This window comes from Pleurodeles waltl, unplaced genomic scaffold (assembly GCF_031143425.1).
Source record: "Pleurodeles waltl isolate 20211129_DDA unplaced genomic scaffold, aPleWal1.hap1.20221129 scaffold_91, whole genome shotgun sequence".
NCBI lineage: Eukaryota > Metazoa > Chordata > Amphibia > Caudata > Salamandridae > Pleurodeles > Pleurodeles waltl.
Window position 1 is genome coordinate 1,703,037 of NW_027150403.1, and position 121,782 is coordinate 1,824,818.

The 121,782-nt window shown below is 48.1% G+C and overlaps 18 non-coding genes across 18 annotated transcripts; all 18 read left to right on the top strand.

Moving 5' to 3' along the window:
* Window positions 1-22,826: 22,826 nt before the first annotated feature.
* Window positions 22,827-22,898, top strand: TRNAP-CGG (transfer RNA proline (anticodon CGG)). Its single transcript has one exon. It is a non-coding gene; the product is annotated as a tRNA-Pro (tRNA).
* Window positions 22,899-26,389: 3,491 nt separating this feature from the next.
* TRNAP-CGG (transfer RNA proline (anticodon CGG)) lies at window positions 26,390-26,461 on the top strand. The gene has a single exon. It is a non-coding gene; the product is annotated as a tRNA-Pro (tRNA).
* Window positions 26,462-33,549: 7,088 nt separating this feature from the next.
* On the top strand, window positions 33,550-33,621 carry TRNAP-CGG (transfer RNA proline (anticodon CGG)). Its single transcript has one exon. It is a non-coding gene; the product is annotated as a tRNA-Pro (tRNA).
* Window positions 33,622-37,052: 3,431 nt separating this feature from the next.
* TRNAP-CGG (transfer RNA proline (anticodon CGG)) lies at window positions 37,053-37,124 on the top strand. Its single transcript has one exon. It is a non-coding gene; the product is annotated as a tRNA-Pro (tRNA).
* Window positions 37,125-60,524: 23,400 nt separating this feature from the next.
* TRNAP-UGG (transfer RNA proline (anticodon UGG)) lies at window positions 60,525-60,596 on the top strand. The gene has a single exon. It is a non-coding gene; the product is annotated as a tRNA-Pro (tRNA).
* A 3,501-nt stretch (window positions 60,597-64,097) lies between these two features.
* TRNAP-UGG (transfer RNA proline (anticodon UGG)) lies at window positions 64,098-64,169 on the top strand. Its single transcript has one exon. It is a non-coding gene; the product is annotated as a tRNA-Pro (tRNA).
* A 3,511-nt stretch (window positions 64,170-67,680) lies between these two features.
* TRNAP-CGG (transfer RNA proline (anticodon CGG)) lies at window positions 67,681-67,752 on the top strand. The gene has a single exon. It is a non-coding gene; the product is annotated as a tRNA-Pro (tRNA).
* A 3,502-nt stretch (window positions 67,753-71,254) lies between these two features.
* On the top strand, window positions 71,255-71,326 carry TRNAP-CGG (transfer RNA proline (anticodon CGG)). Its single transcript has one exon. It is a non-coding gene; the product is annotated as a tRNA-Pro (tRNA).
* Window positions 71,327-74,829: 3,503 nt separating this feature from the next.
* Window positions 74,830-74,901, top strand: TRNAP-CGG (transfer RNA proline (anticodon CGG)). Its single transcript has one exon. It is a non-coding gene; the product is annotated as a tRNA-Pro (tRNA).
* Window positions 74,902-81,851: 6,950 nt separating this feature from the next.
* TRNAP-CGG (transfer RNA proline (anticodon CGG)) lies at window positions 81,852-81,923 on the top strand. Its single transcript has one exon. It is a non-coding gene; the product is annotated as a tRNA-Pro (tRNA).
* A 3,513-nt stretch (window positions 81,924-85,436) lies between these two features.
* TRNAP-CGG (transfer RNA proline (anticodon CGG)) lies at window positions 85,437-85,508 on the top strand. Its single transcript has one exon. It is a non-coding gene; the product is annotated as a tRNA-Pro (tRNA).
* Window positions 85,509-89,012: 3,504 nt separating this feature from the next.
* On the top strand, window positions 89,013-89,084 carry TRNAP-CGG (transfer RNA proline (anticodon CGG)). The gene has a single exon. It is a non-coding gene; the product is annotated as a tRNA-Pro (tRNA).
* A 7,081-nt stretch (window positions 89,085-96,165) lies between these two features.
* TRNAP-CGG (transfer RNA proline (anticodon CGG)) lies at window positions 96,166-96,237 on the top strand. The gene has a single exon. It is a non-coding gene; the product is annotated as a tRNA-Pro (tRNA).
* A 3,511-nt stretch (window positions 96,238-99,748) lies between these two features.
* Window positions 99,749-99,820, top strand: TRNAP-CGG (transfer RNA proline (anticodon CGG)). The gene has a single exon. It is a non-coding gene; the product is annotated as a tRNA-Pro (tRNA).
* Window positions 99,821-100,572: 752 nt separating this feature from the next.
* Window positions 100,573-100,684, top strand: TRNAL-GAG (transfer RNA leucine (anticodon GAG)). The gene is made up of 2 exons: window positions 100,573-100,610; window positions 100,639-100,684. It is a non-coding gene; the product is annotated as a tRNA-Leu (tRNA).
* Window positions 100,685-112,165: 11,481 nt separating this feature from the next.
* TRNAP-CGG (transfer RNA proline (anticodon CGG)) lies at window positions 112,166-112,237 on the top strand. Its single transcript has one exon. It is a non-coding gene; the product is annotated as a tRNA-Pro (tRNA).
* Window positions 112,238-115,748: 3,511 nt separating this feature from the next.
* Window positions 115,749-115,820, top strand: TRNAP-CGG (transfer RNA proline (anticodon CGG)). Its single transcript has one exon. It is a non-coding gene; the product is annotated as a tRNA-Pro (tRNA).
* Window positions 115,821-119,313: 3,493 nt separating this feature from the next.
* On the top strand, window positions 119,314-119,385 carry TRNAP-CGG (transfer RNA proline (anticodon CGG)). Its single transcript has one exon. It is a non-coding gene; the product is annotated as a tRNA-Pro (tRNA).
* Window positions 119,386-121,782: the final 2,397 nt, after the last annotated feature.

A 121,782-nucleotide genomic window follows, 5' to 3' on the forward strand; every position in this document is an offset into this window, starting at 1 on the left:
TTCTGGGAAAGCCCTCCTCTGATCAGGCTCTCCTGCTTCTTCACCTCTTTCGAGCCCTTTGTCACCGTTACTTTCTTCAGGCTCTTTGTTACCTTCAGCTGCTTCAGGCTCTTTGTTACCTTCAGCTGCTTCAGGCTCTTTGCTACCTTCAGCTGCTTCGTCGCTGTCTGAGGTTTCTCCTTGGTCTTCCCCAAGTGAATCGGTTGTTTCGTCCTCAGAGAATATTTCTCTCTCTTCTATTTCTGCCTGTTCGCTTCTAGTTCTGTTTTGCTCTGTCTCAGCGCTCGGCACTTTGTTATCAGGTACTGGCAGTTTCAGTGCTTCAACTTCCTCATCTGTGGGACACAACACCTTCTTTGTATGACTGGCGTGAATCCAGTTGGGAACTCCCGCACACTTCACAGCGGTAGTGGTCGTCAGGATCACTTGGAAAGGGCCTTTCCAACGGGGTTCCAGACACGACTTCCTCACATGCTTCTTTATCACGACCCAGTCACCTGCTTTCAGTGTGTGTCCTGGACCTTGGATCGGTGACAAGGTGGTTGCTTCCACCTGGTTAGAGAAAGAGCGAACCACGTCAGCCAGACCTTTGCAGTAGTCTAACACCATATCATCTGTAATATTCAAAAGCGCGTTTGCGGGAACTGCAGGAAGTCTCATGGCCCTGCCCATGAGAATTTCGTGCGGGGACAATCCAGTCTTTCTGTCAGGGGTGTTTCTCATTGACATTAACACCAAAGGCAATGCGTCAGGCCATTTCAAATTTGTCGATGCACATATTTTCGCCATTCTTGATTTCAGTGTACCATTCATCTGTTCCACCAGTCCTGAGGCTTCAGGGCGATAGCTACAATGCAGTTTTTGCTCAATGTTCAGCGCTGCGCAAAGTAACTTTATCACCTCGTTATTGAAGTGACTTTATCTATCTGATTCTAAAGAGATCGGGAATCCGAAACGTGGTATCAACTCCCTCAACAATAGTTTTGCAACTGTAAGGCTGTCATTTCTACGTGTGGGGTATGCTTCAATCCAGTGACTAAAAATGCACACAATCACCAACACATACTTCAGACCCCCATGCACAGGCATCTCAATAAAGTCCATCTGCATTCTGCTGAACGGGCCACCCGCCCTGCCAATGTGGCTCACGTTCACAACCGTTCCCTTGCCTGGGTTCATCTGCTGACAAATGACACAACGATGGCAAACTGCTTCTGCAACTTGACGGAATCTGGGGTTAAACCAATCAGTTTTGAACAATCTTATCATGGCATCTCTCCCTAGGTGAGCCTGCCCATGATAGAACCGCGCTAGCTGCGATAAGAGACTATTTGGTAAAACAAATTTTCCCTCATTTGAAACCCATAACTCATCTGGTCTCCTTGTACATTGTGACTTAATCCAGGAAGCTCTTTCATCCTCCCTGACGCTATTCTGTAATGCTTTTAGTTCATCCATTGTATCCACGACCTTCAAGGCAAATGCTTCAGCTGGTTCGAGTTCTGGTTCACTTATCAAATTCCATTAATCCCTGAGTAATATACAGTTCAAGGCACAAAATCTTGCGACTTGATCCGCATATGCATTTCCCAGAGAAACATAGTCCTGTCCTTTCGTGTGAGCACTACACTTTACCACTGCAACTTCGGCTGGCATTTGAATGGCGTGTAACAATTCCCTTATCCTCTCCCCGTTCTTCACTGGGGATCCTGAAGAAGTCAGGAAACCTCTCTGTGACCATAGTTGTCCAAAGTCATGCACAATCCCAAACCCGTATTGACTATCAGTGTAAATGGTGACTTTCATCAATGCAGACAGTTGACATGCTCTGGTAAGGGCTACAAGTTCTGCTACTTGTGCAGAATAGACTCCTTGAAGCCATCCCGCTTCCAAGACCCCTGTTACAGTACATACAGCATATCCTGCTTTCAAAATCCCCATCCTGTCTCTTAGACATGAACCATCAACAAAAAGAATTTGGTCATTTTCATCAAGCTTAGTATCCTTAATGTCCGGTCGAGGTTTTGTGCAAAATTCAGTCACCTGAAGGCAGTCATGCTCGACGTCTTCAGCGTTCTCAATTTCAGCATTTTCTCCAGGGAGCAAGGTTGCTGGATTCAACGTAGTGCACCTTTTCAGCTGCACATTCGGTGAACCCAGAATTATCGTTTCATACCTTGTGAGTCTTGCTCCGGTCATGTGTTGCGTTCGGGAGCGGGTCAAAAGTATCTCAACTGAGTGAGGGACCATGACTGTTACTGGGTGTCCCATCACTATTCCTTCACTCTGAGTGAGGCTGATACCAACTGCTGCTACGGCGCGCAAACACCCTGGAAGTGCTGCTGTGACCGGATCCAAAGTAGCTGAAAAATACGCTACTGGTCTGTTTACGCCACCATGGGCTTGAGTCAAGACAGACAAAGAACATGCATCACGTTCGTGGCAAAACAATGTGAAAGGCTTTGTGTAATCAGGCATACCTAAAGCTGTAGCCCTGCACATGCACTCTTTCAATTCAACAAAAGCATCCATCTCATCTCCTTTCAACTCAATTTGATCCAAAGCATCCTTCTGGGTCAGTTTCAGTAAAGGCTTTGCTAGAGTTGAGAAGTTGGGAATCCACTGGCGACAGTAGCCCACCATTCCCAAAAACTTCCTCACCTCCCTCCTTGTCTTTGGTGGACTCATTTGAAGTACGCTTGTTATTCTTTCCTTCATTATTCTCCGTGACCCTTTCTCTATTTGGTGACCCAAGTATTTCACTTTCTTCTGACAGAACTGCAATTTGGAAGGAGACACCTTATGTCCATTCCTTCCCAAATGATTCAACAGAGCAATGGTATCGGCTGTGCAGCCACTTTCTGTCTTTGATGCAACCAGTAAGTCATCAATGTACTGTACTAGGGTTGACTCGAACGGCAATTCTAACGCTTCCAAATCTTTCTTTAGAATCTGATTGAAGATTGACGGTGACTCAGAAAACCCTTGAGGAATTCGACACCAACTGTACACTCTGTCTAGGAATTTGAAACAAAAGAGAAATTGGATGTCCTCATGAAGAGGCACCGAGAAGAACGCTTGTGACAAATCGATGACTGAGAACCACTCAGCATCGCAATGGACTTGAAACATTATCACAGCTGGATTCGGTACGACAGTGCAGCACTTGACTATGATGTCATTTATTTTTCTCAAGTCCTGCACAAGTCGGACCTTTCCACTTGGCTTTATTAGTCCCATTATTGGTGAATTACATGGACTGCTTAACACTTCTTTCAGTACCCCCTGTTTTACAAATTCGTCAATAAGTTGAGCAACTTTCATGAGGGTGTCTTGTGCCATGTGGTATTGTGGGGTCTGGGGAAAGATTGCATTGGGATTTACAGTCACTTTCACTGGTTCCACTCCTTTCATCAATCCCACCTCTTTCCCTGTCATATCCCACACTTCCTTTCCGACTGTTTCCCGTAATTCAGCTGGAATATCTTCTTCAGTTATCATCGGGAAAAGACAAATCAGAGGATAGTCTTCATCGACAGTTTCCATCTCATCCCCCTCTACGCTGTCCTCTTCTTCACCATCACTGCTCGTCTGGATTGTTATTCCTTCGTTCGAACACATGATCGAACAACCCAATTTGCACAATAGGTCTCTTCCTAACAGTGCTATCGGGCTTGAGTCACATACCACAAACTGATGCACCCCTTGATAGTTACCGATGCTGACTGGTACCGGATCTGTTATTGGGTTCGTCAGGTGCCTATTTGCTACTCCCACCACTTGAACTGTCCTCCCTGAGAGTGGCAAATTTGGTACTTCACTGCTCTTAACAGTTGAACGTGTGGCTCCTGTGTCAACCAAGAATGAAACACGATGACCCATTACTCTTCCCTCTACGTACGGACCCTTTTGATCAACTTCCAAGGATGCTGCAAGCACACAATCTCCTTCTTCTTCTGAGCCTTCACTCTCCCATACATTGTTTATTCCACTCTCACTGTGTACTGGGAACTGTTGTACGGTGCCATTTGTACTCATTACCTGACCCGAGACCTGTGGAGGAACCATCACTTGCTGCTGACTCATTGGTGCCAAGGGTATTTGCATTTGCTGATTAGGTACCATGGGTAACTGCTGTTGCATTGGCTGCATTTGCGTCATCTGCACACGGGGCATCTGCATCTGCTGCGGCTGCATAGGTTGTAATCCCTGCAATTGATTTATGGTCTGAAAATTTGGGTTTGGACCTCTCATTTTCGGTCCCCTCATTGTCTGAAATGCATTGACATCATTGTTTTGCTGACCAATACCTGCACCTGCACCTGCACCTTCCTGCACCACCATCGGGCACTCGCGTTTCCAATGACCTACGATTCCGCACGTGTGACACAGCATCACCTTCTTCATTGCCTGCACACCCGTCACAACAGTGTTCAAATCCGGACCATTATTCGCAAAACCTCCTCTTCCTCTGCCTCTGGCCTGTGGCTGAAACGCCGTGTTTCCCTGTAACTGCGGCTGCGGTTGCGGTATCTGCTGTTGGAACCCTTGCAACCCTTGCAGACCTTGCAAACCTGTCTGAGCTGCCTTAAGCTGCATCATCATCACCTTCTCTTTCAACCTTTTCTGTTTCACTTCAAATTCGTCGCTACAGTATTTCGCATAATTCAAGACTTCGTCAATCGGTTTAGACTGCCAGCAAATCAAATGCGACTTTATCATCTGGCTTATCTCTGGTCTCAGCCCTTCCACAAATCTGAACACAAAATGAAGCATGTCCTTTGCCTCTATTGTCTCTGTGCCACTGTAGTTCTTAAACGCCTTCAACAACCTCTCATAGTAACTATGAATCGATTCTTTAGCCTCTTGGGCAGTTCGATCAATCTTCTGCCAATCCACATTTTTTGCGGCAACCTTCGTCTTCAAATGCTCAATCACCTTATAGTACAAGCTCATCACCATAGGTGATGGTGCACCCGTCTCCCTGTCTCTCTCTGGTTCACTTGTCGGCCAACCTACAGCTCTTTTGCAATCCTCCCACAAATCTGCCGGAACCACAATCTCAAAGAGAGTGTTCAGGTCTTCCCAGAGACATTTTGCAAGCTTCACAAACCTATCAGTCTGTTGATACCATTCGATCGGTTTCTCTCTCAGTTTGGGAAAATCGTCCGTAAAAGACTGAATATCGCTTCTGTGCCATGGTACATATATTAATTTTCCCCCTGCTGTCTCCCTCATTGGTAACATGGTTACTGTCTCGCTGCTTTGTGGTCTTTTCTCATTATGCTCTGTAGCACTGTCCCTCCTCTTTTCCTTTCTCTTTACCCACCTGCTTAACCACTTGTCTAAGCACCTCCACACTTGTGCACTCTGCAGCAATTCTCTAAGGTGCGCCTTCATGCCTGCTGACCTCATATGTTCAAAATCTGTGGCCCCAAAATCCAGCCTGTAGCTCCTGCTCAAATGTTTTGTCTTGTCTATGTCAACCCCATTTTTGTCGGCTATTTCCTGCAAGCTTTTATGTACCTTGTCCACTTCCTTCGTAATCTTTGGACATAGATACCTCAATTCTTCTTCCGAGTAGGACTCTAACCTATTCACACCCATAGTCCCTTCCACCAATTCTTGTGCTTCCATGTTTAACCTCATCCTATTCAGATAATCTTCTCCTTTCCCACTGGCTGAGCCCTGTGTGGGAATTCAAACTGTTGAACCACTGTGTCAGCTGTTGCGCATTTACCCCCATCAGTGTAGCGTTCACATCGACTGCCATTGATGGTTGCGGCAACTTTTCAGTGTTCGATGTTAGAGGTATTATCAGTGGGGGGCTCGACCTCACCAGTGTTGACTGAGCACACATGGGACTAAACTCCATCAAGGACCCAGATCCATTTGGCTGAGCCGCTATCGGAGTTATCCCTGGAGTGTTTTCTATGCAACTCCTTTCGGTCCCATTCTGCAGCATTGATCCCTGACCGCTCATACCTAAGTTAGGCTGACTATACAAAGGTACCGGTGGACCTACAGTGATGGGTAGTGATATCGCATCTGGGTTTTGTCCATTTCCCATGTTCTGAGGCATGTTCATTCCCACATCATTGCCGGCATGCCCATCTGACTCCCCGTCATTTGAGCATGTGCGTTTCCCCCCTGCATCTGCTTTTGGGGCATCAAAAACTGAGTTGATTCAACTTGTGCCAATGTCGGGTTGTGACCATTCTGTACTCCCCTTACGGTTGGATCTAGAATCATTCCTCCACTGTTGTCACTGCTGTAGTACCCTGGCATCTACGGCTGATAATTTTCTGCTGGTTTCAACATGGGCACATCTGGATATATTCTCCTAACCTGCGGTATCTGCGGGGTGAACAATAAACTCGGGTCCTTAGATCCCGATGACGCTCCTGAACTCTGGGTTTCACTGTTCCGTACCGGTGCCGGAGGGGCAGAACTGGTACTTGGATCTTGTCCATTCTCCGCATAAGGTGGTGGACGGTCGTTCAGCAATTGCATTATTAACTCCTCATCCTCTAACTCCTCTTCTCTTCTCAACTTTTCCTCGTCCTCTCTATCCTTGGAACACTTCCTGTCTGTCTTACAGGTAGCTTTCTTACCTGCCTCCCCTTCTTCCTTAGTAATTGCGGGAAACAATTTTATCCCCTGCAATACATCTGACCTCCACACCTTCTGTGCATTATCCCACCTAGCATCCGCTAGTGTCTTTTCTACCTTTCTCATCCTGGTCTCAAACTTCTTCTGCTGTTGCTGTCTGGCCATTAGTTCCCAAATCGCTAGAGCCTCAAACTGGACTGGCCTTGGAGGCACCTTCATGTCGTACATCGTGAATCTCAAATTCTCTAGGATCCTTATATTGAATGTCCCATGTATCGGGAACGCTACGCTCCCATGTTTCTCTGTCAGTTTGTGCCACTGCTTTAACCAAAGGCACGGAGCTACCCCTTTTTCCTCCATTACAATGTAAGCTGGTGTACCTTCGGGTGGCGTCTCTTCTCCTACGCTCGCTTTAATGTAAGACTCCCCCTTCATCGCACTCCTTAATGCTTTAAAGAATTTCATTTTCTCTCGTTTTTTTTTTTCACAAAGTTTGTAATCAATAGGTTACTTTAATTCCCGGAATACTCTTCGCTTGCCTTTCCCCTTCCAATCGAGTCCCACGGACTGCGTCCAATCCGTGCGCGACCCTTCTCTGCAACCAACCTATCCCAGCGCGGCTCCTAGTGACGTTACACTCACACACACTGCGGCTGACAAAGCCTCGCGGCTAGTCTTCCTTCACTCACCTCCTCTCGTAACAACTTCTTGCATGTATCGTGAGCTACCAAAAACTAAAACAGATCTGTCGGTTTACTACAGGAAGGGTAACACAATCGCTTCAGGACCTTAGGGATTTTTCACTAGCCTCGGCAGTTATTCCATCTTTCTCGGTCCCCACGTTCGCAAGCAAATCTTACCCGCAGACCTACTCTCAACTTGTCAATGATCTGTTCTAGTGCACTTAGAATCTTGTCAAAGCCCGAAGTCGAAGTTTCTTTCACTCCCTTACACACGTACCGACTCGTTGACCACGCCCGATCAACCTACTAAACCGCCCAGACCACAACATGGATCAACATACTCCGGAGTCTCTTGACCTCGCAGGGCCCGTCTCAACAACAACAACCACGTGGACCTTTTTATGCACAAAGCGCCACATGCACATGAAGTTCGACGACTTCCCTACTCTCACACTCGGAGTCGCACCTCCGCTATTTCTATGAAGTTCGACGACTTCTCTACTTCTAAAAAGAAAAATCCTCGCAACCTTTTCACACACCCTGCGGCAATAAGCTGTGCAAGCGCAAAACCCTAACTTCACTCATACCATCACTAGTACCGCCAACGCCGAATCCACACCTCCATTCTCTCCATTCGCAAGCTCCGAGATCCCGGGAAAGTCGCGGTGGACCTAGCCCATCATCATTCTGTCAATCTATTTTATCCAAGAAAAATCTTATTCAACTTCTCGAGTGGGGTCCCAAAAGACGAAACCGTCCTCTGCTACCATCTACTGATAGAGCGGTCCGTACTAATAATTTTACCTGGGTTCGGACGCTCTTTAGGCCGATGAATCTTTTGACTAAGTGGGACTCTCTGTACTCTATATCAATCAATTTCCTTAAATCAATAATTAATAACGAACATAAGCAATACCTTGATCAACATAACACTTGACAATTAATCCAGAATACATTTCGGCAAACCCTGACCTTTCAGTCAGGAATAACCACACCAGTTTATTCAAAGTTAGTGAATTTTATTTCCCTATATTAACAAAGCTAGCACAATATAGATGTGTCTCAACACCAAATGATAAACATAAATGAACATTAATAGCTGTCCATAGCGGCGAAACAAGTGCAATCTATTTAGCATTTGAATAACAAGGCATTCGATAATAGCAATGCAAATCACTAATACGATAATCTGTAATGAGCTAATTGCATACATTTAGTCAGCATAACAAGGTCTCAAATTGCATCGTGCAACAAAAGGAATCCTCATCTAACCTCAAATTAGCATCGGCATGTGGGACTTCATGCGAAAACAATTTAGCAACATTAATTTAGAAAAACTCCTAACTAGGACTCTTATCAAAATCAGCAGTTGGTTACCTAAAGGAAACACAATGCAATTTTACAATTTACTTTCATATTTACCAATTACGATCAGCAATCAAGGAAGTCTTCGTCTCACAGGTACCGTTTCTCGATCAGCATGGGACGGGGCAAAAAAGGGGCAGGGGTGGACGGGGCAGTTGCCTCACGGCGGCAAAATAAAACTACTACTTCATGCAAGGGATCAAAGTTAAAGTCTCTAGGGCAAGAATCATTAAAGTCTCTTTCTCTCGATTAGAGAAAGCATCAAAGTCTCTTTCAAAATGGCGTCGCAGCAAAGTGGGCCATAATAGCTACGAAGTCTGCAAAATGGCGGGACGTCCAATAATGGCCGTAATGATCTAATTTCTTCTCGTGCACCTGGTTTTTATAGACAACAGTTCAAATCCAGTAGGGTCTTCCATTGGAGGGTTCATAGGTTAGCTTCAAATTGTCCAATCAAAAACGGCAGTTCTCAAGCTTTTACTTAAGCATACATTATCCTTGGAGATGGGTACGCAAGTTGCAACATTTTATACCAATTAACTCACTTTCAGAGCTTCCATTGTCCGCACCTGCAGATTGACCTTGGAGTAAAGAGAAAATATGCCAGGCTGGCACGAAACCTTAAGATAAGCATGTGAACGATCTCAGTGGAAAAGTACAGCTTCAAGCAAAAGTACACGTTTAATAGCACATTGGAAAAATAACAGCATCTAAACCGTGAGACCAGGCCACTAGGCCAAAGCCTCCACTAAAGTAATGCTAAGCTAAAACATTTCAAACAAGCAAATCATAGCACACGTTTATGATTATGTCGGATTAGTGCAATTCTAATACACCACGTTATATAAAGCACGCTTATAAATGTTGGCAAACTACTCTAAGGGCACATTTTGTCCCCGTACAATCTTTATTAGTTCGGTTAAAGTCACACATGATTATTTCACACTACGTTTACGTGTTAATAAATGTAAAACCTTCATTTTCTGCTTCATCACTGGCACAGGGCATTTTGACTACCTCTTGCCTTGCTATAGACAAACAAAAAATCCTTGACAGAAAACATCAATTGCTATGGCACGCTTAGAGAGAGAGCCTCCAAATGGCCCTGCTTTCCTGAAAGACGCTTCAGAAGATGTTTCAAATTCCTCTGCAGCAGCAGTCTAGTTGGTGTAGGGGTATGATTCTCGCTTCGGGTGTGAGAGGACCTTGGTGCAAATCCCAGACAAACCCTTACCTTTATAGGTTCAGTCTGTGTTTTAAACAGGAGTATTTCTGCTTTTCACTCTTGTAAGATGTCATGTTGCAATGCAGTACATGCTTTATACCTGCGTTGAGACGGTTCAGCATCATGAAGGTATGCGAGATTTCTTTGCAACTGCTTTTCTGTGCTGGAGCAGCAGTGCTCATAGGAACATTAAATGCACAGTGCTTCTCCATGGTAATTTTGGGTCCAGTTCTGAAATCACCTCTTGGAATGAAAGTGATGCCAGTTCCTTTCTTCCAAGGCAAGAGATCGTGTTCCGGAAGGCTCAGCTTAAAGCGTCATGAACATTGGCCCTCAGTCCTTGCATCCCAGTCCAATGCAGAGCCACATAAAGCAAGCAGGTGTGTCTGTTTCCATAGTGTGGTGGTTCCAGTACAATGCATAGCCACATGAAGCAAACCGGCAAGTGTGTCTGTTTGTGTAGTGTAGTTTTTATCATGCGCACCTCACATGCAAAAGGTCCCTGGTTCGAAGCCAAGCAAAAACAGCAAGTTGCTGGGCTTTTTCCCAGTATTTGCATTTCCTGACTCAGCTGACAGGCGAGCTGAGATAAAAGAGACTGTGTCTATCCCTCACCATCGTGAGGTACTACGCTCCTGGGGCATCTGTCACAGCTCACCAAGAGGAGTTGCGCCAGCTTACGTCAGTCAGTTGCTCACTGTTTGACCTTTGCATTGAAGCCTGAGCCTACCGAATTCAAGCCAGCCAAGGAAGGAAGGTATGAGAGCGAAAATAGCTTTCCTGCCCTCACCAAGAACACACACCTTGAGCAAATAAGGTGCCAGACTTACAAGGCCCAATCGCCAACGGAGCATCACTTTTAGTGACGCCCCAGTGGCACTATGCACTGCGCGGTATTTACAAGATGGCGTTCAGCCACTTTTTGTGGCTTAACACCACCTTGTAAATACGGCACCTTAGCATTCAGCGCTTTCCCTGGAAGGGGCCTGCAATGGGTGTTGCTGTGAGTGTGCCACAGCAACACCATAGCATTTTGATGCTGCTCCAGATTTAGGAGTTGTCGTAAATCTGCGTCAGCGCCAAAATCCAATGCCATCCCAGGGGTATCGTTAAAGTAGCGCACTGAGGAGAAATGTTTTCATTTCTCCTCGTTTTTTCTCTTTCTATGTGTGCTGCATTCTGCAGCACACATAGAAGTAAGAGCAAATCACCATTGAAGATTTTTCTTTTGGCCAGGAAGGTGTCCCTTCCTGCACAAAAACAATTTCCCCCTCAACGCAGTCATCCTTGTACCATGGTGCAAGAACGGCTGCGTTGGCGCTCAGCAGCTAATTTAGAGCTGGCGCAGGGGGAAGCACAGGGGTGCGCTGTATTCTACTAAATACGGCGCTTCCCTGCATTTTGAAAATGACGGAGCGTGGGGTTTGCAAATTTGGCACAGCGTCGCGCTCAGTCATTTTCTTGTAAATCTGGGACAAAATGTCTAAAGGATAGAGGCTTTTTATGTCATGTTCGATGACGGCCATGCAAATGACTCTAGTCATACTGCAGAAGAGAGCACCATGTGGCGTTTATTGCTTTGGGATGTAGTCTCCCACTCTCTGCCACCAACCCTCGGAGCAGGGTGGGAGCTGTAGCGCTTCTGTGCCCACGCTCGTTGGTCTAGGGGTATGATTCTCGCTTCGGGTGCGAGAAGTCCCGGGTTCAAATCCCGGACAAGCCCATTTTAGCGGAAAACAATCAAATCCTGCTCAAAATACACAACCCCTCAACATTTCCAATTCCACTCAAAGCATTGTTGCGCAAAACATATTTTTTCCTCAGGCGAAAAATGGATTACAATGCCTTGGCTTCCTTCCTGCTTGCTCTCAGTGCGCCCTGTGTGATGATTTCACAGGCTTGCGTTCCTGGCATTTAGGCATCAGATATTTGTCTGTCTCTGCCCGCAGCTGTGACTTTTCAGGACGTCTGAGTGTATGCATGCTGGCTGACACTGCTGCAATTTTCACACTTACCCCTCGCATTCTGAGCAACTGCTGATCAAGTATAGAGGAAATCGGGCAAACATATGAGGGGAACTGTGCTCCTTCAGTCAAGCCAGCAAGCTTGTTTCTGTAGTGTAGTGGTTATCACTTTTGCCTCACACGCAAAAGGTCCCCGGTTCGACACTGGGCAGCAGTAGCTTTTGTGTTTGCTCACTAAAACCTCAGTCTCTCTCAATGCACACTTAGACAGAAATGACCTTTAAAAACTTGTGACCTGTGTAAAATGTGCTTTACTATTGCAGGACGATAAAAAGTTATCTGCATCCCTCGGTGGTCGTGCATGTGCCTTGTTTCTTGTTCTGTTTTTTTTTTTTTTTCTTGGCCATGTTATATTGTGGGGCCTTTAAAGCTGTGACTTTGATAGGAACATTGCAAGCGGCAGCATCAACAAGTGCAGACTGAAGAGTTAGACCTGCACAATGTTTTGGCTGTCAGGATGGCCGAGTGGTCTAAGGTGCCAGACTCAAGAGAGCTTGATCTTCAGTGAAGCTGAACCTTCTGGTCTCTTCATGGAGGCGTGGGTTCAAATCCCACTCCTAACAGGTGTGTTTTCTTACCTTAAATCTTGCTCTGTTTGCACAGCCAGCTCCTCACACCACTATCTTTGGAAGCTGCTGTGGCATGTGAGGAGAAATCCACCAACCCATCGGCTGGGCCCTCAATCAAAATTCTGTGTATTACTGGAAGGGGCATCTCAGGCACACCTTCTGTTAGAGCTGCACTTTATGACAGTAACTACCATGCTGGTTTCTACTTAAGCAGTTGATTCTATCGTTTGAAGTGAGTCTCTCCTGCCACCTTTTGGGCAAAGAAGACACTGCCCCTGCAACAACACAGGCAGACAAGCTCAAACTGGGTTTCTTGGTTAGGTGGGCAGAGCATATTGGCAATGGTGCCTCCTCGTGACTTGCAATTTACATGAAGAAGACAGAGAGGCAGCTGGGAGTAGGCAGTACCCATGAACCCCTGAACACTGTCTTGCGACTTGCACACAATTCTGAAATGAGGCGGGGGAAAGGAGGTGATTTCCCCATCAAGGGCCATTCCGGGAAATCAGCCACCCCGCGTCTCCCAGGTGAGTGTTTCAGGCCTATGAGCCACTACTATAAATCTCGCCTGATCGAGCCTGATCGAGCGCTGAGTGAGCAAGTGTGCTTGAATCCAAGAGGCATGCTCCTCTGGCTCAAGAGCTAGCAGGCCCTTCAGTGCTTCTGGTCTGGAAGTCTAAGGTGCAAGGGTCCAGGACTTGCAGAGGGTAACAACTACCAGAAAGGGTCTGCTTTTCACATCAGTGCCCTAGTTCAGCTCACTGGCACAGGGCATCTTGACTACCTCTTTCCTTGCTAGAGACAAACAAAAAATCCTTGACAGAAAACATCAATTGCTATGGCACGCTTAGAGAGAGAGCCTCTGTGGGAAAACAGGGCTGATTGCAGAGGCCCCCTAACTTTTTGCCCCCATTTTCCACTTTATGCTGGTGTTTTCCTGACTTTGATGGTGCCCTGGGTACTGCTAACCAGTCCCAGGGCCTGTGCTCTGAGTAAAATGGATATGCAAATTAGGCTAATTATAATTGGCTAAGTTAACCTACCTATAAGTCCCTAGTATATGGTAGGGCATGTAGGTTTAGGGACCACAGCATAGGTGGTGCACACCTAGGTGCATTGCTGAGGTGCCCAGTGTCATTTTAAAAGCAAGCCTGCCTTGCTGGCTGCTTTTAAATTAAAGTTATATGCAAATTCGACTTTGGAATTAAAGGTACTTCCAAAGTCTTAAACTACCTTATTTTTACATATAAGTCACCCCTAAGGTGTGCCCTATGTGCCCCTAGGGCTGGGTGCCATGTAACTATAAGCAGGGACTTTATAAAAATAGATTTATAAGCCCTGGTGAGGTAAAAACAGCCAAATTCGTTTTTCCCTCATTGAAGTAAATGGCCTTCATAGGCTAGAATGGGCAGACTTTATTTTAAATTTTAAAGTCTCCTTAAATGTTACATACCAAGAATTTGGTATCAAATTGATTGTTGTAATAAATCCCACAACTTCCAGTTGTTGGATTTAATATAACTTGTCCAGGTAAAAAGTTTAGACTTTACCTAAAAAGTTGCCAATTTCAGCTCTGCATTGTTTTTGCTGCTGTGCTCTGATTGGCCAGCCTGCAGCAGCTTCTGCCAGGCTGCCTTGATGAGGTGTGAAGTGGCCAGGCTTCACACAAAGGAATGTGCTTGGGGGAGAGAATCTCCCCTCAGCAGATGGTGAGGCAGGAAGGGGGAGGGCTGCCAAACTGGTCTTCAAAGGCAGAGAAGGACATTTGCAGCACTCAGCAACATCCCCACATCCTGCAACCCCAGACAACTAGGTGCCCCCTTGATTAGATTAGGAGAGGGCAGGAGAGGGGTGTGGTTATGATTTTTAGCCACACCAGTGGGTGGGCTCAGCCAGATGTAACCTCCAAAAATCAGATTCATCCATGTTGGATTTTTAGAGACTGTTGCCTTCTGGGATGGATTTTTGCCACACTTCCCAGGAAGTGGTCATCACAGGGGGACGACCCTGTCCCTGATTGGAGAACCAGGGCCCCCCTTCTTTTCACCCAGGAGCAAGGATAAAACTGTCAGACCTGCACCCACGCCTCAGATCCCCTCCAGAATTCAACAAGAAAGGAACTAAAGAAGAAGAAGGACTGCCCTGCTGGACCCCTGGCCTGCACCTGGACCCTGCACTCAGAAGGACTGCACCAGCTGCACACTTGGGCTTCACCACAAGAAGGACTTTGCCTGGCTTCAACTGGTTCAAGGAGGGACTCCCTGTTTGCTACAGGTGAAAAATTGCTAAACCAGAGTCCCCTGCACCAGCTCCTGAAGAAAGCGACCAGCTGACCACTGTCCAGTGGCCAAAAAGGAGTTTGCGCCAGGTGCATTCTGGGAGTTGAAGTCCGCACCCCCCAAGGACCATCACAGAACTTCTGGACCCTTGGGGTGAGCTGTGGACCCCAAAAGAACCTTAAAAGAACATCTGGGTGAAGCCCCAGAAGTTTGGAAAAGATTTGAGAATTTTTGGAAAAAAGCTCCAGAGAGGGACCGACCCGCCGCGGAAATTCTAGCCGGCTTGCCTCAACCGCGACCCGGCCTGACTTCGTGGTTCGTCCCGGTAAAGAAAAACATCCAAAAAAGAGACTAAGTCCGAACGTAAAAAGTTGACCGGGACCTCCCAGCCATCGTATCCGAGAAGGGCTCCATGGACGTCGGATCAAGATCCAGGTTTACCCCGGTCGAAGGATTATCATCTCGAAAAAACGACTAAGTCCGAAGGTAAAAGTCTCCACCGAGGAAACCCACATCGCGTATCCGGACAAGGGCTCCAGGAGGTCGGATTCAACTGGCAGGTTCGTCCCGGTGAAGAAAAACTTCAAAATAAAGACTAAGTCAGAAGGTAACTTTTTAACCGAGGCTTTCCGCGACATGTAGCCGAGCAGGGCTCCATCGCGGTCGGCCTGAAAGTTTGACTTTGCCCCGGTCGAGGTGCAACCAGATGACCCGATTGGCGCTTTTTGTTTCTAAGTGCTAGAAAAGTAATAATTCTTTAAAAATTCATATCTCCGGTTCCCCTGAACCGATTTTAATTGTTTTTGTGTCATTTTAAAGATAAAAATATAAACTATTTTTATAAATTGGTTTTGGACTTTTAAACTGTTTCCTGTGTTTTATTTAATTACTGTTTTGTGATATTTGAATGCTTTACACTTTGTCTCCTAAGTTAAGCCTTGACGCTCGTTGCCAAGCTACCAAGGGTTGAGCTGGGATTAATTTACTGAGACCTAACTGTACCTTTGTGGAGGTTAGTGGCTTGTTGCTAGGTGTAGGTACCTACCTGCCCTACCAATAACCCATTTTCCAACATAATTGGAAGCAGCGACGGGATCCTGTACTTGTGTTCAATATCACGTTACAGTTTTAGGTAAAACAAATTTAAAATCCTTTAAATTGTCCTAGTGCAAAAATTGTTTTTAATTTTTAATTTGGATTAATTTCAATTATTGAATTTTTTTAATTTTTCTAAATTCTTGTTTCCAATTTTTGCAAAAAGTTTTTGTTGACACAAAACTAGGGAACCATGGAGCTTGATCTGGCTAGCCTGCCCACACTGACAGTAGTCCAGCTTAGGGGGTTGTGTATTGAAAGAGGGTTGCCTGCAACCACTGATCTCAGGAAGCAAATCCTGATCACATCCCTGACAGCATGGGCTGAGGCCCAAGAGGTAGAGTCAGAAGAAGCTCCAGAGGAGGGAGAAAGAAGGGAGGATGCAAGCTCTAACCACTCAGGGGAGGGAAGGCATCTGAGCCCAAGTGAGGATGAGGAAGAACGGTCCTCAGTAAACACAGTCACTAGGGGCAGATCCAAAGCTAGTGGTGGGAAGGGGGTCCTTTCAGGAGGAGAGAACCCATCCATCAGAGAAAGAGAGCTGGAGGCCCAGCTAGCATACATAGCTTTGGAAGCAGAGAAGCTGGCCCTAGAAAAGAAAAAGTGGGCATACAAAGAGAAAAGAGATGGAAGCAGCGATAAAGAAGCCGAGGTGTCCATGGGTGGGGGAGTTTTCCCCAGGTTACCCAAGGTGGTAGTTCCTGCTTATGTAGAGGGGGATGACATAGATAAGTGGCTGGGGGCCTTTGAGAGGGCACTCCAAATGAGAAGGGTTAGGCCTCAATACTGGGGTTCCATTTGGTGGGAGTTGGTCCCCAACTCAGGGAGGGATAGGCTTCTGACCTTAAGGGGGGAGGAGGCAGATTCATACCCTAGTATGAAGAGGTGCTTAGCCAAGAAGTTTGGTCTGACCCCAGAGCAATATAGAATGAAGTTCAGGGACACCCAGAAGGTCAGTACCCAGTCTTGGGTTGACTTTGTGGACATTTCACTAAAGGCACTAGAGGGCTGGATTATTTTTAACAAAGTAGATACTTATGAGGGGTTATACAATCTGATCATGAGAGAGCACATCTTGACCAATTGTATCCAAGAAAGGTTACGCCAGCATCTAGTGGACTCTAAGCAGACCAACCCTAGAGAGCTAGGGGAGGCAGCTGTTGAGTGGTTGAGAACCAGGGTGGTTGTCAAGTCCCAGGGGGGAGACTCCAAGAAGGGGGGGACAGGTCCCCAAAAACCTAAGGAGGGAGGTGGTAAGCCCACCACAGAGACTCCCTCTGTACCCCAGAACCCTAAGAAGGAAGAGAGTAAATCCCACTCCCACTCTGACAAGCAGAGACAGGGAGACCCAGGGTTAAAAAAACTCTTGGACAGTAGGGCTTGCTTTGACTGTCAGCAGACAGGTCACTTCAGAGGAGATGCAGCCTGTCCAAAGAAGGTGGTTAGCACTGGGCTGTCCAGTGTAGCCATAGAGGAGGATTCCTCAGATGATGAAGTCCTCCTAGCATTGAGCTGGGAGACAGGACCAGATGGTAAGCTGGTGATCCCTGAGGGTGGGAGTAGGCACTTCCACCACATTCAAGTGAATGGGATCCCTACCACTGGCCTGAGAGACACCGGTGCCAGTCACACTATAGTGAGTGACTGGTTAGTGACCCCAGACATGTATGTCCAAGGAAAGACAAAGAAAGTCAGGATAGCCACAGGGGAGGTCACCTCCAAACCTGTAGCCATAGTGCCCCTAGAAAGGGAGGGTATCCTTGACTGGATTAGGGTGGTAGTCAGTGCTGACCTTCCCCTAGATTGTATCCTGGGCAATGACCTCCCAGAGGTGAGTCTGGTCACAGATGGGGTGGTCGCCCAGGGCGCCCCCCCAACCCAAAGTCCTGGGGAGTCAGTCCCTACAGTTAGGAGGCAGGGGTCCCCAAGAAAAGGAAAGAAGAAAAGGAAGGGTAGGCCACTCTTAAAGAGAGGTCCAGGGAGCCAAGGGCCTTCTGCCCCAGTAGGGGGGGAGCCCAGAGTTGGCACTGGTGAGGCCTCACCTGACCCCAAGGAAGTCCTGAGTAGTCAGGCAGCTGTCCAGATGCAAGGTGTTACCCCTGCACTGACAGAAGGGAGAGTGGAAGGAGGGTGTCTGCCACAGGAGGTGGTAGCCCCCCACTCTAGACAGCAAGAGGGGTGCCAGGACCCCAAAGATGCCCCTAAAGCAGCTCAGCCACCTGTCAGTGGAGAGCTTAGGGTGTGGTTCTGGGTACTGACAGCTGTCAGTAGCCTCTGCTGGGTGCTAGCCTTCCTGGCAGCACTGTACTTGGCCTGGGAGGCAGACCCCAGGGCCAATAGCAAAGTAGGCCCCCTGACCCTATTGGTCATGGTGGGGTTGCTCAAGTGTTGGGTGACCTCTTTGGGTAAGCTAGGTGTTGCCCTAGCAAAGTTAGGAGTAGGGGAGGTGGGCACCTCACTACCCAAGTTGGCAGAGAGAGAGGAGGAAGACCACCCTAGAGGGAAGTTTCAGTTTGAAATGGGTCCTTTCATTGTTGGGGTGGGTTCACTACCCAGAGGGAGTGACCATGACAGGAGGATATAAGGCAGAGTAGGCCCTGCAAAGGGACAGCCAGTTTTCTTCACTGTCTTCCTCGCCTAACAAGCCAGGAAGACTCTCCCAGGGTTGGGCTGAGTCTCCTGGGCGTGTGGGCTGGGTGGGGGTTGTGTGGGAAAACAGGGCTGATTGCAGAGGCCCCCTAACTTTTTGCCCCCATTTTCCACTTTATGCTGGTGTTTTCCTGACTTTGATGGTGCCCTGGGTACTGCTAACCAGTCCCAGGGCCTGTGCTCTGAGTAAAATGGATATGCAAATTAGGCTAATTATAATTGGCTAAGTTAACCTACCTATAAGTCCCTAGTATATGGTAGGGCATGTAGGTTTAGGGACCACAGCATAGGTGGTGCACACCTAGGTGCATTGCTGAGGTGCCCAGTGTCATTTTAAAAGCAAGCCTGCCTTGCTGGCTGCTTTTAAATTAAAGTTATATGCAAATTCGACTTTGGAATTAAAGGTACTTCCAAAGTCTTAAACTACCTTATTTTTACATATAAGTCACCCCTAGGGTGTGCCCTATGTGCCCCTAGGGCTGGGTGCCATGTAACTATAAGCAGGGACTTTATAAAATTAGATTTATAAGCCCTGGTGAGGTAAAAACAGCCAAATTCGTTTTTCCCTCATTGAAGTAAATGGCCTTCATAGGCTAGAATGGGCAGACTTTATTTTAAATTTTAAAGTCTCCTTAAATGTTACATACCAAGAATTTGGTATCAAATTGATTGTTGTAATAAATCCCACAACTTCCAGTTGTTGGATTTAATATAACTTGTCCAGGTAAAAAGTTTAGACTTTACCTAAAAAGTTGCCAATTTCAGCTCTGCATTGTTTTTGCTGCTGTGCTCTGATTGGCCAGCCTGCAGCAGCTTCTGCCAGGCTGCCTTGATGAGGTGTGAAGTGGCCAGGCTTCACACAAAGGAATGTGCTTGGGGGAGAGAATCTCCCCTCAGCAGATGGTGAGGCTGGAAGGGGGAGGGCTGCCAAACTGGTCTTCAAAGGCAGAGAAGGACATTTGCAGCACCCAGCAACACCCCCACATCCTGCAACCCCAGACAACTAGGTGCCCCCTTGATTAGATTAGGAGAGGGCAGGAGAGGGGTGTGGTTATGATTTTTAGCCACACCAGTGGGTGGGCTCAGCCAGATGTAACCTCCAAAAATCAGATTCATCCATGTTGGATTTTTAGAGACTGTTGCCTTCTGGGATGGATTTTTGCCACACTTCCCAGGAAGTGGTCATCACAGGGGGACGACCCTGTCCCTGATTGGAGAACCAGGGCCCCCCTGCTTTTCACCCAGGAGCAAGGATAAAACTGTCAGACCTGCACCCACGCCTCAGATCCCCTCCAGAATTCAACAAGAAAGGAACTAAAGAAGAAGAAGGACTGCCCTGCTGGACCCCTGGCCTGCACCTGGACCCTGCACTCAGAAGGACTGCACCAGCTGCACACTTGGGCTTCACCACAAGAAGGACTTTGCCAGGCTTCAACTGGTTCAAGGAGGGACTCCTTGTTTGCTACAGGTGAAAAATTGCTAAACCAGAGTCCCCTGCACCAACTCCTGAAGAAAGCGACCAGCTGACCACTGTCCAGTGGCCAAAAAGGAGTTTGCGCCAGGTGCATTCTGGGAGTTGAAGTCCGCTCCCCCCAAGGACCATCACAGAACTTCTGGACCCTTGGGGTGAGCTGTGGACCCCAAAAGAACCTTAAAAGAACATCTGGGTGAAGCCCCAGAAGTTTGGAAAAGATTTGAGAATTTTTGGCAAAAAGCTCCAGAGAGGGACCGACCCGCCGCGGAAATTCTAGCCGGCTTGCCTCAACCGCGACCCGGCCTGACTTCGTGGTTCGTCCCGGTAAAGAAAAACATCCAAAAAAGAGACTAAGTCCGAACGTAAAAAGTTGACCGGGACCTCCCAGCCATCGTATCCGAGAAGGGCTCCATGGACGTCGGATCAAGATCCAGGTTTACCCCGGTCGAAAGATTTTCATCTCGAAAAAACGACTAAGTCCGAAGGTAAAAGTCTCCACCGAGGAAACCCACATCGCGTATCCGGACAAGGGCTCCAGGAGGTCGGATTCAACTGGCAGGTTCGTCCCGGTGAAGAAAAACTTCAAAATAAAGACTAAGTCAGAAGGTAACTTTTTAACCGAGGCCTCCCGCGACCTGTAGCCGAGCAGGGCTCCATCGCTGTCGGCCTGAAAGTTTGACTTTGCCCCGGTCGAGGTGCAACCAGATGACCCGATTGGCGCTTTTTGTTTCTAAGCGCTAGAAAAGTAATAATTCTTTAAAAATTCATATCTCCGGTTCCCCTGAACCGATTTTAATCGTTTTTGTGTCATTTTAAAGATAAAAATATAAACTATTTTTATAAATTGGTTTTGGATTTTTAAACTGTTTCCTGTGTTTTATTTAATTACTGTTTTGTGATATTTGAATGCTTTACACTTTGTCTCCTAAGTTAAGCCTTGACGCTCGTTGCCAAGCTACCAAGGGTTGAGCTGGGATTAATTTACTGAGACCTAACTGTACCTTTGTGGAGGTTAGTGGCTTGTTGCTAGGTGTAGGTACCTACCTGCCCTACCAATAACCCATTTTCCAACAAATGGCCCTGCTTTTCTGAAAGACGCTTCAGAAGATGTTTCAAATGCCTCTGCAGCAGCAGTCTAGTTGGTATAGGGGTATGATTCTCGCTTCGGGTGTGAGAGGACCTTGGTTCAAATCCCAGACAAACCCTTACCTTTATAGGTTCAGTCTGTGTTTTAAACAGGAGTATTTCTGCTTTTCACTCTTGTAAGATGTCATGTTGCAATGCAATACATGCTTTATACCTGCGTTGAGACGGTTCAGCATCATGAAGGTATGCAAGATTTCTTTGCAACTGCTTTTCTGTGCTGGAGCAGCAGTGCTCATAGGAACATTAAATGCACAGTGCTTCTCCATGGTAATTTCGGGTCCAGTTCTGAAATCACCTCTTGGAATGAAAGTGATGCCAGTTCCTTTCTTCCAAGGCAAGAGATCGTGTTCCGGAAGGCTCAGCTTTGAGCGTCATGAACATTGGCCCTCAGTCCTTGCATCCCAGTCCAATGCAGAGCCACATAAAGCAAGCAGGTGTGTCTGTTTCCATAGTGTGGTGGTTCCAGTACAATGCATAGCCACATGAAGCAAACCGGCAAGTGTGTCTGTTTGTGTAGTGTAGTGGTTATCATGCGCACCTCACATGCAAAAGGTCCCTGGTTCGAAGCCAAGCAAAAACAGCAAGTCGCTGGGCTTTTTCCCAGTATTTGCATTTCCTGACTAAGCTGACAGGCAAGCTGAGATAAAAGAGACTGTGTCTATCCCTCACCATCGTGAGGTACTACGCTCCTGGGGCATCTGTCACAGCTCACCAAGAGGAGTTGCGCCAGCTTACGTCAGTCAGTTGCTCACTGTTTGACCTTTGCATTGAAGCCTGAGCCTACCGCATTCAAGCCAGCCAAGGAAGGAAGGTATGAGAGCGTAAATAGCTTTCCTGCCCTCACCAAGAACACACACCTTGAGCAAATAAGGTGCCAGACTTACAAGGCCCAATCGCCAACGGAGCATCACATTTAGTGATGCCCCGGTGGCACTATGCACTGCGCGGTATTTACAAGATGGCGTTCAGACACTTTTTGTGGCTTAACACCACCTTGTAAATACGGCACCGTAGCATTCAGCGCTTTCCCTGGAAGGGGCGTGCAATGGGTGTTGCTGTGAGTGTGCCACAGCAACACCATAGCATTTTGATGCTGCTCCAGATTTAGGAGTTGTCGTAAATCTGCGTCCGCGCCAAAATCCAACGCCATCCCAGGGGTATCGTTAGAGTGGCGCTCTGAGGAGAAATGTTTTCATTTCTCCTCGTTTTTTCTCTTTCTATGTGTGCTGCATTCTGCAGCACACATAGAAGTAAGAGCAAATCACCAATGAAGATTTTTCTTTTGGCCAGGAAGGTGTCCCTTCTTGCACAAAAACAATTTCCCCCTCAACTCAGTCATCCTTGTACCATGGTGCAAGAACGGCTGCGTTGGCGCTCAGCAGCTAATTTAGAGCTGGCGCAGGGGGAAGCACAGGGGTGCACTGTATTCTACTAAATACGGTGCTTCCCTGCATTTTGAAAATGACGGAGCGTGGGGCTTGCAAATTTGGCACAGCGTCGCGCTCAGTCATTTTCTTGTAAATCTGGGACAAAATGTCTAAAGGATAGAGGCTTTTTATGTCATGTTCGATGACGACCATGCAAATGACTCTAGTCTTACTGCAGAAGAGAGCACCATGTGGCGTTTCTTGCTTTGGGATGTAGTCTCCCACTCTCTGCCACCAACCCTCGGAGCAGGGTGGGAGCCGCAGTGCTTCTGTGCCCAGGCTCGTTGGTCTAGGGGTATGATTCTCGCTTCGGGTGTGAGAGGTCCCGGGTTCAAATCCTGGACGAGCCCATTTTAGCGGAAAACAATCAAATCCTGCTCAAAATACACAACCCCTCAACATTTCTCATTCCACTCGAAGCATTGTTGCGCAAAACATATTTTTTGCCTCAGGCGAAAAATGGATTTCAATGCCTTGGCTTCCTTCCTGCTTGCTCTCAGTGCGCCCTGTGTGATGATTTCACAGGCTTGCGTTCCTGGCATTTAGGCATCAGATATTTGTCTGTCTCTGCCCGCAGCTGTGACTTTTCAGGACGTCTGAGTGTATGCATGCTGGCTGACACCGCTGCAATTTTCACACTTACCCCTCGCATTCTGAGCAACTGCTGATCAAGTATAGAGGAAATCGGGCAAACATATGAGGGGAACTGTGCTCCTTCAGGCAAGCCAACAAGCTTGTTTCTGTAGTGTAGTGGTTATCACATTTGCCTCACACGCAAAAGGTCCCCGGTTCGACACTGGGCAGCAGTAGCTTTTGTGTTTGCTCACTAAAACCTCAGTCTCTCTCAATGCACACTTAGACAGAAATGACCTTTAAAAACTTGTGACCTGTGTAAAATGTGCTTTACTATTGCAGGACGATAAAAAGTTATCTGCATCCCTCGGTGGTCGTGCATGTGCCTTGTTTCTTGTTCTGTTTTTTTTTTTTTCTTGGCCATGTTATATTGTGGGGCCTTTAAAGCTGTGACTTTGATAGGAACATTGCAAGCGGCAGCATCAACAAGTGCAGACTGAAGAGTCAGACCTGCACAATGTTTTGGCTGTCAGGATGACCGAGTGGTCTAAGGTGCCAGACTCAAGAGAGCTTGATCTTCAGTGAAGCTGAGCCTTCTGGTCTCTTCATGGAGGCGTGGGTTCAAATCCCACTCCTAACAGGTGTGTTTTCTTACCTTAAATCTTGCTCTGCTTGCACAGCCAGCTCCTCACACCACTATCTTTGGAAGCTGCTGTGGCATGTGAGGAGAAATCCACCAACCCATCGGCTGGGCCCTCAATCAAAATTCTGTGTATTACTGGAAGGGGCATCTCAGGCACACCTTCTGTTAGAGCTGCACTTTATGACAGTAACTACCATGCTGGTTTCTACTTAAGCAGTTGATTCTATCGTTTGAAGTGAGTCTCTCCTGCCACCTTTTGGGCAAAGAAGACACTGCCCCTGCAACAACACAGGCAGACAAGCTCAAACTGGGTTTCTTGGTTAGGTGGGCGGAGCATATTGGCAATGGTGCCTCCTCGTGACTTGCAATTTACATGAAGAAGACAGAGAGGCAGCTGGGAGTAGGCAGTACCCATGAACACCTGAACACTGTCTTGCGACTTGCACACAATTCTGAAATGAGGCGGGGGAAAGGAGGTGATTTCCCCATCAAGGGCCATTCCGGGAAATCAGCCACCCCGCGTCTCCCAGGTGAGTGTTTCAGGCCTATGAGCCACTACTATAAATCTCGCCTGATCGACCAAGTGTGCTTGAACCCAAGAGGCATGCTTCTCTGGCTCAAGAGCTAGCAGGCCCTTCAGTGCTTCTGGTCTGGAAGTCTAAGGTGCAAGGGTCCAGGACTTGCAGAGGGTTACAACTACCAGAAAGGGTCTGCTTTTCACATCAGTGCCCTAGTTCAGATCACTGGCACAGGGCATCTTGACTACCTCTTTCCTTGCTAGAGACAAACAAAAAATCCTTGACAGAAAATATCAATTGCTATGGCACGCTTAGAGAGAGAGCCTCCGAATGGCCCTGCTTTTCTGAAAGACGCTTCAGAAGATGTTTCAAATGCCTCTGCAGCAGCAGTCTAGTTGGTATAGGGGTATGGTTCTCGCTTCGGGTGTGAGAGGACCTTGGTTCAAATCCCAGACAAACCCTTACCTTTATAGGTTCAGTCTGTGTTTTAAACAGGAGTATTTCTGCTTTTCACTCTTGTAAGATGTCATGTTGCAATGCAATACATGCTTTATACCTGCGTTGAGACGGTTCAGCATCATGAAGGTATGCGAGATTTCTTTGCAACTGCTTTTCTGTGCTGGAGCAGCAGTGCTCATAGGAACATTAAATGCACAGTGCTTCTCCATGGTAATTTCGGGTCCAGTTCTGAAATCACCTCTTGGAATGAAAGTGATGCCAGTTCCTTTCTTCCAAGGCAAGAGATCGTGTTCCGGAAGGCTCAGCTTTGAGCGTCATGAACATTGGCCCTCAGTCCTTGCATCCCAGTCCAATGCAGAGCCACATAAAGCAAGCAGGTGTGTCTGTTTCCATAGTGTGGTGGTTCCAGTACAATGCATAGCCACATGAAGCAAACCGGCAAGTGTGTCTGTTTGTGTAGTGTAGTGGTTATCATGCGCACCTCACATGCAAAAGGTCCCTGGTTCGAAGCCAAGCAAAAACAGCAAGTCGCTGGGCTTTTTCCCAGTATTTGCATTTCCTGACTCAGCTGACAGGCAAGCTGAGATAAAAGAGACTGTGTCTATCCCTCACCATTGTGAGGTACTACGCTCCTGGGGCATCTGTCACAGGTCACCAAGAGGAGTTGCGCCAGCTTACGTCAGTCAGTTGCTCACTGTTTGACCTTTGCATTGAAGCCTGAGCCTACCGCATTCAAACCAGCCAAGGAAGGAAGGTATGAGAGCGAAAATAGCTTTCCTGCCCTCACCAAGAACACACACCTTGAGCAAATAAGGTGCCAGACTTACAAGGCCCAATCGCCAACGGAGCATCACTTTTAGTGATGCCCCGGTGGCACTATGCACTGCGCGGTATTTACAAGATGGCGTTCAGCCACTTTTTGTGGCTTAACACCACCTTGTAAATACGGCACCATAGCATTCAGCGCTTTCCCTGGAAGGGGCGTGCAATGGGTGTTGCTGTGAGTGTGCCACAGCAACACCATAGCATTTTGATGCTGCTCCAGATTTAGGAGTTGTTGTAAATCTGCGTCAGCGCCAAAATCCAACGCCATCCCAGGGGTATCGTTAGAGTGGCGCACTGAGGAGAAATGTTTTCATTTCTCCTCGTTTTTTCTCTTTCTATGTGTGCTGCATTCTGCAGCACACATAGAAGTAAGAGCAAATCACCATTGAAGATTTTTCTTTTGGCCAGGAAGGTGTCCCTTCTTGCACAAAAAAAATTTCCACCTCAACGCAGTCATCCTTGTACCATGGTGCAAGAACGGCTGCGTTGGCGCTCAGCAGCTAATTTAGAGCTGGCGCAGGGGGAAGCACAGGGGTGCGCTGTATTCTACTAAATACGGCGCTTCCCTGCATTTTGAAAATGACGGAGCGTGGGGCTTGCAAATTTGGCACAGCGTCGCGCTCAGTCATTTTCTTGTAAATCTGGGACAAAATGTCTAAAGGATAGAGGCTTTTTATGTCATGTTCGATGACGACCATGCAAATGACTCTAGTCATACTGCAGAAGAGAGCACCATGTGGCGTTTCTTGCTTTGGGATGTAGTCTCCCACTCTCTGCCACCAACCCTCGGAGCAGGGTGGGAGCCGTAGTGCTTCTGTGCCCAGGCTCGTTGGTCTAGGGGTGTGATTCTCACTTCGGGTGCGAGAGGTCCCGGGTTCAAATCCCGGACGAGCCCATTTTAGCGGAAAACAATCAAATCCTGCTCAAAATACACAACCCCTCAACATTTCTCATTCCACTCGAAGCATTGTTGCGCAAAACATATTTTTTGCCTCAGGCGAAAAATGGATTACAATGCCTTGGCTTCCTTCCTGCTTGCTCTCAGTGCGCCCTGTGTGATGATTTCACAGGCTTGCGTTCCTGGCATTTATGCATCAGATATTTGTCTGTCTCTGCCCGCAGCTGTGACTTTTCAGGACGTCTGAGTGTATGCAGGCTGGCTGACACCGCTGCAATTTTCACACTTACCCCTCGCATTCTGAGCAACTGCTGATCAAGTATAGAGGAAATCGGGCAAACATATGAGGGGAACTGTGCTCCTTCAGTCAAGCCAGCAAGCTTGTTTCTGTAGTGTAGTGGTTATCACATTTGCCTCACGCGCAAAAGGTCCCCGGTTCGACACTGGGCAGCAGTAGCTTTTGTGTTTGCTCACTAAAACCTCAGTCTCTCTCAATGCACACTTAGACAGAAATGACCTTTAAAAACTTGTGACCTGTGTAAAATGTGCTTTACTATTGCAGGACGATAAAAAGTTATCTGCATCCCTCGGTGGTCGTGCATGTGCCTTGTTTCTTGTTCTGTTTTTTTTTTTTTTCTTGGCCATGTTATATTGTGGGGCCTTTAAAGCTGTGACTTTGATAGGAACATTGCAAGCGGCAGCATCAACAAGTGCAGACTGAAGAGTCAGACCTGCACAATGTTTTGGCTGTCAGGATGGCCGAGTGGTCTAAGGTGCCAGACTCAAGAGAGCTTGATCTTCAGTGAAGCTGAGCCTTCTGGTATCTTCATGGAGGCGTGGGTTCAAATCCCACTCCTAACAGGTGTGTTTTCTTACCTTAAATCTTGCTCTGCTTGCACAGCCAGCTCCTCACACCACTATCTTTGGAAGCTGCTGTGGCATGTGAGGAGAAATCCACCAACCCATCGGCTGGGCCCTCAATCAAAATTCTGTGTATTACTGGAAGGGGCATCTCAGGCACACCTTCTGTTAGAGCTGCACTTTATGACAGTAACTACCATGCTGGTTTCTACTTAAGCAGTTGATTCTGTCGTTTGAAGTGAGTCTCTCCTGCCACCTTTTGAGCAAAGAAGACACTGCACCTGCAACAACACAGGCAGACAAGCTCAAACTGGGTTTCTTGGTTAGGTGGGCGGAGCATATTGGCAATGGTGCCTCCTCGTGACTTGCAATTTACATGAAGATGACAGAGAGGCAGCTGGGAGTAGGCAGTACCCATGAACCCCTGAACACTGTCTTGCGACTTGCACACAATTCTGAAATGAGGCGGGGGAAAGGAGGTGATTTCCCCATCAAGGGCCATTCCGGGAAATCAGCCACCCCGCGTCTCCCAGGTGAGTGTTTCAGGCCTATGAGCCACTACTATAAATCTCGCCTGAACGAGCCTGATCGAGCGCTGAGTGAGCAAGTGTGCTTGAATCCAAGAGGCATGCTTCTCTGGCTCAAGAGCTAGCAGGCCCTTCAGTGCTTCTGGTCTGGAAGTCTAAGGTGCAAGGGTCCAGGACTTGCAGAGGGTTACAACTACCAGAAAGGGTCTGCTTTTCACATCAGTGCCCTAGTTCAGCTCACTGGCACAGGGCATCTTGACTACCTCTTTCCTTGCTAGAGACAAACAAAAAATCCTTGACAGAAAACATCAATTGCTATGGCACGCTTAGAGAGAGAGCCTCCGAATGGCCCTGCTTTTCTGAAAGACGCTTCAGAAGATGTTTCAAATGCCTCTGCAGCAGCAGTCTAGTTGGTATAGAGGTATGATTCTCGCTTCGGGTGTGAGAGGACCTTGGTTCAAATCCCAGACAAACCCTTACCTTTATAGGTTCAGTCTGTGTTTTAAACAGGAGTATTTCTGCTTTTCACTCTTGTAAGATGTCATGTTGCAATGCAATACATGCTTTATACCTGCGTTGAGACGGTTCAGCATCATGAAGGTATGCGAGATTTCTTTGCAACTGCTTTTCTGTGCTGGAGCAGCAGTGCTCATAGGAACATTAAATGCACAGTGCTTCTCCATGGTAATTTCGGGTCCAGTTCTGAAATCACCTCTTGGAATGAAAGTGATGCCAGTTCCTTTCTTCCAAGGCAAGAGATTGTGTTCCGGAAGGCTCAGCTTTGAGCGTCATGAACATTGGCCCTCAGTCCTTGCATCCCAGTCCAATGCAGAGCCACATAAAGCAAGCAGGTATGTCTGTTTCCATAGTGTGGTGGTTCCAGTACAATGCATAGCCACATGAAGCAAACCGGCAAGTGTGTCTGTTTGTGTAGTGTAGTGGTTATCATGCGCACCTCACATGCAAAAGGTCCCTGGTTCGAAGCCAAGCAAAAACAGCAAGTCGCTGGGCTTTTTCCCAGTATTTGCATTTCCTGACTCAGCTGACAGGCAAGCTGAGATAAAAGAGACTGTGTCTATCCCTCACCATCGTGAGGTACTACGCTCCTGGGGCATCTGTCACAGCTCACCAAGAGGAGTTGCGCCAGCTTACGTCAGTCAGTTGCTCACTGATTGACCTTTGCATTGAAACCTGAGCCTACCGCATTCAAGCCAGCCAAGGAAGGAAGGTATGAGAGCGAAAATAGCTTTCCTGCCCTCACCAAGAACACACACCTTGAGCAAATAAGGTGCCAGACTTACAAGGCCCAATCGCCAACGGAGCATCACTTTTAGTGACGCCCCGGTGGCACTATGCACTGCGCGGTATTTACAAGATGGCGTTCAGCCACTTTTTGTGGCTCAACACCACCTTGTAAATACGGCACCTTAGCATTCAGCGCTTTCCCTGGAAGGGGCGTGCAATGGGTGTTGCTGTGAGTGTGCCACAGCAACACCATAGCATTTTGATGCTGCTCCAGATTTAGGAGTTGTCGTAAATCTGCGTCAGCGCCAAAATCCAACGCCATCCCAGGGGTATCGTTAGAGTGGCGCACTGAGGAGAAATGTTTTCATTTCTCCTCGTTTTTTCTCTTTCTATGTGTGCTGCATTCTGCAGCACACATAGAAGTAAGAGCAAATCACCATTGAAGATTTTTCTTTTGGCCAGGAAGGTGTCCCTTCCTGCACAAAAACAATTTCCCCCTCAACGCAGTCATCCTTGTACCATGGTGCAAGAACGGCTCCGTTGGCGCTCAGCAGCTAATTTAGAGCTGGCGCAGGGGGAAGCACAGGGGTGCGCTGTATTCTACTAAATACGGCGCTTCCCTGCATTTTGAAAATGACGGAGCGTGGGGCTTGCAAATTTGGCACAGCGTTGCGCTCAGTCATTTTCTTGTAAATCTGGGACAAAATGTCTAAAGGATAGAGGCTTTTTATGTCATGTTCGATGACGACCATGCAAATGACTCTAGTCATACTGCAGAAGAGAGCACCATGTGGCGTTTCTTGCTTTGGGATGTAGTCTCCCACTCTCTGCCACCAACCCTCGCAGCAGGGTGGGAGCCGTAGCGCTTCTGTGCCCAGGCTCGTTGGTCTAGGGATATGATTCTCGCTTCGGGTGCGAGAGGTCCCGGGTTCAAATCCTAGACGAGCCCATTTTAGCGGAAAACAATCAAATCCTGCTCAAAATACACAACCCCTCAACATTTCTCATTCCACTCGAAGCATTGTTGCGCAAAACATATTTTTTGCCTCAGGCGAAAAATGGATTACAATGCCTTGGCTTCCTTCCTGCTTGCTCTCAGTGCGCCCTGTGTGATGATTTCACAGGCTTGCGTTCCTGGCATTTAGGCATCAGATATTTGTCTGTCTCTGCCCGCAGCTGTGACTTTTCAGGACGTCTGAGTGTATGCATGCTGGCTGACACCGCTGCAATTTTCACACTTACCCCTCGCATTCTGAGCAACTGCTGATCAAGTAGAGAGGAAATCGGGCAAACATATGAGGGGAACTGTGCTCCTTCAGTCAAGCCAGCAAGCTTGTTTCTGTAGAGTAGTGGTTATCACATTTGCCTCACACGCAAAAGGTCCCCGGTTCGACACTGGGCAGCAGTAGCTTTTGTGTTTGCTCACTAAAACCTCAGTCTCTCTCAATGCACACTTAGACAGAAATGACCTTTAAAAACTTGTGACCTGTGTAAAATGTGCTTTACTATTGCAGGACGATAAAAAGTTATCTGCATCCCTCGGTGGTCGTGCATGTGCCTTGTTTCTTGTTCTGTTTTTTTTTTTTTTCTTGGCCATGTTATATTGTGGGGCCTTTAAAGCTGTGACTTTGATAGGAACATTGCAAGCGGCAGCATCAACAAGTGCAGACTGAAGAGTCAGACCTGCACAATGTTTTGGCTGTCAGGATGGCCCAGTGGTCTAAGGTGCCAGACTCAAGAGAGCTTGATCTTCAGTGAAGCTGAGCCTTCTGGTTTCTTCATGGAGGCGTGGGTTCAAATCCCACTCCTAACACGTGTGTTTTCTTACCTTAAATCTTGCTCTGCTTGCACAGCCAGCTCCTCACACCACTATCTTTGGAAGCTGCTGTGGCATGTGAGGAGAAATCCACCAACCCATCGGCTGGGCCCTCAATCAAAATTCTGGTAATTACTGGAAGGGGCATCTCAGGCACACCTTCTGTTAGAGCTGCACTTTATGACAGTAACTACCATGCTGGTTTATACTTAAGCAGTTGATTCTATCGTTTGAAGTGAGTCTCTCCTGCCACCTTTTGGGCAAAGAAGACACTGCCCCTGCAACAACACAGGCAGACAAGCTCAAACTGGGTTTCTTGGTTAGGTGGGCGGAGCATATTGGCAATGGTGCCTCCTCGTGACTTGCAATTTACATGAAGAAGACAGAGAGGCAGCTGGGAGTAGGCAGTACCCATGAACCCCTGAACACTGTCTTGCGACTTGCACACAATTCTGAAATGAGGCGTGGGAAAGGAGGTGATTTCCCCATCAAGGGCCATTCCGGGAAATCAGCCACCCCGCGTCTCCCAGGTGCGTGTTTCAGGCCTATGAGCCACTACTATAAATTGAGCCTGATCGAGCGCTGAGTGAGCAAGTGTGCTTGAATCCAAGAGGCATGCTTCTCTGGCTCAATAGCTAGCAGGCCCTTCAGTGCTTCTGGTCTGGAAGTCTAAGGTGCAAGGATCCAGGACTTGCAGAGGGTTACAACTACCAGAAAGGGTCTGCTTTTCACATCAGTTCCCTAGTTCAGCACACTGGCACAGGGCATCTTGACTACCTCTTTCCTTGCTAGAGACAAACAAAAAATCCTTGACAGAAAACATCAATTGCTATGGCACGCTTAGAGAGAGAGCCTCTGAATGGCCCTGCTTTTCTGAAAGACGCTTCAGAAGATGTTTCAAATGCCTCTGCAGCAGCAGTCTAGTTGGTATAGGGGTATGATTCTCGCTTCGGGTGTGAGAGGACCTTGGTTCAAATCCCAGACAAACCCTTACCTTTATAGGTTCAGTCTGTGTTTTAAACAGGAGTATTTCTGCTTTTCACTCTTGTAAGATGTCATGTTGCAATGCAATACATGCTTTATACCTGCGTTGAGACGGTTCAGCATCATGAAGGTATGCGAGATTTCTTTGCAACTGCTTTTCTGTGCTGGAGCAGCAGTGCTCATAGGAACATTAAATGCACAGTGCTTCTCCATGGTAATTTCGGGTCCAGTTCTGAAATCACCTCTTGGAATGAAAGTGATGCCAGTTCCTTTCTTCCAAGGCAAGAGATCGTGTTCCGGAAGGCTCAGCTTTGAGCGTCATGAACATTGGCCCTCAGTCCTTGCATCCCAGTCCAATGCAGAGCCACATAAAGCAAGCAGGTGTGTCTGTTTCCATAGTGTGGTGGTTCCAGTACAATGCATAGCCACATGAAGCAAACCGGCAAGTGTGTCTGTTTGTGTAGTGTAGTGGTTATCATGTGCACCTCACATGCAAAAGGTCCCTGGTTCGAAGCCAAGCAAAAACAGCAAGTCGCTGGGCTTTTTCCCAGTATTTGCATTTCCTGACTCAGCTGACAGGCAAGCTGAGATAAAAGAGACTGTGTCTATCCCTCACCATCGTGAGGTACTACGCTCCTGGGGCATCTGTCACAGCTCACCAAGAGGAGTTGCGCCAGCTTACGTCAGTCAGTTGCTCACTGTTTGACCTTTGCATTGAAGCCTGAGCCTACCGCATTCAAGCCAGCCAAGGAAGGAAGGTATGAGAGCGAAAATAGCTTTCCTGCCCTCACCAAGAACACACACCTTGAGCAAATAAGGTGCCAGACTTACAAGGCCCAATCGCCAACGGAGCATCACTTTTAGTGACGCCCCGGTGGCACTATGCACTGCGCGGTATTTACAAGATGGCGTTCAGCCACTTTTTGTGGCTTAACACCACCTTGTAAATACGGCACCTTAGCATTCAGCGCTTTCCCTGGAAGGGGCGTGCAATGGGTGTTGCTGTGAGTGTGCCACAGCAACACCATAGCATTTTGATGCTGCTCCAGATTTAGGAGTTGTCGTAAATCTGCGTCAGCGCCAAAATCCAACGCCATCCCAGGGGTATCGTTAGAGTGGCGCACTGAGGAGAAATGTTTTCATTTCTCCTTGTTTTTTCTCTTTCTATGTGTGCTGCATTCTGCAGCACACAAAGAAGTAAGAGCAAATCACCATTGAAGATTTTTCTTTGGGCCAGGAAGGTATCCCTTCCTGCACAAAAACAATTTCCCCCTCAACGCAGTCATCCTTGTACCATGGTGCAAGAACGGCTGCGTTGGCGCTCAGCAGCTAATTTAGAGCTGGCGCAGGGGGAAGCACAGGGGTGCGCTGTATTCTACTAAATACGGCGCTTCCCTGCATTTTGAAAATGACGGAGCGTGGGGCTTGCAAATTTGGCACAGCGTCGCGCTCAGTCATTTTCTTGTAAATCTGGGACAAAATGTTTAAAGGATAGAGGCTTTTTATGTCATGTTCGATGACGACCATGCAAATGACTCTAGTCATACTGCAGAAGAGAGCACCATGTGGCGTTTCTTGCTTTGGGATGTAGTCTCCCACTCTCTGCCACCAACCCTCGGAGCAGGGTGGGAGCCGTAGCGCTTCTGTGCCCAGGCTCGTTGGTCTAGGGGTATGATTCTCGCTTCGGGTGCGAGAGGTCCCGGGTTCAAATCCCAGACGAGCCCATTTTAGCCGAAAACAATCAAATCCTGCTCAAAATACACAACCCCTCAACATTTCTCATTCCACTCGAAGCATTGTTGCGCAAAACATATTTTTTGCCTCAGGCGAAAAATGGATTACAATGCCTTGGCATCCTTCCTGCTTGCTCTCAGTGCGCCCTGTGTGATGATTTCACAGGCTTGCGTACCTGGCATTTAGGCATCAGATATTTGTCTATCTCTGCCCGCAGCTCTGACTTTTCAGGACGTCTGAGTGTATGCATGCTGGCTGACACCGCTGCAATTTTCACACTTACCCCTCGCATTCTGAGCAACTGCTGATCAAGTATAGAGGAAATCGGGCAAACATATGAGGGGAACTGTGCTCCTTCAGTCAAGCCAGCAAGCTTGTTTCTGTAGTGTAGTGGTTATCACATTTGCCTCACACGCAAAAGGTCCCCGATTCGACACTGGGCAGCAGTAGCTTTTGTGTTTGCTCACTAAAACCTAAGTCTCTCTCAATGCACACTTAGACAGAAATGACCTTTAAAAACTTGTGACCTGTGTAAAATGTGCTTTACTATTGCAGTACGATAAAAAGTTATCTGCATCCCTCGGTGGTCGTGCATGTGCCTTGTTTCTTGTTCTGTTTTTTTTTTTTTTCTTGGCCAAGTTATATTGTGGGGCCTTTAAAGCTGTGACTTTGATAGGAACATTGCAAGCGGCAGCATCAACAAGTGCAGACTGAAGAGTCAGACCTGCACAATGTTTTGGCTGTCAGGATGGCCGAGTGGTCTAAGGTGCCACACTCAAGAGAGCTTGATCTTCAGTGAAGCTGAGCCTTCTGGTCTCTTCATGGAGGCGTGGGTTCAAATCCCACTCCTAACAGGTGTGTTTTCTTACCTTAAAGCTTGCTCTGCTTGCACAGCCAGCTCCTCACACCACTATCTTTGGAAGCTGCTGTGGCATGTGAGGAGAAATCCACCAACCCATCGGCTGGGCCCTCAATCAAAATTCTGTGTATTACTGGAAGGGGCATCTCAGGCACACCTTCTGTTAGAGCTGCACTTTATGACAGTAACTACCATGCTGGTTTCTACTTAAGCAGTTGATTCTATCGTTTGAAGTGAGTCTCTCCTGCCACCTTTTGGGCAAAGAAGACACTGCCCCTGCAACAACACAGGCAGACAAGCTCAAACTGGGTTTCTTGGTTAGGTGGGCGGAGCATATTGGCAATGGTGCCTCCTCGTGACTTGCAATTTACATGAAGAAGACAGAGAGGCAGCTGGGAGTAGGCAGTACCCATGAACCCCTGAACACTGTCTTGCGACTTGCACACAATTCTGAAATGAGGCGGGGGAAAGGAGGTGATTTCCCCATCAAGGGCCATTCCGGGAAATCAGCCACCCCGCGTCTCCCAGGTGAGTGTTTCAGGCCTATGAGCCACTACTATAAATCGAGCCTGATCGAGCGCTGAGTGAGCAAGTGTGCTTGAATCCAAGAGGCATGCTTCTCTGGCTCAAGAGCTAGCAGGCCCTTCAGTGCTTCTGGTCTGGAAGTCTAAGGTGCAAGGGTCCAGGACTTGCAGAGGGTTACAACTACCAGAAAGGGTCTGCTTTTCACATCAGTGCCCTAGTTCAGCTCACTGGCACAGGGCATCCTGACTACCTCTTTCCTTGCTAGAGACAAACAAAAAATCCTTGACAGAAAACATCAATTGCTATGGCACGCTTAGAGAGAGAGCCTCCGAATGGCCCTGCTTTTCTGAAAGACGCTTCAGAAGATGTTTCAAATGCCTCTGCAGCAGCAGTCTAGTTGGTATAGGGGTATGATTCTCGCTTCGGGTGTGAGAGGACCTTGGTTCAAATCCCAGACAAACCCTTACCTTTATAGGTTCAGTCTGTGTTTTAAGCAGGAGTATTTCTGCTTTTCACTCTTGTAAGATGTCATGTTGCAATGCAATACATGCTTTATACCTGCGTTGAGACGGTTCAGCATCATGAAGGTATGCGAGATTTCTTTGCAACTGCTTTTCTGTGCTGGAGCAGCAGTGCTCATAGGAACATTAAATGCACAGTGCTTCTCCATGGTAATTTCGGGTCCAGTTCTGAAATCACCTCTTGGAATGAAAGTGATGCCAGTTCCTTTCTTCCAAGGCAAGAGATCGTGTTCCGGAAGGCTCAGCTTTGAGCGTCATGAACATTGGCCCTCAGTCCTTGCATCCCAGTCCAATGCAGAGCCACATAAAGCAAGCAGGTGTGTCTGTTTCCATAGTGTGGTGGTTCCAGTAGAATGCATAGCCACATGAAGCAAACCGGCAAGTGTTTCTGTTTGTGTAGTGTAGTGGTTATCATGCGCACCTCACATGCAAAAGGTCCCTGGTTCGAAGCCAAGCAAAAACAGCAAGTCGCTGGGCTTTTTCCCAGAGGTACTACGCTCCTGGGGCATCTGTCACAGCTCACCAAGAGGAGTTGCGCCAGCTTACGTCAGTCAGTTGCTCACTGTTTGACCTTTGCATTGAAGCCTGAGCCTACCGCATTCAAGCCAGCCAAGGAAGGAAGGTATGAGAGCGAAAATAGCTTTCCTGCCCTCACCAAGAACACACACTTTGAGCAAATAAGGTCCCAGACTTACAAGGCCCAATCGCCAACGGAGCATCACTTTTAGTGATGCCCCGGTGGCACTATGCACTGCGCGGTATTTACAAGATGGCGTTCAGCCACTTTTTGTGGCTTAACACCACCTTGTAAATACGGCACCGTAGCATTCAGCGCTTTCCCTGGAAGGGGCGTGCAATGGGTGTTGCTGTGAGTGTGCCACAGCAACACCATAGCATTTTGATGCTGCTCCAGATTTAGGAGTTGTCGTAAATCTGCGTCAGCGCCAAAATCCAACGCCATCCCAGGGGTATCGTTAGAGTGGCGCACTGAGGAGAAATGTTTTCATTTCTCCTCGTTTTTTCTCTTTCTATGTGAGCTGCATTCTGCAGCACACATAGAAGTAAGAGCAAATCACCATTGAAGATTTTTCTTTTGGCCAGGAAGGTGTCCCTTCCTGCACAAAAACAATTTCCCCCTCAACGCAGTCATCCTTGTACCATGGTGCAAGAACGGCTGCGTTGGCGCTCAGCAGCTAATTTAGAGCTGGCGCAGGGGGAAGCACAGGGGTGCGCTGTATTCTACTAAATACGGCGCTTCCCTGCATTTTGAAAATGACGGAGCGTGGGGCTTGCAAATTTGGCACAGCGTCGCGCTCAGTCATTTTCTTGTAAATCTGGGACAAAATGTCTAAAGGATAGAGGCTTTTTATGTCATGTTCGATGACGACCATGCAAATGACTCTAGTCATACTGCAGAAGAGAGCACCATGTGGCGTTTCTTGCTTTGGGATGTAGTCTCCCACTCTCTGACACCAACCCTCGGAGCAGGGTGGGAGCCGTAGCGCTTCTGTGCCCAGGCTCGTTGGTCTAGGGGTATGATTCTCGCTTCGGGTGCGAGAGGTCCCGGGTTCAAATCCCAGACGAGCCCATTTTAGCGGAAAACAATCAAATCCTGCTCAAAATACACAACCCCTCAACATTTCTCATTCCACTCGAAGCATTGTTGCGCAAAACATATTTTTTGTCTCAGGCGAAAAATGGATTACAATGCCTTGGCTTCCTTCCTGCTTGCTCTGAGTGCGCCCTGTGTGATGATTTCACAGGCTTGCGTTCCTGGCATTTAGGCATCAGATATTTGTCTGTCTCTGCCCGCAGCTGTGACTTTTCAGGACGTCTGAGTGTATGCATGCTGGCTAACACCGCTGCAATTTTCACACTTACCCCTCGCATTCTGAGCAACTGCTGATCAAGTATAGAGGAAATCGGGCAAACATATGAGGGGAACTGTGCTCCTTCAGTCAAGCCAGCAAGCTTGTTTCTGTAGTGTAGTGGTTATCACATTTGCCTCACACGCAAAAGGTCCCCGGTTCGACACTGGACAGCAGTAGCTTTTGTGTTTGCTCACTAAAACCTCAGTCTCTCTCAATGCACACTTAGACAGAAATGACCTTTAAAAACTTGTGACCTGTGTAAAATGTGATTTACTATTGCAGGACGATAAAAAGTTATCTGCATCCCTCGGTGGTCGTGCATGTGCCTTGTTTCTTGTTCTGTTTTTTTTTTTTTTCTTGGCCATGTTATATTGTGGGGCCTTTAAAGCTGTGACTTTGATAGGAACATTGCAAGCGGCAGCATCAACAAGTGCAGACTGAAGAGTCAGACCGGCACAATGTTTTGGCTGTCAGGATGGCCGAGTGGTCTAAGGTGCCAGACTCAAGAGAGCTTTATCTTCAGTGAAGCTGAGCCTTCTGGTCTCTTCATGGAGGCGTGGGTTCAAATCCCACTCCTAACAGGTGTGTTTTCTTACCTTAAAGCTTGCTCTGCTTGCAGAGCCAGCTCCTCACACCACTATCTTTGGAAGCTGCTGTGGCATGTGAGGAGAAATCCACCAACCCATCGGCTGGGCCCTCAATCAAAATTCTGTGTATTACTGGAAGGGGCATCTCAGGCACACCTTCTGTTAGAGCTGCACTTTATGACAGTAACTACCAAGCTGGTTTCTACTTAAGCAGTTGATTCTATCGTTTGAAGTGAGTCTCTCCTGCCACCTTTTGGGCAAAGAAGACACTGCCCCTGCAACAACACAGGCAGACAAGCTCAAACTGGGTTTCTTGGTTAGGTGGGCGGAGCATATTGGCAATGGTGCCTCCTCGTGACTTGCAATTTACATGAAGAAGACAGAGAGGCAGCTGGGAGTAGGCAGTACCCATGAACCCCTGAACACTGTCTTGCGACTTGCACACAATTCTGAAATGAGGCGGGGGAAAGGAGGTGATTTCCCCATCAAGGGCCATTCCGGGAAATCAGCCACCCCGCTTCTCCCAGGTGAGTGTTTCAGGCCTATGAGCCACTACTATAAATCGAGCCTGATCGAGCGCTGAGTGAGCAAGTGTGCTTCAATCCAAGAGGCATGCTTCTCTGGATCAAGAGCTAGCAGGCCCTTCAGTGCTTCTGGTCTGGAAGTCTAAGGTGCAAGGGTCCAGGACTTGCAGAGGGTTACAACTACCAGAAAGGGTCTGCTTTTCACATCAGTGCCCTAGTTCAGCTCACTGGCACAGGGCATCTTGACTACCTCTTTCCTTGCTAGAGACAAACAAAAAATCCTTGACAGAAAACATCAATTGCTATGGCACGCTTAGAGAGAGAGCCTCCGAATGGCCCTGCTTTTCTGAAAGACGCTTCAGAAGATGTTTCAAATGCCTCTGCAGCAGCAGTCTAGTTGGTATAGGGGTATGATTCTCGCTTCGGTGTGAGAGGACCTTGATTCAAATCCCAGACAAACCCTTACCTTTATAGGTTCAGTCTGTGTTTTAAACAGGAGTATTTCTGCTTTTCACTCTTGTAAGATGTCATGTTGCAATGCAATACATGCTTTATACCTGCGTTGAGACGGTTCAGCATCATGAAGGTATGCAAGATTTCTTTGCAACTGCTTTTCTGTGCTGGAGCAGCAGTGCTCATAGGAACATTAAATGCACAGTGCTTCTCCATGGTAATTTCGGGTCCAGTTCTGAAATCACCTCTTGGAATGAAAGTGATGCCAGTTCCTTTCTTCCAAGGCAAGAGATTGTGTTCCGGAAGGCTCAGCTTTGAGCGTCATGAACATTGGCCCTCAGTCCTTGCATCCCAGTCCAATGCAGAGCCACATAAAGCAAGCAGGTGTGTCAGTTTCCATAGTGTGGTGGTTCCAGTACAATGCATAGCCCCATGAAGCAAACCGGCAAGTGTGTCTGTTTGTGTAGTGTAGTGGTTATCATGCGCACCTCACATGCAAAAGGTCCCTGGTTCGAAGCCAAGCAAAAACAGCAAGTTGCTGGGCTTTTTCCCAGTATTTGCATTTCCTGACTCAGCTGACAGGCAAGTTGAGATAAAAGAGACTGTGTCTATCCCTCACCATCGTGAGGTACTACGCTCCTGGGGCATCTGTCACAGCTCACCAAGAGGAGTTGCGCCAGCTTACGGCAGTCAGTTGCTCACTGTTTGACCTTTGCATTGAAGCCTGAGCCTACCGCATTCAAGCCAGCCAAGGAAGGAAGGTATGAGAGGGAAAATAGCTTTCCTGCCCTCACCAAGAACACACACCTTGAGCAAATAAGGTGCCAGACTTACAAGGCCCAATCGCCAACGGAGCATCACTTTTAGTGACGCCCCGGTGGCACTATGCACTGCGCGGTATTTACAAGATGGCGTTCAGCCACTTTTTGTGGCTTAACACCACCTTGTAAATACGGCACCTTAGCATTCAGCGCTTTCCCTGGAAGGGGCGTGCAATGGGTGTTGCTGTGAGTGTGCCACAGCAACACCATAGCATTTTGATGCTGCTCCAGATTTAGGAGTTGTCGTAAATCTGCGTCAGCGCCAAAATCCAACGCCATCCCAGGGGTATCGTTAGAGTGGCGCACTGAGGAGAAATGTTTTAATTTCTCCTCGTTTTTTCTCTTTCTATGTGTGCTGCATTCTGCAGCACACATAGAAGTAAGAGCAAATCACCATTGAAGATTTTTCTTTTGGCCAGGAAGGTGTCCCTTCCTGCACAAAAACAATTTCCCCCTCAACGCAGTCATCCTTGTACCATGGTGCAAGAACGGCTGCATTGGCGCTCAGCAGCTAATTTAGAGCTGGCGCAGGGGGAAGCACAGGGGTGCGCTGTATTCTACTAAATACGGCGCTTCCCTGCATTTTGAAAATGACGGAGCGTGGGGCTTGCAAATTTGGCACAGCGTCGCGCTCAGTCATTTTCTTGTAAATCTGGGACAAAATGTCTAAAGGATAGAGGCTTTTTATGTCATGTTCGATGACGACCATGCAAATGACTCTAGTCATACTGCAGAAGAGAGCACCATGTGGCGTTTCTTGCTTTGGGATGTAGTCTCCCACTCTCTGCCACCAACCCTCCGAGCAGGGTGGGAGCCGTAGCGCTTCTGTGCCCAGGCTCGTTGGTCTAGGGGTATGATTCTCGCTTCAGGTGCGAGAGGTCCCGGGTTCAAATCCCGGACGAGCCCATTTTAGCGGAAAACAATCAAATCCTGCTCAAAATACACAACCCCTCAACATTTCTCATTCCACTCGAAGCATTGTTGCGCAAAACATATTTTTTGCCTCAGGCGAAAAATGGATTACAATGCCTTGGCTTCCTTCCTGCTTGCTCTCAGTGCGCCCTGTGTGATGATTTCACAGGCTTGCGTTCCTGGCATTTAGGCATCAGATATTTGTCTGTCTCTGCCCGCAGCTGTGACTTTTCAGGACGTCTGAGTGTATGCATGCTGGCTGACACCGCTGCAATTTTCACACTTACCCCTCGCATTCTGAGCAACTGCTGATCAAGTATAGAGGAAATCGGGCAAACATATGAGGGGAACTGTGCTCCTTCAGTCAAGCCAGCAAGCTTGTTTCTGTAGTGTAGTGGTTATCACATTTGCCTCACACGCAAAAGGTCCCCGGTTCGACACTGGGCAGCAGAAGCTTTTGTGTTTGCTCACTAAAACCTCAGTCTCTCTCAATGCACACTTAGACAGAAATGACCTTTAAAAACTTGTGACCTGTGTAAAATGTGCTTTACTATTGCAGGACGATAAAAAGTTATCTGCATCCCTCGGTGGTCGTGCATGTGCCTTGTTTCTTGTTCTGTTTTTTTTTTTTTTCTTGGCCATGTTATATTGTGGGGCCTTTAAAGCTGTGACTTTGATAGGAACATTGCAAGCGGCAGCATCAACAAGTGCAGACTGAAGAGTCAGACCTGCACAATGTTTTGGCTGTCAGGATGGCCGAGTGGTCTAAGGTGCCACACTCAAGAGAGCTTCATCTTCAGTGAAGCTGAGCCTTCTGGTCTCTTCATGGAGGCGTGGGTTCAAATCCCACTCCTAACAGGTGTGTTTTCTTACCTTAAAGCTTGCTCTGCTTGCACAGCCAGCTCCTCACACCACTATCTTTGGAAGCTGCTGTGGCATGTGAGGAGAAATCCACCAACCCATCGGCTGGGCCCTCAATCAAAATTCTGTGTATTACTGGAAGGGGCATCTCAGGCACACCTTCTGTTAGAGCTGCACTTTATGACAGTAACTACCATGCTGATTTCTACTTAAGCAGTTGATTCTATCGTTTGAAGTGAGTCTCTCCTGCCACCTTTTGGGCAAAGAAGACACTGCCCCTGCAACAACACAGGCAGACAAGCTCAAACTAGGTTTCTTGGTTAGGTGGGCGGAGCATATTGGCAATGGTGCCTCCTCGTGACTTGCAATTTACATGAAGAAGACAGAGAGGCAGCTGGGAGTAGGCAGTACCCATGAACCCCTGAACACTGTCTTGCGACTTGCACACAATTCTGAAATGAGGCGGGGGAAAGGAGGTGATTTCCCCATCAAGGGCCATTCCGGGAAATCAGCCACCCCGCGTCTCCCAGGTGAGTGTTTCAGGCCTATGAGCCACTACTATAAATCGAGCCTGATCGAGCGCTGAGTGAGTAAGTGTGCTTGAATCCAAGAGGCATGCTTCTCTGGCTCAAGAGCTAGCAGGCCCTTCAGTGCTTCTGGTCTGGAAGTCTAAGGTGCAAGCGTCCAGGACTTGCAGAGGGTTACAACTACCAGAAAGGGTCTGCTTTTCACATCAGTGCCCTAGTTCAGCTCACTGGCACAGGGCATCTTGACTACCTCTTTCCTTGCTAGAGACAAACAAAAAATCCTTGACAGAAAACATCAATTGCTATGGCACGCTTAGAGAGAGAGCCTCCGAATGGCCCTGCTTTTCTGAAAGACGCTTCAGAAGATGTTTCAAATGCCTCTGCAGCAGCAGTCTAGTTGGTATAGGGGTATGATTCTCGCTTCGGGTGTGAGAGGACCTTGGTTCAAATCCCAGACAAACCCTTACCTTTATAGGTTCAGTCTGTGTTTTAAACAGGAGTATTTGTGCTTTTCACTCTTGTAAGATGTCATGTTGCAATGCAATACATGCTTTATACCTGCGTTGAGACGGTTCAGCATCATGAAGGTATGCGAGATTTCTTTGCAACTGCTTTTCTGTGCTGGAGCAGCAGTGCTCATAGGAACATTAAATGCACAGTGCTTCTCCATGGTAATTTCGGGTCCAGTTCTGAAATCACCTCTTGGAATGAAAGTGATGCCAGTTCCTTTCTTCCAAGGCAAGAGATCGTGTTCCGGAAGGCTCAGCTTTGAGCGTCATGAACATTGGCCCTCAGTCCTTGCATCCCAGTCCAATGCAGAGCCACATAAAGCAAGCAGGTGTCTCTGTTTCCATAGTGTGGTGGTTCCAGTACAATGCATAGCCACATGAAGCAAACCGGCAAGTGTGTCTGTTTGTGTAGTGTAGTGGTTATCATGCGCACCTCACATGCAAAAGGTCCCTGGTTCGAAGCCAAGCAAATACAGCAAGTCGCTGGGCTTTTTCCCAGTATTTGCATTTCCTGACTCAGCTGACAGGCAAGCTGAGATAAAAGAGACTGTGTCTATCCCTCACCATCGTGAGGTACTACGCTCCTGGGGCATCTGTCACAGCTCACCAAGAGGAGTTGCGCCAGCTTACGTCAGTCAGTTGCTCACTGTTTGACCTTTGCATTGAAGCCTGAGCCTACTGCATTCAAGCCAGCCAAGGAAGGAAGGTATGAGAGCGAAAATAGCTTTCCTGCCCTCACCAAGAACACGCACCTTGAGCAAATAAGGTGCCAGACTTACAAGGCCCAATCGCCAACGGAGCATCACTTTTAGTGACGCCCCGGTGGCACTATGCACTGCGCGGTATTTACAAGATGGCGTTCAGCCACTTTTTGTGGCTTAACACCACCTTGTAAATACGGCACCTTAGCATTCAGCGCTTTCCCTGGAAGGGGCGTGCAATGGGTGTTGCTGTGAGTGTGCCACAGCAACACCATAGCATTTTGATGCTGCTCCAGAATTAGGAGTTGTCGTAAATCTGCGTCAGCTCCAAAATCCAACGCCATCCCAGGGGTATCGTTAGAGTGGCGCACTGAGGAGAAATGTTTTCATTTCTCCTCGTTTTTTCTCTTTCTATGTGTGCTGCATTCTGCAGCATACATAGAAGTAAGAGCAAATCACCATTGAAGATTTTTCTTTTGGCCAGGAAGGTGTCCCTTCCTGCACAAAAACAATTTCCCCCTCAACGCAGTCATCCTTGTACCATGGTGCAAGAACGGCTGCGTTGGCGCTCAGCAGCTAATTTAGATCTGGCGCAGGGGGAAGCACAGGGGTGCGCTGTATTCTACTAAATACGGCGCTTCCCTGCATTTTGAAAATGACGGAGCGTGGGGCTTGCAAATTTGGCACAGCGTCGCGCTCAGTCATTTTCTTGTAAATCTGGGACAAAATGTCTAAAGGATAGAGGCTTTTTATGTCATGTTCGATGACGACCATGCAAATGACTATAGTCATACTGCAGAAGAGAGCACCATGTGGCGTTTCTTGCTTTGGGATGTAGTCTCCCACTCTCTGCCACCAACCCTCGGAGCAGGGTGGGAGCCGTAGCGCTTCTGTCCCCAGGCTCATTGGTCTAGGGGTATGATTCTCGCTTCGGGTGCGAGAGGTCCCGGGTTCAAATCCCAGACGAGCCCATTTTAGCGGAAAACAATCAAATCCTCAACATTTCTCATTCCACTCGAAGCATTGTTGCGCAAAACATATTTTTTGCCTCAGGCGAAAAATGGATTACAATGCCTTGGCTTCCTTCCTGCTTGCTCTCAATTCAATTCAATTCAAAGAAGCTTTATTGCGGCTACAAGAGCCAAAAAAGCGCGAGCAGTAATAAATACAAATAAATGCACATGATAAAATAAATTTGCAGGTAAATATGGTGATAAAAGGGAATGAAATATAAATAAAAATTAAAATGGAATAAAAATGAGATAGAATAAAATGGAATGAAATTAGAAAAAATGAAATGAAGTGAAATGCACTCTGCAGGATGTTGGGACAGTCTTATTTGGAGTCTTTGTCCAGGAGAGTTTTCCCTCTAATAAGCCAACTAGCTCCGAGGAATTTGGCGATAGCGATCACTAGCGTTGGCCTGGTGTCTGATCTAAGGATTCGCAGAGCTAGCGCAGAGCAGCGTGCTCCCAGTAGTCTGCATGCTGGGGCCAGCCATTTCCTACGGGGGGCAGTATACGCGGGGCATGCAAAAAGGAGGTGAGGGAGATTCTCCACGGGGGCTTTGCAAGCAGGGCATGCGGTGGATTCGTTGTGTGACCAGCTGCTGGTGAAAAGTCTTAATGGGAGTGTTCCAATGCGGAGCTGGAAGTACAGTTTCCTTTCCCTTGGGGCCGTGATTAGGTCCCAAAAAGTTTCGTACTTGCATGACTCTTTTAGGTTGGCAAAGTCACAAGATAATGTAGTGTGGAGTGCAGCCCGAGTGTCTTCGTTGTTGGCCCTTTGCCAGTAAAGTTTCTTTAGTTCGCTTTTCGAGGGAAAGACTGACGTGGCTGGTGAGTTCCAGAGATCATCGAGCCCGATAGAGTGGAGTAAATCCTTGATGGATCGTAGCCAGGGGATTCTGTGCAGGTGGTCGGCTTTTAGGATGACCTGTAGAGCTTCGGTGAAGATGACAAGTTCCGGAGTGGTCCAGAGACGCCGCCAGTACAGCAGAGGTCGCAGGCGGGCTTTGTGACCAATGCGTTTGATGCCGAGGTCCTTGAAAAGAGGGAACAGTGGGGTGCTTAGCGGAAGGGACACAAGGTTTCTTAAGAAGTTGTTTTCAGCGGTGGTTAGGTCTTGGGTTTTGGTATAACCCCAAAGTTCAGCCCCGTAGAGCGCTGAGGAAACTGCCTGGGCTTCGTATAATTGTAATGCTGGGCGAATTGGTTTTGTGTGTGAGAGGTGGAAGTTTTTTAGTAGAGCCCCAGTTGTTTGTCTTAATTTAAGGGCTTGTTTTCCTATGTGTGGCTTCCAGGACATGTTGTCAGTGAGTGTTATGCCCAGGTAGCTGAAAATGCCCACCTTCTCGAGTGAGGAGCCCTCTAGAGTAAATTTCCCTTTGAAAGATCTGTGGGGATTAAGGGTCATTAGTTTGGTTTTCGTTGCGTTGATTTCGAGTCCCTGGGATGAACAGAAATGCTCGAAGCACGCAAGGAGTTTCCTTAGACCACTAGGGGTCTTAGATATCAAGAGAGTGTCATCGGCAAAGAGTAAGACTGGGATTTTTTGTGTGCCAAGTGAAGGTGCGTCAGCCTGCAGTCTGAGGAGGGAGGGGACAATTTCGTTGATGTACAGGGAAAAGAGGGTCGGGGCAAGTACGCAACCTTGCCGCACACCCCTAGAGACGTGGATTCTATCGGTAAGTTGGCCCTTGTTGCCCCACCTGACTTGTGCGTAGTTGTCCTCGTGGAGTCGTATCAAAATGGCAAGGATGTGTTCCGGGATTCCCATCCGAGAGAGAGTGACCCACAGTTTGTTGCGAGGTACTAGGTCAAAAGCAGATTTGAGATCCACGAAAGCTACATAAAGGCTGCCTTTACCGATGAACACTGTTTTCCAATATAATAATAGGAATCTGAGGGCTTGATCAGTGGTGGAAATCTTCTTTCGGAAACCGGCTTGGAGGGGGCTAAGGATATCGTGGTCAATTATCCATTCTTCTATCTTCCCTAGGAGGCAGTGGCAGAAGACTTTTTGGACACAGTCAATTAGACTAATGGGTCTATAGTTACAGGGAAGAGATCTGTCGCCCTTTTTAAAGATTGGAATAACAATGACCGCTTTCCAAGAGTCGGGAATTGGCGCCCCAGATGCTATTGCGTTAGCTAGAATGGTGAGATATCTTGACCAGGATGCTAGGTCTGTTGAGAATAGGTCTGCTGGGACGCAGTCTGAACCAGGGGCCCTGCCGCGTTTTAGAGTGCTTAGAGAGTAAGTTATATCACTTTGGTAGAACAACAGGGGTGCTGCGGTGGTTGGTGCTAACGAGTGAAATAGGAGGGGGCCCGTACAAACAAAGGTGGGGCTATCATGATCAGGGGAGTACAGACTACTAAAGTGGGCTATCCAGTCTCTTGGGGCAATATTGGTTGTGATGTCCAAACCACTGGTTTCTGGGCCTCGCGCTGCCAGGGACCAGAACAGACTATAATTTCTCTCGCGCACAGCGTCGCTGAGTGATGTCCACCATTTGCTATCTTGATCACGCTTGGCTATGCATATTGCAGATTTATAGGACTTCCTAGCTACGCGGATGGCGACGGGGTCCTTGGATTTAATGGCTTGAACTAGGCGCTTGTTTAGGGACCGGCACGTTTTGTTGAACCAGCGGTGCCTGGCTTTGGGTCGTTTGTCGTCGTGGGCTGGGGGTGCTGAGAAGTGGGTTGCGATATCCCTAAAGCAGGAGGTGTGGATTGAGCTAATTTCCTGGTGGGGTGTTGCAGAACCTGCCTCTAGGTCCCTTAGTGTGGATTTTAGGGTGTTGTTGGCAGCATTGATGAGTGCGGGCCGGGCCACAATATTGACCCATTTTAGGTGTCTTTTGTTGTTGGCCAGGTTAATACCCTCGGGTGCTACTGTGGCGGGGTTAGACGTGGCTGGGAGGTTACCTAGGGCTAATGTTTGGACAGAAAGAGGGTTGTGATCACTTTCGGTCCTTTCGATGATTGTCATATCGATGACTAGAGGCCATAATCTTATATCGAATAGGCAATAATCGATTCTGCTGGTGTGGTTCGTTTTGTTGTATGTGTGACTACCGTTGGTGTCTGAATTAGTTCTGCCATTTAGCGCCCTGAGTCCAAACTCCATGGTCAATGATTTTACCTGAATCGCAACCGACGTCCACCTTTTGATGGGTGCAATGGACAGGGCGGGGATAGACCAGACTTGATCTTCCTCGCGGGTGGACCTGAGATCGTCCCAGTCAAGGGGTTCGAATGTGACGTTGAAGTCCCCAGCCACAATGGTTTTATGATGGCGGGGATAATTTTGTAAGAGGGCTACGAGGGCACAGAGGGTTTTGGAGACTTGACCCCCCCTGACCCCTCGAGCGTAGATATTAAAGATGTTCACCACAGAGTCAGGCCCAAAGGATAGACGAAGGCCTAACAGGTCGGGAGAGGCGGTAGGTAGCTGTGATATATGGCAGCTAAGTGATGTTTTGATCCAGATGGTCAGACCCCCTGAGGGCCTGCCTCTCGTGCTGGCCACAGCGGGGATGTGGAAATTTGAGTAGCCTGTTCGGAAGAGTGGGTCGAGTGACCATGTTTCCTGTAGGAGACATATGTCATGTTCGTCAATAAATGAGGAGAAGGATGGAAGGGGAAGAATAGATTTCAGACCTGCCACGTTCCATGAGACAAGTCGTACCCCAGATTGTGACTGAGTTGTCCTACCTAAATGCCCGGGGTTTTTGAGGTTGGCTGTCAGGGGTTGGTTTGGCAGATGTGGCTGGGGGAGCAGGGATGGGTTGATGCCAATGTTTGCCCGTGAGGTTTGTGGTGGTTGGTGATGTTCCTCTGTTGGAACAGGCCTGGTCCTGATCAAGGAGATGCTTGCGGGCCTAGACAGCAGCTCTAGGTTTGGTGGGCAATGTGCCTGCAAGATGGGTGGAGCATCGTTGTCATGATTGCTCGGTGAGCCGGAAATGGTCGCGGTATCATGGGTAGGGGGGTGAATACATGGACAGACAGTGGTGGGGTAAAAGGAGGATCTGGGGGTGATGGATGTTGGAAGGTTGCAAGGTTTGCCTGCATAGATTTTAGGTGGGGCTGTGAGTCAATCATGTTTACCAAGAGGGGATAGGTTTTCTGCCGGGTGGTAACTCGGGCGTTCCTCGTGGAGCGTGGGTGACCTGGGCTGTTTAAACTGGATGCGTGAGTGTGCAGGTGGGCTTGTTCTTGCGTCTAGGGCCACCAGATTGTTCGCCATGGTCCTGTTCTTGAGTGTCAGTTTTAGGATATCAAAGTGAGTTCCCGGGTCTGGCCGTCGTACTACGGTAATTAGGTCCTCACGTATTATGGATCGGCAGCCTCTAACATGGCGAATCCAGTGGATTGCCTTGTTTTTGATAGAGTCTACCCCTTCCTTGCGCGCCAATGTGGTTAACTTGGGAACGTTAACCATTAGAACTATATTACCTAAATGGGACTGGTCAGTGGCAGGTTGCGTAGAGTATTTTGAGGCGGTGTTGCTCATGGGTTTGAGGGTATTATGATAGATGTCTAGTGAATTTCCTATGCCTAAATTGTGGAAGAGGGGAGACTGGTGGGAGTTCATGGTCTTTTCTTTGGTAGGGTGAGGGCCAGCGTGGCTAGAAGCAGAGGAGTTGGGCGAGTTTGTTGTGATGCCTGATAGGATTGGATTTAGGGCAAGGTTACTGGTGGTCGTGTTATTTGCGTGGGTTAGCTGTTTTACTATTGCAAGTAATGAGTTAACCATATGCTTGAGTTCTGTGACTTCCTTCCTTAGAGCTTGTATGTATTCGATATGCTGTGGGGTTACATGAGGAGAGTGCGTGTTGGTTGCTGCTGGCCCATCTGCCAGGGTGTCTGGGTTGATGTCGTCGCGTGATTCAGGGAGGTTGGTTAGGGGATTGAAGCGGTTACTGAGCTGGATGGAATCGTTGATGGCAAGTGGTAGGTCTTCTGCTAGGGAGGGGGCCGCATGGGTGATAACGTTCCTACTTTCACCCGCCCCTGTAGTGTCAGTAACTTGTTGCCCACGTTTCATGAAAATCTCAGCGATTTTCATGGAACCTTCCTTCCTGCTAGTTGAAGTGGGCCCCTCCCCAGTTGCAATAGAAATGTTTCCCTGGGGGCTAGTTAGTATTCCGTTGCATTCGCCCAGGAGAGAGTCGATTCTATCCATAACGCAATTGCTAGCAGCATGCTTATGCCTTTTTCGCTTGGCTTTTAGTACTGCCCCGGCCCCTGCCTCTATTGCTTTCCTTTTGCCCATCTGGTGTTAGTGTAGGTGCAGGGTTAAATGATAAGGTGTCAGATTAAATGGAGCAGCTGACTGGGGAGACAGAGTAGGAACTAGCAAAAGGGACTGAGTACAATATGGCCTTCTTGGGAGATAGATGTTAGGGGGGTGGCCCAGCCCAGCCTCTGTCAGCCGCTGACGGGCGCAGGACGGGCCCACCCTTGGCCCGGGCTTCGCCCGCGCGCGTCCCGCGCGGCGGGAGCGCGAACAAGTTTTAAAGGGCTCCTGCCCCGCCTCCAGAGATCACACAGCGCTTCCTGCGACGGCGGGAGCGCGAACAAGTTTTAAAGGGCTCCTGCCCCGCCTCCAGAGATCACACAGCGCTTCCCGCGACGGCGGGAGCTCGAACAAGTTTTAAAGGGCTCCTGCCCCGCCTCCAGAGATCACACTGCTTGCTCTCAGTGCGCCCTGTGTGATGATTTCACAGGCTTGCGTTCCTGGCATTTAGGCATCAGATATTTGTCTTTCTCTGCCCGCAGCTGTGACTTTTCAGGACGTCTGAGTGTATGCATGCTGGCTGACACCGCTGCAATTTTCACACTTACCCCTCGCATTCTGAGCAACTGCTGATCAAGTATAGAGGAAATCGGGCAAACATATGAGGGGAACTGTGCTCCTTCAGTCAAGCCAGCAAGCTTGTTTCTGTAGTGTGGTGGTTATCACATTTGCCTCACACGCAAAAGGTCCCCGGTTCGACATTGGGCAGCAGTAGCTTTTGTGTTTGCTCACTAAAACCTCAGTCTCTCTCAATGCACACTTAGACAGAAATGACCTTTAAAAACTTGTGACCTGTGTAAAATGTGCTTTACTATTGCAGGACGATAAAAAGTTAACTGCATCCCTCGGTGGTCGTGCATGTGCCTTGTTTCTTGTTCTGTTTTTTTTTTTTTTCTTGGCCATGTTATATTGTGGGGCCTTTAAAGCTGTGACTTTGATAGGAACATTGCAAGCGGCAGCATCAACAATTGCAGACTGAAAAGTCAGACCTGCACAATGTTTTGGCTGTCAGGATGGCCGAGTGGTCTAAGGTGCCAGACTCAAGAGAGCTTGATCTTCAGTGAAGCTGAGCCTTCTGGTCTCTTCATGGAGGCGTGGGTTCAAATCCCACTCCTAACAGGTGTGTTTTCTTACCTTAAATCTTGCTCTGCTTGCACAGCCAGCTCCTCACACCACTATCTTTGGAAGCTGCTGTGGCATGTGAGGAGAAATCCACCAACCCATCGGCTGGGCCCTCAATCAAAATTCTGTGTATTACTGGAAGGGGCATCTCAGGCACACCTTCTGTTAGAGCTGCACTTTATGACAGTAACTACCATGCTGGTTTCTACTTAAGCAGTTGATTCTATCGTTTGAAGTGAGTCTCTCTTGCCACCTTTTGGGCAAAGAAGACACTGCCCCTGCAACAACACAGGCAGACAAGCTCAAACTGGGTTTCTTGGTCAGGTGTGCGGAGCATATTGGCAATGGTGCCTCCTCGTGACTTGCAATTTACATGAAGAAGACAGAGAGGCAGCTGGGAGTAGGCAGTACCCATGAACCCCTGAACACTGTCTTGCGACTTGCACACAATTCTGAAATGAGGCGGGGGAAAGGAGGTGATTTCCCCATCAAGGGCCATTCCGGGAAATCAGCCACCCCGCGTCTCCCAGGTGAGTGTTTCAGGCCTATGAGCCACTACTATAAATCTCGCCTGATCGAGCGCTGAGTGAGCAAGTGTGCTTGAATCCAATAGGCATGCTTCTCTGGCTCAAGAGCTAGCAGGCCCTTCAGTGCTTCTGGTCTGGAAGTCTAAGGTGCAAGGGTCCAGGACTTGCAGAGGGTTACAACTACCAGAAAGGGTCTGCTTTTCACATCAGTGCCCTAGTTCAGCTCACTGGCACACATAATCTTGACTACCTCTTTCCTTGCTAGAGACAAACAAAAAATCCTTGACAGAAAACATCAATTGCTATGGCACGCTTAGAGAGAGAGCCTCCAAATGGCCCTGCTTTTCTGAAAGACGCTTCAGAAGATGTTTCAAATGCCTCTGCAGCAGCAGTCTAGTTGGTATAGGGGTATGATTCTCGCTTCGGGTGTGAGAGGACCTTGGTTCAAATCCCAGACAAACCCTTACCTTTATAGGTTCAGTCTGTGTTTTAAACAGGAGTATTTCTGCTTTTCACTCTTGTAAGATGTCATGTTGCAATGCAATACATGCTTTATACCTGCGTTGAGACGGTTCAGCATCATGAAGGTATGCAAGATTTCTTTGCAACTGCTTTTCTGTGCTGGAGCAGCAGTGCTCATAGGAACATTAAATGCACAGTGCTTCTCCATGGTAATTTCGGGTCCAGCTCTGAAATCACCTCTTGGAATGAAAGTGATGCCAGTTCCTTTCTTCCAAGGCAAGAGATCGTGTTCCGGAAGGCTCAGCTTTGAGCGTCATGAACATTGGCCCTCAGTCCTTGCATCCCAGTCCAATGCAGAGCCACGTAAAGCAAGCAGGTGTGTCTGTTTCCATAGTGTGGTGGTTCCAGTACAATGCATAGCCACATGAAGCATGCCGGTAAGTGTGTCTGTTTGTGTAGTGTAGTGGTTATCATGCGCACCTCACATGCAAAAGGTCCCTGGTTTGAAGGCAAGCAAATACAGCAAGTCGCTGGGCTTTTTCCCAGTATTTGCATTTCCTGACTCAGCTGACAGGCAAGCTGAGATAAAAGAGACTGTGTCTATCCCTCACCATCGTGAGGTACTACGCTCCTGGGGCATCTGTTACAGCTCACCAAGAGGAGTTGCCCCAGCTTACGTCAGTCAGTTGCTCACTGTTTGACCTTTGCATTGAAGCTTGAGCCTACCGCATTCAAGCCAGCCAAGGAAGGAAGGTATGAGAGCGAAAATAGCTTTCCTGCCCTCACCAAGAACACACACCTTGAGCAAATAAGGTGCCAGACTTACAAGGCCCAATCGCCAACGGAGCATCACTTTTAGTGACGCCCCGGTGGCACTATGCACTGCGCGGTATTTACAAGATGGCGTTCAGCCACTTTTTGTGGCTTAACACCACCTTGTAAATACGGCACCTTAGCATTCAGCACTTTCCCTGGAAGGGGCGTGCAATGGGTGTTGCTGTGAGTGTGCCACAGCAACACCATAGCATTTTGATGCTGCTCCAGATTTAGGAGTTGTCGTAAATCTGCGTCAGCGCCAAAATCCAACGCCATCCCAGGGGTATCGTTAGAGTGGCGCACTGAGGAGAAATGTTTTCATTTCTCCTCGTTTTTTCTCTTTCTATGTGTGCTGCATTCTGCAGCACACATAGAAGTAAGAGCAAATCACCATTGAAGATTTTTCTTTGGGCCAGGAAGGTATCCCTTCCTGCACAAAAACAATTTCCCCCTCAACGCAGTCATCCTTGTACCATGGTGCAAGAACGGCTGCGTTGGCGCTCAGCAGCTAATTTAGAGCTGGCGCAGGGGGAAGCACAGGGGTGCGCTGTATTCTACTAAATACGGCGCTTCCCTGCATTTTGAAAATGACGGAGCGTGGGGCTTGCAAATTTGGCACAGCGTCGCGCTCAGTCATTTTCTTGTAAATCTGGGACAAAATGTCTAAAGGATAGAGGCTTTTTATGTCATGTTCGATGACGACCATGCAAATGACTCTAGTCATACTGCAGAAGAGAGCACCATGTGGCGTTTCTTGCTTTGGGATGTAGTCTCCCACTCTCTGCCACCAACCCTCGGAGCAGGGTGGGAGCCGTAGCGCTTCTGTGCCCAGGCTCGTTGGTCTAGGGGTGTGATTCTCGCTTCGGGTGCGAGAGGTCCCGGGTTCAAATCCCAGACGAGCCCATTTTAGCGGAAAACAATCAAATCCTGCTCAAAATACACAACCCCTCAACATTTCTCATTCCACTCGAAGCATTGTTGCGCAAAACATATTTTTTGCCTCAGGCGAAAAATGGATTACAATGCCTTGGCTTCCTTCCTGCTTGCTCTCAGTGCGCCCTGTGTGATGATTTCACAGGCTTGCGTTCCTGGCATTTAGGCATCAGATATTTGTCTGTCTCTGCCCGCAGCTGTGACTTTTCAAGACGTCTGAGTGTATGCATGCTGGCTGACTCCGCTGCAATTTTCACACTTACCCCTCGCATTCTGAGCAACTGCTGATCAAGTATAGAGGAAATCGGGCAAACATATGAGGGGAACTGTGCTCCTTCAGTCAAGCCAGCAAGCTTGTTTCTGTAGTGTAGTGGTAATCACACTGCCTCACGCGCAAAAGGTCCCCGGTTCGACACTGGGCAGCAGTAGCTTTCGTGTTTGCTCACTAAAACCTCAGTCTCTCTCAATGCACACTTAGACAGAAATGACCTTTAAAAACTTGTGACCTGTGTAAAATGTGCTTTACTATTGCAGGACGATAAAAAGTTATCTGCATCCCTCGGTGGTCGTGCATGTGCCTTGTTTCTTGTTCTGTTTTTTTTTTCTTTTCTTGGCCATGTTATATTGTGGGGCCTTTAAAGCTGTGACTTTGATAGGAACATTGCAAGCGGCAGCATCAACAAGTGCAGACTGAAGAGTCAGACCTGCACAATGTTTTGGCTGTCAGGATGGCCGAGTGGTCTAAGGTGCCAGACTCAAGAGAGCTTGATCTTCAGTGAAGCTGAGCCTTCTGGTCTCTTCATGGAGGCGTGGGTTCAAATCCCACTCCTAACAGGTGTGTTTTATTACCTTAAATCTTGCTCTGCTTGCACAGCCAGCTCCTCACACCACTATCTTTGGAAGCTGCTGTGGCATGTGAGGAGAAATCCACCAACCCATCGGCTGGGCCCTCAATCAAAATTCTGTGTATTACTGGAAGGGGCATCTCAGGCACACCTTCTGTTAGAGCTGCACTTTATGACAGTAACTACCATGCTGGTTTCTACTTAAGCAGTTGATTCTATCGTTTGAAGTGAGTCTCTCCTGCCACCTTTTGGGCAAAGAAGACACTGCCCCTGCAACAACACAGGCAGACAAGCTCAAACTGGGTTTCTTGGTTAGGTGGGCGCAGCATATTGGCAATGGTGCCTCCTCGTGACTTGCAATTTACATGAAGAAGACAGAGAGGCAGCTGGGAGTAGGCAGTACCCATGAACCCCTGAACACTGTCTTGCGACTTGCACACAATTCTGAAATGAGGCGGGGGAAAGGAGGTGATTTCCCCATCAAGGGCCATTCCGGGAAATCAGCCACCCCGCGTCTCCCAGGTGAGTGTTTCAGGCCTATGAGCCACTACTATAAATCTCGCCTGATCGAGTGCTGAGTGAGCAAGTGTGCTTGAATCCAATAGGCATGCTTCTTTGGCTCAAGAGCTAGCAGGCCCTTCAGTGCTTCTGGTCTGGAAGTCTAAGGTGCAAGGGTCCAGGACTTGCAGAGGGTTACAACTACCAGAAAGGGTCTGCTTTTCACATCAGTGCCCTAGTTCAGCTCACTGGCACACATAATCTTGACTACCTCTTTCCTTGCTAGAGACAAACAAAAAATCCTTGACAGAAAACATCAATTGCTATGGCACGCTTAGAGAGAGAGCCTCCAAATGGCCCTGCTTTTCTGAAAGACGCTTCAGAAGATGTTTCAAATGCCTCTGCAGCAGCAGTCTAGTTGGTATAGGGGTATGATTCTCGCTTCGGGTGTGAGAGGACCTTGGTTAAAATCCCAGACAAACCCTTACCTTTATAGGTTCAGTCTGTGTATTAAACAGGAGTTTTTCTGCTTTTCACTCTTGTAAGATGTCATGTTGCAATGCAATACATGCTTTATACCTGCGTTGAGACGGTTCAGCATCATGAAGGTATGCGAGATTTCTTTGCAACTGCTTTTCTGTGCTGGAGCAGCAGTGCTCATAGGAACATTAAATGCACAGTGCTTCTCCATGGTAATTTCGGGTCCAGTTCTGAAATCACCTCTTGGAATGAAAGTGATGCCAGTTCCTTTCTTCCAAGGCAAGAGATCGTGTTCCGGAAGGCTCAGCTTTGAGCGTCATGAACATTGGCCCTCAGTCCTTGCATCCCAGTCCAATGCAGAGCCACATAAAGCAAGCAGGTGTGTCTGTTTCCATAGTGTGGTGGTTCCAGTACAATGCATAGCCACATGAAGCAAACCGGCAAGTGTGTCTGTTTGTGTAGTGTAGTGGTTATCATGCGCACCTCACATGCAAAAGGTCCCTGGTTCGAAGCCAAGCAAAAACAGCAAGCCGCTGGGCTTTTTCCCAGTATTTGCATTTCCTGACTCAGCTGACAGGCAAGCTGAAATAAAAGAGACTGTGTCTATCCCTCACCATCGTGAGGTACTACGCTCCTGGGGCATCTGTCACAGCTCACCAAGAAGAGTTGCGCCAGCTTACGTCGGTCAGTTGCTCACTGTTTGACCTTTGCATTGAAGCCTGAGCCTACCGCATTCAAGCCAGCCAAGGAAGGAAGGTATGAGAGCGAAATAGCTTTCCTGCCCTCACCAAGAACACACACCTTGAGCAAATAAGGTGCCAGACTTACAAGGCCCAATCGCCAACGGAGCATCACTTTTAGTGACGCCCCGGTGGCACTATGCACTGCGCGGTATTTACAAGATGGCGTTCAGCCACTTTTTGTGGCTTAACACCACCTTGTAAATACGGCACCTTAGCATTCAGCGCTTTCCCCTGGAAGGGCGTGCAATGGGTGTTGCTGTGAGTGTGCCACAGCAACACCATAGCATTTTGATGCTGCTCCAGATTTAGGAGTTGTCGTAAATCTGCGTCAGCACCAAAATCCAACGCCATCCCAGGGGTATCGTTAGAGTGGCGCACTGAGGAGAAATGTTTTCATTTCTCCTCGTTTTTTCTCTTTCTATGTGTGCTGCATTCTGCAGCACACATAGAAGTAAGAGCAAATCACCATTGAAGATTTTTCTTTTGGCCAGGAAGGTGTCCCTTCCTGCACAAAAACAATTTCCCCCTCAACGCAGTCATCCTTGTACCATGGTGCAAGAACGGCTGCGTTGGCACTCAGTAGCTAATTTAGAGCTGGCGCAGGGGGAAGCACAGGGGTGCGCTGTATTCTACTAAATACGGCGCTTCCCTGCATTTTGAAAATGACGGAGCGTGTGGCTTGCAAATTGGCACAGCGTCGCGCTCAGTCATTTTCTTGTAAATCTGGGACAAAATGTCTAAAGGATAGAGGCTTTTTATGTCATGTTCGATGACGACCATGCAAATGACTCTAGTCATACTGCAGAGGAGAGCACCGTGTGGCGTTTCTTGCTTTGGGATGTAGTCTCCCACTCTCTGCCACCAACCCTCGGAGCAGGGTGGGAGCCGTAGCACTTCTGTTCCCAGGCGCTTGGTCTAGGGTATGATTCTCGCTCGGGGCGAGAGGTCCCGGGTTCAAATCCCGGACGAGCCCATTTTAGCGGAAAACAATCAAATCCTGCTCAAAATACACAACCCCTCAACATTTCTAATTCCACTCGAAGCATTGTTGCGCAAAAACATATTTTTTGCCTCAGGCGAAAAATGGATTACAATGCCTTGGCTTCCTTCCTGCTTGCTCTCAGTGCGCCTTGTGTGATGATTTCACAGGCTTGCGTTCCTGACATTTAGGCATCAGATATTTGTCTGTCTCTGCCCGCAGCTGTGACTTTTCAGGACGTCTGAGTGTATGCATGCTGGCTGACACCGCTGCAATTTTCACACTTACCCCTCGCATTCTGAGCAACTGCTGATCAAGTATAGAGGAAATCGGGCAAACATATGAGGGGGGACTGTGCTCCTTCAGTCAAGCCAGCAAGCTTGTTTCTGTAGTGTAGTGGTTATCACATTTGCCTCACACGCAAAAGGTCCCCGGTTCGACACTGGGCAGCAGTAGCTTTTGTGTTTGCTCACTAAAACCTCAGTCTCTCTCAATGCACACTTAGACAGAAATGACCTTTAAAAACTTGTTACCTGTGTAAAATGTGCTTTACTATTGCAGGCGATTAAAAAGTTATCTGCATCCCTCGGTGGTTGTGCATGTGCCTTGTTTCTTGTTCTGTTTTTTTTTTTTTCTTGGCCATGTTATATTGTGGGGCCTTTAAAGCTGTGACTTTGATAGGAACATTGCAAGCGGCAGCAATCAAGTGCAGACTGAAGAGGTCAGACCTGCATAATGTTTTGGCTGTCAGGATGGCCGAGTGGTCTAAGGTGCCAGACTCAAGAGAGCTTGATCTTCAGGGAAGCTGAGCCTTCTGGTCTCTTCATGGAGGCGTGGGTTCAAATCCCACTCCTAACAGGTGTGTTTTCTTCCCTTAAATCTTGCTCTGCTGCAGAGCCAGCTCCTCACAACACTATCTTTGGAAGCTGCTGTGGCATGTGAGGAGAAATCCACCAACCCATCGGCTGGGCCCTCAATCAAAATTCTGTGTATTACTGGAAGGGGCATCTCAGGCACACCTTCTGTTAGAGCTGCACTTTATGACAGTAACTACCATGCTGGTTTCTACTTAAGCAGTTGATTCTATCGTTTGAAGTGAGTCTCTCCTGCCACCTTTTGGGCAAAGAAGACACTGCCCCTGCAACAACACAGGCAGACAAGCTCAAACTGGGTTTCTTGGTTAGGTGGGCGGAGCATATTGGCAATGGTGCCTCCTCGTGACTTGCAATTTACATGAAGAAGACAGAGAGGCAGCTGGGATTAGGCAGTACCCATGAACCCCTGAACACTGTCTTGCGACTTGCACACAATTCTGAAATGAGGCGGGGGAAAGGAGGTGATTTCCCCATCAAGGGCCATTCCGGGAAATCAGCCACCCCGCGTCTCCCAGGTGAGTGTTTCAGGCCTATGAGCCACTACTATAAATCTTGCCTGATCAAGCCTGATCGAGCGCTGAGCGAGCAAGTGTGCTTGAATCCAAGAGGCATGCTTCTCTGGCTCAAGAGCTAGCAGGCCCTTCAGTGCTTCTGGTCTGGAAGTCTAAGGTGTAAGGGTCCAGGACTTGCAGAGGGTCACAACTACCAGAAAGGGTCTGCTTTTCACATCAGTGCCCTAGTTCAGCTCACTGGCACACGGAATCTTGACTACCTCTTTCCTTGCTAGATACAAACAAAAAATCCTTGACAGAAAACATCAATTGCTATGGCACGCTTAGAGAGAGAGCCTCCAAATGGCCCTGCTTTTCTGAAAGACGCTTCAGAAGATGTTTCAAATGCCTCTGCAGCAGCAGTCTAGTTGGTATAGGGGTATGATTCTCGCTTCGGGTGTGAGAGGACCTTGGTTCAAATCCCAGACAAACCCTTACCTTTATAGGTTCAGTCTGTGTTTTAAACAGGAGTATTTCTGCTTTTCACTCTTGTAAGATGTCATGTTGCAATGCAATACATGCTTTATACCTGCGTTGAGACGGTTCAGCATCATGAAGGTATGCGAGATTTCTTTGCAACTGCTTTTCTGTGCTGGAGCAGCAGTGCTCATAGGAACATTAAATGCACAGTGCTTCTCCATGGTAATTTCGGGTCCAGTTCTGAAATCACCTCTTGGAATGAAAGTGATGCCAGTTCCTTTCTTCCAAGGCAAGAGATCGTGTTCCGGAAGGCTCAGCTTTGAGCGTCATGAACATTGGCCCTCAGTCCTTGCATCCCAGTCCAATGCAGAGCCACATAAAGCAAGCAGGTGTGTCTGTTTCCATAGTGTGGTGGTTCCAGTACAATGCATAGCCACATGAAGCAAGCCGGCAAGTGTGTCTGTTTGTGTATTGTAGTGGCTATCATGCGCACCTCACATGCAAAAGGTCCCTGGTTCGAAGCCAAGCAAATACAGCAAGTCGCTGGGCTTTTTCCCAGTATTTGCATTTCCTGACTCAGCTGACAGGCAAGCTGAGATAAAAGAGACTGTGTCTATCCCTCACCATCGTGAGGTACTACGCTCCTGGGGCATCTGTCACAGCTCACCAAGAGGGGTTGCGCCCGCTTACGTCAGTCAGTTGCTCACTGTTTGACCTTTGCATTGAAGCCTGAGCCTACCGCATTCAAGCCAGCCAAGGAAGGAAGGTATGAGAGCGAAAATAGCTTTCCTGCCCTCACCAAGAACACACACCTTGAGCAAAAAAGGTGCCAGACTTACAAGACCCAATCGCCAACGGAGCATCACTTTTAGTGACGCCCCGGTGGCACTATGCACTGCGCGGTATTTACAAGATGGCGTTCAGCCACTTTTTGTGGCTTAACACCACCTTGTAAATACGGCACCTTAGCATTCAGCGCTTTCCCTGGAAGGGGCGTGCAATGGGTGTTGTTGGGAGTGTGCCACAGCAACACCATAGCATTTTGATGCTGCTCCAGATTTAGGAGTTGGCGTAAATCTGCGTCAGCGCCAAAATCCAACGCCATCCCAGGGGTGTCGTTAGAGTGGCGCACTGAGGAGAAATGTCTTCATTTCTCCTTGTTTTTGCTCTTTCTATGTGTGATGCATTCTGCAGCACACATAGAAGTAAGAACAAATCACCATTGAAGATTTTTTTTTGGGCAGGAGGGTGTCCCTTCCTGCACAAAAACAATTTCCCCCTCAACGCAGTCATCCTTGTACCATGGTGCAAGAACGGCTGCGTTGGCGCTCAGCAGCTAATTTAGAGCTGGCGCAGGGGGAAGCACAGGGGTGCACTGTATTCTACTAAATACTGCGCTTCCCTGCATTTTGAAAATGACGGAGCGTGGGGCTTGCAAATTTGGCACAGCGTCGCGCTCAGTCATTTTCTTGTAAATCTGGGACAAAATGTCTAAAGGATAGAGGCTTTTTATGTCATGTTCGATGACGACCATGCAAATGACTCTAGTCATACTGCAGAAGAGAGCACCATGTGGCGTTTCTTGCTTTGGGATGTAGTCTCCCACTCTCTGCCACCAACCCTCGGAGCAGGGTGGGAGCCGTAGCGCTTCTGTGCCCAGGCTCGTTGGTCTTGGGGTATGATTCTCGCTTTGGGTGCGAGAGGTCCCGGGTTCAAATCCCGGACGAGCCCATTTTAGTGGAAAACAATCAAATCCTGCTCAAAATACACAACCCCTCAACATTTCTCATTCCACTCGAAGCATTGTTGCGCAAAACATATTTTTTGTCTCAGGCGAAAAATGGATTACAATGCCTTGGCTTCCTTCCTGCTTGCTCTCAGTGCGCCCTGTGTGATGATTTCACAGGCTTGCGTTCCTGGCATTTAGGCATCAGATATTTGTCTGTCTCTGCCCGCAGCTGTGACTTTTCAGGACGTCTGAGTGTATGCATGCTGGCTGACACCGCTGCAATTTTCACACTTACCCCTCGCATTCTGAGCAACTGCTGATCAAGTATAGAGGAAATCAGGCAAACATATGAGGGGAACTGTGCTCCTTCAGTCAAGCCAGCAAGCTTGTTTCTGTAGTGTAGTGGTTATCACATTTGCCTCACACGCAAAAGGTCCCTGGTTTGACACTGGGCAGCAGTAGCTTTTGTGTTTGCTCACTAAAACCTCAGTCTCTCTCAATGCACACTTAGACAGAAATGACCTTTAAAAACTTGTGACCTGTGTAAAATGTGCTTTACTATTGCAGGACGATAAAAAGTTATCTGCATCCCTCGGTGGTCGTGCATGTGCCTTGTTTCTTGTTCTGTTTTTTTTTTTTTCTTGGCCATGTTATATTGTGGGGCCTTTAAAGCTGTGACTTTGATAGGAACATTGCAAGCGGCAGCATCAACAAGTGCAGACTGAAGAGTCAGACCTTCATAATGTTTTGGCTGTCAGGATGGCCGAGTGGTCGAAGGTGCCAGACTCAAGAGAGCTTGATCTTCAGTGAAGCTGAGCCTTCTGGTCTCTTCATGGAGGCGTGGGTTCAAATCCCACTCCTAACAGGTGTGTTTTCTTCCCTTAAATCTTGCTCTGCTTGCACAGCCAGCTCCTCACACCACTATCTTTGGAAGCTGCTGTGGCATGTGAGGAGAAATCCACCAACCCATCGGCTGGGCCCTCAATCAAAATTCTGTGTATTACTGGAAGGGGCATCTCAGGCACACCTTCTGTTAGAGCTGCACTTTATGACAGTAACTACCATGCTGGTTTCTACTTAAGCAGTTGATTCTATCATTTGAAGTGAGTCTCTCCTGCCACCTTTTGGGCAAAGAAGACACTGCCCCTGCAACAACACAGGCAGACAAGCTCAAACTGGGTTTCTTGGTTAGGTGGGCGGAGCATATTGGCAATGGTGCCTCCTCGTGACTTGCAATTTACATGAAGAAGACAGAGAGGCAGCTGGGATTAGGCAGTACCCATGAACCCCTGAACACTGTCTTGCGACTTGCACACAATTCTGAAATGAGGCGGGGGAAAGGAGGTGATTTCCCCATCAAGGGCCATTCCGGGAAATCAGCCACCCGCGTCTCCCAGGTGAGTGTTTCAGGCCTATGAGCCACTACTATAAATCTCGCCTGATCGAGCCTGATCGAGCGCTGAGCGAGCAAGTGTGCTTGAATCCAAGAGGCATGCTTCTCTGGCTCAAGAGCTAGCAGGCCCTTCAGTGCTTCTGTTCTGGAAGTCTAAGGTTCAAGGGTCCAGGACTTGCAGAGGGTTACAACTACCAGAAAGGGTCTGTTTTTCCCATCAGTGCCCTAGTTCAGCTCACTGACACACGGAATCTTGACTACCTCTTTCCTTGCTAGAGACAAACAAAAAATCCTTGACAGAAAACATCAATTGCTATGGCACGCTTAGAGAGAGAGCCTCCAAATGGCCCTGCTTTTCTGAAAGACGCTTCAGAAGATGTTTCAAATGCCTCTGCAGCAGCAGTCTAGTTGGTATAGGGGTATGATTCTCGCTTCGGGTGTGAGAGGACCTTGGTTCAAATCCCAGACAAACCCTTACCTTTATAGGTTCAGTCTGTGTTTTAAACAGGAGTATTTCTGCTTTTCACTCTTGGAAGATGTCAAGTTGCAATGCAATACATGCTTTATACCTGCGGTGAGACGGTTCAGCATCATGAAGGTATGCGAGATTTCTTTGCAACTGCTTTTCTGTGCTGGAGCAGCAGTGCTCATAGGAACATTAAATGCACAGTGCTTCTCCATGGTAATTTCGGGTCCAGTTCTGAAATCACCTCTTGGAATGAAAGTGATGCCAGTTCCTTTCTTCCAAGGCAAGAGATCGTGTTCCGGAAGGCTCAGCTTTGAGCGTCATGAACATTGGCCCTCAGTCCTTGCATCCCAGTCCAATGCAGAGCCACATAAAGCAAGCAGGTGTGTCTGTTTCCATAGTGTGGTGGTTCCAGTACAATGCATAGCCACATGAAGCAAGCCAGCAAGTGTGTCTGTTTGTGTAGTGTAGTGGTTATCATGCGCACCTCACATGCAAAAGGTCCCTGGTTCGAAGCCAAGCAAATACAGCAAGTCGCTGGGCTTTTTCCCAGTATTTGCATTTCCTGACTCAGCTGACAGGCAAGCTGAGATAAAAGAGACTGTATCTATCCCTCACCATCGTGAGGTACTACGCTCCTGGGGCATCTGTCACAGCTCACCAAGAGGAGTTGCGTCAGTCAGTTGCTCACTGTTTGACCTTTGCATTGAAGCCTGAGCCTACCGCATTCAAGCCAGCCAAGGAAGGAAGGTATGAGAGCGAAAATAGCTTTCCTGCCCTCACCAAGAACACACACCTTGAGCAAATAAGGTGCCAGACTTACAAGGCCCAATCGCCAACGGAGCATCACTTTTAGTGACGCCCCGGTGGCACTATGCACTGCGCGGTATTTACAAGATGGCGTTCAGCCACTTTTTGTGGCTTAACACCACCTTGTAAATACGGCACCTTAGCATTCAGCGCTTTCCCTGGAAGGGGCGTGCAATGGGTGTTGCTGTGAGTGTGCCACAGCAACACCATAGCATTTTGATGCTGCTCCAGATTTAGGAGTTGTCGTAAATCTGCGTCAGCGCCAAAATCCAACGCCATCCCAGGGGTATCGTTAGAGTGGCGCACTGAGGAGAAATGTTTTCATTTCTCCTCGTTTTTTCTCTTTCTATGTGTGCTGCATTCTGCAGCACACATAGAAGTAAGAGCAAATCACCATTGAAGATTTTTCTTTTGGCCAGGAAGGTGTCCCTTCCTGCACAAAAACAATTTCCCCCTCAACGCAGTCATCCTTGTACCATGGTGCAAGAACGGCTGCGTTGGCACACAGCAGCTAATTTAGAGCTGGCGCAGGGGGAAGCACAGGGGTGCGCTGTATTCTTCTAAATACGGCGCTTCCCTGCATTTTGAAAATGACGGAGCATGGGGCTTGCAAATTTGGCACAGCGTCGCGCTCAGTCATTTTCTTGTAAATCTGGGACAAAATGTCTAAAGGATAGAGGCTTTTTATGTCATGTTCGATGACGACCATGCAAATGACTCTAGTCATACTGCAGAAGAGAGCACCATGTGGCGTTTCTTGCTTTGGGATGTAGTCTCCCACTCTCTGCCACCAACCCTCGGAGCAGGGTGGGAGCCGTAGCGCTTCTGTGCCCAGGCTCGTTGGTCTAGGGGTATGATTCTCGCTTTGGGTGCAAGAGGTCCCGGGTTCAAATCCCGGACGAGCCCATTTTAGCGGAAAACAATCAAATCCTGCTCAAAATACACAACCCCTCAACATTTCTCATTCCACTCGAAGCATTGTTGCGCAAAACATATTTTTTGCCTCAGGCGAAAAATGGATTACAATGCCTTGGCTTCCTTCCTGCTTGCTCTCAGTGCGCCTGTGTGATGATTTCACAGGCTTGCGTTCCTGGCATTTAGGCATCAGATATTTGTCTGTCTCTGCCCGCAGCTGTGACTTTTCAGGACGTCTGAGTGTATGCATGCTGGCTGACACGGCTGCAATTTTCACACTTACCCCTCGCATTCTGAGCAACTGCTGATCAAGTATAGAGGAAATCAGGCAAACATATGAGGGGAACTGTGCTCCTTCAGTCAAGCCAGCAAGCTTGTTTCTGTAGTGTAGTGGTTATCACATTTGCCTCACACGCAAAAGGTCCCTGGTTCGACACTGGACAGCAGTAGCTTTTGTGTTTGCTCACTAAAACCTCAGTCTCTCTCAATGCACACTTAGACAGAAATGACCTTTAAAAACTTGTGACCTGTGTAAAACGTGCTTTACTATTGCAGGACGCTAAAAAGTTATCTGCATCCCTCGGTGGTCGTGCATGTGCATTGTTTCTTGTTCTGTTCTGTTTTTTTTTTTCTTGGCCATGTTATATTGTGGGGCCTTTAAAGCTGTGACTTTGATAGGAACATTGCAAGCGGCAGCATCAACAAGTGCAGACTGAAGAGTCAGACCTGCATAATGTTTTGGCTGTCATTATGGCCGAGTGGTCGAAGGTGCCAGACTCAAGAGAGCTTGATCTTCAGTGAAGCTGAGCCTTCTGGTCTCTTCATGGAGGCGTGGGTTCAAATCCCACTCCTAACAGGTGTGTTTTCTTCCCTTAAATCTTGCTCTGCTTGCACAGCCAGCTCCTCACACCACTATCTTTGGAAGCTGCTGTGGCATGTGAGGAGAAATCCACCAACCCATCGGCTGGGCCCTCAAACAAAATTCTGTGTATTACTGGAAGGGGCATCTCAGGCACACCTTCTGTTAGAGCTGCACTTTATGACAGTAACTACCATGCTGGTTTCTACTTAAGCAGTTGATTCTATCGTTTGAAGTGAGTCTCTCCTTCCACCTTTTGGGCAAAGAAGACGCTGCCCCTGCAACAACACAGGCAGACAAGCTCAAAATGGGTTTCTTGGTTAGGTGGGCGGAGCATATTGGCAATGGTGCCTCCTCGTGACTTGCAATTTACATGAAGAAGACAGAGAGGCAGCTGGGATTAGGGAGTACCCATGAACCCCTGAACACTGTCTTGCGACTTGCACACAATTCTGAAATGAGGCGGGGGAAAGGAGGTGATTTCCCCATCAAGGGCCATTCCGGGAAATCAGCCACCCGCGTCTCCCAGGTGAGTGTTTCAGGCCTATGAGCCACTACTATAAATCTCGCCTGATCGAGCCTGATCGAGCGCTGAGCGAGCAAGTGTGCTTGAATCCAAGAGGCATGTTTCTCTGGCTCAAGAGCTAGCAAGCCCTTCAATGCTTCTGGTCTGGAAGTCTAAGATGCAAGGTCCAGGACTTGCAGAGGGTTACAACTACCAGAAAGGGTCTGCTTTTCACATCAGTGCCCTAGTTCAGCTCACTGGCACAGGGCATCTTGACTGCCTCTTTCCTTGCTAGAGACAAACAAAAAATCCTTGACAGAAAACATCAATTGCTATGGCACGCTTAGAGAGAGAGCCTCCAAATGGCCCTGCTTTTCTGAAAGACGCTTCAGAAGATGTTTCAAATGCCTCTGCAGCAGCAGTCTAGTTGGTATAGGGGTATGATTCTCGCTTCGGGTGTGAGAGGACCTTGGTTCAAATCCCAGACAAACCCTTACCTTTATAGGTTCAGTCTGTGTTTTAAACAGGAGTATTTTGCTTTTCCCTCTTGTAAGATGTCATGTTGCAATGCAATACATGCTTTATACCTGCGTTGAGACGGTTCAGCATCATGAAGGTATGCAAGATTTCTTTGCAACTGCTTTTCTGTGCTGGAGCAGCAGTGCTCATAGGAACATTAAATGCACAGTGCTTCTCCATGGTAATTTCGGGTCCAGTTCTGAAATCACCTCTTGGAATGAAAGTGATGCCAGTTCCTTTCTTCCAAGGCAAGAGATCGTGTTCCGGAAGGCTCAGCTTTGAGCGTCATGAACATTGGCCCTCAGTCCTTGCATCCCAGTCCAATGCAGAGCCACATAAAGCAAGCAGGTGTGTCTGTTTCCATAGTGTGGTGGTTCCAGCAAAATGCATAGCCACATGAAGCAAGCCGCCAAGTCTGTCTGTTTGTGTAGTGTAGTGGTTATCATGCGCACCTCACATGCAAAAGGTCCCTGGTTCGAAGCCAAGCAAATACAGCAAGTCGCTGGGCTTTTTCCCAGTATTTGCATTTCCTGACTCAGCTGACAGGCAAGCTGAGATAAAAGAGACTGTGTCTATCCCTCACCATTGTGAGGTACTACGCTCCTGGGGCATCTGTCACAGCTCACCAAGAGGAGTTGCGCCAGCTTACGTCAGTCAGTTGCTCACTGTTTGACCTTTGCATTGAAGCCTGAGCCTACCGCATTCAAGCCAGCCAAGGAAGGAAGGTATGAGAGCGAAAATAGCTTTCCTGCCCTCACCAAGAACAAACACCTTGAGCAAATAAGGTGCCAGACTTACAAGGCCCAATCGCCAATGGAGCATCACTTTTAGTGACGCCCCGGTGGCACTATGCACTGCGCGGTATTTACAAGATGGCGTTCAGCCACTTTTTGTGGCTTAACACCACCTTGTAAATACAGCACCTTAGCATTCAGCGCTTTCCCTGGAAGGGGCGTGCAATGGGTGTTGCTGTGAGTGTGCCACAGCAACACCATAGCATTTTGATGCTGCTCCAGATTTAGGAGTTGTCGTAAATCTGCGTCAGCGCCAAAATCCAACGCCATCCCAGGGGTATTGTTAGAGTGGCGCACTGAGGAGAAATGTTTTCATTTCTCCTCGTTTTTTCTCTTTCTATGTGTGCTGCATTCTGCAGCACACATAGAAGTAAGAACAAATCACCACTGAAGATTTTTCTTTTGGCCAGGAAGGTGTCCCTTCCTGCACAAAAACAATTTCCCCCTCAACGCAGTCATCCTTGTACCATGGTGCAAGAACAGCTGCGTTGGCGCTCAGCAGCTAATTTAGAGCTGGCGCAGGGGGAAGCACAGGGGTGCGCTGTATTCTACTAAATACGGCGCTTCCCTGCATTTTGAAAATGACGGAGCTTGGGGCTTGCAAATTTGGCACAGCGTCGCGCTCAGTCATTTTCTTGTAAATCTGGGACAAAATGTCTAAAGGATAGAGGCTTTTTATGTCATGTTCGATGACGACCATGCAAATGACTCTAGTCATACTGCAGAAGAGAGCACCATGTGGCGTTTCTTGCTTTGGGATGTAGTCTCCCACTCTCTGCCACCAACCCTCGGAGCAGGGTGGGAGCCGTAGCGCTTCTGTGCCCAGGCTCGTTGGTCTAGGGGTATGATTCTCGCTTCGGGTGCGAGAGGTCCCGGGTTCAAATCCCGGACGAGCCCATTTTAGCGGAAAACAATCAAATCCTGCTCAAAATACACAACCCCTCAACATTTCTCATTCCACTCGAAGCATTGTTGCGCAAAACATATTTTTCGCCTCAGGCGAAAAATGGATTACAATGCCTTGGCTTCCTTCCTGCTTGCTCTCAGTGCGCCCTGTGTGATGATTTCACAGGCTTGCGTTCCTGGCATTTAGGCATCAGATATTTGTCTGTCTCTGCCCGCAGCTGTGACTTTTCAGGACGTCTGAGTGTATGCATGCTGGCTGACACCGCTGCAATTTTCACACTTACCCCTCGCATTCTGAGCAACTGCTGATCAAGTATAGAGGAAATCGGGCAAACATATGAGGGGAACTGTGCTCCTTCAGTCAAGCCAGCAAGCTTGTTTCTGTAGTGTAGTGGTTATCACATTTGCCTCACACGCAATAGGTTCCCGGTTTGACACTGGGCAGCAGTAGCTTTTGTGTTTGCTCACTAAAACCTCAGTCTCTCTCAATGCACACTTAGACAGAAATGACCTTTAAAAACTTGTGACCTGTGTAAAATGTGCTTTACTATTGCAGGACGATAAAAAGTTATCTGCATCCCTCGGTGGTCGTGCATGTGCCTTGTTTCTTGTTCTGTTTTTTTTTTTTTTCTTGGCCATGTTATATTGTGGGGCCTTTAAAGCTGTGACTTTGATAGGAACATTGCAAGCGGCAGCATCAACAAGTGCAGACTGAAGAGTCAGACCTGCACAATGTTTTGTCTGTCAGGATGGCCGAGTGGTCTAAGGTGCCAGACTCAAGAGAGCTTGATCTTCAGTGAAGCTGAGCCTTCTGGTCTCTTCATGGAGCCGTGGGTTCAAATCCCACTCCTAACAGGTGTGTTTTCTTCCCTTAAATCTTGCTCTGCTTGCACAGCCAGCTCCTCACACCACTATCTTTGGAAGCTGCTGTGGCATGTGAGGAGAAATCCACCAACCCATCGGCTGGGCCCTCAATCAAAATTCTGTGTATTACTGGAAGGGGCATCTCAGGCACACCTTCTGTTAGAGCTGCACTTTATGACAGTAACTACCATGCTGGTTTCTACTTAAGCAGTTGATTCTATCGTTTGAAGTGAGTCTCTCCTGCCACCTTTTGGGCAAAGAAGACACTGCCCCTGCAACAACACAGGCAGACAAGCTCAAACTGGGTTTCTTGGTTAGGTGGGCGGAGCATATTGGCAATGGTGCCTCCTCGTCACTTGCAATTTACATGAAGAAGACAGAGAGGCAGCTGGGATTAGGCAGTACCCATGAACCCCTGAACACTGTCTTGCGACTTGCACACAATTCTGAAATGAGGCGGGGAAAGGAGGTGATTTCCCCATCAAGGGCCATTCCGGGAAATCAGCCACCCCGCGTCTCCCAGGTGAGTGTTTCAGGCCTATGAGCCACTACTATAAATCTCACCTGATCGAGCCCTGAGCAAGCAAGTGTGCTTGAATCCAAGAGGCATGCTTCTCTGGCTCAAGAGCTAGCAGGCCCTTCAGTGCTTCTGGTCTGGAAGTCTAAGATGCAAGGGTCCAGGACTTGCAGAGGGTTACAACTACCAGAAAGGGTCTGCTTTTCACATCAGTGCCCTAGTTCAGCTCACTGGCACAGGGCATCTTGACTGCCTCTTTCCTTGCTAGAGACAAACAAAAAATCCTTGACAGAAAACATCAATTGCTATGGCACGCTTAGAGAGAGAGCCTCCAAATGGCCCTGATTTTCTGAAAGACGCTTCAGAAGATGTTTCAAATGCTTCTGCAGCAGCAGTCTAGTTGGTATAGGGGTATGATTCTCGTTTCGGGTGTGAGAGGACCTTGGTTCAAATCCCTGACAAACCCTTACCTTTATAGGTTCAGTCTGTGTTTTAAACAGGAGTATTTCTGCTTTTCACTCTTGTAAGATGTCATGTTGCAATGCAATACATGCTTTATACCTGCGTTGAGACGGTTCAGCATCATGAAGGTATGCGAGATTTCTTTGCAACTGCTTTTCTGTGCTGGAGCAGCAGTGCTCATAGGAACATTAAATGCACAGTGCTTCTCCATGGTAATTTCGGGTCCAGTTCTGAAATCACCTCTTGGAATGAAAGTGATGCCAGTTCCTTTCTTCCAAGGCAAGAGATCGTGTTCCGGAAGGCTCAGCTTTGAGCGTCATGAACATTGGCCCTCAGTCCTTGCATCCCAGTCCAATGCAGAGCCACATAAAGCAAGCAGGTGTGTCTGTTTCCATAGTGTGGTGGTTCCAGTACAATGCATAGCCACATGAAGCAAGCCGGCAAGTGTGTCTGTTTGTGTAGTGTAGTGGTTATCATGCGCACCTCACATGCAAAAGGTCCCTGGTTCGAAGCCAAGCAAATACAGCAAGTCGCTGGGCTTTTTCCCAGTATTTGCATTTCCTGACTCAGCTGACAGGCAAGCTGAGATAAAAGAGACTGTGTCTATCCCTCACCATCGTGAGGTACTACGCTCCTGGGGCATCTGTCACAGCTCACCAAGAGGAGTTGCGCCAGCTTACGTCAGTCAGTTGCTCACTGTTTGACCTTTGCATTGAAGCCTGAGCCTACCGCATTCAAGCCAGCCAAGGAAGGAAGGTATGAGAGCGAAAATAGCTTTCCTGCCCTCACCAAGAACACACACCTTGAGCAAATAAGGTGCCAGACTTACAAGGCCCAATCGCCAACGGAGCATCACTTTTAGTGACGCCCCGGTGGCACTATGCACTGCGCGGTATTTACAAGATGGCGTTCAGCCACTTTTTGTGGCTTAACACCACCTTGTAAATACGGCACCTTAGCATTCAGCGCTTTCCCTGGAAGGGGCGTGCAATGGGTGTTGCTGTAAGTGTGCCACAGCAACACCATAGCATTTTGATTCTGCTCCAGATTTAGGAGTTGTCGTAAATCTGTGTCAGCGCCAAAATCCAACGCCATCCCAGGGGTATCGTTAGAGTGGCGCACTGAGGAGAAATGTTTTCATTTCTTCTCGTTTTTTCTCTTTCTATGTGTGCTGCATTCTGCAGCACACATAGAAGTAAGAGCAAATCACCATTGAAGATTTTTCTTTTGGCCAGGAAGGTGTCCCTTCCTGCACAAAAACAATTTCCCCCTCAACGCAGTCATCCTTGTACCATGGTGCAAGAACGGCTGCGTTGGCGCTCAGCTGCTAATTTAGAGGTGGCGCAGGGGGAAGCACAGGGGTGCGCTGTATTCTACTAAATACGGCGCTTCCCTGCATTTTGAAAATGACGGAGCGTGGGGCTTGCAAATTTGGCACAGCGTCGCGCTCAGTCATTTTCTTGTAAATCTGGGACAAAATGTATAAAGGATAGAGGCTTTTTATGTCATGTTCGATGACGACCATGCAAATGACTCTAGTCATACTGCAGAAGAGAGCACCATGTGGTGTTTCTTGCTTTGGGATGTAGTCTCCCACTCTCTGCCACCAACGCTCGGAGCAGGGTGGGAGCCGTAGTACTTCTGTGCCCAGGCTCGTTGGTCTAGGGGTATGATTCTCGCTTCGGGAGCGAGATGTCCCGGGTTCAAATCCTGGACGAGCCCATTTTAGCGGAAAACAATCAAATCCTGCTCAAAATACACAACCCCTCAACATTTCTCATTCCACTCGAAGCATTGTTGCGCAAAACATATTTTTTGCCTCAGGCGAAAAATGAATTACAATGCCTTGGCTTCCTTCCTGCTTGCTCTCAGTGCGCCATGTGTGATGATTTCACAGGCTTGCGTTCCTGGCATCAGATATTTGTCTGTCTCTGCCCGCAGCTGTGACTTTTCAGGACGTCTGAGTGTATGCATGCTGGCTGACACCGCTGCAATTTTCACACTTACCCCTCGCATTCTGAGCAACTGCTGATCAAGTACAGAGGAAATCGGGCAAACATATGAGGGGAACTGTGCTCCTTCAGTCAAGCTAGCAAGCTTGTTTCTGTAGTGTAGTGGTTATCACATTTGCCTCACACGCAAAAGGTCCCCAGTTCGACACTGGGCAGCAGTATCTTTGTGTTTGCTCACTAAAACCTCAGTCTCTCTCAATGCACACTTAGACAGAAATGACCTTTAAAAACTTGTGACCTGTGTAAAATGTGCTTTACTATTGCAGGACGATAAAAAGTTATCTGCATCCCTCGGTGGTCGTGCATGTGCCTTGTTTCTTGTTCACTTTTTTTTTTTTTTCTTGGCCATGTTATATTGTGGGGCCTTTAAAGCTGTGACTTTGATAGGAACATTGCAAGCGGCAGCATCAACAAGTGCAGACTGAAGAGTCAGACCTGCACAATGTTTTGTCTGTCAGGATGGCCGAGTGGTCTAAGGTGCCAGACTCAAGAGAGCTTGATCTTCAGTGAAGCTGAGCCTTCTGGTCTCTTCATGGAGCCGTGGGTTCAAATCCCACTCCTAACAGGTGTGTTTTCTTCCCTTAAATCTTGCTCTGCTTGCACAGCCAGCTCCTCACACCACTATCTTTGGAAGCTGCTGTTGCATGTGAGGAGAAATCCACCAACCCATCGGCTGGGCCCTCAATCAAAATTCTGTGTATTACTGGAAGGGGCATCTCAGGCACACCTTCTGTTAGAGCTGCACTTTATGACAGTAACTACCATGCTGGTTTGTACTTAAGCAGTTGATTCTATCGTTTGAAGTGAGTCTCTCCTGCCACCTTTTGGGCAAAGAAGACACTGCCCTTGCAACAACATAGGCAGACAAGCTCAAACTGGGTTTCTTGGTTAGGTGGGCGGAGCATATTGGCAATGGTGCCTCCTCGTGACTTGCAATTTACATGAAGAAGACAGAGAGGCAGCTGGGAGTAGGCAGTACCCATGAACCCCTGAACACTGTCTTGCGACTTGCACACAATTCTGAAATGAGGCGGGGAAAGGAGGTGAATTCCCCATCAAGGGCCATTCCGGGAAATCAGCCACCCCGCGTCTCCCAGGTGAGTGTTTCAGGCCTATGAGCCACTACTATAAATCTCGCCTGATCGAGCCTGATCGAGCCCTGAGCAAGCAAGTGTGCTTGAATCCAAGAGGCATGCTTCTCTGGCTCAAGAGCTAGCAGGCCCTTCAGTGCTTCTGGTCTGGAAGTCTAAGATGCAAGGGTCCAGGACTTGCAGAGGGTTACAACTACCAGAAAGGGTCTGCTTTTCACATCAGTGCCCTAGTTCAGCTCACTGGCACAGGGCATCTTGACTGCCTCTTTCCTTGCTAGAGACAAACAAAAAATCCTTGACAGAAAACATCAATTGCTATGGCACGCTTAGAGAGAGAGCCTCCAAATGGCCCTGCTTTTCTGAAAGACGCTTCAGAAGATGTTTCAAATGCCTCTGCAGCAGCAGTCTAGTTGGTATAGGGGTATGATTCTCGCTTCGGGTGTGAGAGGACCTTGGTTCAAATCCCAGACAAACCCTTACCTTTATAGGTTCAGTCTGTGTTTTAAACAGGAGTATTTCTGCTTTTCACTCTTGTAATATGTCATGTTGCAATGCAATAAATGCTTTATACCTGCGTTGAGACGGTTCAGCATCATGAAGGTATGCGAGATTTCTTTGCAACTGCTTTTCTGTGCTGGAGCAGCAGTGCTCATAGGAACGTTAAATGCACAGTGCTTCTCCATGGTAATTTCGGGTCCAGTTCTGAAATCACCTCTTGGAATGAAAGTGATGCCAGTTCCTTTCTTCCAAGGTAAGAGATCGTGTTCCGGAAGGCTCAGCTTTGAGCGTCATGAACATTGGCCCTCAGTCCTTGCATCCCAGTCCAATGCAGAGCCACATAAAGCAAGCAGGTTTGTCTGTTTCCATAGTGTGGTGGTTCCAGTACAATGCATAGCCACATGAAGCAAGCCGGCAAGTGTGTCTGTTTGTGTAGTGTAGTGGTTATCATGCGCACCTCACATGCAAAAGGTCCCTGGTTCGAAGCCAAGCAAATACAGCAAGTCGCTGGGCTTTTTCCCAGTATTTGCATTTCCTGACTCAGCTGACAGGCAAGCTGAGATAAAAGAGACTGTGTCTATCCCTCACCATCGTGAGGTACTACGCTCCTGGTGCATCTGTCACAGCTCACCAAGAGGAGTTGCGCCAGCTTACGTCAGTCAGTTGCTCACTGTTTGACCTTTGCATTGAAGCCTGAGCCTACCGCATTCAAGCCAGCCAAGGAAGGAAGGTATGAGAGCTAATATAGCTTTCCTGCCCTCACCAAGAACACACACCTTGAGCAAATAAGGTGCCAGACTTACAAGGCCCAATCGCCAACGGAGCATCACTTTTAGTGACGCCCCGGTGGCACTATGCACTGCGCGGTATTTACAAGATGGCGTTCAGCCACTTTTTGTGGCTTAACACCACCTTGTAAATACGGCACCTTAGCATTCAGCGCTTTCCCTGGAAGGGGCGTGCAATGGGTGTTGCTGTGAGTGTGCCACAGCAACACCATAGCATTTTGATGCTGCTCCAGATTTAGGAGTTGTCGTAAATCTGTGTCAGCGCCAAAATCCAACGCCATCCCAGGGGTATCGTTAGAGTGGCGCACTGAGGAGAAATGTTTTCATTTCTTCTCGTTTTTTCTCTTTCTATGTGTGCTGCATTCTGCAGCACACATAGAAGTAAGAGCAAATCACCATTGAAGATTTTTCTTTTGGCCAGGAAGGTGTCCCTTCCTGCACAAAAACAATTTCCCCCTCAACGCAGTCATCCTTGTACCATGGTGCAAGAACGGCTGCGTTGGCGCTCAGCTGCTAATTTAGAGCTGGCGCAGGGGGAAGCACAGGGGTGCGCTGTATTCTACTAAATACGGCGCTTCCCTGCATTTTGAAAATGACGGAGCGTGGGGCTTGCAAATTTGGCACAGCGTCGCGCTCAGTCATTTTCTTGTAAATCTGGGACAAAATGTATAAAGGATAGAGGCTTTTTATGTCATGTTCGATGACGACCATGCAAATGACTCTAGTCATACTGCAGAAGAGAGCACCATGTGGTGTTTCTTGCTTTGGGATGTAGTCTCCCACTCTCTGCCACCAACGCTCGGAGCAGGGTGGGAGCCGTAGTACTTCTGTGCCCAGGCTCGTTGGTCTAGGGGTATGATTCTCGCTTCGGGAGCGAGATGTCCCGGGTTCAAATCCCGGACGAGCCCATTTTAGCGGAAAACAATCAAATCCTGCTCAAAATACACAACCCCTCAACATTTCTCATTCCACTCGAAGCATTGTTGCGCAAAACATATTTTTTGCCTCAGGCAAAAAATGAATTACAATGCCTTGGCTTCCTTCCTGCTTGCTCTCAGTGCGCCATGTGTGATGATTTAACAGGCTTGCGTTCCTGGCATTTAGGCATCAGATATTTGTCTGTCTCTGCCCGCAGCTGTGACTTTTCAGGACGTCTGAGTGTATGCATGCTGGCTGACACCGCTGCAATTTTCACACTTACCCCTCGCATTCTGAGCAACTGCTGATCAAGTACAGAGGAAATCGGTCAAACATATGAGGGGAACTGTGCTCCTTCAGTCAAGCTAGCAAGCTTGTTTCTGTAGTGTAGTGGTTATCACATTTGCCTCACACGCAAAAGGTCCCCGGTTCGACACTGGGCAGCAGTACCTTTGTGTTTGCTCACTAAAACCTCAGTCTCTCTCAATGCACACTTAGACAGAAATGACCTTTAAAAACTTGTGACCTGTGTAAAATGTGCTTTACTATTGCAGGACGATAAAAAGTTATCTGCATCCCTCGGTGGTCGTGCATGTGCCTTGTTTCTTGTTCACTTTTTTTTTTGTTTTCTTGGCCATGTTATATTGTGGGGCCTTTAAAGCTGTGACTTTGATAGGAACATTGCAAGCGGCAGCATCAACAAGTGCAGACTGAAGAGTCAGACCTGCACAATGTTTTGGCTGTCAGGATGGCCGAGTGGTCTAAGGTGCCAGACTCAAGAGAGCTTGATCTTCAGTGAAGCTGAGCCTTCTGGTCTCTTCATGGAGCCGTGGGTTCAAATCCCACTCCTAACAGGTGTGTTTTCTTCCCTTAAATCTTGCTCTGCTTGCACAGCCAGCTCCTCACACCACTATCTTTGGAAGCTGCTCTGGCATGTGAGGAGAAATCCACCAACCCATCGGCTGGGCCCTCAATCAAAATTCTGTGTATTACTGGAAGGGGCATCTCAGGCACACCTTCTGTTAGAGCTGCACTTTATGACAGTAACTACCATGCTGGTTTCTACTTAAGCAGTTGATTCTATCGTTTGAAGTGAGTCTCTCCTGCCACCTTTTGGGCAAAGAAGACACTGCCCTTGCAACAACATAGGCAGACAAGCTCAAACTGGGTTTCTTGGTTAGGTGGGCGGAGCATATTGGCAATGGTGCCTCCTCGTGACTTGCAATTTACATGAAGAAGACAGAGAGGCAGCTGGGATTAGGCAGTACCCATGAACCCCTGAACACTGTCTTGCGACTTGCACACAATTCTGAAATGAGGCGGGGAAAGGAGGTGATTTCCCCATCAAGGGCCATTCCGGGAAATCAGCCACCCCGCGTCTCCCAGGTGAGTGTTTCAGGCCTATGAGCCACTACTATAAATCTCGCCTGATCGAGCCCTGAGCAAGCAAGTGTGCTTGAATCCAAGAGGCATGCTTCTCTGGCTCAAGAGCTAGCAGGCCCTTCAGTGCTTCTGGTCTGGAAGTCTAAGATGCAAGGGTCCAGGACTTGCAGAGGGTTACAACTACCAGAAAGGGTCTGCTTTTCACATCAGTGCCCTAGTTCAGCTCACTGGCACAGGGCATCTTGACTGCCTCTTTCCTTGCTAGAGACAAACAAAAAATCCTTGACAGAAAACATCAATTGCTATGGCACGCTTAGAGAGAGAGCCTCCAAATGGCCCTGCTTTTCTGAAAGACGCTTCAGAAGATGTTTCAAATGCCTCTGCATCAGCAGTCTAGTTGGTATAGGGGTATGATTCTCGCTTCGGTGTGAGAGGACCTTGGTTCAAATCCCAGACAAACCCTTACCTTTATAGGTTCAGTCTGTGTTTTAAACAGGAGTATTTCTGCTTTTCACTCTTGTAAGATGTCATGTTGCAATGCAATAAATGCTTTATACCTGCGTTGAGACGGTTCAGCATCATGAAGGTATGCGAGATTTCTTTGCAACTGCTTTTCTGTGCTGGAGCAGCAGTGCTCATAGGAACGTTAAATGCACAGTGCTTCTCCATGGTAATTTCGGGTCCAGTTCTGAAATCACCTCTTGGAATGAAAGTGATGCCAGTTCCTTTCTTCCAAGGCAAGAGATCGTGTTCCGGAAGGCTCAGCTTTGAGCGTCATGAACATTGGCCCTCAGTCCTTGCATCCCAGTCCAATGCAGAGCCACATAAAGCAAGCAGGTGTGTCTGTTTCCATAGTGTGGTGGTTCCAGTACAATGCATAGCCACATGAAGCAAGCCGGCAAGTGTGTCTGTTTGTGTAGTGTAGTGGTTTTCATGCGCACCTCACATGCAAAAGGTCCCTGGTTTGAAGCCAAGCAAATACAGCAAGTCGCTGGGCTTTTTCCCAGTATTTGCATTTCCTGACTCAGCTGACAGGCAAGCTGAGATAAAAGAGACTGTGTCTATCCCTCACCATCGTGAGGTACTACACTCCTGAGGCATCTGTCACAGCTCACCAAGAGGAGTTGCGCCAGCTTACGTCAGTCAGTTGCTCACTGTTGACCTTTGCATTGAAGCCTGAGCCTACCGCATTCAAGCCAGCCAAGGAAGGAAGGTATGAGAGCGAAAATAGCTTTCCTGCCCTCACCAAGAACACACACCTTGAGCAAATAAGGTGCCATACTTACAAGGCCCAATCGCCAACGGAGCATCACTTTTAGTGACGCCCCGGTGGCACTATGCACTGCGCGGTATTTACAAGATTGCGTTCAGCCACTTTTTGTGGCTTAACATCACCTTGTAAATACGGCACCTTAGCATTCAGAGCTTTCCCTGGAAGGGGCGTGCAATGGGTGTTGCTGTGAGTGTGCCACAGCAACACCATAGCATTTTGATGCTGCTCCAGATTTAGGAGTTGTCGTAAATCTGCGTCAGCGCCAAAATCCAACGCCATCCCAGGGTTATCGTTAGAGTGGCGCACTGAGGAGAAATGTTTTCATTTCTCCACGTTTTTTCTCTTTCTTTGTGTGCTGCATTCTGCAGCACACATAGAAGTAAGAGCAAATCACCATTGAAGATTTTTCTTTTGGCCAGGAAGGTGTCCCTTCCTGCACAAAAACAATTTCCCCCTCAACGCAGTCATCCTTGTACCATGGTGCAAGAACGGCTGCGTTGGCGCTCAGCAGCTAATTTAGAGCTGGCGCAGGGGGAAGCACAGGGGTGCGCTGTATTCTACTAAATACGGCGTTTCCCTGCACTTTGAAAATGACTGAGCGTGGGGCTTGCAAATTTGGCACAGCGTCGCGCTCAGTCATTTTCTTGTAAATCTGGGACAAAATGTCTAAAGGATAGAGGCTTTTTATGTCATGTTCGATGATGACCATGCAAATGACTCTAGTCATACTGCAGAAGAGAGCACCATGTGGCGTTTCTTGCTTTGGGATGTAGTCTCCCACTCTCTGCCACCAACCCTCGGAGCAGGGTGGGAACCATAGCGCTTCTGTGCCCAGGTTCGTTGGTCTAGGGGTATGATTCTCGCTTCGGGTGCGAGAGGTCCCGGGTTCAGATCCCGGACAAGCCCATTTTAGCGGAAAACAATCAAATCCTGCTCAAAATACACAACCCCTCAACATTTCTCATTCCACTCGAAGCATTGTTGCGCAAAACATAATTTTTGCCTCAGGCGAAAAATGGATTACAATGCCTTGGCTTCCTTCCTGCTTGCTCTCAGTGCGCCCTGTGTGATGATTTCACAGGCTTGCATTCCTGGCATTTAGGCATCAGATATTTGTCTGTCTCTGCCCGCAGCTGTGACTTTTCAGGACGTCTGAGTGTATGCATGCTGGCTGACACCGCTGCAATTTTCACACTTACCCCTCGCATTCTGAGCAACTGCTGATCAAGTATAGAGGAAATCGGGCAAACATATGAGGGGAACTGTGCTCCTTTAGTCAAGCTAGCAAGCTTGTTTCTGTAGTGTAGTGGTAATCACATTTGCCTCACACGCAAAAGGTCCCCGGTTCGACACTGGGCAGCAGTAGCTTTTGTGTTTGCTCACTAAAACCTCAGTCTCTCTCAATGCACACTTAGACAGAAATGACCTTTAAAAACTTGTGACCTGTGTAAAATGTGCTTTACTATTGCAGGACGATAAAAAGTTATCTGCATCCCTCGGTGGTCGTGCATGTGCCTTGTTTCTTGTTCTGTTTTTTTTTTTTTCTTGGCCATGTTATATTGTGGGGCCTTTAAAGCTGTGACTTTGATAGGAACATTGCAAGCGGCAGCATCAACAAGTGCAGACTGAAGAGTCAGACCTGCACAATGTTTTGGCTGTCAGGATGGCCGAGTGGTCTAAGGTGCCAGACTCAAGAGAGCTTGATCTTCAGTGAAGTTGAGCCTTCTGGTCTCTTCATGGAGGCGTGGCTTCAAATCCCACTCCTAACAGGTTTGTTTTCTTCCCTTAAATCTTGCTCTGTTTGCACAGCCAGCTCCTCACACCACTATCTTTGGAAGCTGCTGTGGCATGTGAGGAGAAATCCACCAACCCATCGGCTGGGCCCTCAATCAAAATTCTGTGTATTACTGGAAGGGGCATCTCAGGCACACCTTCTGTTAGAGCTGCACTTTATGACAGTAACTACCATGCTGGTTTCTACTTAAGCAGTTGATTCTATCGTTTGAAGTGAGTCTCTCCTGCCACCTTTTGGGCAAAGAAGACACTGCCCCTGCAACAACACAGGCAGACAAGCTCAAACTGGGTTTCTTGGTTAGGTGGGCGGAGCATATTGGCAATGGTGCCTCCTCGTGACTTGCAATTTACATGAAGAAGACAGAGAGGCAGCTGGGAGTAGGCAGTACCCATGAACCCCTGAACACTGTCTTGCGACTTGCACACAATTCTGAAATGAGGCGGGGGAAAGGAGGTGATTTCCCCATCAAGGGCCATTCCGGGAAATCAGCCACCCCGCGTCTCCCAGGTGAGTGTTTCAGGCCTATGAGCCACTACTATAAATATCGCATGATCGAGCCTGATCGAGCAAGTGTGCTTGAATCCAAGAGGCATGCTTCTCTGGCTCAAGAGCTAGCAGGCCCTTCAGTGCTTCTGGTCTGGAAGTCTAAGGTGCAAGGGTCCAGGACTTGCAGAGGGTTACAACTACCAGAAAGGGTCTGCTTTTCACATCAGTGCCCTAGTTCACCTCACTGGCACAGGGCATCTTGACTACCTCTTTCCTTTTAGAGACAAACAAAAAATCCTTGACAGAAAACATCAATTGCTATGGCACGCTTAGAGAGAGAGCCTCCAAATGGCCCTGCTTTTCTGAAAGACGCTTCAGAAGATGTTTCAAATGCCTCTGCAGCAGCAGTCTAGTTGGTATAGGGGTATGTTTCTCGCTTCGGGTGAGAGAGGACCTTGGTTCAAATCCCAGACAAACCCTTACCTTTATAGGTTCAGTCTGTGTTTTAAACAGGAGTATTTCTGCTTTTCACTCTTGTAAGATATCATGTTGCAATGCAATACATGCTTTATACCTGCGTTGAGACGGTTCAGCATCATGAAGGTATGCGAGATTTCTTTGCAACTGCTTTTCTGTGCTGGAGCAGCAGTGCTCATAGGAACATTAAATGCACAGTGCTTCTCCATGGTAATTTCGGTTCCAGTTCTGAAATCACCTCTTGGAATGAAAGTGATGCCAGTTCCTTTCTTCCAAGGCAAAAGATCGTGTTCCGGAAGGCTCAGCTTTGAGCGTCATGAACATTGGCCCTCAGTCCTTGCATCCCAGTCCAATGCAGAGCCACATAAAGCAAGCAGGTGTGTCTGTTTCCATAGTGTGGTGGTTCCAGTACAATGCATAGCCACATGAAGCAAACCGGCAAGTGTGTCTGTTTGTGTAGTGTAGTGGTTATCATGCGCACCTCACATACAAAAGGTCCCTGGTTCGAAGCCAAGCAAAAACAGCAAGTCGCTGGGCTTTTTCCCAGTATTTGCATTTCCTGACTCAGCTGAGATAAAAGAGACTGTGTCTATCCCTCACCATCGTGAGGTACTACGCTCCTGGGGCATCTGTCACAGCTAACCAAGAGGAGTTGCGCCAGCTTACGTCAGTCAGTTGCTCACTGTTTGACCTTTGCATTGAAGCCTGAGCCTACCGCATTCAAGCCAGCCAAGGAAGGAAGGTATGAGAGCGAAAATAGCTTTCCTGACCTCACCAAGAACACACACCTTGAGCAAATAAGGTGCCAGAATTACAAGGCCCAATCGCCAACGGAGCATCACTTTTAGTGACGCCCCGGTGGCACTATGCACTCCGCGGTATTTACAAGATGGCGTTCAGCCACTTTTTGTGGCTTAACACCACCTTGTAAATACGGCACCTTAGCACGCAGCGCTTTCCCTGGAAGGGGCGTGCAATGGGTGTTGCTCTGAGTGTGCCACAGCAACACCATAGCATTTTGATGCTGCTCCAGATTTAGGAGTTGTCGTAAATTCTGCAGCACACATAGAAGTAAGAGCAAATCACCATTGAAGATTTTTCTTTTGGCCAGGAAGGTGTCCCTTCCTGCACAAAAACAATTTCCCCCTCAACGCAGTCATCCTTGTACCATGGTGCAAGAACAGCTGCGTTGGCGCTCAGCAGCTAATTTAGAGCTGGCGCAAGGGGAAGCACAGGGGTGCGCTGTATTCTACTAAATACGGCGCTTCCCTGCATTTTGAAAATGACGGAGCGTGGGGCTTGCAAATTTGGCACAGCGTCGCGCTCAGTCATTTTCTTGTAAATCTGGGACAAAATGTCTAAAGGATAGAGGCTTTTTATGTCATGTTCGATGACGACCATGCAAATGACTCTAGTCATACTGCAGAAGAGAGCACCATGTGGCGTTTCTTGCTTTGGGATGTAGTCTCCCACTCTCTGCCACCAACCCTCGGAGCAGGGTGGGAGCCGTAGCACTTCTGTGCCCAGGCTCGTTGGTCTAGGGGTATGATTCTCGCTTCGGGTGCGAGAGGTCCCGGGTTCAAATCCCGGACGAGCCCATTTTAGCGGAAAACAATCAAATCCTGCTCAAAATACACAACCCCTCAACATTTCTCATTCCACTCGAAGCATTGTTGCGCAAAACATATTTTTTGCCTCAGGCGAAAAATGGATTACAATGCCTTGGCTTCCTTCCTGCTTGCTCTCAGTGCGCCCTGTGTGATGATTTCACAGGCTTGCGTTCCTGGCATTTAGGCATCAGATATTTGTCTGTCTCTGCCCGCAGCTGTGACTTTTCAGGACGTCTGAGTGTATGCATGCTGGCTGACACCGCTGCAATTTTCACACTTACCCCTCGCATTCTGATCAACTGCTGATCAAGTATAGAGGAAATCGGGCAAACATATGAGGGGAACTGTGCTCCTTCAGTCAAGCCAGCAAGCTTGTTTCTGTAGTGTAGTGGTTATCACATTTGCCTCACACGCAAAAGGTCCTCGGTTCGACACTGGGCAGCAGTAGCTTTTGTGTTTGCTCACTAAAACCTCAGTCTCTCTCAATGCACACTTAGACAGAAATGACCTTTAAAAACTTGTGACCTGTGTAAAATGTGCTTTACTATTGCAGGACGATAAAAAGTTATCTGCATCCCTCGGTGGTCGTGCATGTGCCTTGTTTCTTGTTCTGTTTTTTTTTTTTTTTCTTGGCCATGTTATATTGTGGTGCCTTTAAAGCTGTGACTTTGATAGGAACATTGCAAGCGGCAGCATCAACAAGTACAGACTGAAGAGTCAGACCTGCACAATGTTTCGGCTGTCAGGATGGCCGAGTGGTCTAAGGTGCCAGACTCAAGAGAGCTTGATCTTCAGTGAAGCTGAGCCTTCTGGTCTCTTCATGGAGGCGTGGGTTCAAATCCCACTCCTAACAGGTGTGTTTTCTTACCTTAAATCTTGCTCTGCTTGCACAGCCAGCTCCTCACACCACTATCTTTGGAAGCTGCTGTGGCATGTGAGGAGAAATCCACTAACCCATCGGCTGGGCCCTCAATCAAAATTCTGTGTATTACTGGAAGGGGCATCTCAGGCACACCTTCTGTTAGAGCTGCACTTTATGACAGTAACTACCATGCTGGTTTCTACTTAAGCAGTTGATTCTATCGTTTGAAGTGAGTCTCTCCTGCCACCTTTTGGGCAAAGAAGACACTGCCCCTGCAACAACACAGGCAGACAAGCTCAAACTGGGTTTCTTGGTTAGGTGGGCGGAGCATATTGGCAATGGTGCCTCCTCGTGACTTGCAATTTACATGAAGAAGACAGAGAGGCAGCTGGGAGTAGGCAGTACCCATGAACCCCTGAACACTGTCTTGCGACTTGCACACAATTCTGAAATGAGGCGGGGGAAAGGAGGTGATTTCCCCATCAAGGGCCATTCCGGGAAATCAGCCACCCGCGTCTCCCAGGTGAGTGTTTCAGGCCTATGAGCCACTACTATAAATCTTGCCTGATCGAGCCTGATCGAGCGCTGAGCGAGCAAGTGTGCTTGAATCCAAGAGGCATGCTTCTTTGGCTCAAGAGCTAGCAGGCCCTTCAGTGCTTCTGGTCTGGAAGTATAAGGTGCAAGGGTCCAGGACTTGCAGAGGGTTACAACTACCAGAAAGGGTCTGCTTTTCACATCAGTGCCCTAGTTCAGCTCACTGGCACAGGGCATTTTGACTACCTCTTTCCTTGCTAGAGACAAACAAAAAATCCTTGACAGAAAACATCAATTGCTATGGCACGCTTAGAGAGAGAGCCTCCGAATGGCCCTGCTTTTCTGAAAGACGCTTCAGAAGATGTTTCAAATGCCTCTGCAGCAGCAGTCTAGTTGGTATAGGGGTATGATTCTCGCTTCGGGTGTGAGAGGACCTTGGTTCAAATCCCAGACAAACCCTTACCTTTATAGGTTCAGTCTGTGTTTTAAACAGGAGTATTTCTGCTTTTCACTCTTGTAAGTTGTCATGTTGCAATGCAATACATGCTTTATACCTGCGTTGAGACGGTTCAGCATCATGAAGGTATGCGAGATTTCTTTGCAACTGCTTTTCTGTGCTGGAGCAGCAGTGCTCATAGGAACATTAAATGCACAGTGCTTCTCCATGGTAATTTAGGGTCCAGTTCTGAAATCACCTCTTGGAATGAAAGTGATGCCAGTTCCTTTCTTCCAAGGCAAGAGATCGTGTTCCGGAAGGCTCAGCTTTGAGCGTCATGAACATTGGCCCTTAGTCCTTGCATCCCAGTCCAATGCAGAGCCACATAAAGCAAGCAGGTGTGTCTGTTTCCATAGTGTGGTGGTTCCAGTACAATGCATAGCCACATGAAGCAAGCCGGCAAGTGTGTCTGTTTGTGTAGTGTAGTGGTTATCATGCGCACCTCACATGCGAAAGGTCCCTGGTTCAAAGCCAAGCAAAAACAGCAAGTCGCTGGGCTTTTTCCCAGTATTTGCATTTCCTGACTCAGCTGACAGGCAAGCTGAGATAAAAGAGACTGTGTCTATCCCTCACCATCGTGAGGTACTACGCTCCTGGGGCATCTGTCACAGCTCACCAAGAGGAGTTGCGCCAGTTTATGTCAGTCAGTTGCTCACTGTTTGACCTTTGCATTGAAGCCTGAGCCTACCGCATTCAAGCCAGCCAAGGAAGGAAGGTATGAGAGCGAAAAAAGCTTTCCTGCCCTCACCAAGAACACACACCTTGAGCAAATAAGGTGCCAGACTTACAAGGCCCAATCGCCAACGGAGCATCACTTTTAGTGACGGCCCGGTGGCACTATGCACTGCGCGGTATTTACAAGATGGCGTTTAGCCACTTTTTGTGGCTTAACACCACCTTGTAAATACGGCACCTTAGCACGCAGCGCTTTCCCTGGAAGGGGCGTGCAATGCGTGTTGCTGTGAGTGTGCCACAGCAACACCATAGCATTTTGATGCTGCTCCAGATTTAGGAGTTGTCGTAAATCTGCGTCAGCGCCAAAATCCAACGCCATCCCAGGGGTATCGTTAGAGTGGCGCACTGAGGAGAAATGTTTTCATTTCTCCTCGTTTTTTCTCTTTCTACGTGTGCTGCATTCTGCAGCACACATAGAAGTAAGAGCAAATCACCATTGAAGATTTTTCTTTTGGCCAGGAAGGTGTCCCTTCCTGCACAAAAACAATTTCCCCCTCAACGCAGTCATCCTTGTACCATGGTGCAAGAACGGCTGCGTTGGCGCTCAGCAGCTAATTTAGAGCTGGCGCAGGGGGAAGCACAGGGGTGCGCTGTATTCTACTAAATACGGTGCTTCCCTGCATTTTGAAAATGACGGAGCGTGGGGCTTGCAAATTTGGCACAGCGTCGCGCTCAGTCATTTTCTTGTAAATCTGGGACAAAATGTCTAAAGGATAGAGGCTTTTTATGTCATGTTCGATGACGACCATGCAAATGACTCTAGTCATACTGAAGAAGAGAGCACCATGTGGCGTTTCTTGCTTTGGGATGTAGTCTCCCACTCTCTGCCACCAACCCTCGGAGCAGGGTGGGAGCCATAGCGCTTGTGTGCCCAGGCTTGTTGGTCTAGGGGTATGATTCTCGCTTCGGGTGCGAGAGGTCCCGGGTTCAAATCCCCGACGAGCCCATTTTAGCGGAAAACAATCAAATCCTGCTCAAAATACACAACCCCTCAACATTTCTCATTCCACTCGAAGCATTGTTGCGCAAAACATATTTTTTGCCTCAGGCGAAAAATGGATTACAATGCCTTGGCTTCCTTCCTGCTTGCTCTCAGTGCGCCCTGTGTGATGATTTCACAGGCTTGCGTTCCTGGCATTTAGGCATCAGATATTTGTCTGTCTCTGCCCGCAGCTGTGACTTTTCAGGACGTCTGAGTGTATGCATGCTGGCTGACACCGCTGCAATTTTCACACTTACCCCTCGCATTCTGAGCAACCGCTGATCAAGTATAGAGGAAATCGGGCAAACATATGAGGGGAACAGTGCTCCTTCAGTCAAGCCAGCAAGCTTGTTTCTGTAGTGTAGTGGTTATCACATTTGCCTCACACGCAAAAGGTCCCCGGTTCGACACTGGGCAGCAGTGGCTTTTGTGTTTGCTCACTAAAACCTCAGTCTCTCTCAATGCACACTTAGACAGAAATGACCTTTAAAAACTTGTGACCTGTGTAAAATGTGCTTTACTATTGCAGGACGATAAAAAGTTATCTGCATCCCTCGGTGGTCGTGCATGTGCCTTGTTTCTTGTTCTGTTTTTTTTTTTTTTCTTGCCCATGTTATATTGTGGGGCCTTTAAAGCTGTGACTTTGATAGGAACATTGCAAGCGGCAGCATCAACAAGTGCAGACTGAAGAGTCAGACCTGCATAATGTTTTGGCTGTCTGGATGGCCGAGTGGTCTAAGGTGCCAGACTCAAGAGAGCTTGATCTTCAGTGAACCTGAGCCTTCTGGTCTCTTCATGGAGGCGTGGGTTCAAATCCCACTCCTAACAGGTGTGTTTTCTTCCCTTAAATCTTGCTCTGCTTGCAGAGCCAGCTCCTCACACCACTATCTTTGGAAGCTGCTGTGGCATGTGAGGAGAAATCCACCAACCCATCGGCTGGGCCCTCAATCAAAATTCTGTGTATTACTGGAAGGGGCATCTCAGGCAAACCTTCTGTTAGAGCTGCACTTTATGACAGTAACTACCATGCTGGTTTCTACTTAAGCAGTTGATTCTATCGTTTGAAGTGAGTCTCTCCTGCCACCTTTTGGGCAAAGAAGACACTGCCCCTGCAACAACACAGGCAGACAAGCTCAAACTGGGTTTCTTGGTTAGGTGGGCTAAGCATATTGGCAATGGTGCCTCCTCGTGACTTGCAATTTACATGAAGAAGACAGAGAGGCAGCTGGGAGTAGGCAGTACCCATGAACCCCTGAACACTGTCTTGCGACTTGCACACAATTCTGAAATGAGGCGGGGGAAAGGAGGTGATTTCCCCATCAAGGGCCATTCCGGGAAATCAGCCACCCCGCGTCTCCCAGGTGAGTGTTTCAGGCCTATGAGCCACTACTATAAATTGAGCCTGATCGAGCGCTGAGTGAGCAAGTGTGCTTGAATCCAAGAGGCATGCTTCTCTGGCTCAATAGCTAGCAGGCCCTTCAGTGCTTCTGGTCTGGAAGTCTAAGGTGCAAGGGTCCAGGACTTGCAGAGGGTTACAACTACCAAAAAGGGTCTGCTTTTCACATCAGTGCCCTAGTTCAGCTCACTGGCACAGGGCATCTTGACTACCTCTTTCCTTTGCTAGAGACAAACAAAAAATCCTTGACAGAAAACATCAATTGCTATGGCACGCTTAGAGAGAGAGCCTCCGAATGGCCCTGCTTTTCTGAAAGACGCTTCAGAAGATGTTTCAAATGCCTCTGCAGCAGCAGTCTAGTTGGTATAGGGGTATGATTCTCGCTTCAGGTGTGAGAGGACCTTGGTTCAAATCCCAGACAAACCCTTACCTTCATATGTTCAGTCTGTGTTTTAAACAGGAGTATTTCTGCTTTTCACTCTTGTAAGTTGTCATGTTGCAATGCAATACATGCTTTATACCTGCGTTGAGACGGTTCAGCATCATGAAGGTATGCGAGATTTCTTTGCAACTGCTTTTCTGTGCTGGAGCAGCAGTGCTCATAGGAACATTAAATGCACAGTGCTTCTCCATGGTAATTTCGGGTCCAGTTCTGAAATCACCTCTTGGAATGAAAGTGATGCCAGTTCCTTTCTTCCAAGGCAAGAGATCGTGTTCCGGAAGGCTCAGCTTTGAGCGTCATGAACATTGGCCCTCAGTCCTTGCATCCCAGTCCAATGCAGAGCCACATAAAGCAAGCAGGTGTGTCTGCTTCCATAGTGTGGTGGTTCCAGTACAATGCATAGCCACATGAAGCAAGCTGGCAAGTGTGTCTGTTTGTGTAGTGTAGTGGTTATCATGCGCACCTCACATGCGAAAGGTCCCTGGTTCGAAGCCAAGCAAAAACAGCAAGTCACTGGGCTTTTTCCCAGTATTTGCATTTCCTGACTCAGCTGACAGGCAAGCTGAGATAAAAGAGACTGTGTCTATCCCTCACCATCGTGAGGTACTCCGCTCCTGGGGCATCTGTCACACCTCACCAAGAGGAGTTGCGCCAGCTTACGTCAGTCATTTGCTCACTGTTTGACCTTTGCATTGAAGCCTGAGCCTACCGCATTCAAGCCAGCCAAGGAAGGAAGGTATGAGAGCGAAAAAAGCTTTCCTGCCCTCACCAAGAACACACACCTTGAGCAAATAAGGTGCCAGACTTACAAGGCCCAATCGCCAACGGAGCATCACTTTTAGTGACGCCCCGGTGGCACTATGCACTGCGCGGTATTTACAAGATGGCGTTCAGCCACTTTTTGTGGCTTAACACCACCTTGTAAATACGGCACGTTAGCACGCAGGGCTTTCCCTGGAAGGGGCGTGCAATGGGTGTTGCTGTGAGTGTGCCACAGCAACACCATAGCATTTTGATGCTGCTCCAGATTTAGGAGTTGTCGTAAATCTGCGTCAGCGCCAAAATCCAACGCCATCCCAGGGGTATCGTTAGAGTGGCGCACTGAGGAGAAATGTTTTCATTTCTCCTCGTTTTTTCTCTTTCTATGTGTGCTGCATTCTGCAGCACACATAGAAGTAAGAGCAAATCACCATTGAAGATTTTTCTTTTGGCCAGGAAGGTGTCCCTTCCTGCACAAAAACAATTTCCCCCTCAACGCAGTCATCCTTGTACCATGGTGCAAGAACGGCTGCGTTGGCGCTCAGCAGCTAATTTAGAGCTGGCGCAGGGGGAAGCACAGGGGTGCGCTGTATTCTACTAAATACGGCGCTTCCCTGCATTTTGAAAATGACGGAGCGTGGGGCTTGCAAATTTGGCACAGCGTCGCGCTCAGTCATTTTCTTGTAAATCTGGGACAAAATGTCTAAAGGATAGATGCTTTTTATGTCATGTTCGATGACGACCATGCAAATGACTCTAGTCATACTGCAGAAGAGAGCACCATGTGGCGTTTCTTGCTTTGGGATGTAGTCTCCCACTCTCTGCCACCAACCCTCGGAGCAGGGTGGGAGCCGTAGCGCTTCTGTGCCCAGGCTCGTTGGTCTAGGGGTATGATTCTCGCTTCGGGTGCGAGAGGTCCCGGGTTCAAATCCCGGACGAGCCCATTTTAGCAGAAAACAATCAAATCCTGCTCAAAATACACAACCCCTCAACATTTCTCATTCCACTCAAAGCATTGTTGCGCAAAACATATTTTTTGCCTCAGCCGAAAAATGGATTACAATGCCATGGCTTCCTTCCTGCTTGCTCTCAGTGCGCCCTGTGTGATGATTTCACAGGCTTGCGTTCCTGGCATTTAGGCATCAGATATTTGTCAGTCTCTGCCCGCAGCTGTGACTTTTCAGGACGTCTGAGTGTATGCATGCTGGCTGACACCGCTGCAATTTTCACACTTACCCCTCGCATTCTGAGCCACTGCTGATCAAGTATAGAGGAAATCGGGAAAACATATGAGTGGAACTGGGCTCCTTCAGTCAAGCCAGCAAGCTTGTTTCTGTAGTGTAGTGGTTATCACATTTGCTTCACACGCAAAAGGTCCCCGGTTCGACACTGGGCAGCAGTAGCTTTTGTGTTTGCTCACTAAAACCTCAGTTTCTCTCAATGCACACTTAGACAGAAATGACCTTTAAAAACTTGTGACCTGTGTAAAATGTGCTTTACTATTGCAGGACGATAAAAAGTTATCTGCATCACTCGTTGGTCGTGCATGAGCCTTGTTTCTTGTTCTGTTTTTTTTTTTTTTCTTGGCCATGTTATATTGTGGGGCCTTTAAAGCTGTGACTTTGATAGGAACATTGCAAGCGGCAGCATCAACAAGTGCAGACTGAAGAGTCAGACCTGCACAATGTTTTGGCTGTCAGGATGGCCGAGTGGTCTTAGGTGCCAGACTCAAGAGAGCTTGATCTTCAGTGAAGCTGAGCCTTCTGGTCTCTTCATGGAGGCGTGGGTTCAAATCCCACTCCTAACAGGTGTGTTTTCTTACCTTAAATCTTCCTCTGCTTGCACAGCCAGCTCCTCACACCACTATCTTTGGAAGCTGCTGTGGCATGTGAGGAGAAATCCACCAACCCATCGGCTGGGCCCTCAATCAAAATTCTGTGTATTACTGGAAGGGGCATCTCAGGCACACCTTCTGTTAGAGCTGCACTTTATGACAGTAACTACCATGCTGGTTTCTACTTAAGCAGTTGATTCTATCGTTTGAAGTGAGTCTCTCCTGCCACCTTTTGGGCAAAGAAGACACTGCCCCTGCAACAATACAGGCAGACAAGCTCAAACTGGGTTTCTTGGTTAGGTGGGCGGAGCATATTGGCAATGGTGCCTCCTCGTGACTTGCAATTTACATGAAGAAGACAGAGAGGCAGCTGGGAGTAGGCAGTACCCATGAACCCCTGAACACTGTCTTGCGACTTGCACACAATTCTGAAATGAGGCGGGTGAAAGGAGGTGATTTCCCCATCAAGGGCCATTCCGGGAAATCAGCCACCCTGCGTCTCCCATGTGAGTGTTTCAGGCCTATGAGCCACTACTATAAATCTCGCCTGATCGAGCGCTGAGCGAGCAAGTGTGCTTGAATCCAAGAGGCATGCTTCTCTGGCTCAAGAGCTAGTAGGCCCTTCAGTGCTTCTGGTCTGGAAGTCTAAGGTGCAAGGGTCCAGGACTTGCAGAGGGTTACAACTACCAGAAAGGGTCTGCTTTTCACATCAGTGCCCTAGTTCAGCTCACTGGCACAGGGCATCTTGACTACCTCTTTCCTTGCTAGAGACAAACAAAAAATCCTTGACAGAAAACATCAATTGCTATGGCACGCTTAGAGAGAGAGCCTCCGAATGGCCCCGCTTTTCTGAAAGACGCTTCAGAAGATGTTTCAAATGCCTCTGCAGCAGCAGTCTAGTTGGTATAGGGGTATGATTCTCGCTTCGGGTGTGAGAGGACCTTGGTTCAAATCCCAGACAAACCCTTACCTTTATAGGTTCAGTCTGTGTTTTAAACAGGAGTATTTCTGCTTTTCACTCTTGTAAGATGTCATGTTGCAATGCAATACATGCTTTATACCTGCGTTGAGACGGTTCAGCATCATGAAGGTAAGCGAGATTTCTTTGCAACTGCTTTTCTGTGCTGGAGCAGCAGTGCTCATAGGACCATTAAATGCACAGTGCTTCTCCATGGTAATTTCGGGTCCAGTTCTGAAATCACCTCTTGGAATGAAAGTGATGCCAGTTCCTTTCTTCCAAGGCAAGAGATCGTGTTCCGGAAGGCTCAGCTTTGAGCGTCATGAACATTAGCCCTCAGTCCTTGCATCCCAGTCCAATGCAGAGCCACATAAAGCAAGCAGGTGTGTCTGTTTCCATAGTGTGGTGGTTCCAGTACAATACATAGCCACATGAAGCAAACCGGCAAGTGTGTCTGTTTGTGTAGTGTAGTGGTTATCATGCGCACCTCACATGCAAAAGGTCCCTGGTTCGAAGCCAAGCAAATACAGCAAGTCGCTGGGCTTTTTCCCAGTATTTGCATTTCCTGACTCAGCTGACAGGCAAGCTGAGATAAAAGAGACTGTGTCTATCCCTCACCATCGTGAGGTACTACGCTCCTGGGGCATCTGTCACAGCTCACCAAGAGGAGTTGCGCCAGCTTACGTCAGTCAGTTGCTCACTGTTTGACCTTTGCATTGAAGCCTGAGCCTACCGCATTCAAGCCAGCCAAGGAAGGAAGGTATGAGAGCGAAAATAGCTTTCCTGCCCTCACCAAGAACACACACCTTGAGCAAATAAGGTGCCAGACTTACAAGGCCCAATCGCCAACGGAGCATCACTTTTAGTGACGCCCCGGTGGCACTATACACTGCGCGGTATTTACAAGATGGCGTTCAGCCACTTTTTGTGGCTTAACACCACCTTGTAAATACGGCACCTTAGCACGCAGCGCTTTCCCTGGAAGGGGCGTGCAATGGGTGTTGCTGTGAGTGTGCCACAGCAACACCATAGCATTTTGATGCTGCTCCAGATTTAGGAGTTGTCGTAAATCTGCGTCAGCGCCAAAATCCAACTCCATCCCAGGGGTATCGTTAGAGTGGCGCACTGAGGAGAAATGTTTTCATTTCTCCTCGTTTTTTCTCTTTCTATGTGTGCTGCATTCTGCAGCACACATAGAAGTAAGAGCAAATCACCATTGAAGATTTTTCTTTTGGCCAGGAAGGAGTCCCTTCCTGCACAAAAACAATTTCCCCCTCAACGCAGTCATCCTTGTACCATGGTGCCAGAACGGCTGCGTTGGCGCTCAGCAGCTAATTTAGAGCTGGCGCAGGGGGAAGCACAGGGGTGCGCTGTATTCTACTAAATACGGCGCTTCCCTGCATTTTGAAAATGACGGAGCGTGGGGCTTGCAAATTTGGCACAGCGTCGCGCTCAGTCATTTTCTTGTAAATCTGGGACAAAATGTCTAAAGGATAGAGGCTTTTTATGTCATGTTCGATGAAGACCATGCAAATGACTCTAGTCATACTGCAGAAGAGAGCACCATGTGGCGTTTCTTGCTTTGGGATGTAGTCTCCCACTCTCTGCCACCAACCCTCGGAGCAGGGTGGGAGCCGTAGCGCTTCTGTGCCCAGGCTCGTTGGTCTAGGGGTATGATTCTCGCTTCGGGTGCGAGAGGTCCCGGAATCAAATCCAGGATGAGCCCATTTTAGCGGAAAACAATCAAATCCTGCTCAAAATACACAACCCCTCAACATTTCTCATTCCACTCGAAGCATTGTTGCGCAAAACATATTTTTTGCCTCAGGCGAAAAATGGATTACAATGCCTTGCCTTCCTTCCTGCTTTCTCTCAGTGCGCCCTGTGTGATGATTTCACAGTCTTGCGTTCCTGGCATTTAGGCATCAGATATTTGTCTGTCTCTGCCCGCAGCTGTGACTTTTCAGGACGTCTGAGTGTATGCATGCTGGCTGACACCGCTGCAATTTTCACACTTACCCCTCGCATTCTGATCAACTGCTGATCAAGTATAGAGGAAATCGGGCAAACATATGAGGGGAACTGTGCTCCTTCAGTCAAGCCCGCAAGCTTGTTTCTGTAGTGTAGTGGTTATCACATTTGCCTCACACGCAAAAGGTCCCCGGTTCGACACTGGGCAGCAGTAGCTTTTGTGTTTGCTCACTAAAACCTCAGTCTCTCTCAATGCACACTTAGACAGAAATGACCTTTAAAAACTTGTGACCTGTGTAAAATGTGCTTTACTATTGCAGGATGATAAAAAGTTATCTGCATCCCTCGGTGGTCGTGCATGTGCCTTGTTTCTTGTTCTGTTTTTTTTTTTTTTTTTCTTGGCCATGTTATATTGTGGGGCCTTTAAAGCTGTGACTTTGATAGGAACATTGCAAGCGGCAGCATCAACAAGTGCAGACTGAAGAGTCAGACATGCACAATGTTTTGGCTGTCAGGATGGCCGAGTGGTCTAAGGTGCCGGACTCAAGAGAGCTTGATCTTCAGTGAAGCTGAGCCTTCTGGTCTCTTCATGGAGGCGTGGGTTCAAATCCCACTCCTAACAGGTGTGTTTTCTTACCTTAAATCTTGCTCTGCTTGCACAGCCAGCTCCTCACACCACTATCTTTGGAAGCTGCTGTGGCATGTGAGGAGAAATCCACCAACCCATCGGCTGGGCCCTCAATCAAAATTCTGTGTATTACTGGAAGGGGCATCTCAGGCACACCTTCTGTTAGAGCTGCACTTTATGACAGTAACTACCATGCTGGTTTCTACTTAAGCAGTTGATTCTATCGTTTGAAGTGAGTCTCTCCTGCCACCTTTTGGGCAAAGAAGACACAGCCCCTGCAACAACACAGGCAGACAAGCTCAAACTGGGTTTCTTGGTTAGGTGGGCGGAGCATATTGGCAATGGTGCCTCCTCGTGACTTGCAATTTACATGAAGAAGACATAGAGGCAGCTGGGAGTAGGCAGTGCCCATGAACCCCTGAACACTGTCTTGCGACTTGCACACAATTCTGAAATGAGGCGGGGGAAAGGAGGTGATTTCCCCATCAAGGGCCATTCCGGGAAATCAGCCACCACGCGTCTCCCATGTGAGTGTTTCAGGCCTATGAGCCACTACTATAAATCTCGCCTGATCGAGCGCTGAGCGAGCAAGTGTGCTTGAATCCAAGAGGCATGCTTCTCTGGCTCAAGAGCTAGCAGGCCCTTCAGTGCTTCTGGTCTGGAAGTCTAAGGTGCAAGGGTCCAGGACTTGCAGAGGGTTACAACTACCAGAAAAGGTCTGCTTTTCACATCAGTGCCCTAGTTCAGCTCACTAGCACAGGGCATCTTGACTACCTCTTTCCTTGCTAGAGACAAATAAAAAATCCTTGACAGAAAACATCAATTGCTATGGCACGCTTAGAGAGAGAGCCTCTGAATGGCCCTGCTTTTCTGAAAGACGCTTCAGAAGATGTTTAAGATGCCTCTGCAGCAGCAGTCTAGTTGGTATAGGGGTATGATTCTCGCTTCGGGTGTGAGAGGACCTTGGTTCAAATCCCAGACAAACCCTTACCTTTATAGGTTCAGTCTGTGTTTTAAACAGGAGTATTTCTGCTTTTCACTCTTGTAAGATGTCATGTTGCAATGCAATACATGCTTTATACCTGCGTTGAGACGGTTCAGCATCATGAAGGTATGCGAGATTTCTTTGCAACTGCTTTTCTGTGCTGGAGCAGCAGTGCTCATAGGAACATTAAATGCACAGTGCTTCTCCATGGTAATTTCGGGTCCAGTTCTGAAATCACCTCTTGGAATGAAAGTGATGCCAGTTCCTTTCTTCCAAGGCAAGAGATCGTGTTCCGGAAGGCTCAGCTTTGAGCGTCATGAACATTGGCCCTCAGTCCTTGCATCCCAGTCCAATGCAGAGCCACATAAAGCAAGCAGGTGTGTCTGTTTCCATAGTGTGGTGGTTCCAGTACAATGCATAGCCACATGAAGCAAGCCGGCAAGTGTGTCTGTTTGTGTAGTGTAGTGGTTATCATGTGCACCTCACATGCAAAAGGTCCCTGGTTCGAAGCCAAGCAAATACAGCAAGTCGCTGGGCTTTTTCCCAGTATTTGCATTTCCTGACTCAGCTGACAGGCAAGCTGAGATAAAAGAGACTGTGTCTATCCCTCACCATCGTGAGGTACTACGCTTCTGGGGCATCTGTCACAGCTCACCAAGAGGAGTTGCGCCAGCTTACGTCAGTCAGTTGCTCACTGTTTGACCTTTGCATTGAAGCCTGAGCCTACCACATTCAAGCCAGCCAAGGAAGGAAGGTATGAGAGCGAAAATAGCTTTCCTGCCCTCACCAAGAACACACACCTTGAGCAAATAAGGTGCCAGACTTACAAGGCCCAATTGCCAACGGAGCATCACTTTTAGTGACGCCCCGGTGGCACTATGCACTGCGCGGTATTTACAAGATGGCGTTCAGCCACTTTTTGTGGCTTAACACTACCTTGTAAATACGGCACCTTAGCATTCAGCGCTTTCCCTGGAAGGGGCGTGCAATGGGTGTTGCTGTGAGTGTGCCACAGCAACCCCATAGCATTTTGATGCTGCTCCAGATTTAGGAGTTGTCGTAAATCTGCGTCATCGCCAAAATCCAACTCCATCCCAGGGGTATTGTTAGAGTGGCGCACTGAGGAGAAATGTTTTCATTTCTCCTCGTTTTTTCTCTTTCTATGTGTGCTGCATTCTGCAGCACACGTAGAAGTAAGAGCAAATCACCATTGAAGATTTTTCTTTTGGCCAGGAAGGTGTCCTTTCCTGCACAAAAACAATTTCCCCCTCAACGCAGTCATCCTTGTACCATGGTGCAAGAACGGCTGCGTTGGCGCTCAGCAGCTAATTTAGAGCTGGCGCAGGGGGAAGCACAGGGGTGCGCTGTATTCTACTAAATACGGCGCTTCCCTGCATTTTGAAAATGACGGAGCGTGGGGCTTGCAAATTTGGCACAGCGTTGCGCTCAGTCATTTTCTTGTAAATCTGGGACAAAATGTCTAAAGGATAGAGGCTTTTTATGTCATGTTCGATGACGACCATGCAAATGACTCTAGTCATACTGCAGAAGAGAGCACCATGTGGCGTTTCTTGCTTTGGGATGTAGCCTCCCACTCTCTGCCACCAACCCTCGCAGCAGGGTGGGAGCCGTAGCGCTTCTGTGCCCAGGCTCGTTGGTCTAGGGGTATGATTCTCGCTTCGGGTGCGAGACGTCCTGGGTTCAAATCCCGGATGAGCCCATTTTAGTGGAAAACAATCAAATCCTGCTCAAAATACACAACCCCTCAACATTTCTCATTCCACTCGAAGCATTGTTGCGCAAAACATATTTTTTGCCTCAGGCGAAAAATGGATTACAATGCCTTGGCTTCTTTCCTGCTTGCTCTCAGTGCGCCCTGTGTGATGATTTCACAGGCTTGCGTTCCTGGCATTTAGGCATCAGATATTTGTCTGTCTCTGCCCGCAGCTGTGACTTTTCAGGACGTCTGAGTGTATGCATGCTGGCTGACACCGCTGCAATTTTCACACTTACCCCTCGCATTCTGAGCAACTGCTGATCAAGTATAGAGGAAATCGGGCAAACATATGAGGGGAACTGTGCTCCTTCAGTCAAGCCAACAAGCTTGTTTCTGTAGTGTAGTGGTTATCACTTTTGCCTCACACGCAAAAGGTCCCCGGTTCGACACTGGGCAGCAGTAGCTTTTGTGTTTGCTCACTAAAACCTCAGTCTCTCTCAATGCACACTTAGACAGAAATGACCTTTAAAAACTTGTGACCTGTGTAAAATGTGCTTTACTATTGCAGGACGATAAAAAGTTATCTGCATCCCTCGGTGGTCGTGCATGTGCCTTGTTTCTTGTTCTGTTTTTTTTTTTTTTCTTGGCCATGTTATATTGTGGGGCCTTTAAAGCTGTGACTTTGATAGGAACATTGCAAGCGGCAGCATCAACAAGTGCAGACTGAAGAGTCAGACCTGCACAATGTTTTGGCTGTCAGGATGGCCGAGTGGTCTAAGGTGCCAGACTCAAGAGAGCTTGATCTTCAGTGAAACTGAGCCTTCTGGTCTCTTCATGGAGGCGTGGGTTCAAATCCCACTCCTAACAGGTGTGTTTTCTTCCATTAAATCTTGCTCTGCTTGCACAGCCAGCTCCTCACACCACTATCTTTGGAAGCTGCTGTGGCATGTGAGGAGAAATCCACCAACCCATCGGCTGGGCCCTCAATCAAAATTCTGTGTATTACTGGAAGGGGCATCTCAGGCACACCTTCTGTTAGAGCTGCACTTTATGACAGTAACTACCATGCTGGTTTCTACTTAAGCAGTTGATTCTATCGTTTGAAGTGAGTCTCTCCTGCCACCTTTTGGGCAAAGAAGACACTGCCCCTGCAACAACACAGGCAGACAAGCTCAAACTGGGTTTCTTGGTTAGGTGGGATGAGCATATTAGCAATGTTGCCTCCTCGTGACTTGCAATTTACATGAAGAAGACAGAGAGGCAGCTGGGAGTAGGCAGTACCCATGAACCCCTGAACACTGTCTTGCGACTTGCACACAATTCTGAAATGAGGCTGGGGAAAGGAGGTGATTTCCCCATCAAGGGCCATTCCGGGAAATCAGCCACCCGCGTCTCCCAGGTGAGTGTTTCAGGCCTATGAGCCACTACTATAAATCTCGCCTGATCGAACCTCATCGAGCGCTGAGCGAGCAATTGTGCTTGAATCCAAGAGGCATGCTTCTCTGGCTCAAGAGCTAGCAGGCCCTTCAGTGCTTCTGGTCTGGAAGTCTAAGGTGCAAGGGTCCAGGACTTGCAGAGGGTTACAACTACCAGAAAGGGTCTGCTTTTCACATCAGTGCCCTAGTTCAGCTCACTGGCACAGGGCATCTTGACTACCTCTTTCCTTGCTAGAGACAAACAAAAAATCCTTGACAGAAAACATCAATTGCTATGGCACGCTTAGAGAGAGAGCCTCCAAATGGCCCTGCTTTCCTTAAAGACGCTTCAGAAGATGTTTCAAATGCCTCTGCATCAGCACTCTAGTTGGTATAGGGTATGATTCTCGCTTCGGGTGTGAGAGGACCTTGGTTCAAATCCCAGACAAACCCTTACCTTTATAGGTTCAGTCTGTGTTTTAAACAGGAGTATTTCTGCTTTTCACTCTTGTAAGTTGTCATGTTGCAATGCAATACATGCTTTATACCTGCGTTGAGACGGTTCAGCATCATGAAGGTATGCGAGATTTCTTTGCAACTGCTTTTCTGTGCTGGAGCAGCAGTGCTCATAGGAACATTAAATGCACAGTGCTTCTCCATGGTAATTTCGGGTCCAGTTCTGAAATCACCTCTTGGAATGAAAGTGATGCCAGTTCCTTTCTTCCAAGGCAAGAGATCGTGTTCCGGAAGGCTCAGCTTTGAGCGTCATGAACATTAGCCCTCAGTCCTTGCATCCCAGTCCAATGCAGAGCCACATAAAGCAAGCAGGTGTGTCTGTTTCCATAGTGTGGTGGTTCCAGTACAATGCATAGCCACATGAAGCAAGCCAGCAAGTGTGTCTGTTTGTGTAGTGTAGAGGTTATCATGCGCACCTCACATGCAAAAGGTCCCTGGTTCGAAGCCAAGCAAATACAGCAAGTCGCTGGGCTTTTTCCCAGTATTTGCATTTCCTGACTCAGCTGACAGGCGAGCTGAGATAAAAGAGACTGTGCCTATCCCTCACCATCGTGAGGTACTACGCTCCTGGGGCATCTGTCACAGCTCACCAAGAGGAGTTGCGCCAGCTTACGTCAGTCAGTTGCTCACTGTTTGACCTTTGCATTGAAGCCTGAGCCTACCGCATTCAAGCCAGCCAAGGAAGGAAGGTATGAGAGCGAAAATAGCTTTCCTGCCCTCACCAAGAACACACACCTTGAGCAAATAAGGTGCCAGACTTACAAGGCCCAATTGCCAACGGAGCATCACTTTTAGTGACGCCCCGGTGGCACTATGCACTGCGCGGTATTTACAAGATGGCGTTCAGCCACTTTTTGTGGCTTAACACCACCTTGTAAATACGGCACCTTAGCATTCAGCGCTTTCCCTGGAAGGGGAGTGCAATGGGTGTTGCTGTGAGTGTGCCACAGCAACACCATAGCATTTTAATGCTGCTCCAGATTAAGGAGTTGTCGTAAATCTGCGTCAGCGCCAAAATCCAACGCCATCCCAGGGGTATCGTTAGAGTGGCGCACTGAGGAGAAATGTTTTCATTTCTCCTCGTTTTTTCTCTTTCTATGTGTGCTGCAGAATGCAGCACACATAGAAGTAAGAGCAAATCACCATTGAAGATTTTTCTTTTGGCCAGGAAGGTGTCCCTTCCTGCACAAAAACAATTTCCCCCTCAACGCAGTCATCCTTGTACCATGGTGCAAGAACGGCTGCGTTGGCGCTCAGCAGCTAATTTAAAGCTTGCGCAGGGGGAAGCACAGGGGTGCGCTGTATTCTACTAAATACGGCGCTTCCCTGCATTTTTAAAATGACGGAGCGTGGGGCTTGCAAATTTGGCACAGCATTGCGCTCAGTCATTTTCTTGTAAATCTGGGACAAAATGTCTAAAGGATAGAGGCTTTTTATGTCATGTTCGATGACGACCATGCAAATGACTCTAGTCATACTGCAGAAGAGAGCACCATGTGGCGTTTCTTGCTTTGGGATGTAGTCTCACACTCTCGGCCACCAACCCTCGGAGCAGGGTGGGAGCTGTAGCGTTTCTGTCCCCAGGCTCGTTGGTCTAGGGGTATGATTCTCGCTTCGGGTGCGAGAGGTCCTGGGTTCAAATCCCAGACGAGCCCATTTTAGCGGAAAACAATCAAATCCTGCTCAAAATACACAACCCCTCAACATTTCTCATTCCACTCCAAGCATTGTTGCGCAAAACATATTTTTTGCCTCAGGCGAAAAATGGATTACAATGCCTTGGCTTCCTCCCTGCTTGCTCTCAGTGCGCCCTGTGTGATGATTTCACAGGCTTGCGTTCCTGGCATTTAGGCATCAGATATTTGTCTATCTCTGCCCGCAGCTGTGACTTTTCAGGACGTCTGAGTGTATGCATGCTGGCTGACACCGCTGCAATTTTCACACTTACCCCTCGCATTCTGAGCAACTGCTGATCAAGTATAGAGGAAATCGGGCAAACATATGAGAGGAACTGTGCTCCTTCAGTCAAGCCAGCAAGCTTGTTTCTGTAGTGTAGTGGTTATCACATTTGCCTCACACGCAAAAGGTCCCCGGTTCGACACTGGGCAGCAGTAGCTTTTGTGTTTGCTCACTAAAACCTCAGTCTCTCTCAATGCACACTTAGACAGAAATGACCTTTAAAAACTTGTGACCTGTGTAAAATGTGCTTTACTATTGCAGGACGATAAAAAGTTATCTGCATCCCTCGGTGGTCGTGCATGTGCCTTGTTTCTTGTTCTGTTTTTTTTTTTTTTCTTGCCCATGTTATATTGTGGGGCCTTTAAAGCTGTGACTTTGATAGGAACATTGCAAGCGGCAGCATCAACAAGTGCAGACTGAAGAGTCAGACCTGTACAATGTTTTGGCTGTCAGGATGGCCGAGTGGTCTAAGGTGCCAGACTGAGGAGAGCTTGATCTTCAGTGAAGCTGAGCCTTCTGGTCTCTTCATGGAGGTGTGGGTTCAAATCCCACTCCTAACAGGTGTGTTTTCTTCCCTTAAATCTTGCTCTGCTTGCACAGCCAGCTCCTCACACCACTATCTTTGGAAGCTGCTGTGGCATGTGAGGAGAAATCCACCAACCCATCGGCTGGGCCCTCAATCAAAATTTTGTGTATTACTGGAAGGGGCATCTCAGGCACACCTTCTGTTAGAGCTGCACTTTATGACAGTAACTACCATGCTGGTTTCTACTTAAGCAGTTGATTCTATCGTTTGAAGTGAGTCTCTCCTGCCACCTTTTGGGCAAAGAAGACACTGCCCCTGCAACAACACAAGCAGACAAGCTCAAACTGGGTTTCTTGGTTAGGTGGGCGGAGCATATTGGCAATGGTGCCTCCTCGTGACTTGCAATTTACATGAAGAAGACAGAGAGGCAGCTGGGAGTAGGCAGTACCCATGAACCCCTGAACACTGTCTTGCGACTTGCACACAATTCTGAAATGAGGCGGGGGAAAGGATGTGATTTCCCCATCAAGGCCATTCCGGGAAATCAGCCACCCCGCGTCTCCCAAGTGAGTGTTTCAGGCCTATGAGCCACTACTATAAATCTCGCCTGATCGAGCGCTGAGCGAGCAAGTGTGCTTGAATCCAAGAGGCATGCTCCTCTGGCTCAAGAGCTAGCAGGCCCTTCAGTGCTTCTGGTCTGAAAGTCTAAGTTGCAAGGGTCCAGGACTTGCAGAGGGTTACAACTACCAGAAAGGGTCTGCTTTTCACATCAGTGCCCTAGTTCAGCTCACTGGCACAGGGCATCTTGACTACCTCTTTCCTTGCTAGAGACAAACAAAAAATCCTTGACAGAAAACATCAATTGCTATGGCACGCTTAGAGAGAGAGCCTCCGAATGGCCCTGCTTTTCTGAAAGACGCTTCAGAAGATGTTTCAAATGCCTCTGCAGCAGCAGTCTAGTTGGTATAGGGGTATGATTCTCGCTTCGGGTGTGAGAGGACCTTGGTTCAAATCCCAGACAAACCCTTACCTTTATAGGTTTAGTCTGTGTTTTAAACAGGAGTATTTCTGCTTTTCACTCTTGTAAGATGTCATGTTGCAATGCAATACATGCTTTATACCTGCGTTGAGACGGTTCAGCATCATGAAGGTATGCGAGATTTCTTTGCAACTGCTTTTCTGTGCTGGAGCAGCAGTGCTCATAGGAACATTAAATGCACAGTGCTTCTCCATGGTAATTTCAGGTCCAGTTCTGAAATCACCTCTTGGAATGAAAGTGATGCCAGTTCCTTTCTTCCAAGGCAAGAGATCGTGTTCCGGAAGGCTCAGCTTTGAGCGTCATGAACATTAGCCCTCAGTCCTTGCATCCCAGTCCAATGCAGAGCCACATAAAGCAAGCAGGTGTGTCTGTTTCCATAGTGTGGTGGTTCCAGTACAATGCATAGCCACATGAAGCAAGCCGGCAAGTGTGTCTGTTTGTGTAGTGTAGTGGTTATCATGCGCACCTCACATGCAAAAGGTCCCTGGTTCCAAGCCAAGCAAATACAGCAAGTCGCTGGGCTTTCTCCCAGTATTTGCATTTCCTGACTCAGCTGACAGGCAAGCTGAGATAAAAGAGACTGTGTCTATCCCTCACCATTGTGAAGTACTATGCTCCTGGAGCATCTGTCACAGCTCACCAAGAGGAGTTGCGCCAGCTTACGTCAGTCAGTTGCTCACTGTTTGACCTTTGCATTGAAGCCTGAGCCTACCGCATTCAAGCCAGCCAAGGAAGGAAGGTATGAGAGCGAAAATAGCTTTCCTGCCCTCACCAAGAACACACATCTTGAGCAAATAAGGTGCCAGACTTACAAGGCCCAATCGCCAACGGAGCATCACTTTTAGTGACGCCCCGGTGGCACTATGCACTGCGCGGTATTTACAAGATGGCGTTCAGCCACTTTTTGTGGCTTAACACCACCTTGTAAATACGGCACCTTAGCATTCAGCGCTTTCCCTGGAAGGGGCGTGCAATGGGTGTTGCTGTGAGTGTGCCACAGCAACACCATAGCATTTTCTTTTTTTTTTTTTTTTTTTTTTTAGGATTGAAGTAATTGCTTTTTTTTCTTTTTTTTTTTTAAGTTTCAAAAGTTTTATTAAGAATATATAAGGCGGTACATACAGCATATAAACAAACTGTTTAGCTTTCAAAACATTGTTTTTGTTCGTTTACCACAATTATTTCCATTGTAAGCATATATACATGTACTGTCAGGTAAGTAAAAATTCCCAGTTGCATAGTTGAGTTGTGTACCCTTATTTTGAAGAAGAGTGGAAAGCAGGAGGGGGGGGTGGTAAGGGGAGGGGGAGAGAGGATAGGGTTGTGTAGGAGGGGTTGGTCTTGGTATAGGGGAGAGACAAAATAGTCATATGAAATGGGGAGGGGGAGATAAGGGAAAGAAAGAGGGAGAAAGAGGAAGGGTAATCACGGGGGAGTGTAGAATGAAGAGACTCGAGGTAGGCAGGGGGTCTTTGTATCCTGAGACTAGCTTGTTCAGGCCTAAGAGTAGATCGTTCTGTACTTCTCCGTCTGTAGCAAGTTATTATCTAGGGGTAGATGATATGTATGATAGATATGGTAAGGTCGGTTAGAGAGTGTCTACGTCTTATATGAGTTGATTTCTCAGTCCTTGTTTGTGTTAGGAAGCGACTTGTATTTCTATGTTGGGTAGTTCAGGGTCTCGGGCATGTGACAAAATTAGAGGCCTGTGGATTGATAGAGAGAGAGAAAAAAGAGAGAGAGAAGAGAGGATAGCGTAGCTGGGGAGAGAGAGAGGGGGCAGTAGAAGATTAAATGTGTTTCCGGAGTCTAGGATTCTCAGAGGGTGATTGGTAATTAATATTCCCTAATCATTGATCATTGAACATTGATCATCCGTTGGTCATCCACCAGCCGCTTCATGGTCTCTTCAAGAATGGGCGCCAGACCTCCTCAAATTGTTCTGCTTGGTGCTGTAGGTTATAAATCACTCGTTCATGGGTAGCCGTTTGATACATGGCCGTCATCCATTCCATGGGTGTGGGGGCAATGCTAGATCTCCAGTGCCGGAGTATGCATATTTTGGCCGTGGCTAGCGCCGTGTGGATTAATCGTTTATGTGCCCGCGATAGGGAGGGATACGGGCGAATGTCATGTAGGATGATAAATGCAGGTGGGGTCGGTTTTGGTATCTGTATGAAGTCCGATAAGGCGAGGCGTACCACGTCCCATAGTGACTGTACCATGGGGCAGTGGCATAAAATATGAAGTTGATCGCAATATGGCTCTGTGCATCTCCAACAGTTCGCGTGAGGTATCAGCCCTGCCCTGAAGAGTTTAACGGGGGTCCAGTACCATCCCTGAAGGATTTTAAATAGGCAAAATTTCAGGCGTGCTTCACGTACGCCCCTGTCAAGGGCTTCTAGTATGTCTGGCCATTCTTCGTCCGTGTAGGTTATCTCTAGTATGTCCTGCCACTTTAAGCGTAGTCGTTCAAGTAAAGGCTGAGAGTAAAGGTGGTTAGTTAATTCGGCATAGAGGCCAGCCAAGACGCCTTTTTGTCGGCCCCATTTCTGAAGATAGGTGACGATGGGTGAGGTTTTGAGCAGCCACGGGGGGGTTCCTAATGTTCTCCGCATACAGTGTTTGAGCTGTAGATATCGCCACTCCTGGTTACTTTGGATACTGAATTCTTCCTGGAGGGAGGCGAATGTGCGGAAGCTATCTCCATCTATTATGTGAGATATATTGTGGATACCTGCCTCGGACCATTGGGGCCATCTGAGAATAGTCCCTCCTATTTTAATGCTTTTATTCCCTGCTATGGGAGCCTGAGTATGCAGGGAGGGGTGTACTCCTAGTAGTCGATGGGCTCTGCACCACGCTGTGTTTGTAGCCTTGAGGATGGGGTTAGTTAAGGGAACGTGGTCGGCGTATGTTCCTCCCATCTCCGTATACTGTCCATATAGGAGTTTCTCTGTGATCACCCATTGCGGTGGATCGGCTATATCCGGAAGCGTATATATTAGCTGTGAGAGTTGTAGGGCCAGAGAGTATTGTTCTACCGAGGGTAGTCCTAATCCTCCGTAGAGCCGTCGTGCCAGTATTATTGCAGGTTTCAGTCTTGGGCGTGAGGAGCCCCAGACGAAGGCCCTTATGGATGCGTCTATTAATCGGAGTGAGGAAAGAGGTATCTGTAGGGGAAGCATGCCTAACACGTATGTGAAGCGTGGTAAGGTGACCATTCTGACCGCCTGTGTCCTGCCCCACATGGACAGGCCTAGTAGGGACCATTTGGCAAAGTCTTGTTTCATTTTAGATATAAGGGGGTCTATGTTGTCCCTGACCATATATTCTAGACCTCTGTTAATAAACGTTCCTAAATATTTAAGGCGGGTCGGGGTCCATTTGAATTGAAGGCCATGTATCGCTGCCCTCGTCGTTATGCGGGATAATGGGAGTGCCTCACTTTTATCCCAGTTTACCCGATATCCGGATAGGGATGCAAAGTCTTCTATAGTGGAAAGTAATGCTGGGAGCAAGGTTTCTAGATCGGACATTGTTAACAGAATGTCGTCTGCGTAGAGATATATTTTGGTTATGCCCCCGGTGATATGGATCCCTTTTATTTGGTGAGAATTTCGTATGGTGGCAGCTAGGGGTTCCATGGCCAATAAAAATAGAAGTGGTGACAAAGGGCATCCATGGCGTGTGCCCCTTCCGATAGGGAATGGGTCTGACATGATGCCCCCACAGTTAACCTGTGCTGTGGGGTGGTCATATAATAAACGTACTTTAGAGATAAATTGTTCCCCCAGGCCAAAATGCTTCATGGTTGTGAATAGGTAGGGCCACTCAATGCGGTCGAATGCTTTCTCCGCGTCTAGGGACAGGGCTAGGGCTTCGTCAGGTAATTGTATGGATTCTAACAGTGTATGGCAAAGAGTTCGCATATGATTTCTGGAGGTACGGCCTGGTACAAATCCAACTTGGGTATTGTGAATCAATGATGGTATCACCTTGCGGAGCCGCGCTGCTAGAACACTGGCTAGGAGTTTGACATCCCCATTCAAAAGGGAGATAGGACGGTAACTGCCGCAAAGAAGGGGGTCTCTCCCTGGCTTAGGCAAGATGACAATCGTGGCTTTATTGGATAGAGCGCCCAGGGAGCCTTCTTGACATGCTTCCGTCAGTGCTTCATGTACTGCGGTTATTGCCTCCTCCCCAGTCCATTTATACAATTCCGCAGGGAATCCGTCCTCTCCTGGTGATTTATGGTAGGGGAGGCTTGTTATAACTTGGGTTATCTCTTCTTTGCTTATGTTACCGTCCAAGAGGGCCCTGCCTGCCTCAGACAGACGGGGTAGATTGGCCGCGGCAAGAAATGTCTCCATTTGTGTTTGATTTGTTGTTGTTTCAGGAGTGTACAAATGTCGGTAGTACTTGGCGAACTCGTTTACAATGTCTTGTGGGCGAGTTAGCACTGCTCCTGAAGAAGATGTTATGGCCGCAATGGCAGAGGCTGCCTCTCTTTGTCGGAGCTGCGCCGCTAGGAGGCGACCTGCTTTTTCCCCTTGTTCGTAATGGCTGCCTCGCAATTTTTGCAGTGCGTATTCCGCCTGAGATGTATAGAGTTCATTGTGTGCCATGCGGGCCTGTTCTAAGGCGTGTCGCAGCCTAGGGGATGGTTGGGCGGTATATTGTTTAGTGAGGTCCTGTATCGTGGTCTCTAAGGTGGTTTGGCGGGCTATTCTGTCTTTGTTGGCCAGTGCTGCATCTCGCATCATATTCCCTCTTAGGGTTGCTTTTGCTGCCGCCCTTAGGATCCTTTTTGAGGATACAGTGCCTGAATTCTCGGCCATGTATGTGGTTACATGAGCTTTTAATTGTTCCTTCCCTTGTGGAGAGCGATATCTGTGTACAGCCAGTCGCCATGGTTTACGACCAGAGAAGGAGAGTCCCACCTGGATCCGGATTAGTATTGGGGAGTGATCTGAGAGCCCGCTGTCTAGGATACAGGTGTCTTGTATATGAGGGATTACAGTGTGTGATACTAAGAAATAATCCAGACGCGATTGGGTGCCATGGACGGTGGATAAGAAAGTATATTCTTTATCTTTCGGGTGTTGTATTCTCCAGCAGTCCACCAGACCGACGTCAGTGGTCAGGTCTGTCAGAAGCGCTCTGTCGTGATTGTTACATACATCGACAGGGCCTGTCCTATCCATTATGGCGTCTTGGACGAGATTCCAGTCTCCCCCAATTATGTATCGAGTAGTTCCGATTTCTGTCAGGAGGCGATTTAGCTGTAGAAGGAATGGGCGTTTTGGGCCGGTTGGTGCGTAAACGGATCCCACGCATAAAACAGTGTCCCCTAGTTTTAATTTAGCAAATATATACCTTCCTTCCGTATCATTCCAGGTTTTAATGATAGTGACCGGGAGGGATTTACGCACTAGTATCGCCACTCCACATTTGCGGGGTCCGTTACTTCCAGATTCCTGACTCGTTGGACGGCAGCTGAAGGCAACCCTCCCTAACCAATCCCGTTTAAGTTTACTGGATTCCAGAGTGTCAAGGTGAGTCTCTTGAATCAGAGCTATATCTGTTTTTTTGGATTGAAGATAGGACAGTATCTTTTTCCGCTTAACATAGCTCGTCATGCCGTGTACATTCCAAGAGAGTATGCGTAATGGTCGCGTCGCTTGAGGGTGGGGCTTCGACATATTGGCTAATTGTGAGTAAGTAAGTAAGCACCCTCGATCCAGGGTTGGTGTTGGTGGGGGGGGGAGGGAGGGTGGGAGATATTGACTTAGTAGTTAGAGTGGGAGTTGTGTTTCGATATGATACGGTGTTTTATTTTATTTTGTTTTATACGGGGGTTAGTAGCTGGTGGAGGCCAAGGGAATCCTCTGGAGAAGAAAGAGAAGAGAGAGGAGAGGGTGAAGGAAGAGAGGTAATGTAAGTAGGACGAGAGCCAGATGGAGGGGAAATATGAGGGAAAAAGAAGGCAAGGAGAAATGAGAGGGAGAAGAAAAGATGGAGAAGGGGGGGAAGGGATGGATGCGTGTGCTGAAGTTGAGATTGAGAGTATAGCAAGAGAGCGTGCAATTTGGGGGAAGAAGTGGAGAAGGGTAGGGATGAGGGAGGTTAGGAGTCCAACCTCCTTCGTTCGTTAGGTCTGTAAACGGCGGGACCGATTTCTCTCGGAGCTCTCCTGCCGTCGGGCGGTCTCGATCGGGGGGGGCGAAGGGGGGAAACAGCAGACAGCCAGTCATCGATATGTCGGTGATAAGGAGGGGTGGGGGGGGGCACACAGCAGTGCTTATGTTTATGTATCGGGAAGTGGGTCTGTTCATCGGTGGTTAGTGGCTAGTGTATTAGTTATATAACTAAAGTGTATATTGGCAGAAGTAATGATCGGTTAATAACTATAGTACCTGAGCGGCGCTGGAGAGGAGGAAGGGGGGTGTCGGGTGTTGATGGGGTATGGTGTTTAGGATGTTGTGCCTAGTACTTGATGTTGTATGATATCGTAGGGTGTTTAGGAGTTCATAAGATAGGGTCGTAAATTAAAGTAGGGACTGGGCAGACAGAAAGACCGAGACCGGCTGGCGAGGGGAGGGGGGGGCAGGGCAGAGGAGGGGGGGGAGAGAGCTCAAACAGAGTATTATAGTTCTCGCGTATGCATGGGTTCATAAAGATACCAATATACAGTATAATATAATACTTCCTGAGCATTTCTTTTCAACTATAACACTGCCTCGTCTCGTCTCGCCTTACAACTGTTCAATGACATATTAGGTTGATCGACATAACATATCCTGGCATCTTATCACATTATCATGTTAGGAGCCATTATGCCAAACGTCTCTCTATTAATCGTAGGATAGGTAATGAGTGTAGCTGAGCCCCGGGTTACGCGAGGATAGTGCGTTTCTCATCCTATTACTAGCTCCTTGCCGTGTATTATTACATCATAATACTGACCTACTAAGGTCTTACTTGGTATGTGCCAACATCATAGTTGTTCTGTTGTTGATGATAATTTAAGATAGTAATAATGATTAGGATGGGGGTAGGTACGAACATCTGGGGAAAAGAATAGCTAATAGTTTATAATTTACATTGTGATGTTATAATGTGGTGTGGAGTGGCAGTGTAGAATGTCATAATATTTCGCTTTGTTATGCGTTATTATGTTGTATTATGTCCTCGTGTTCTATTTTTTTTTTTTTTTCCCCAGTTTCTTATTGTAGAATAAGGTAAAGTCAAGTAGTGGGAGCTTTGATATGTTTCAGGTTATATCGTATTGTGTGTCCCTGTATTGGAATTAATTTATCTTTGCGTGGTCTAGTCCCATCCCTTGGGGTGATAATGGGGGCTAAACGGTTCTAATGTCGGCGCTGGTCGAGTGTGGTGTGTATTAAGAAAGTTTCACATACTTTGTTGTTTACTACCATGAGATACTTTGTAGTGTGTGGAATGTAAGGTAAGTTCCATGATAGTTAATTAGTGTTTATTTTTTGTTATCTGTTTAATGCCCCTGTTACCTTGTTACCTTGTTATAGGGTTATAGGGTCGGGACCGGGCCCTTATTCAACATACAGTGAGTTGGTGGGGTCTGATCCCTGTTCTAGTAATCATCATCTGTTGTGTACTGAGGGCAAATAACGATTTACTGGTAGTTTCCATTATAGGGTCTCGGCTCTAGTCATAAAGAGCATAGATTTTTCATGTATCTGGTTTTAACATTGATACTAGCAGTCTTAGACAATTACAATAGTAATACACATATGATCTGGAAAGGTACTCATCCTTCCGCGGAGTCTATAGTTGTTATTTTCGACTCTCTGGCGATAGTCCCATAAGTCGTCTTGTCGCGTTACCTTCTCAAGAAGACCCAGTTGTAGGCTTTAAAGGAGAGCGGGATTTGTCTCTTTCCGATAATTGGGTGTGGGTTACTACTGCGTGTAAAATCTGACCCCTGTCATCATATGATCTAGATAGTCTCTCCATGTCTCTACCTCTATGACTGGCTCCTGTGTCGTGTAGAGCCGTCTTCACCTTTTCTATTCCCGAGTGGGGGGTTTCGGCCCTATCACTGCCTCCTACAATGTCATGCTCACTGTCTGTGTTGTAAGAGTCCATAGGCTGGGATTGGAAAGAGTCAAGGAAGAGTCTCAATTCGTCGGGGTTATAAAAGTCCTTAGATACTCCATTTTTTGTAACCCACATTCTTGCAGGGTCAAAGAGACCGTATTTCATCTCTAGTTTGCGAAGCCGGGGTCGTAGGGCTAGGAAAGCCTTTCTACGTTCGTTGGTTTCATTGGAGTAATCGGCGGTTATTCGGATCTCGTGCTGGTCTATTCGGAAAGGGCGTGGTTGCGTGCTACTTGGAGTATTTGTCGGGTTTGATTATGCCGCAGCAAGCATGCGATGATTGGGCGGGGCCTTGAGGAGTTGTCAGAGCGTTTTGGGCCCATCCTGTGTGCCCGTTGGAATTCTACCGGCGGGTCAAAGTCCAATGAAATCATTTTAGGAAGAGTGGAGGTCAGAAAAGTCTGCATATTCGAGCCTTCTTCGTTTTCCGGGAGCCCAAGTATGCGGATATTGTCTCTCCGGCTCCTGTCCTCCATGTCCGTTAGTTTGCTCCTAAGGTAGATGAAGTCTTGTTCTCGCACCTGAGACGTGTTGATCTGCGTCTCTAGTGATCCCATGCGTTGTTCTAGCCCTGTCACTCTAGATTGAAAGCCGGCAATGTCAGATCGCATGGATTTGGTTTCTAGTGTCAATGAAGTTATAGAGGCGTCCATCCCCTCTATGCGGCGGCTGACGGTGGTGATCTCTTGTAGTATCCTGTCCATAGTCGTGGATTGATCTTTATCAGGAATCGTGGTGGACTCGTTTAAAGGTGGCGATGTTTGAGGGTTTATCTTCGTGGGGGTTAGGCGTTTGTGTTGTAGCGCTTCTGAGAATAATAGTTGTCGTGCAGGCTTGCTGACAGGTTTATGGTTCGGTTTGTTGCCGGGCATCGCCTCAATTGTCTACAGAGTCTGACCACGTGGGACCCGAGATTCCCTCCGTAGATTCCGATAAGGATATAGATGTTCGGTGGCTTACACTGGTGTCAGTCCACTCCCTTCTCCTCTATCTCTGTTCTCTTGGCTCCCTCTGGCTCTCCTCATCTCCGGTGCCCCCCCAGTCGCTCACCCCTCTCGTCCCCTCGCCTCCACGTGCCTCCCGTCGTGCCCCTCTGCCCTCCTCAGTATTAGTTGTCTGGAGGGGGGGGGGAGAAAGTTTATTATCTCAGCGGGAGGGTTTTTATTGTCCCTCTGTGATGGAAAAGAGGGGAGAGGTCGTGCCTCTGCCTCCGGCGATGCCGTTCTTATTTTGAAGAGATTCGATCCTACCTCTCTTTGGGTTTCTCTCCCGGCTGTCGAAGGGGCCGCACCCCTTTGCTGCGTCTTCCCGTCTCCCTGTGGGGGGGGGGAAGGTCCACGGGTGTTTGTTGGCGTTGTAGGGAGATGGATGCGGGTCGTCACGGCTCCCGCAGTCCCTGCGGCCTGTTCAGCTTGCTCCTTGCCGCTACGGGCACGCCGTCCGCGGTCTTCCGAAGACGCGACTCCGCCCCTTTCTCCAGGCCTTATCGGCCTGGGGCGAGTCGCGAGTTTCCTGCCTTGCGTCCCGCTCCTACGGGGTCCCCGGACATGGTTCCGTGTCGCCGCTGTTGTAGGGGTGGAGGGGCACCGAACCCGGTGTGTTGTCCGGCTGTCTTCTCGCCCCCGTCGCCCCTCCGGGACCGCCTCGGCGCGGAGCTCTCGCTCTAAGCGGCCATCTTGTTTCGTGGCCCGGCCACGCCCCCAACACCATAGCATTTTAATGCTGCTCCAGATTTAGGAGTTGTCGTAAATCTGCGTCAGCGCCAAAATCCAACGCCATCCCAGAGGTATCGTTAGAGTGGCGCACTGAGGAGAAATGTTTTCATTTCTCCTCATTTTTTCTCTTTCAATGTGTGCTGCATTCTGCAGCACACATAGAAGTAAGAGCAAATTCCCATTGAAGATTTTTCTTTTGGCCAGGAAGGTGTCCCTTCCTGCACAAAAACAATTTCCCCCTCAACGCAGTCATCCTTGTACCATGGTGCAAGAACGGCTGCGTTGGCGCTCAGCAGCTAATTTAGAGCTGGCGGAGGGGGAAGCACAGGGGTGCGCTGTATTCTACTAAATACGGCGCTTCCCTGCATTTTAAAAATGACGGAGCGTGGGGCTTGCAAATTTGGCACAGCGCCGCGCTCAGTCATTTTCTTGTAAATCTGGGACAAAATGTCTAAAGGATAGAGGCTTTTTATGTCATGTTCGATGACGACCATGCAAATGACTCTAGTCATACTGCAGAAGAGAGCACCATGTGGCGTTTCTTGCTTTGGGATGTAGTCTCCCACTCTCTGCCACCAACCCTCGGAGCAGGGTGGGAGCCGTAGTGCTTCTGTGCCCAGGCTCGTTGGTCTAGGGGTATGATTCTCGCTTCGGGTGCGAGAGGTCCCGGGTTCAAATCCCGGACGAGCCCATTTTAGCGGAAGACAATCAAATCCTGCTCAAAATACACAACCCCTCAACATTTCTCATTCCACTCGAAGCATTGTTGCGCAAAACATATTTTTTGCCTCAGGCGAAAAATGGATTACAATGCCTTGGCTTCCTTCCTGCTTGCTCTCAGTGCGCCCTGTGTGATGATTTCACAGGCTTGCGTTCCTGGCATTTAGGCATCAGATATTTGTCTGTCTCTGCCCGCAGCTGTGACTTTTCAGGACGTCTGAGTGTATGCATGCTGGCTGACACCGCTGCAATTTTCACACTTACCCCTCGCATTCTGAGCAACTGCTGATCAAGTATAGAGGAAATCGGGCAAACATATGAGGGGAACTGTGCTCCTTCAGTCAAGCCAGCAAGCTTGTTTCTGTAGTGTAGTGGTTATCACATTTGCCTCACACGCAAAAGGTCCCCGATTCGACACTGGGCAGCAGTAGCTTTTGTGTTTGCTCACTAAAACCTCAGTCTCTCTCAATGCACAGTGAGACAGAAATGACCTTTAAAAACTTGTGACCTGTGTAAAATGTGCTTTACTATTGCAGGACGATAAAAAGTTATCTGCATCCCTCGGTGGTCGTGCATGTGCCTTGTTTCTTGTTCTGTTTTTTTTTTTTTTCTTGGCCATGTTATATTGTGGGGCCTTTAAAGCTGTGACTTTGATAGGAACATTGCAAGCGGCAGCATCAACAAGTGCAGACTGAAGAGTCAGACCTGCACAATGTTTTGGCTGTCAGGATGGCCGAGTGGTCTAAGGTGCCAGACTCAAGAGAGCTTGATCTTCAGTGAAGCTGAGCCTTCTGGTATCTTCATGGAGGCGTGGGTTCAAATCCCACTCCTAACAGGTGTGTTTTCTTACCTTAAATCTTGCTCTGCTTGCACAGCCAGCTCCTCACACCACTATCTTTGGAAGCTGCTGTGGCATGTGAGGAGAAATCCACCAACCCATCGGCTGGGCCCTCAATCAAAATTCTGTGTATTACTGGAAGGGGCATCTCAGGCACACCTTCTGTTAGAGCTGCACTTTATGACAGTAACTACCATGCTGGTTTCTACTTAAGCAGTTGATTCTATCGTTTGAAGTGAGTCTCTCCTGCCACCTTTTGGGCAAAGAAGACACTGCCCCTGCAACAACACAGGCAGACAAGCTCAAACTGGGTTTCTTGGTTAGGTGGGCTTAGCATATTGGCAATGGTGCCTCCTCGTGACTTGCAATTTACATGAAGAAGACAGAGAGGCAGCTGGGAGTAGGCAGTACCCATGAACCCCTGAACACTGTCTTGCGACTTGCACACAATTCTGAAATGAGGCGGGGGAAAGGAGGTGATTTCCCCATCAAGGGCCATTCCGGGAAATCAGCCACCCCGCGTCTCCCAGGTGAGTGTTTCAGGCCTATGAGCCACTACTATCAATCTCACCTGATCGAGCCTGATCGAGCGCTGAGTGAGCAAGTGTGCTTGAATCCAAGAGGCATGCTTCTCTGGCTCAAGAGCTAGCAGGCCCTTCAGTGCTTCTGGTCTGGAAGTCTAAGGTGCAAGGGTCCAGGACTTGCAGAGGGTTACAACTACCAGAAAGGGTCTGCTTTTCACATCAGTGCCCTAGTTCAGCTCACTGGCACAGGGCATCTTGACTACCTCTTTCCTTGCTAGAGACAAACAAAAAATCCTTGACAGAAAACATCAATTGCTATGGCACGCTTAGAGAGAGAGCCTCCAAATGGCCCTGATTTCCTGAAAGACGCTTCAGAAGATGTTTCAAATGCCTCTGCAGCAGCAGTCTAGTTGGTGTAGGGGTATGATTCTCGCTTCGGGTGTGAGAGGACCTTGGTTCAAATCCCAGACAAACCCTTACCTTTATAGGTTCAGTCTGTGTTTTAAACAGGAGTATTTCTGCTTTTCACTCTTGTAAGATGTCATGTTGCAATGCAATACATGCTTTATACCTGCGTTGAGACGGTTCAGCATCATGAAGGTATGCAAGATTTCTTTGCAACTGCTTTTCTGTGCTGGAGCAGCAGTGCTCATAGGAACATTAAACGCACAGTGCTTCTCCATGGTAATTTCGGGTCCAGTTCTGAAATCACCTCTTGGAATGAAAGTGATGCCAGTTCCTTTCTTCCAAGCAAGAGATCGTGTTCCGGAAGGCTCACCTTTGAGCGTCATGAACATTGGCCCTCAGTCCTTGCATCCCAGTCCAATGCAGAGCCACATAAAGCAAGCAGGTGTGTCTGTTTCCATAGTGTGGTGGTTCCAGTACAATGCATAGCAACATGAAGCAAACCGGCAAGTGTGTCTGTTTGTGTAGTGTAGTGGTTATCATGCGCACCTCACATGCAAAAGGTCCCTGGTTCGAAGCCAAGCAAAAACAGCAAGTCGCTGGGCTTTTTCCCAGTATTTGCATTTCCTGACTCAGCTGACAGGCAAGCTGAGATAAAAGAGACTGTGTCTATCCCTCACCATCGTGAGGTACTACGCTCCTGGGGCATCTGTCACATCTCACCAAGAGGAGTTGGGCCAGCTTACGTCAGTCAGTTGCTCACTGTTTGACCTTTGCATTGAAGCCTGAGCCTACCGCATTCAAGCCAGCCAAGGAGGGAAGGTATGAGAGCGAAAATAGCTTTCCTGCCCTCACCAAGAACACACACCTTGAGCAAATAAGGTGCCAGACTTACAAGGCCCAATCGCCAACGGAGCATCACTTTTAGTGACGCCCCGGTGGCACTATGCACTGCGTGGTATTTACAAGATGGCGTTCAGCCACTTTTTGTGGCTTAACACCACCTTGTAAATACGGCACCTTAGCATTCAGCACTTTCCCTGGAAGGGGCGTGCAATGGGTGTTGCTGTGAGTGTGCCACAGCAACACCATAGCATTTTGATGCTGCTCCAGATTTAGGAGTTGTCGTAAATCTGCGTCAGCGCCAAAATCCAACGCCATCCCAGGGGTATCGTTAGAGTGGCGCACTGAGGAGAAATGTTTTCATTTCTCCTCGTTTTTTCTCTTTGTATGTGTGCTGCATTCTGCAGCACACATAGAAGTAAGAGCAAATCACCATTGAAGATTTTTCATTTGGCCAGGAAGGTGTCCCTTCCTGCACAAAAACAATTTCCCCCTCAACGAAGTCATCCTTGTACCATGGTGCAAGAACGGCTGCGTTGGCGCTCAGCAGCTAATTTAGAGCTGGTGCGGGGGAAGCACAGGGGTGCGCTGTATTCTACTAAATACGGCGCTTCCCTGCATTTTGAAAATGACGGAGCGTGGGGCTTGCAAATTTGGCACAGCGTCGCGCTCAGTGATTTTCTTGTAAATCTGGGACAACATGTCTAAAGGATAGAGGCTTTTTATGTCATGTTCGATGACGACCATGCAAATGACTCTAGTCATACTGCAGAAGAGAGCACCATGTGGCGTTTCTTACTTTGGGATGTAGTCTCCCACTCTCTGCCACCAACCCTCGGAGCAGGGTGGGAGCCGTAGCTCTTCTGTGCCCAGGCTCGTTGGTCTAGGGGTATGATTCTCGCTTCGGGTGCGAGAGGTCCCGGGTTCAAATCCCGGACAAGCCCATTTTAGCGGAAAACAATCAAATCCTGCTCAAAATACACAACCCCTCAACATTTCTCATTCCACTAGAAGCATTGTTGCGCAAAACATATTTTTTGCCTCAGGCGAAAAATGGATTACAATGCCTTGGCTTCCTTCCTGCTTGCTCTCAGTGCGCCCTGTGTGATGATTTCACAGGCTTGCGTTCCTGGCATTTAGGCATCAGATATTTGTCTGTCTCTGCCCGCAGCTGTGACTTTTCAGGACGTCTGAGTGTATGCATGCTGGCTGACACCGCTGCAATTTTCACACTTACCCCTCGCATTCTGAGCAACTGCTGATCAAGTATAGAGGAAATCGGGCAAACATATGAGGGGAACTGTGCTCCTTCAGTCAAGCCAGCAAGCTTGTTTCTATAGTGTAGTGGTTATCACATTTGCCTCACACGCAAAAGGTTCCCGGTTCGACACTGGGCAGCAGTAGCTTTTGTGTTTGCTCACTAAAACCTCAGTCTCTCTCAATGCACACTTAGACAGAAATGACCTTTAAAAACTTGTGACCTGTGTAAAATGTGCTTTACTATTGCAGGACGATAAAAAGTTATCTGCATCCCTCGGTGGTCGTGCATGTGCCTTGTTTCTTGTTCTGTTTTTTTTTTTTTTCTTGGCCATGTTATATTGTGGGGCCTTTAAAGCTGTGACTTTGATAGGAACATTGCAAGCGGCAGCATCAACAAGTGCAGACTGAAGAGTCAGACCTGCACAATGTTTTGGCTGTCAGGATGGCCGAGTGGTCTAAGGTGCCAGACTCAAGAGAGCTTGATCTTCAGTGAAGCTGAGCCTTCTGGTCTCTTCATGGAGGCGTGGGTTCAAATCCCACTCCTAACAGGCGTGTTTTCTTACCTTAAATCTTGCTCTGCTTGCACAGCCAGCTCCTCACACCACTATCTTTGGAAGCTGCTGTGGCATGTGAGGAGAAATCCACCAACCCATCCGTTGGGCCCTCAATCAAAATTCTGTGTATTACTGGAAGGGGCATCTCAGGCACACCTTCTGTTAGAGCTGCACTTTATGACAGTAACTACCATGCTGGTTTCTACTTAAGCAGTTGATTCTATCGTTTGAAGTGAGACTCTCCTGCCACCTTTTGGGCAAAGAAGACACTGCCCTTGCAACAACATAGGCAGACAAGCTCAAACTGGGTTTCTTGGTTAGGTGGGCGGAGCATATTGGCAATGGTGCCTCCTCGTGACTTGCAATTTACATGAAGAAGACAGAGAGGCAGCTGGGATTAGGCAGTACCCATGAACCCCTGAACACTGTCTTGCGACTTGCACACAATTCTGAAATGAGGCGGGGGAAAGGAGGTGATTTCCCCATCAAGGGCCTTTCCGGGAAATCAGCCACCCCGCGTCTCCCAGGTGAGTGTTTCAGGCCTATGAGCCACTACTATAAATCTCGCCTGATCGAGCGCTGAGTGAGCAAGTGTGCTTGAATCCAAGAGGCATGCTTCTCTGGCTCAAGAGCTAGCAGGCCCTTCAGTGCTTCTGGTCTGGAAGTCTAAGGTGCAAGGGTCCAGGACTTGCAGAGGGTTACAACTACCAGAAAGGGTCTGCTTTTCACATCAGTGCTCTAGTTCAGCTCACTGGCACAGGGCATCTTGACTACCTCTTTCCTTGCTAGAGACAAACAAAAAATCCTTGACAGAAAACATCAATTGCTATGGCACGCTTATAGAGAGAGCCTCCAAATGGCCCTGCTTTCCTGAAAGACGCTTCAGAAGATGTTTCAAATGCCTCTGCAGCAGCAGTCTAGTTGGTGTAAGTGTATGATTTTCGCTTCGGGTGTGAGAGGACCTTGGTTCAATCCCAGACAAACCCTTACCTTTATAGGTTCAGTCTGTGTTTTAAACAGGAGTATTTCTGCTTTTCACTCTTGTAAGATGTCATGTTACAATGCAATACATGCTTTATACCTGCGTTGAGACGGTTCAGCATCATGAAGGTATGCGAGATTTCTTTGCAACTGCTTTTCTGTGCTGGAGCAGCAGTGCTCATAGGAACATTAAATGCACAGTGCTTCTCCATGGTAATTTCGGGTCCAGTTCTGAAATCACCTCTTGGAATGAAAGTGATGCCAGTTCCTTTCTTCCAAGGCAAGAGATCGTGTTCCGGAAGGCTCAGCTTTGAGCGTCATGAACATTGGCCCTCAGTCCTTGCATCCCAGTCCAATGCAGAGCCACATAAAGCAAGCAGGTGTGTCTGTTTCCATAGTGTGGTGGTTCCAGTACAATGCATAGCCACATGAAGCAAACCGGCAAGTGTGTCTGTTTGTGTAGTGTAGTGGTTATCATGCGCACCTCACATGCAAAAGGTCCCTGGTTCGAAGCCAAGCAAGTCGCTGGGCTTTTTCCCAGTATTTGCATTTCCTGACTCAGCTGACAGGCAAGCTGAGATAAAAGAGACTGTGTCTATCCCTCACCATCGTGAGGTACTATGCTCCTCGGGCATCTGTCACAACTCACCAAGAGGAGTTGCGCCAGCTTACGTCAGTCAGTTGCTCACTGTTTGACCTTTGCATTGAAGCCTGAGCCTACCGCATTCAAGCCAGCCAAGGAAGGAAGGTATGAGAGCGAAAATAGCTTTCCTGCCCTCACCAAGAACACACACCTTGAGCAAATAAGGTGCCAGACTTACAAGGCCCAATCGCCAACGGAGCATCACTTTTAGTGACGCCCCGGTGGCACTATGCACTGCGCGGTATTTACAAGATGGCGTTCAGCCACTTTTTGTGGCTTAACACCACCTTGTAAATACGGCACCTTAGCATTCAGCGCTTTCTCTGGAAGGGGCGTGCAATGGGTGTTGCTGTGAGTGTGCCACAGCAACACCATAGCATTTTAATGCTGCTCCAGATTTAGGAGTTGTCGTAAACCTGCGTCAGCGCCAAAATCCAACGCCATCCCAGGGGTATCGTTAGAGTGGCGCACTGAGGAGAAATGTTTTCATTTCTCCTCGTTTTTTCTCTTTCTATGTGTGCTGCATTCTGCAGCACACATAGAAGTAAGAGCAAATCACCATTGAAGATTTTTCTTTTGGCCAGGAAGGTTTCCCTTCCTGCACAAAAACAATTTCCCCCTCAACGCAGTCATCCTTGTACCATGGTGCAAGAACGGCTGCGTTGGCGCTCAGCAGCTAATTTAGAGCTGGCGCAGGGGGAAGCACAGGGGTGCGCTGTATTCTACTAAATACGGCGCTTCCCTGCATTTTGAAAATGATGGAGCGTGGGGCTTGCAAATTTGGCACAGCGTCACGCTCAGTCATTTTCTTGTAAATCTGGGACAAAATGTCTAAAGGATAAAGGCTTTTTATGTCATGTTCGATGACGACCATGCAAATGACTCTAGTCATACTGCAGAAGAGAGCACCATGTGGCGTTTCTTGCTTTGGGATGTAGTCTCCCACTCTCTGCCACCAACCCTCGGAGCAGTGTGGGAGCTGTAGCGCTTCTGTGCCCAGGCTCGTTGGTCTAGGGGTATGATTCTCGCTTCGGGTGCGAGAGGTCCCGGGTTCAAATCCCGGACGAGCCCATTTTAGGGGAAAACAATCAAATCCTGCTCAAAATACACAACCCCTCAACATTTCTCATTCCACTCGAAGCATTGTTGCGCAAAACATATTTTTTGCCTCAGGCGAAAAATGGATTACAATGCCTTGGCTTCCTTCCTGCTTGCTCTCAGTGCGCCCTGTGTGATGATTTCACAGGCTTGCGTTCCTGGCATTTAGGCATCAGATATTTGTCTGTCTCTGCCCGCAGCTGTGACTTTTCAGGACGTCTGAGTGTATGCATGCTGGCTGACACCGCTGCAATTTTCACACTTACCCCTCGCATTCTGAGCAACTGCTGATCAAGTATAGATGAAATCGGGCAAACATATGAGGGGAACTGTGCTCCTTCAGTCAAGCCAGCAAGCTTGTTTCTGTAGTGTAGTGGTTATCACATTTGCCTCACACGCAAAAGGTCCCCGGTTCAACACTGGGCAGCAGTAGCTTTTGTGTTTGCTCACTAAAACCTCAGTCTCTCTCAATGCAAACTTAGACAGAAATGACCTTTAAAAACTTGTGACCTGTGTAAAATGTGCTTTACTATTGCAGGACGATAAAAAGTTATCTGCATCCCTCGGTGGTCGTGCATGTGCCTTGTTTCTTGTTCTGTTTTTTTTTCTTTTTCTTGGCCATGTTATATTGTGGGGCCTTTAAAGCTGTGACTTTGATAGGAACATTGCAAGCGGCAGCATCAACAAGTGCAGACTGAAGAGTCAGACCTGCACAATGTTTTGGCTGTCAGGATGGCCGAGTGGTCTAAGGTGTCAGACTCAAGAGAGCTTGATCTTCAGTGAAGCTGAGCCTTCGGGTCTCTTCATGGAGGCGTGGGTTCAAATCCCACTCCTAACAGGTGTGTTTTCTTACCTTAAATCTTGCTCTGCTTGCACAGCCAGCTCCTCACACCACTATCTTTGGAAGGTGCTGTGGCATGTGAGGAGAAATCCACCAACCCATCGGCTGGGCCCTCAATCAAAATTCTGTGTATTACTGGAGGGGGCATCTCAGGCACACCTTCTGTTAGAGCTGCACTTTATGACAGTAACTACCATGCTGGTTTCTACTTAAGCAGTTGATTCTATCGTTTGAAGTGAGTCTCTCCTGCCACCTTTTTGGGCAAAGAAGACACTGCCCCTGCAACAACACAGGCAGACAAGCTCAAACTGGGTTTCTTGGTTAGGTGGGCGGAGCATATTGGCAATGGTGCCTCCTCGTGACTTGCAATTTACATGAAGAAGACAGAGAGGCAGCTGGGAGTAGGCAGTACCCATGAACCCCTGAACACTGTCTTGCGACTTGCACACAATTCTGAAATGAGGCGGGGGAAAGGAGGTGATTTCCCCATCAAGGGCCATTCCGGGAAATCAGCCACCCCGCGTCTCCCAGGTGAGTGTTTCAGGCCTATGAGCCACTACTATAAATCTCGGCTGATAGAACCTGATCGAGCGCTGAGCGAGCAAGTGTGCTTGAATCCAAGAGGCATGCTTCTCTGGCTCAAGAGCTAGCAGGCCCTTCAGTGCTTCTGGTCTGGAAGTCTAAGGTGCAAGGGTCCAGGACTTGCAGAGGGTTACAACTACCAGAAAGGGTCTGCTTTTCACATCAGTGTCCTAGTTCAGCTCACTGGCACAGGGCATCTTGACTACCTCTTTTCTTGCTAGAGACAAACAAAAAATCCTTGACAGAAAACATCAATTGCTATGGCACGCTTAGAGAGAGAGCCTCCAAATGGCCCTGCTTTCCTGAAAGACGCTTCAGAAGATGTTTCAAATGCCTCTGCAGCAGCAGTCTAGTTGGTGTAGGGGTATGATTCTCGCTTCGGGTGTGAGAGGACCTTGGTTCAAATCCCGGACAAACCCTTACCTTTATAGGTTCAGTCTGTGTTTTAAACAGGAGTATTTCTGCTTTTCACTCTTGTAAGATGTCATGTTGCAATGCAATACATGCTTTATACCTGCGTTGAGACGGTTCAGCATCATGAAGGTATGCGAGATTTCTTTGCAACTGCTTTTCTGTGCTGGAGCAACAGTGCTCATAGGAACATTAAATGCACAGTGCTTCTCCATGGTAATTTCGGGTCCAGTTCTGAAATCACCTCTTGGAATGAAAGTGATGCCAGTTCCTTTCTTCCAAGGCAAGAGATCGTGTTCCGGAAGGCTCAGCTTTGAGTGTCATGAACATTGGCCCTCAGTCCTTGCATCCCAGTCCAATGCAGAGCCACATAAAGCAAGCAGGTGTGTCTGTTTCCATAGTGTGGTAGTTCCAGTACAATGCATAGCCACATGAAGCAAACCGGCAAGTGTGTCTGTTTGTGTAGTGTTTATCATGCGCACCTCACATGCAAAAGGTCCCTGGTTCGAAGCCAAGCAAAAACAGCAAGTCGCTGG